General features: G+C 50.9%; 10 protein-coding genes and 3 long non-coding RNA genes across 18 annotated transcripts; 1 reads left to right on the top strand and 12 right to left on the bottom strand.

The window, feature by feature from the left end:
• The first annotated feature begins 16,759 nt into the window (after positions 1-16,759).
• Positions 16,760-20,157, top strand: LOC135307246 (zinc finger protein 541-like). Of its 2 annotated transcripts, XM_064431829.1 has the most exons (4): positions 16,760-17,270; positions 17,605-17,693; positions 18,224-18,310; positions 19,795-20,157. In XM_064431829.1, the coding sequence occupies exons 1-4, from the start codon at positions 17,207-17,209 to the stop codon at positions 19,801-19,803; spliced, it is 249 nt and encodes an 82-aa protein (XP_064287899.1). In that variant the 5' UTR covers positions 16,760-17,206; the 3' UTR covers positions 19,804-20,157. The 2 variants fall into 2 exon arrangements, 1 of the variants encoding a protein (XP_064287899.1); XR_010367956.1 differs by lacking the exon at positions 19,795-20,157 and adding an exon at positions 19,170-19,194 and having other exon boundaries at positions 16,760-17,693.
• A 1,271-nt stretch (positions 20,158-21,428) lies between these two features.
• Positions 21,429-24,210, bottom strand: LOC135307245 (uncharacterized). The gene is made up of 4 exons (XM_064431828.1): positions 23,768-24,210; positions 22,995-23,120; positions 22,481-22,631; positions 21,429-22,340 (listed from the first exon to the last, which is right to left on the bottom strand). Exons 1-4 carry the CDS (start codon positions 23,856-23,858, stop codon positions 21,977-21,979), a joined length of 732 nt encoding a protein of 243 aa, XP_064287898.1. The 5' UTR covers positions 23,859-24,210; the 3' UTR covers positions 21,429-21,976.
• A 4,622-nt stretch (positions 24,211-28,832) lies between these two features.
• On the bottom strand, positions 28,833-31,636 carry LOC135307244 (uncharacterized). Its single transcript, XM_064431826.1, has 5 exons — positions 31,398-31,636; positions 31,194-31,286; positions 30,421-30,546; positions 29,907-30,057; positions 28,833-29,766 (listed from the first exon to the last, which is right to left on the bottom strand). The coding sequence occupies exons 1-5, from the start codon at positions 31,504-31,506 to the stop codon at positions 29,403-29,405; spliced, it is 843 nt and encodes a 280-aa protein (XP_064287896.1). The 5' UTR covers positions 31,507-31,636; the 3' UTR covers positions 28,833-29,402.
• A 4,651-nt stretch (positions 31,637-36,287) lies between these two features.
• Positions 36,288-39,069, bottom strand: LOC135307243 (uncharacterized). Its single transcript, XM_064431825.1, has 5 exons — positions 38,831-39,069; positions 38,627-38,719; positions 37,854-37,979; positions 37,340-37,490; positions 36,288-37,199 (listed from the first exon to the last, which is right to left on the bottom strand). The coding sequence occupies exons 1-5, from the start codon at positions 38,937-38,939 to the stop codon at positions 36,836-36,838; spliced, it is 843 nt and encodes a 280-aa protein (XP_064287895.1). The 5' UTR covers positions 38,940-39,069; the 3' UTR covers positions 36,288-36,835.
• A 4,651-nt stretch (positions 39,070-43,720) lies between these two features.
• Positions 43,721-46,502, bottom strand: LOC135307242 (uncharacterized). The gene is made up of 5 exons (XM_064431824.1): positions 46,264-46,502; positions 46,060-46,152; positions 45,287-45,412; positions 44,773-44,923; positions 43,721-44,632 (listed from the first exon to the last, which is right to left on the bottom strand). Exons 1-5 carry the CDS (start codon positions 46,370-46,372, stop codon positions 44,269-44,271), a joined length of 843 nt encoding a protein of 280 aa, XP_064287894.1. The 5' UTR covers positions 46,373-46,502; the 3' UTR covers positions 43,721-44,268.
• A 4,651-nt stretch (positions 46,503-51,153) lies between these two features.
• Positions 51,154-53,935, bottom strand: LOC135307241 (uncharacterized). The gene is made up of 5 exons (XM_064431823.1): positions 53,697-53,935; positions 53,493-53,585; positions 52,720-52,845; positions 52,206-52,356; positions 51,154-52,065 (listed from the first exon to the last, which is right to left on the bottom strand). Exons 1-5 carry the CDS (start codon positions 53,803-53,805, stop codon positions 51,702-51,704), a joined length of 843 nt encoding a protein of 280 aa, XP_064287893.1. The 5' UTR covers positions 53,806-53,935; the 3' UTR covers positions 51,154-51,701.
• Positions 53,936-58,586: 4,651 nt separating this feature from the next.
• On the bottom strand, positions 58,587-61,368 carry LOC135307240 (uncharacterized). Its single transcript, XM_064431822.1, has 5 exons — positions 61,130-61,368; positions 60,926-61,018; positions 60,153-60,278; positions 59,639-59,789; positions 58,587-59,498 (listed from the first exon to the last, which is right to left on the bottom strand). The coding sequence occupies exons 1-5, from the start codon at positions 61,236-61,238 to the stop codon at positions 59,135-59,137; spliced, it is 843 nt and encodes a 280-aa protein (XP_064287892.1). The 5' UTR covers positions 61,239-61,368; the 3' UTR covers positions 58,587-59,134.
• A 4,688-nt stretch (positions 61,369-66,056) lies between these two features.
• LOC135307239 (uncharacterized) lies at positions 66,057-68,838 on the bottom strand. Its single transcript, XM_064431821.1, has 4 exons — positions 68,396-68,838; positions 67,623-67,748; positions 67,109-67,259; positions 66,057-66,968 (listed from the first exon to the last, which is right to left on the bottom strand). The coding sequence occupies exons 1-4, from the start codon at positions 68,484-68,486 to the stop codon at positions 66,605-66,607; spliced, it is 732 nt and encodes a 243-aa protein (XP_064287891.1). The 5' UTR covers positions 68,487-68,838; the 3' UTR covers positions 66,057-66,604.
• A 9,868-nt stretch (positions 68,839-78,706) lies between these two features.
• LOC135307238 (uncharacterized) lies at positions 78,707-80,086 on the bottom strand. Its single transcript, XR_010367955.1, has 2 exons — positions 79,680-80,086; positions 78,707-79,200 (listed from the first exon to the last, which is right to left on the bottom strand). It is a non-coding gene; the product is annotated as an uncharacterized LOC135307238 (long non-coding RNA).
• Positions 80,087-80,327: 241 nt separating this feature from the next.
• On the bottom strand, positions 80,328-88,128 carry LOC135307693 (TOG array regulator of axonemal microtubules protein 2-like). 2 transcript variants are annotated; one of them, XM_064432103.1, is made up of 6 exons: positions 87,991-88,128; positions 86,725-86,842; positions 85,667-85,770; positions 84,085-84,289; positions 82,697-82,913; positions 80,328-81,613 (listed from the first exon to the last, which is right to left on the bottom strand). In XM_064432103.1, the coding sequence occupies exons 1-6, from the start codon at positions 88,089-88,091 to the stop codon at positions 81,465-81,467; spliced, it is 894 nt and encodes a 297-aa protein (XP_064288173.1). In that variant the 5' UTR covers positions 88,092-88,128; the 3' UTR covers positions 80,328-81,464. The 2 variants fall into 2 exon arrangements, with proteins under 2 accessions (XP_064288173.1, XP_064288172.1); XM_064432102.1 differs by lacking the exon at positions 80,328-81,613 and having other exon boundaries at positions 82,178-82,913.
• A 1,995-nt stretch (positions 88,129-90,123) lies between these two features.
• Positions 90,124-102,246, bottom strand: LOC135307692 (uncharacterized). Of its 4 annotated transcripts, XM_064432100.1 has the most exons (8): positions 101,473-102,246; positions 98,797-99,011; positions 97,792-97,952; positions 96,648-96,694; positions 94,989-95,077; positions 93,889-94,036; positions 92,633-92,815; positions 90,124-90,230 (listed from the first exon to the last, which is right to left on the bottom strand). In XM_064432100.1, exons 2-8 carry the CDS (start codon positions 98,959-98,961, stop codon positions 90,205-90,207), a joined length of 819 nt encoding a protein of 272 aa, XP_064288170.1. In that variant the 5' UTR covers positions 98,962-99,011; positions 101,473-102,246; the 3' UTR covers positions 90,124-90,204. The 4 variants fall into 4 exon arrangements, with proteins under 4 accessions (XP_064288170.1, XP_064288171.1, XP_064288168.1 ...); XM_064432101.1 differs by lacking the exon at positions 92,633-92,815 and having other exon boundaries at positions 90,174-90,230; XM_064432098.1 differs by lacking the exon at positions 90,124-90,230 and having other exon boundaries at positions 92,429-92,815.
• An 11,589-nt stretch (positions 102,247-113,835) lies between these two features.
• On the bottom strand, positions 113,836-115,187 carry LOC135307697 (uncharacterized). The gene is made up of 5 exons (XR_010368376.1): positions 115,097-115,187; positions 114,928-115,008; positions 114,739-114,840; positions 114,193-114,309; positions 113,836-113,873 (listed from the first exon to the last, which is right to left on the bottom strand). It is a non-coding gene; the product is annotated as an uncharacterized LOC135307697 (long non-coding RNA).
• A 5,054-nt stretch (positions 115,188-120,241) lies between these two features.
• Positions 120,242-122,888, bottom strand: LOC135307476 (uncharacterized). Its single transcript, XR_010368199.1, has 3 exons — positions 122,799-122,888; positions 120,784-121,047; positions 120,242-120,352 (listed from the first exon to the last, which is right to left on the bottom strand). It is a non-coding gene; the product is annotated as an uncharacterized LOC135307476 (long non-coding RNA).
• Positions 122,889-135,925: the final 13,037 nt, after the last annotated feature.

Here is a 135,925-nt window from a genome sequence, read left to right as displayed (position 1 = left end):
TGGAGAGCCTGCCAAAACCCCCTGTTTGTTTCCTGGCACTTTCTGGGATGGGCCTACCATTAATGCATTGACTTGAGTAGCCAAATGAGCAGAGAGTGACCATAGGGATGGCACCTCTCCTTCTTCTGACCATGGAAAGTTTTCTTTTGCTGCATAAGGGAAGCTGAAATTTTCCGACTGCTGAGAGACAGAGCTGCAGGTGTTTCCTGTGTGCCCAAGCAGGCATTTTCATCCCAACACATTTGTGCAGGCATCTTAATGTGTCTGTGTGGAATTTGAGATTTAAATGTTTGTTTCCTTACCTGAGGAATACCTGGTGGATTTCCTTTCTTTCCTTCCAATTACCATTGTTTTCAAGAACAAAGGAGAGAACTTGATGAGTTTTGTTTTATGGCAGCTCTGCTTAAGGGACCAACAAGCATGGCAGAGATGCCTTTCTTGTACTAATCCTTGGAAATAGCAGAGTTAGTATAGCAAAGTCCCTCGTCCAAAAACCCTATCAAGCTGGTGTGAATTCTCAGAGAATCAAACATGCTTTGCTGATGTAGTTCCCACTTGTTAGGTCAGTCAATGAAATCAGCTGCCAAGTCAAGATCTGTAGGATGTTAGAAAAAATGTGGGGTTTGGGTTTTTTGTAGGTGAAGGAAAGTCATCTCTGGGTCTCTGCCAGGGCAGAAACTGCCACTGCAGAATGAAGCTTAAACAATGGGCTCAGGGAGATGGGCAAAGTTACAGATGGGCAAAGCAGCAGGTGGAACCTCCCTGTTTCCTTTTTCCCCAGCCTCAAATCCTGATAGGCACAGGAGGGAAAGAAAAGCGGCAGGAGCCCAACCTGTTTTCACCTTGGCTGTGTGACTTCCTGAGCTGCTGCCTGCAGACAGACGAGGAGCAGCGCTGGTCTGCCAAGGAGCTCCTGCAGGTAAAATGCAAAGGGGCCACAGGTGAAACCGGGTGTGAGGGATGGGCTCCTCATCTACTTAAGTCCAAGGCATCAGATGAGCCCCCTTCCTCCTCACCTGCACTCTTGGTGCTCTTCAAATGAAAACGGTGAGGAGTCCTAGACTGGGCTGGGCTGGCAGGGCCCTGTAAAGGTCATCAGGTGCAAGTGTCCTGCCATAAGCAGGAACATCTTTAAAGAGATCAGATTGCTCAGACCCCTTTGCCACCTGACCTGGAATGGTTCCAGGGATGAGGCACCTACAAGCTCTTGGGGACCCGTGTGCCAGTGTTGCAGAATGCTCTAAGTAAACAAGTTCTACCTAAGATCTACTCTGATTGCATCCCATTTGTGTTTAGAAATATTTTCCCACATTCTGTTGTAACTGGTACTGTTCAAAAAAGGTGTCCCCCACTTTCTTCAAAGCCACATTGAATTTTGGAAAATGGCTATAAAATCTCCTTGGGCCTGTTCTTCACACAACTGAATAACTCCACCCCTCTCTGTTTTTCCTGAGAGGAGAGGTGCTCTGTCCTCTGACTGGTTTCTGTTGCCCTGTTTTGTAATTTGGTGGGGTGCCCCATTTTATCTAATGGCAAAAGAATTGAAGTAGAGCAATGCAGGGTACAGAGACATGCAAAGGTGGTGCAGGAACCCAAGGAAGCCAGGCTGGCTGAGTGGTCAGAGATTTGGCTGTGGGCAGGAGGGGCTGTGGGGGGCTCACTGTCAGCCTCTGAGGGGCCCTGGTTTGTGCCCCCAGCCCACCCTTGGAGGTTTCTGGCACGCAAACAGGGAGAGCTGAGAGGGACTTGTCCCAGCCCCATCTGCTGCCTGGCACGCTCAAGCAGACAGGAACTGCCCCAGGGTTACTGCCAGGTTGTGTGGCAGAGAGGGAAGTGCAGCAGCCAGTGCCACTGGGCTGTCCCTGCTGGGAAGGAAGGTGCCATCCAGCACAGGAGGGGCAGGGCATGGAAAGGTAGGCACTGCTCTGTCTCCCTGTGGAAATCAGCACAGTGCCTGTCTTTCAAATACAGGGACCCATGTGATTAATTGGAGTTTCCTGAAAGGAAGAAACCTCAGGGCAGAAACACCATTTCTAGAGCACTGGCAGGGCAAAAATCCCAGCAAGATGAAAACACCTTGATAAAAGGATGAGTGGGATTCTGGGCCAGGTTTGCCTGTGATGGCAAGGTCCTGCACATAAAGATGGAGGTGCAGATGGTCCCATTGTTCTACTTTGTGGGTCTTTGTAGGAACTAGAGGAATCCTCATGGAGCCAGTGAAGCACTGAGCTTGGAAAGTCATGGTTCACCACTCTTCTTTGTTGTTTTCTTTTTTTTCTTTTTCCTGTGGACAGCATCCATTTGTAACATCATCCAAGCCAGCCTCCATCCTGGCACCACTCATCATTTAATTGCAGAAGAAGAAAAAGAAGTATTAGGAGACAAGAATTTAACAATAATTTCAAGATGTTATCTTCATAAGAAATTTAGATTAGAAATGTAGAGTAGGATTGTTGAAGAGTTGAAGAGTTGTTGAAGAGAATAGAGTATACATTAGGATTGGATTTAAATAAAGTTTCTGGAACATCAACTCATTTAGAAGACTTAGATTTAGGTTTAGGCTTAGGCTTAGGTTTAGGCTTAGGCTTAGGCTTAGTACTAGGTTTAGGAGTAGGTTTAGGACTAGGGTTACAGTTAGAGTTAGTGTTATGACTAGGTTTGAGTTTGGGTTAGGGTTAGGGTTAGAACTTAGGGGTTTAGGGTTAGGGTATGATTATCTAATAGGTCTGCTGAGTAGGATTTGAAATTAATAAAATTTTTAAAACCACAACTCTCCTTGTAATTTCCTTCCTTCTTACTCTGTGAATAAGCTCATGATTTCCTTGTAAATTGTCTGTTGTTTCTTAAAGGTGGAAGTCACCCCTACAGTGTCTTTGGCATGGTGTGAAATTGGGGTATGCTCATCTTCATTTATCCTCTCCAGACCATGCTGCTTTTGGAATATGACCCACGTGTCTGGTTTTGGTCTGCTGTGGTACCTCTATTTGAGGTAGAAAGGGCAATGGCATTTGCATGAAAAAACAAAGGAGGAATGGGACAGCCCAAATACTCTATGTGGATACAGGCTCTCTGCTGTGACTCAGGAGCATTCAAGTTCCTGCCACTTGGATTTGTATCCCTAAGTGCAATGTCTTTGGCGGAAGGAGAGCCTTGCTCAAGTGAGAAAGCAGAAGGATCAGAGAGGGGGCTCTGAAAGGTCTCCTCTGGTGCAGAGCTGGCAGCGCCTGTGAGGTGAGAGCGGGCCCGGCCTTGGCCAGGGTGCAGCCCCAGCAGAGGCCTGGCAGAGCCCGGAGCAGCCTGAGCCTGGGCAGAGGCAGGCTGGAAGGAGGCCCTTGGAGCTGCAGGAGGCAGCAGCCGGGCCCTGGGTGCCTCTTCCTGGCAGCGGGCGAATCCTCCGCTCTCAGAGCCCAGGTGGCAGCTGGCTGCTCCCGAGGGGAAGCGTAGCCGTGCTGGGCACAGCCCAGACTGGAGGCATTGGCCATCTGGAGTCTGCCCAGGAGCAGAGGAAGGCCAGGGGCAGCCCAGGGCCGGTGGCCTGGCTGAGGATTCCTACTCTTGTGCCGGCTGCCCTGTGACTCCTGGCAAAGGGCAGCAGTGTGTGCAGCACTCTGGGCAGCGGCGCAGGGAGCCGGGCTGCTGGGCAGGCTGGAGCACAGGGCAGCGTCCTTCAGGCACGGCACTTCTGCCAGGGCAACCCAGGCCAGCCTGAGGCACTGACAGCTTGGCAGCTCACATCTGCAGGAGCCAGTGCCTCCCACAGCTCTGCCAGGAAGCGCCTGCAGGCCTGCAGTTCTGCCCTGAGCCACAGCAAAGGTGTGAAATGCAGAGTGTTTTGCAGAAATATTCAGGCCCACCAGGCCAGCCTGCTGTGTGCTCTCTGGAGCACAGCAAGCACTGTGCAGTGCCGCTCTGAGCTGCTGGGAGAGAGGTGTTAGAAATAAACAAACTCTTAGTTACCACTAAGTGGAGACAAAGTCATTAAAGCAAAAGAGAACCTTCTTCTTAGTAAGGATTCAACTGAGCCGGCTGTGTATCTCTGTCTCCTGAGAGCTGAACATACACACACACCAGCACAATGCTGCTTTTGATTGCTTTTCCCAGCCTCAGGTGATCCCTGTCCCCTTCCCCTTTGGCTGGGTGCTAGGCAACTTACATTCTCTCCTGACAGCCTACTTTTCTGTCCCCTCTCCTCTTCTCCTACCTCTCTTTTATTCTGGTGTTCAACCCTGACCCTTTTCCAGCTCACAGCAACACCCAAGAAATTAACTGGAACAAATGCAAACCAGAACTAACACCACCTAGCACCAACAGCTTTCATTCTTTTTTCTAATAACCTTTTGGCTGCAGCAAAATATTACCTCCTAGCTTTCTGAGGGAATCATGAGCCTAATTTCAACATGTTTTTGGGATGATGATGCATCTTCAGTGAATAGGTTTTCTTTTGGGAAGGGTATAAGGACATGAGTTCAAGGCTGCAGGACAAACCAGTTTTTGTTAGTTAAAAATTTTCATTATGACCTTCCCATGCCTAGTTTTTAACCTTTCTGTAATATCAAATGACCTCAGTTCTGTGATTATTACATCTGCATACTAGCTGCAAAAACCCAACATTAAAAGCCATGGTCATATTTTGGTTGAAAAATAAGAAAACATGCAAATTAATATTTCAGTGATAGCAGTGCCAGACCTTTTAGGTTTAATCCTATTCGTGCTATTTTCAGAAACCTGCTCTTGACTTCAATAGGAGCTGGCATGAGTGCTTAACCATGAATAAATATGGAAGGTAGTTGTTAGTGATTTTCAGCATGAAAATTATTTTATAGACACTGTAAACAGAAGTGACAGGTGGCAAATAGTCAGAAAACTCTGCAACTTAAAACCTGCTGATGAAGCACTTCTGTGTCTACAGACCTAGCCTTCAAACACCTCTCAAAGATCTGTGGAGTTCATGGGAACCTCTAGTGCCTTTATTTATAGTACCTTTAGTTATAAAGGTGTAAATTTTAATTTAAAGCTGTGAACAGAAAGAGAATATTTAACCAGATGCAATGTCTTTAGACACTGCAATCAAGGTTTTCTTTTGCTCTACCATACTCCAATGTATTTGGGAAAATAATCTTTATGCAAACCTGTGTGTCAGTGTAGTTAATCACAGTGGTATTGTGTGGATGGATGTACATACAAAGTCTTGAGACAGAAAATATAAGTTCAGACCTTGTTAATACTTACTAATAGACTAGGAGTGCTTTGATTGATCTGATCTGGTGGGGTTCCAGTATCTCTTATTTTCAGGCAGTCTGTAAGATAGAACTCTCTACCTCACACATAAAGTAGGTGTTCTGTCAAACAAACAAAACAAAACGGCTTGAGACAATTCGAAGTTTTTTGATAATTATAGCCCATGCCTTGTTTGTGTATAGTGACTGTTTAGTGAATTAGCACTCCCAAAAGACAGATTTGGATGCAGCAGTGGGGAACAAAGTGACACAGACCCCCTCATGCATCCAAAGGAGATCCCTTTATTGTAAACATGGCACATTTTTTATGCCTTTAGTCTCAACCTGACATAACTGAAACCAAACCGAGACCTAACAGAACTGAACAGAAAGAAGGCACCCATTGGCTGGTGCTCCCAAATGTCAGAGATGAGCTTGCTGCCAAGCCCCGGGATTGACTGCCAGGGGCTTCCCCCAGTCAGATCTCTTAGGAAGCTGCAAGCATTTCACCGGCCAGATGCCGAGGGGGTGTGCAGTTCAGACCAATGAGAATATGCAGACTGGGTCTTTCAAATGTTCTGTATGAGGGGTAGGCTGGGAAATAAACCCTCTCTGTGCCACACAAACCTCGAGGCTGAGTGATCTCTGTCTCCTGCACCCACAATCCCCAGACATGACCTAACACGTGGTGAACCCCAGAGTGATAAGAACTCAGAAGCACAGAGCAAAGGAGACACATGGCGTTAGAGCTGGAAATCGGTGTACAACCAGATTGCAAGCAGCGTAAGAGCTGGGAAATGGTGTGGGAACCAGATTACAAGAGCAACAGGCCCAAATTGGTGTTTGGAACTGGAGAAATACAGCCTGGGAGCTGGGAATGGTGACAGAACTGATATGCTGAAAACCTGGGACTTTGCTAAGTAGCATAAAGTGCTGCGAGGTTTCTAGCCCTGTATTTGTGGACTGGAATCACTTAGGAGACCATGGGAGCTTGGATGTCAGGAGCAGAAAACTCTGTAACGAAGGTACTGATTTTCTTCCTTCAAAGAAGAGAAATAAACCACGATGAGCGAGCTCTACAAGCTTTATTCACATGGTGCGAAAACCATGAGCTGCACATATCAAAAGGCAATGCTTTAGATTTGCCCTTTTGGGAGAGGGCTGGACAAAATATATTTGAGGCAGTCTCATTTGGCGATGATGCAGCCATCGGTATTATAAAACCATGGACACTTGTTCTGGACTTATTAAAGAACTGGATTTTGAAAGGCAAAGGGGGAAGGGCAGCAGTGCAGCCGCCTCTTCGTTCCACCCTGTGTGCGAGCTGGCATTGCCGCGGGAGCCGGCAGGCCCCGGCCGCTGTGAAAACGTGCTCTGCTACTGGGACTGTGGCTGACCAATGTGGAGCGGGTGTGGGAACCAGCACAGCCCCAGGGAGTGGGGGAATCCCAGAAAACGGAGACCATCTGGGGGCTGCCCGAGCCAAGGACACCGATGTCGTCCAGAGGGCCGGTGGCGCCGATTGCACAATCCAGACACGTGGAGAGACGGCGGCCGCCACAGCCCCGGCAGCCGACCCAGGCGGGCACACCACGCCGCCCTGCCCTGGGGGAGCAGACCATGTGGGGAACGCTTCTGCTCCCCCCCGGGGACACCATGCCATGCAGCCGCTCCGAGCCCTCCCGGGTTACAGGGGAATTCCGCAGCCATTACACCGTGCCACGCGGCCACTGAGATCGCCCCCCACCATTCGCACCGGGGCCGCCGCAATTCCCATCACCACGGAAACTGAGTGGGCTGGCTTCAAAGTCACCCCTCCCTGGAGCCTGGCGTGTCTGCATCGGGAGTGGCCCTGCCCCCGAGCCTGCCTCCAAGGTCGGATCTGAGAAGAGCTGCAGACACCAAAGCCAGAAGCAGAGTGTGGGAAAAGCCCCTGTGGGGGCCCAACCAACAAAATACAGTGGAAAGAAGCATGCCAGGGTGTGGGGCCGTGTCAGCAATAGCAAGCAAGCCGTCCTGAAAAGATGCTGCTGGCCACATGCTATGGCCATTTCACAGCAGCTGAGAGAGGGCCACTTTCTCGCCAAGTCCAAGAGAAAGCCAACATTGCCCTACAAAGCTTTTCAAATCAAGGCTGTCATGTTTCAAAAACTCTAATAAACACACTGAAGGGTTATCACACAAAAGTTAGAAAAATGTACAACTGTTTGTAAAATATGCCTTAGAGTTCATAGTACAATACTCATTATGACTGTTTGCGATTGTTAGGACCAAAATCAATAGGTCTATGATTGGGAAAATGTGCTATTTCTTCTTCAGGCAATAACTGCTGTGCATCAAGGAAGCCTTAGTGTGTCTATTAATATGTGTTTTCCTAGTATTCCTACTAATTATTATTGCCTTGTTTCAAGAAGGATGGTTAAGCTCCAAGGGATATCCACTAAAATACTCATTAAAAAAAAAAAATCAATTTTTCATAACCAAATTACTGTTGCAAAGTTCTTTCACTGAAGTTCTACCACTTGTCATCATTTTGTCCTAGATTGCATAGATTGCAAGATAATGTGTGTATTCTATTTGCCATCTGTTAGAGGTGTGGCTCTGTTATCTTCTCTTAATTGGGCAGTTTTCTTTATCTCTTCCATGACCAATCCTCCCTCTGGGGACACATCTGTGTTAATGGGCCATTGAGTGCCACAGCATGACTGATAAAACTACATCATCCCACACTGTGAGAAGCTCTGCCCAGAGGGAGGAGCCAAGCATTCCTAACTGGATATCATCTGAGATTTTGGACACCAGGACAGCCTTTTCCACTGGATTCCCAGAGGAGCAGCTGCCTTTTCCACTGGATTCCCAGAGGAAGACCAGGCCCATCCACACCACCACTGGGTCATCAGAGGATGACTACACCTTTCTACGGGATCACTGCTTCAACAGAACCACACCTGACACTCCAGGAGGACAGCAGCCACCATTCCAATTGGACTGCTACCAAACCCCTGACCAACAGGGTGTCTGTTGGAGTGTTGGAGGACACAAGGCAGATGATGGACTTTGGACCGGGTTAACATAAGAGATTTGATAACAGGATGCCTTGGCAAAAGCAAATGGAACTTTGAAAATTAGACTTAGATTGCAAGAAGATTAAATCAAAGAGGTTTACCAGAAAAAGAAAATCCCATTAAACTCTGCAAGCAGGAGATGTTGTTATATGCATAAGTTTGTGTATGTGATTTTAACCTAATCATTGTAGTACACATGACTAGTCTCCCTGAAGTAGTATATAATATAAAAGTGTTTGTATCCCACAATAAAATTGGATTCTATCACTGAGTCAGTCTTCCGTCTCTCTCCATCGCTGACAGGTGTCAGGTTGTATTCTGACTCTGGCAGTGTTGTTTTGTATTACTGCATTGTTTATTTGACTTTTATTTTCTTCCCTAATAAAGAACTGTTGTTCCTGCTCCCGCATCTTTGCCTGAGAGGCTCCCTTAATTTCAAAACTACAACAATTTGTAAGGAGGGGTTTCACATTTTCCATTTCAGTGGAGGTTTCTGCCTTCCTCAGCAGACATCTGTCATTTCAAACCAAGACACATTTTAAAAGTTAAAAGTCATCTATTAAATCACTAACAAAATGTATAACTTTTAACAAGGGGAGAAGGGTGGATTGCTTGCACTGTTATTCATGTCTAAAGTTTTCGTGCAGTAGATATTAGTAAAAGTTTGTTTTTAAAGTATAAATACAAAAAACCTCCCCCAACCAAGCTCATGATCCTGATCAAGCCATGAACTTGGCTGGTAAAGAAAAATATATTATTAAACCTAGATTCTCTTTTTCCATTGAGAGAAATGAAAAAAGCCTCATCCAGAAGAGGTTTTTCTCAGGTTCTCATAGTGAAAAAGAGACTCAGGGAGAGCTCAAAACCCATGTTTTGTCCTTATTTTTATTTATTATACAAAGAAAAAAGGGGAAAAAGGGGTTGTTGTGAAGGTACGTCTTTGACTCTTAAGTAAATAATATAACAGTATAATAACCCTATGATATTCAGCTGCCTAAAATACACTTCAGTGGAAACCACAGACAAGCATCCTGAAGTCTACCCACCTCATGGACAGTTCATATAAGAACTTGATTTGTTTACAATCTATTCCTTAAAATATTAGACCACATCCTATTGTAACTGGTCCTGTTAAAAAAGCTGTCTCCCACTTTCTTCAAAGCCACCCTGAAGTTTTGGGAAGTGGAGCTAAAGTCTTCCTGGGGCCTGTTCTTCACAAAGCTGAATAACTCCATGTCCCTCCACATTTCCTGAGAGGAGAGCATTGCTGGCCAGGGGTCTGTGTCAATCCATGAACGGGACGGGAATGCTGAGGAACGCACCTCGAGCTGTTTGTTTTCCAGCTGTTTGGTTTCCACTCTCATTACATGGTTATGACAATGGGAAGATGCCAGCAGCTCATGTCCCCGGCAGCACACAAAGAACTTAATGTTACTTTACCTTAAAAAAGTAAACTTTTTTGACCAATCCTACAAAGCAAAAGCATATTGACAATAGTTCTATCCAACCCCTAGAAGCACAGGTACCTTTTGTTCAAACAATGCTTGCTAATTTGGAATGAAATACCCATTGTAAGCCTTAAAGTACAATGCACAGAGCTCCATTATTAAGCTCAGAAGTTCCTAATATCTCACTAGATATACTTTTCTGTAGCTTAGGAAGTTATTCTAGCCAAGCGTTACTACAAAGACCATTGTTCCATTTGTCCTTACTTTTTTACGTCTTATGTAATTTTGCTGCAGACTTATGGCTGCTGATTAGCTCTAATCGCAGTTCTTATGTCTTTGAGCCCTGCCTTTTGCAGCTTTCCCAAAACCTTCTGATTTTAAGGATTCCCACAATTCTCCCTCTCGGTTTGACTAAAAAAACCCTTCATAACCGTGTCATTTATTAACTGCCTTGCGTTTCATAGCTGTACTATAGTATATCGGCTTTTTACTTGCTTAAAGCATCCTTTTTGCTCACATTAAGCCTTGCTATTTTACAACACAGCAATTTTAATGTTGTGAAAGTCCAGTCAGTTCAAAGGGCATAAGTCATGTCTGATAGCAATTACAAGTCATTGTCAGAAGAAGTCTCACCTGTTCCAAGGTCTTAATTCAAAACCTTCTTCTATGTCAATACCTTCATCCACCATCTCTGTGAGATTTTGCGAACTCTCTGTGAATCCATTTCCTACCTATGTCTCTTATATGCTAAACACTTCTTTGATAGTTTTGTCCATCATTTGTGGCACACACTGAGGTATGCAAGGTATTACTACAGTATCACTGCCAAAACACCCAACACATATAGACCTATTTTACTAAGTTCCCTTTGTCAAGGTGCAAGGCTCCATCCTAGGAACAAATCATCTAACCAGGATCCAGCATCTTCTTTAATTGGAGCTGTCAAGTCTTTCAGCTTTTGTATACTTTTGTGGATGGATTCAGAATGATCAGACAGGTTCATGCAACACAATCCACAAATTCCTCACAACCATGTCCATGTGCCAGGAAAAAGAAAAAATCAACAGCTGTTCTATTTCAAAGGGTAGCATGCCCAACAATCTTAACATCTGTTTAACAGTGATATTAAACAGATGTTAACATCTGTTTAATATCACTGTGTTATTGCAGTGATATTGGCATTAGTTTGTTAAATTGTTAAACAATTAAAAACAACCAACATCAGTGTATCATTCAATTTTGCTCCATTCTTTTAGTGAGCTAATTTTTGGCAAAAGAACCTCCCATATCTTCCTCAATTTAAAAACTTTGCTTTTGACCTTTAATAAAAACTTCACTTTTGAAAACCCAATAGAGGGGATCTATAATGTCACAAAACAAAAACCACACTTTTGCCAAAAAAGCTCTACAAAACCAACAATTGACAGATTTATAAACAGCATAAAATCAGAGTTTGCAGGTCCCAGCAATGAACAAGGAATGTCAGGTGTGACACGTGATCCCTCTATTCAGCTCACGTCTGTGTACTTGCTTCTACAGTCTTGGACTCATCAACACCTTCTGGGGTGTGATATGGTTTGATGTTTTTCACTGGGACCCACTTAATTCCTGCACCTGTAGAGACAGAAGCATACCCTTTGCCCCAAGTGGTTAATCAGAAAGGACCTTCAATTTGTCCTGTCCCAGGGTTTCTAATTAAAACAGGGGGATTTTCTTTTCGTTGCGCCTGAGTGTTATTTGAAAAATGTCTAAAAATTGGTGGATCAGGTTCTGCAACAGAGCAGTTCAAGAAATGAAAAATATATAAAGCTTTGTTCAATCTCATCTGTGGTGTGATCTCTACTCCCCCCCTCATTCTTGATCAAGAATGTGTTCTAACGTCTGATGTGTCCTCTCAACAATTGCTTGACGTGTGGGAGAATGGTGACAAACAGTCCAATCCGTTAAAAATGTGGCCAATTTTTGAGATATGTATGCGGGACCATTGCAGACTTTTACTTTTTGGGGCACACCCAATGAAGCAAAAGCTTGCAAAAAATGTTGACAAGCACAATTACCTGTTTCACCTGTGTGAAGAGAAGCAAAACCTGCACCAGAGAATGTGTCTACTGAAAAATGAGTATTTTTAAATTTACCAAAGGAAAGGTATTTAGTGATATCCATTTGCCATAACTGCAGGCTCTGCAAACACTGCGGGTTGACCGCTCCTGAAGAAACAGGAGGCTGCACAAGCTGGCAGTCAGGGCAAGTACTGATGATAGCTTTAGCCTGACTTTTAGAAATTTGAAAGATTTGCACAAGTGCTTGCACATTTGAGTGAAAAAAGACATGACTCAGTTTTGCTTGTTCAAAAATGTTTTGCAGAGTGTTTGAAATAACCATTCCCAGTTTGTCTGCTCTCGCATTTTCTTCCACTAAAAATCCAGGAAGTGAAGAATGAGCCCTGATGTGAGAAACAAAATATGGATTAGTTCTATATTGCAATGATGTATAAAGACAGGGAAGCCAACAATATAAAGTGTCATTACTAACATCCTTTAGAACTGATCCTTCTAATCTTTTAACCACATTAGCAACAGAATCTCTGATTAAATTAAAAGGTTGTGGGAAGAGCTGAAAAGCCTGAACCACAGCAGCAAGCTCAACAATCTGAGGTGATCCTTCTATTATTAGAAAATCTGATTCCCAGGTTTTAGATGTTTGGTTCAACCAAATTACAACTGATTTATGACTTTTCCCAGATCCATCAGGGAAGACAGTTATTGCATTTAAAGGTTCCTCACTTAACATAGGTTCCTCTCTAAAACTCAATTTTGCTTGCAATAATTTGTGAGCCACGTAAGGAACAGAACAAATACCTGTAAAATTTAATAATGCATATTGTAAATCATCAGAATTTTGCATTGCCCAATCAAGAGAATCTTTTTTCAGTGGTAAATAGATAACTGCAAATTCTTGACTTGCTAAACTGAACAATCTTGTTCTGGCCTTAATGACAATTTGTGCTATCATCCCTAACACTGTAAAACTAGTCTTTGGAACCTGTAGGGAAGAAAAACCCATTCTATTCTCAACAAAGGATATCTCTCAGAAAGGTCCCATTGAAAAATGAGACCATAAAGTCACATTTTTAATGTGACATTTTTAAAGAAAGAAGTCCAGGCTGAAGAGGTCCCATGTCTTCAGTCACTCCATTCATCTTCCTCAGGTCATGAAGCAACCTCCAGGAGCCCGATGTCTTCTTGTGGATGAGGAATATTGGTGAATTCCAGGGACTATTCATGGGTGTGATGTGATCTTGGACCTGTAATTGCTCCTTTACCAATCTCTTAAGGATATTTAATTTTTTCTCTGTTAAAGGCCATTGATCAATCCTTATAGGATTATTGTGTGGCAGGGGGCCCTCGAATGGGGGGAATAATGTGCATTGACTCCATGACTGCAGAAGGCTGAGCAATTGCTTTATTGAGCTATACTATATTATAGTATAGTACAGGCTGAATAATTGCTTTATTAAGCTATGCTATATTATATTACACTACTACACTATACTACTAGGAAAAACCCATCTCCATTCCCAGCCAGTCCAACACACTGGATCCAACTGGTCAAGGAATCCAACACCAGCACTAGAGTCCAATTAGGAAACTACCTTTTGGTAAACAACCTCCAGAACACATTCCACATGTGCACAACAACAGGTGCAAAGATTAAGAGAAGAATTGTTTTCTCTGAGCTTTCTCACAGCTTCTCAGGAAAATCCTGGCAGAGAATGAAGTCTCTTTCTGTCCACAGAATATGCGAATACCACAAGAGGATGATCGGATTTCCAGTTCAGCTTTAAAGTGGTAGGTTTTGATGTGGTTTGCTCCCTTCCCTGATGGTGAGAAGCTTCTGAACAACAAAAGGACACACTGTGGCTGTCCCCTCTTCAGGAGCTCTGCTTTAGACTGTGTTTTCTTTTTTTCTCTCATCACTCCTGTATCTGATACAGAAGAACAGGTAGTGTTGGCACAGTAACCAGCTGCCCCAGGAGCCCTGCCAAGAAAGGCACAGGAGCAGAGCTCCAAGTTCTTGGCAGTAGGGTTATAAATAAAGTTAGCTTTTGTAGGTGGGGCCATGAATTGTTAATTAATGCAATAAATTGTTACACTTAATTTACGTAATAAGTTATAGAGTAATAAGTTATGGAGTTAAATGTGCTGAAATAGGAATGCATGCCCAGTAGAGTGGGGGTGGTGAGATCTGGGTGAGGGAATTTTCTAGAAAACTGCCTCATGAGATGATGACATTAATATGAAACAAGATTGCAAGAGCAGCCAGCCAATGAAGCCTCGGAACTCTGGAATAATTGGCCAGAGATGCACCATCTTATGGAGCAACCAACAACCAAGACAAGGAGCAAGCAACAGGTGGATTGAGAGCGCATCACTCCTGTGGCTTTAAGAGACTTTGAAAGCCCCGGGTGCTGAGCACCTGGGTCTTTCTGCCCAGCCCGTGTCCAAGGAAACACCCTGTGCAGCACGCAGCATTGTTAGCTTGGAACTCGGACTTGCCGCCCAGGTCCCAGGCTCACCCTGGGCTCTCCTCTGAGCTTGTCATGACTTTCAATAAACAGGCCCTAGCCTTTGGAAAGATCTTGGCTTCATTTTGCCAATTTCACTCAGGAGTGAGACTATTAAGACAGGGTGGCCAAACAAACTTTCTGCTTGTGTTGGGTTTTCACCAGCTATTGGTCACGCGAGTTTTTCAACTAGAAAATATTCTCTGCTTAATCATGACTCCTGTCACAAAGTGTTAACTATACAAATCTAGCACACAAATTCCACACTGAGAGGAGCTAGAAATAAATTTATACTTCTTGTACTAGAGCAATTACTTTCATCTATACTACAACACTTCTCTTTCAGCCAAACGAGGTTGCCACATAAAGGAAGGAGGTCAAGGGCTTCTCTTTTCTTGGCCACTTTTTTCCTATTCTTTTTGCATTGTTTTGCCCTGTGGCCTCATCACAAACCAATATGGAATGAGATTGGTTTGCTGGACAGCAAGCTGGCACCTGAGGAAAATAAACTGAATGAATGTGGAAAGCGGAAAATGGAGTGAAATTTCTTACATGGAGAAATAATTAAACTGTGTTAACTGTGCTATTGGACCTCTTAAAAAAAAACAGACCAAAAAGTCACTATGGCCTTCAGAATCCATTACGACACAGAGTAGAATACATAGAAACAAATAATGTTAAAAAAAAACGCTTTTCTTTGACTACATTAAACAAATGTTAGTGGTGGAACATCAGTTACTGCATTCACCTACTACATGAAGAGAGCTGTCACATGCATGTGATATAGAAAACACCCACCCACTCCTTCTGAAATACCCACAGGCCCACTTTTGAGCAACTAGTGACATGTGCTCTGTATGCATGACTACTCTGCAGTCAGGTTTCTTGTGTGCCATCAGGATGCCTATTAAAGATGGAGATCATAAAAGGATTAAGGAGTCTGTCACATGTATTGTTTTCTGCTGTAGTTCTAGCCTGAGGGATTAGTCGGTGTAAACAGCTCAAGATCTCCACATTTTCCAGATGAGTCCGTGAAAAGAAAACAGTCATGAGAGCATCCAATATGAAACTCAGAAACAAACATGATTGAAGGCTGTCCTGACTTGCAAAATGGTTGGTGCTGGTTTGCACTGTTGGAAACTCCTTGCTCTATGGAACCTCTTGTTCCTGACAATGAAGTCTGTCATTCCTGAGTAACAACAGGCTCACACTTCCATAGCAAAAAGGTACCATCACAGCACCTAGGTGTATTTCCAGTCAATCACAGACAATTTATATCTCAATAAGCCATTCTGAAAGCTTCCTTATACATTTTACATCTTATTAAAAAACTGTAGTATTTGTTTAAATAATTTAACTTTGGAGACAGGAAGTTTTAGGAGTGACTCTCACAGCTGATGTTCTTTAAGTTGCTTGCAGCTGGTTACTGCATAAAGCAAGCTGCTGAGATGGATGTCAGGTCCCAATATCCCTAAAGATTGGTAGATGATCTGGGTCCCAAGTGCAAAATCAGCATTCAAATGTCACGTATTATTCAAAGCATCAGATATTCAAGTATGAAAAGACAGAGTTAGCTGCTTCTCTAACAAAAAGAGTTTCCTCTCTGATGGGCTGGAGATGATTTAAACAATTTAGAAGTTATTTAGAAATCACTTGGGGTGATTTAAACAGAACTCTCCACAGCTCTCCCACAGCTTTCTGAAATATAGAAATAGTATTTAATCTATGCTGGCATTTGTAAAGAAAAAAAGAATTTCTTATGTTCAATAAACAGAAATTCATTTCTTCATTATTCATAAAAGTCATCCTAATTTTACAGAACAATGAAAGTAAAATCAGAAAAATATGCTTCTATTTACAATGCAATTTTTAGAAATCCTTTCTCTGCTAAGTGGTATTTGATGAGATTTTTTAACTCTTTCACCTGCACTTTCAGAATGCAGTCTGCTCAGAATAGTGAGGGAGTTTCTCCTAATTCAAGAAGCTGCTCACCTGCAGAGCATTGACAACTGCCTTTGTGAAATCCAGTATGAATTCACTTGTGAAAATCAATTAGAATTTGGTATTTGGTTAGAGATTCTTATGCACACAACATCCAGACACCTTGCCAGTCAGAGTGTCTCAATACGGATGTGCACAGATTTATTTTACTTGCAATTTGTTTCTTTACCTTATCACAGAATGAGATCCCTACCAACATAGGAACAAATTAAATCCCTTGCCCTTCAGCACTAGGGGTATTCAGCTCTCTGCTGTCATTTTTTAGCAGCCTGCTGATTTCCTGCTTGTAGATAATTGTATTACAATATGCCAGAAACCCATCACAGAAGTAGTGTAAAGCATCTCAGTACTTCTGTTTCCCTTCTTTCTAAGGAATGCAAATTGATTCCTCCACCCCTCCTTGCACTCCTTTGACATCCACTACAGCTGCTCCTTGAAGAAGGGAGTTCACAAGCAGCAGAGCACTCGCTGCCTGCTGTGTCTCGTCCAGCTGCGGCAGGGCTGAGCCCAAATGGCTCCAGCAGGGACAAGATCTCTCCTGGAGGCAGTGCCGCAGGGTCCTGCAGCCTGCTGCCTTGAAAACCTCCTGGAGATCTGTGTTCTCGAAGACATTTTGAGGGACAATTCCCAGAAGCCTCAGTCAGCTGAGGCAATTCAGGATGCAGGAGGAGCAAAATCATGGAGTTGGAGAGGAAAATGCTACCCTTGGGGAGCAGGAGCCAAGGGCTGGGCAGCAAAAATGAGGGACTGGGAGCAAAGCACAATCTTTGACCCATATGAGAGCCAGTGGCCTGAATCCTCAGCTGAAGAAGCAAAGCGGCTGAAGGGCAGCATTGGTGGGGTTTGGCTCCTTTTTTGTGTTGTGGGGCAGCTCAAGCCTTTTTCCTTTGCATCTTGCAGGAGGCTCTGGAGATGTTGCTCTCAGGGGGTCCTCCAACAGCTCAAGGCCATCCCTTGGCTGATTATCATTATGCAGGTAACCCAAGCCCAGCTTCTTCCTTCACTGACACATGTTGCCGTGCCCTTAATGGCCGTGTCAAGCATTTCTGCTTCAATTAGTTGTGCTTAAAACCGGCACACGATCTCGCCTTCTCTGGGGACAGGGAAAGCACCAGCATCTACTCCTTCAGCTTGACTTGTTTTCCATGCTTTTTTCCCTGGGGAATGCCTGCTCTCGTCTTCATCACCTTCTGAGGGAGCAGACATGCACGCACGTGAATGACGGCTGGCGCCAGCTTGCTTTCGGCATCCAGTGGGATCTGCTTCAAGTGGCTAGAGGGATCAATTCAGCTGCTGCTTTTTCTTGCCAGGCTCTGATAGATGGACACCTGAGGAGAAGGAGGCCTTCCAAAAGGCTTTCCACACCTACGGCAAGGATTTCCATCTCATCCAGAAGCAGGTAAAGCCACAGGACATTTCTCACCTTGGCAGATCATCAGAAGGGACATGTTGATTATTGCTGGTACCAAATACTGTACCTATGTCCCTCTCTTCTCAAGTACCAAAACTGTTAAAGTAGTCACAGAACAGGACATGGAAGGCCTGTGTGAAAATGATGATCCGGCCTCTGCAGCCCTTCTCTCCAGGCTGTTTTGGAAGACAAAGCTCTCTTCTGTTAGACTTGTCTCCCAGGTGTGCTGCTGCTTCCACAACACCTTGTGCTGGGATAACTGCAGTGAACGGGGCAAAGAAGAACTCTGCTAGAGGGACTTGGTGTTGATCTGTGCCTTACATGTGGCACCACGTAGCACAATACTCGGTTTATTACATTGCATAATGCCTCTCTGACTCCTGCATATTCATTTCATTTTACACCCTCCTCAATTTTCTCCGTGACTTTAATTCCTACTTTACTCTGTATTCTCATTGTTCTCCAATGCACCCTACAGGACGGCTGTTTCAGATTCCTTCTTTTGCTCTTCACAACAGATCCCGAGTAAGACTGTGGCACAGTGTGTGGAGTACTACTACTGCTGGAAAAAAGAGCAGAAACTTGCCAGCAGCACTCTTGCTCAGGTGAGTGGGAAGAAAATCCAGACATGCCAGCAGGGTCAAGAAACTGGCAGAAGGGCACAAACCCTGCTGGCAAGCCATGCCAGACGCCGCTTTGCCAGGCTCCCTTGGTCCCACGCACTGGGAGAGGCGCAGCGGGTGCTGCCCAGACTTTTGTTGTGCTGCTGCCCTGAAATACGGAATTGTGGAGCACAACTTTGACCCAACAAAGCAGCACCACCATCAAAATGGGCTTTGACTCTCTACAAATCGGTTTCTCAAGGGCTGGCACCCTCAGATTCCAATCACACCTTTCATTCCCCACTGCTTGCTAACATCAGCCATCTGGGCTGCCTTCATGGAGATGCTGCCAAATTTTAGAGATCTTTTGTAGCACCCCAGCGTATCCCCAAAAAGGAGCTGCCAGTGCCATGGCACCTTTAATACTTTCCTTACTGGCAGAGAGCAATTTGCTTCACAGAGAGAGACAGAGAGAGGGAGAGAGAGAGATTATTTTGGGTAGGAGAAAATGGGTAATCATGTGTCTTCACTAGTGTGATTGAATGTAAAAGCCATGCCCTAGACATGTGGGGAGGAAAACCAGAGATAAATAGATGTTAGGCAGAGAGGTAGAAATCAGACATGTAGAACTATGGATAGCCACGTATTTATCCCACCCCCTTAGAGCTGTGGTAAAGGGGAGTATTTTCCTCCAACCTCCATGGTTGGCAGCCTGCCGCAGCCCACTGCCATATCCAGCCCTTTTCTCAGCTCTTCGGGGTTTGGAAGAAATTGCTTAGGCCAATAGATTTTTGGGGTGGATGCTGTGAATTCCAGCTTTCTGAGAGGAAGGAAGCACTGATAAGGATTCTTTGATTTCCAGACTGCGGGCAAACGGAAGAGGAGGAAAAGCCCTCCCAGGAAGGAGACTGGGGAGACAGGGAAGAGAAGCCACAAGCGGGCTGGCAGCGCGGAGTGTCCCTGCTGCCAACCGTGCCAGCCGCCCCAGCCGGCGGGAGGCCCCTTTCCGTGCGGGCAGTGCCAACGGTGCGCAAGCTCCTCCTCCTTCTGCTCCCAGCTGCCCCTTTGGCCTAAAGCACGCTGACCCTTTCCAAAGGCACCACAGGGCAAGCTGAGGCCACTTGCAGGATCGCCCCTGGCAGCCCTGCTCAAGCTTACAGCCCACTTGAAACCCAAACAGCTTCGTTCAAACCCAGCATTCCCAGTGAAACCTTGCCATGCCCCAACAAGACACAGTTCGTACAAGCAGGAACACATGCATCAAAACTTGCTTTGATGCTGCTGATCCAATTAAACCTAGGATGAAGCAAAAGGAGGAAGACATTTCAAAGAATTGAAACCAGCAAGATCAGACTCATGGTGCTGATCACTTTACCAATTTGTCACAGCCTGAAAAGATGGAAATTCATCCAAAAAGGGAGATCTCGGCACTTGGCTTAATGGTGTGTATGGAGTTAACAATGGATGGTTTGTTTCCTGTCTTCCAGGGAGTTTGAAACCATCAAGGAGAGGAACAAGCACAGGAGAAGACATCGCCCACGCAAGGATGCACAGCCTCTCCCCAAGAAGAAAAGGCCAAATTAGCCCTGCATTTGCCCCAGGCTAGCAAGAGTTATGCGTCTGCAGGACTAGATAGAAATAAGATTGTTTTTCAAGTTTTTAGGATTGTTTATTCTTCTATTAGTTTACATGATAGGAATCCCTCTGTTTATTAGCTAAGATATATAACTATTATTAAAGATGTATTAGTAGTGTTAGATTTAGCAATAAATGTAACAGGTTTGGTGTTTCTATGCTTCAACTTTTTACATTTTGTCTTTGTTGAGACACAATCTGTTTTTATCATTAAACCAAAGTTTACTCCATTTGGCCTTTCTGTCTGTATGAAATCCCCGAGGCAGTGTTCATTACACTTCCTTGGTGTTGCACACACGGCATTTGCCCTGAGAGAGCAATGGGGGCACATGAGTCCCCCCCAGGCCCAGCCCCTGGCTCAGCTGGCAGCACTTCCAGAGGCGTGTCCCCATTACTGCCAATGAAATCATGGTGGAGCTTCCTCCTTTGATTCCTGAACATCTCAGCTGGGAGTGGCTGGGGAGGCTTTGCTGAATTCAATGCACTGGATCTAAAAGAGTGCTCTTGTCTCACTGTACTTGCTGGGATAAAAGTAGTGGGTTGAGGCCTGTGGTAATCGGCGGAAAAAATGCGGCACTCAATAGGAGTGATCAGCAAATCTCAAAACTTTATTGATAGGCACATACATTTATATTGGTGTTAATGAGGCCAATACATATTGCAAAAGGTGAGCTCATTATTGGTTAGTTACTTATCAGCTAACTACGCCTACCTTAGCATGCTTGTGGCTACTATGTTGCAGCTGTCCACATCTTTACTTCATATTTCTAACTAACCATCCTCTCCCCCATCCTGATGTTGCACCAAGGGCACAGCGCCCTTGCCAGGTTTGGACACTGTCCGCTGACTCCTATCCTCATCTCCTTCTTGCTTAACTAACGGTATTATATCAGTGTGACCTTTGTCAACTAGCTAGCTGTTCACAAAATCCTCCACAAAAGTTCTCTGTTCTATTCCAGCTCTGGGCTTTTTTCCCATACTGCGTGAAACAAGACTGTAATTTTTATTATAATTATAGTCGCTGTTATCCATCTAATTTTTAAGAAGGCTTCTGTGATTGATAGGACATTCCTTCCCCTCTCACACAGCCCGGCTCCAGCTTTCTGCTCCTTGATGCTCCTCTCTTGAAGCTCTTCGGGGAGGGACTGCCACGACCTAAGTCACCACCTTGGGTCTCTTGATGTGCTCACTGCTGGACAGCCATCCCTCGCAGAACATCTTTCCCTCTCTGCCCAGACCTTCCTGATTCAGGGCAGCATCCCAAATGAGCTCCCAGAGAAGTTTCTGCATGTCACTGCTAGCCAGCGTGTCCCCGTGCTGGTGCAGGAAAGCTTTGTGAACGGCCACTGCTGGGAAAGCAGGCTGAGGTGGCACAAGCAGCTCCTGCACTGCAGTGCAAGTTTCTCAGAGCTCCTGTCACAGCCCCAGCCCTGCTCCCAGCTCTGTGCATTCTACCCCAACAGAAACAGCCACACCAGGCAAGAACTTACTGCTTTTGGAAAAATATTTATTTATCAAGATCAAGAAAACAATAATTGTCTGCTAATACCAAGTATCACTATCACTAAATGTACCACTATCACAAAAACAATCACCATCCTCCAATATTAACTATCACTATCGCTAATACAATCATTGTCCTCTAATATCAAATAACGCTATCATTAAAACAATCACTATCCTCTAATATTAACTATCACTATCATTAAAACAACCACCACCCTCTAATATCAAGTATCCCTATCACTATCACTAAAAGAATCACTACCACTATCACTATCTATGACTATCACTATCACTAATACAATCACCCTCCTCTAATATCAAGTAACGCTATCATTGAAACAATCACTATCCCCTAATATTAACTAACGCTATCATTAAAACCATCACTATCCTCTAATATTAACTATCACTATCATTAAAACAACCACCACCCTCTAATATCAAGTGTCCCTATCACTATCACTAAAAGAATCACTACCACTATCACTATTTATGGCTATCACTATCACTAACCATCTATCACTATCACTAATCTTCATCCTCTAACAGATAGTAGTCCTGCAGGTATTGGTAGGAGGGCCAAGAGGATGCTGTGGGCTGAGGTGACTCCAGGGAAATCCAGTGGTCCCGTGAAGAGGTGTTGTCAGCCAGAGCACAGAAGGAGCAGGTGGGCAGAGGTGACGGGTCTGCGCTCATGTTCTTGTGCAGCTGGGCGAGCTCTGCTGCAAAGAGCTCAGGAAACAGGCGGCAGCTGTCCCTGAACCCGTTGCCTTGGGCTCTCTCGCTGCTTCCTGCTCCTTCTCCTGACTGTGGTTCACCTCTAGGCTGACCACAGCTTTCCCAGGAAGAGTCCCAGTCCTGTCCTGTTGCCTCTTTGTCCTCCTGGCTCCTCCTGTAGAAACAGATTTCCAAGAAGACTCCTCACAGATAGGAATTTGGAGCACAGTTTCCTCAGAGCCCTGCTAGGAGCCGCCTGGGCGCTCCTGCATGCTGCAAAGACTTCCTTGCCAATGGCAGCAATTAATAACTCACCTGTCTCTCTTCAGCAGCTGATGCATGACTAGATAGCCAGACACTGCCCCAAGCAGAAGCAAAGCTGAGGCTGCTACTGTCCCTACTAGGATGTAGTACTTGCTCGGGTCACAGTGTCCAGCAGTCTGGGCTTTTTGCCCACCGGATGACCCTGGCAGGAGAAGAGACAATGCAAGAGTCAGCGTTTGTGCTCTGCACTAGGCATAACCCCACAGTGTGCTTCAGCTGCCCAAGGACTGGCACTGCTAGTGGATCAGAACTGACATCTGATGTTGTCTTCAGATATGGCTTCCTCTGGCTCTGGTGTCTTAGCATCAGGGACCAAGAGGGATCCCATCAAGCTCTCATGCACAAGAGCCCAGTGTGTGCCAGGGAGCAGCACTGCCCCATCTACTCCTCCGGGCTGCAGGCCCGGGCTGCGTGCTGGGCACCTGCAATTCACCCATGGAGAGCACTGCAGGGATACAGCAGAAATGCTGCTCTTTGCCCAAGACAGCATCTAGCAAGCACTCACCTGAATATTCCTCAGGCTCAGCAAGTGTCCTGGTGTCCTCTGTTGGTTCTCTTTTTTCATGTGAGCCTGGCACACTGTCACTTTCTTCCACAGCTAAGGTCTCCGGCACAGTCTCAGAATCTGTCTCTTCAGAAAAACAAAACATTGCACACATTAAGCAGAAGCCACTGCCCCTCAGCACAAGCACGGTACCATGGCCTGGGCATTCCGGCAAGCGGCGTTGACGAGGCCGCTGTCCCCCCCAAGACAGAAGGAATCGACAGCTGGATTTTCTGCAGTGCAACAAGAAGTGCAGACCCAAACCAGCCAAGACTTAACCAAATGACCCACAGAAGGAGTACCTTCAGGTTCCCCCTCACCCTTGGACTCCAGCTTCAACCCGTCCCTGAGCCTGAGCTTCGCAAGGGGCAGCCAAGGCTTGCTCTGATGTCATTGCTGCCTCCATGCTGTGCTGAGCGTGTGGCGAACCCAAATTCAGCACTGGCCTTTGCCCAACATCTGGATGCCAATGTCTGCACAGAGCAGCCCTGGCCAGGAATGCTGCAACTGCAGCAGCAGCTGGAGAAGCCCCTGGCAGTCATCTGGAAGAACAGCTGCGAGCGGAGGCTGTGCTGGACCATCTCTAGGGCTCCCTGCAGGAGCTGTGAAATGGAGTGGGCCTGCAGCAGGACTCTGACTGAGTGCTTCTGCCTGTCCAGGATACAGCACATGCCTACAGGAAGCAAAAGCTCAGCTTCCCGGCTGCCAGGGTTAACAGAGTGGGATATACTAACCAGATGGGGCTTCATGCAAGGCTGCCAGGAGCTCCTCTGGAACATCCGGCAATCCTTCAGGGAACTCTTCAGGAACCTTGTCATCGTTCATCCCTATTGTTAGATTTACAAAAGCACGTTAACCTATGACGGTATTTTTCTCGTGAATAAAACAGGGAAAAGGGGCGCTCCTTTTTGTGAAGGCAGGACAGACTGACTACTCACGCTTGAGGTACCAGCTCGGAGTCAGCACGGTATCTGCCCCTCGCTCAGGGCCTGAAAGAGCACTCTCTGTGTCCACAACTACAACCAAACACCCACAAGAAGTTACCATCACGTGCACTGCCCTGATGGGCACACCTCAAGGCCTGGATGTGGAAGGCACTGCTAGGGCACGCTCAAGCAGGTCTGCATCCTCACAGCTGCAGGGGGGTCTGGCTGCCCTTGGGACACTGAGCTGGCAGCTCCCACATGAAGGGAAAAGCCGTGGCGTGCCCACATGATCTGTGTGCGGGTCAGCCCTGGAGCCGGGCCAGAAGGCTGGACACCCAGAGCGGAGGGACGGACAGCCACTGCTGAGTGATGGAGAACTGGTGCTGAGCTTCCGGGCCTGACCCGACCCTCCCCACATCCTTGCTCCTTAGGAAGCTCTCTCCATGCTGCACCCTAAAGCAGCTGCAGCCCCTCACACCTCCCCTGGAGCCTCTGCCCCTCTGCCTGCCCCGTGCTGCCTTCCTGGCTCAGCCATCCCTGCTCCCGGCCCCGCTGCTGCCAGCCAGGGCTGTGTGCTGGCCCCTGCCTGCCTACCTGCTCCCTGCCCAGCTGCTGGAGCACTCTGGGCATTCTGGGCTGGCAGGGCCACGAGAAAGAGCAGCAGGAGGTAGCGGCTCAGGACCATGATCCCCCCTGCTAGCAACACTCTGCTGCTGCTGCTGCTGCTGCTGCAGTGTTGCCCAGAGCGAGCACTGAAGAGCACAGTGGGGCTCTGGAACCTGACATCAAACAGAGCTCTGTGACCTCAGAACAAAGTGATGGCTGTGAAGGCCCCAATGTACGCCCACGTTGCCTGTGAATTCCTGCACCTCCCCTCTACTGAATTTCCTTCTTCTGCACAGGAATGGAAGGAGCCAAATGGAGAAGGGCTGGAGTATTTTGGAGGCAGCATTGTGCATGGGAATGCAGAGGCACTCATGTCTTATTCCTCAGAAATTCCCTAGAAGAAGACCTGGATGAAGGCTGCTGTAAAAAGCCCAAATTCAAGAGTGTTTCTTTGGTAGTATTTTTGTCTGAAAGAATTGTGGCAAAAACCTGCTTTTCCCATGACTTCTGCTACACTTTCATGACCTTTGATGGCAGCACTGCTTCCATCCTCCACTGTCACCCAAACATGGCTGTGCAGTGCTGACGCATCTCCCCCGTCAGCCTGGTTTACTCCCTTTTCCACTTCCAATGCTACTTAAAGCTCTCTCAAGGAGCCCTGCTAACTCTGGAGCCAAGAGCCTTTTTCCCTTTCAGGCAGATGTAGCCCATGTGCCACCATCAGGCCTGCTGTCCTGTAGAGTAACCCACGGTCAAACTCCCACACTGTTGCTGGGAACACCAGGCTGCCGCCTATTCACCTCTAGAGCCTTCCTGGGTCTGGCTCACTGCACGTGGGGGAAGAAAATACCACATGCGCCCCAGATCCCTCAAGCAGTCATCCAGAGCCCCTGAGCTCCCTCTGCCTTGTCCTCGGACACCATCAGGCACCGCCACGGGACACACACAAATGTCTTGGTTGCTGCAGATATCAGGTAACACTGCTGGCCTTTTAACCGAGCAGCTCTTCTGGCAAATAAATATGCATGACTTATGTGTGCCAGGCAACCTACGCTCAGAAGCTCTTGGACAGCCTTCTAGAGCACCTTTGGTACGGTTGTCCCTGAAGCACTACTTAAGCCCCAGGTGTTTCCAGCTGCAAGCAAAGAGGCACTGACAGATTTCCACCCCTCGGGTCTCTCTCCAAGGCTCGTAAGAGTCCTATGCAGCTGACAAGCTGCAGAAACTCGGCCCATGGCATCCTCTGGAATCAAGCACACATCACTGCCCACCGTGAAGGCCGCAGCCCATAATGAGCAGAGGGCCAGAGCAGGCTGGAGGGTGTCTTGGTGACATCTCCTTCCTACGTAGGACCCAGGCAGGCTGCCCAGCTGCCTCGGCCTTGGCTCTGAGCGCCATCTCGGGCCCTCCATTCCTGCCCCAGGGGAGGCACCGATGAACACGGCCCTCCTTTTTTCCTTAAGGGGCCACACGCCCAGGCTCTCCCTTACTGCCCTCCGCGCCACTGTGCTGCTCGGCGGCCCGTCACCAGCTGCGGCACCAGTGTCCCCAGAGCTCCTGTGCTGCTGCTGAAGCCGCCCGCGGCGTGTGGCCCGGCGGGGCGGCAGCGCTGCCCGCAGCCCGCGGCCTCCTCGTCCCCTGCTGCCGCCATTGTGCACGGGGCCCTGAGGGGCGGGCACGGGGCTGCGGGGCTGTGCCGGCCCCGCTTGCCGGGCCTCAGCCCCAGCTGCTGCCGCTGGCTCGCAGCGACCACTGCAGCAGGAAAACACCTCGGGGTTTACTGGAGTGCATACAAAAACTGCCCCTGGGCTTCTCCTTGTGTGTTGCTCTAGCCAATTGCCAGTCCCTTGCTTGCCTGCTGTTCTTTGCCACTCGCTCTCTATTTTGTTGTCCCTGCAAAGCTTCTTCAACAGTCTCCATCCCGCCCCAGCCCAGCGTTCGCTCTCTCCTGCTCCCTCCTGCTCATTCTGCGTCTCTTCCTCTGTCCCTGCTGCCCCTTCCCGCAGCTCCAGCCCCGTTCCCTGGCCCTCTTTTGCTCCCGTTGTCTCTCCGTTCTGCTTCCTGCCCCTTTCTCTTCGGTCTCTATTTCTCGGCTCCGCTCCCTGGGCCACGCTCGCTTCAGACTCCCAGGCGAACCGTCCCGGCAGCCGCTCTCTGCAGCCGGGACACGGCGGGGAGCTCTCCTGCGGCGGCACGACAGCGGCCAATGGGGCCCGGCACCGGCGCCTCGGCCCTCGCGCCGGAGCGGGGCCGCTCCCAGGCAGCGGCGGCAGCTGGAGCTGCGGCCCGGGAAGCGGGGCCGGCACAGCCCCACAGCCCCGGGCCCGCCCCTCCCGGCCCCAGTGGCAGAGAGCAGGGATGAGGTGGCAAACCAAGGCACTGGCCACTGGACAGAGCAACACACAAGGCAAATGCCAGGTACGCTTTTTGCCGGACCCCATTGAATCCAGAGCTCTTTTGCTGCTGCAGTGGCATGTCAGCTCCCTCAGAAGCAGCCGAGGCATTTCAGAAAGGGCACTGCAGGGCATGAGCGTGCATATGTCCCACAGCTCTCAGTTGTGCATCTGGAAGGCTGCAAGTGTGGGTGTCTATATGAGAAGAGTTTGTGAGGCTTGCTTCAAGGCTTGAGGCACAGCTCTCTTCTGAACAGAGCCTTGGGCTGCCCTCTCAGGAGGTGGCTATCTCAGAGCTGCTGCTATCTCAGAGAGGCCCATGAGAGACAGCGCAGAGGCGCAGCTGGAGCTGCTGTGGAGAGCAGAGGAGAGGAACAAGGGTGAGGAGCTCAGTGGTTCCTCTTCATCACTTCAAAGGGAAGAGCATTGTCTTGGGACAATCTTTACCGCCCGAGCAAGAAGTAGAAGGACCCCCCCAAAAGCCCACTGTCCAGAGATGCCTTCAAGCATCTCTCGGGCAATTGCTGCCGGCAATATCCTCCCCACACACTGCAGGCAACAGTCAGCCTCAACAGCAGCTGTGCTGCGTTCCTTGGACAGCAGCTTTGCTGCACTCACACCTCCAGCTTTGGCTGCAGATGGCCCAGCTGGAGCAGGCATGGGCAAAGGCCTGCAGGACCACCGTCAGTCGGACTCGTGAGCCCAGGACAGCAGTTCCCTGGCATGCTGGTTTCTTGCAGTGCCTCGCTTTCTTCATCTGAGACAGGCACTCCGTCACTTCTTTCCACCTGGAAGGCCTTCCTACATTCCATCACTTGAGAAATCCAGCAGGAAATACCCCCATCTATATTGCCTGAGTCTTAATCTCCCTGAACTAAAAGTTAAGTCAAGTCCAAAAACAGGAATAAATGAGCCTGCATCTGCCACACTCGCTCAAGCAAAAGATCACATCAAAGTTTGTGGTAATCGGCGGAAGAAATGCGGCACTCAATATGAGTGATCAGCAAATCTCAAAACTTTATTGGTAGGCACATACATTTATATTGGTGTTAATGAGGCCAATACATATTGCAAAAGGTGAGCTCATTATTGGTTAGTTACTTATCAGCTAACTACACCTACCTTAGCATTCTTGTGGCTACTATGTTGCAGCTGTCCACATCTTTTCTTCATATTTCTAACTAACCATCCTCTCCCCCATCCTGATGTGGCACCAAGGGCTCAGTGCCCTTGCCAGGTTTGGACACTGTCCGCTGACTCCTATCCTCATCTCCTTCTTGCTTAACTAACGGTATTATATCAGTGTGACCTTTGTCAACTAGCTAGCTGTTCACAAAATCCTCCACAAAAGTTCTCTGTTCTATTCCAGCTCTGGGCTTTTTTCCCATACTGCGTGAAACAAGACTGTAATTTTTATTATAATTATAGTCGCTGTTATCCATCTAATTTTTAAGAAGGCTCCTGTGATTGATAGGACATTCCTTCCCCTCTCACACAGCCCGGCTCCAGCTTTCTGCTCCTTGATGCTCCTCTCTTGAAGCTCTTCGGGGAGGGACTGCCACGACCTAAGTCACCACCTTGGGTCTCTTGATGTGCTCACTGCTGGACAGCCATCCCTCGCAGAACATCTTTCCCTCTCTGCCCAGACCTTCCTGATTCAGGGCAGCATCCCAAATGAGCTCCCAGAGAAGTTTCTGCATGTCACTGCTAGCCAGCGTGTCCCCGTGCTGGTGCAGGAAAGCTTTGTGAACGGCCACTGCTGGGAAAGCAGGCTGAGGTGGCACAAGCAGCTCCTGCACTGCAGTGCAAGTTTCTCAGAGCTCCTGTCACAGCCCCAGCCCTGCTCCCAGCTCTGTGCATTCTACCCCAACAGAAACAGCCACACCAGGCAAGAACTTACTGCTTTTGGAAAAATATTTATTTATCAAGATCAAGAAAACAATAATTGTCTGCTAATACCAAGTATCACTATCACTAAATGTACCACTATCACAAAAACAATCACCATCCTCCAATATTAACTATCACTATCGCTAATACAATCATTGTCCTCTAATATCAAATAACGCTATCATTAAAACAATCACTATCCTCTAATATTAACTATCACTATCATTAAAACAACCACCACCCTCTAATATCAAGTATCCCTATCACTATCACTAAAAGAATCACTACCATTATCACTATCTATGACTATCACTATCACTAATACAATCACCCTCCTCTAATATCAAGTAACGCTATCATTGAAACAATCACTATCCCCTAATATTAACTAACGCTATCATTAAAACCATCACTATCCTCTAATATTAACTATCACTATCATTAAAACAACCACCACCCTCTAATATCAAGTGTCCCTATCACTATCACTAAAAGAATCACTACCACTATCACTATTTATGGCTATCACTATCACTAACCATCTATCACTATCACTAATCTTCATCCTCTAACAGATAGTAGTCCTGCAGGTATTGGTAGGAGGGCCAAGAGGATGCTGTGGGCTGAGGTGACTCCAGGGAAATCCAGTGGTCCCGTGAAGAGGTGTTGTCAGCCAGAGCACAGAAGGAGCAGGTGGGCAGAGGTGACGGGTCTGCGCTCATGTTCTTGTGCAGCTGGGCGAGCTCTGCTGCAAAGAGCTCAGGAAACAGGCGGCAGCTGTCCCTGAACCCGTTGCCTTGGGCTCTCTCGCTGCTTCCTGCTCCTTCTCCTGACTGTGGTTCACCTCTAGGCTGACCACAGCTTTCCCAGGAAGAGTCCCAGTCCTGTCCTGTTGCCTCTTTGTCCTCCTGGCTCCTCCTGTAGAAACAGATTTCCAAGAAGACTCCTCACAGATAGGAATTTGGAGCACAGTTTCCTCAGAGCCCTGCTAGGAGCCGCCTGGGCGCTCCTGCATGCTGCAAAGACTTCCTTGCCAATGGCAGCAATTAATAACTCACCTGTCTCTCTTCAGCAGCTGATGCATGACTAGATAGCCAGACACTGCCCCAAGCAGAAGCAAAGCTGAGGCTGCTACTGTCCCTACTAGGATGTAGTACTTGCTCGGGTCACAGTGTCCAGCAGTCTGGGCTTTTTGCCCACCGGATGACCCTGGCAGGAGAAGAGACAATGCAAGAGTCAGCGTTTGTGCTCTGCACTAGGCATAACCCCACAGTGTGCTTCAGCTGCCCAAGGACTGGCACTGCTAGTGGATCAGAACTGACATCTGATGTTGTCTTCAGAGATGGCTTCCTCTGGCTCTGGTGTCTTAGCATCAGGGACCAAGAGGGATCCCATCAAGCTCTCATGCACAAGAGCCCAGTGTGTGCCAGGGAGCAGCACTGCCCCATCTACTCCTCCGGGCTGCAGGCCCGGGCTGCGTGCTGGGCACCTGCAATTCACCCATGGAGAGCACTGCAGGGATACAGCAGAAATGCTGCTCTTTGCCCAAGACAGCATCTAGCAAGCACTCACCTGAATATTCCTCAGGCTCAGCAAGTGTCCTGGTGTCCTCTGTTGGTTCTCTTTTTTCATGTGAGCCTGGCACACTGTCACTTTCTTCCACAGCTAAGGTCTCCGGCACAGTCTCAGAATCTGTCTCTTCAGAAAAACAAAACATTGCACACATTAAGCAGAAGCCACTGCCCCTCAGCACAAGCACGGTACCATGGCCTGGGCATTCCGGCAAGCGGCGTTGACGAGGCCGCTGTCCCCCCCAAGACAGAAGGAATCGACAGCTGGATTTTCTGCAGTGCAACAAGAAGTGCAGACCCAAACCAGCCAAGACTTAACCAAATGACCCACAGAAGGAGTACCTTCAGGTTCCCCCTCACCCTTGGACTCCAGCTTCAACCCGTCCCTGAGCCTGAGCTTCGCAAGGGGCAGCCAAGGCTTGCTCTGATGTCATTGCTGCCTCCATGCTGTGCTGAGCGTGTGGCGAACCCAAATTCAGCACTGGCCTTTGCCCAACATCTGGATGCCAATGTCTGCACAGAGCAGCCCTGGCCAGGAATGCTGCAACTGCAGCAGCAGCTGGAGAAGCCCCTGGCAGTCATCTGGAAGAACAGCTGCGAGCGGAGGCTGTGCTGGACCATCTCTAGGGCTCCCTGCAGGAGCTGTGAAATGGAGTGGGCCTGCAGCAGGACTCTGACTGAGTGCTTCTGCCTGTCCAGGATACAGCACATGCCTACAGGAAGCAAAAGCTCAGCTTCCCGGCTGCCAGGGTTAACAGAGTGGGATATACTAACCAGATGGGGCTTCATGCAAGGCTGCCAGGAGCTCCTCTGGAACATCCGGCAATCCTTCAGGGAACTCTTCAGGAACCTTGTCATCGTTCATCCCTATTGTTAGATTTACAAAAGCACGTTAACCTATGACGGTATTTTTCTCGTGAATAAAACAGGGAAAAGGGGCGCTCCTTTTTGTGAAGGCAGGACAGACTGACTACTCACGCTTGAGGTACCAGCTCGGAGTCAGCACGGTATCTGCCCCTCGCTCAGGGCCTGAAAGAGCACTCTCTGTGTCCACAACTACAACCAAACACCCACAAGAAGTTACCATCACGTGCACTGCCCTGATGGGCACACCTCAAGGCCTGGATGTGGAAGGCACTGCTAGGGCACGCTCAAGCAGGTCTGCATCCTCACAGCTGCAGGGGGGTCTGGCTGCCCTTGGGACACTGAGCTGGCAGCTCCCACATGAAGGGAAAAGCCGTGGCGTGCCCACATGATCTGTGTGCGGGTCAGCCCTGGAGCCGGGCCAGAAGGCTGGACACCCAGAGCGGAGGGACGGACAGCCACTGCTGAGTGATGGAGAACTGGTGCTGAGCTTCCGGGCCTGACCCGACCCTCCCCACATCCTTGCTCCTTAGGAAGCTCTCTCCATGCTGCACCCTAAAGCAGCTGCAGCCCCTCACACCTCCCCTGGAGCCTCTGCCCCTCTGCCTGCCCCGTGCTGCCTTCCTGGCTCAGCCATCCCTGCTCCCGGCCCCGCTGCTGCCAGCCAGGGCTGTGTGCTGGCCCCTGCCTGCCTACCTGCTCCCTGCCCAGCTGCTGGAGCACTCTGGGCATTCTGGGCTGGCAGGGCCACGAGAAAGAGCAGCAGGAGGTAGCGGCTCAGGACCATGATCCCCCCTGCTAGCAACACTCTGCTGCTGCTGCTGCTGCTGCTGCAGTGTTGCCCAGAGCGAGCACTGAAGAGCACAGTGGGGCTCTGGAACCTGACATCAAACAGAGCTCTGTGACCTCAGAACAAAGTGATGGCTGTGAAGGCCCCAATGTACGCCCACGTTGCCTGTGAATTCCTGCACCTCCCCTCTACTGAATTTCCTTCTTCTGCACAGGAATGGAAGGAGCCAAATGGAGAAGGGCTGGAGTATTTTGGAGGCAGCATTGTGCATGGGAATGCAGAGGCACTCATGTCTTATTCCTCAGAAATTCCCTAGAAGAAGACCTGGATGAAGGCTGCTGTAAAAAGCCAAATTCAAGAGTGTTTCTTTGGTAGTATTTTTGTCTGAAAGAATTGTGGCAAAAACCTGCTTTTCCCATGACTTCTGCTACACTTTCATGACCTTTGATGGCAGCACTGCTTCCATCCTCCACTGTCACCCAAACATGGCTGTGCAGTGCTGACGCATCTCCCCCGTCAGCCTGGTTTACTCCCTTTTCCACTTCCAATGCTACTTAAAGCTCTCTCAAGGAGCCCTGCTAACTCTGGAGCCAAGAGCCTTTTTCCCTTTCAGGCAGATGTAGCCCATGTGCCACCATCAGGCCTGCTGTCCTGTAGAGTAACCCACGGTCAAACTCCCACACTGTTGCTGGGAACACCGGGCTGCCGCCTATTCACCTCTAGAGCCTTCCTGGGTCTGGCTCACTGCACGTGGGGGAAGAAAATACCACATGCGCCCCAGATCCCTCAAGCAGTCATCCAGAGCCCCTGAGCTCCCTCTGCCTTGTCCTCGGACACCATCAGGCACCGCCATGGGACACACACAAATGTCTTGGTTGCTGCAGATATCAGGTAACACTGCTGGCCTTTTAGCCGAGCAGCTCTTCTGGCAAATAAATGTGCATGACTTATGTGTGCCAGGCAACCTACGCTCAGAAGCTCTTGGACAGCCTTCTAGAGCACCTTTGGTACGGTTGTCCCTGAAGCACCACTTAAGCCCCAGGTGTTTCCAGCTGCAAGCAAAGAGGCACTGACAGATTTCCACCCCTCGGGTCTCTCTCCAAGGCTCGTAAGAGTCCTATGCAGCTGACAAGCTGCAGAAACTCGGCCCATGGCATCCTCTGGAATCAAGCACACATCACTGCCCACCGTGAAGGCCGCAGCCCATAATGAGCAGAGGGCCAGAGCAGGCTGGAGGGTGTCTTGGTGACATCTCCTTCCTACGTAGGACCCAGGCAGGCTGCCCAGCTGCCTCGGCCTTGGCTCTGAGCGCCATCTCGGGCCCTCCATTCCTGCCCCAGGGGAGGCACCGATGAACACGGCCCTCCTTTTTTCCTTAAGGGGCCACATGCCCAGGCTCTCCCTTACCGCCCTCCGCGCCACTGTGCTGCTCGGCGGCCCGTCACCAGCTGCGGCACCAGTGTCCCCAGAGCTCCTGTGCTGCTGCTGAAGCCGCCCGCGGCGTGTGGCCCGGCGGGGCGGCAGCGCTGCCCGCAGCCCGCGGCCTCCTCGTCCCCTGCTGCCGCCATTGTGCACGGGGCCCTGAGGGGCGGGCACGGGGCTGCGGGGCTGTGCCGGCCCCGCTTGCCGGGCCTCAGCCCCAGCTGCTGCCGCTGGCTGGCAGCGACCACTGCAGCAGGAAAACACCTCGGGGTTTACTGGAGTGCATACAAAAACTGCCCCTGGGCTTCTCCTTGTGTGTTGCTCTAGCCAATTGCCAGTCCCTTGCTTGCCCGCTATAGCCCTGTTCTTTGCCACTCGCTCTCTATTTTGTTGTCCCTGCAAAGCTTCTTCAACAGTCTCCATCCCGCCCCAGCCCAGCGTTCGCTCTCTCCTGCTCCCTCCTGCTCATTCTGCGTCTCTTCCTCTGTCCCTGCTGCCCCTTCCCGCAGCTCCAGCCCCGTTCCCTGGCCCTCTTTTGCTCCCCTTGTCTCTCCATTCTGCTTCCTGCCCCTGTCTCTTCGGTCTCTATTTCTCGGCTCCGCTGCCTGGGCCATGCTCGCTTCAGACTCCCAGGCGAACCGCCCCGGCAGCCGCTCTCTGCAGCCGGGACACGGCGGGGAGCTCTCCTGCGGCGACACGACAGCGGCCAATGGGGCCCGACACCGGCGCCTCGGCCCTCGCGCCGGAGCGGGGCCGCTCCCAGGCAGCGGCGGCAGCTGGAGCTGCGGCCCGGGAAGCGGGGCCGGCACAGCCCCACAGCCCCGGGCCCGCCCCTCCCGGCCCCAGTGGCAGAGAGCAGGGATGAGGTGGCAAACCAAGGCACTGGCCACTGGACAGAGCAACACACAAGGCAAATGCCAGGCACGCTTTTTGCCGGACCCCATTGAATCCAGAGCTCTTTTGCTGCTGCAGTGGCATGTCAGCTCCCTCAGAAGCAGCCGAGGCATTTCAGAAAGGGCACTGCAGGGCATGAGCGTGCATATGTCCCACAGCTCTCAGTTGTGCATCTGGAAGGCTGCAAGTGTGGGTGTCTATATGAGAAGAGTTTGTGAGGCTTGCTTCAAGGCTTGAGGCACAGCTCTCTTCTGAACAGAGCCTTGGGCTGCCCTCTCAGGAGGTGGCTATCTCAGAGCTGCTGCTATCTCAGAGAGGCCCATGAGAGACAGCGCAGAGGCGCAGCTGGAGCTGCTGTGGAGAGCAGAGGAGAGGAACAAGGGTGAGGAGCTCAGTGGTTCCTCTTCATCACTTCAAAGGGAAGAGCATTGTCTTGGGACAGTCTTTACCGCCCGAGCAAGAAGTAGAAGGACCCCCCCAAAAGCCCACTGTCCAGAGATGCCTTCAAGCATCTCTCGGGCAATTGCTGCCGGCAATATCCTCCCCACACACTGCAGGCAACAGTCAGCCTCAACAGCAGCTGTGCTGCGTTCCTTGGACAGCAGCTTTGCTGCACTCACACCTCCAGCTTTGGCTGCAGATGGCCCAGCTGGAGCAGGCATGGGCAAAGGCCTGCAGGACCACCGTCAGTCGGACTCGTGAGCCCAGGACAGCAGTTCCCTGGCATGCTGGTTTCTTGCAGTGCCTCGCTTTCTTCATCTGAGACAGGCACTCCGTCACTTCTTTCCACCTGGAAGGCCTTCCTACATTCCATCACTTGAGAAATCCAGCAGGAAATACCCCCATCTATATTGCCTGAGTCTTAATCTCCCTGAACTAAAAGTTAAGTCAAGTCCAAAAACAGGAATAAATGAGCCTGCATCTGCCACACTCGCTCAAGCAAAAGATCACATCAAAGTTTGTGGTAATCGGCGGAAGAAATGCGGCACTCAATATGAGTGATCAGCAAATCTCAAAACTTTATTGGTAGGCACATACATTTATATTGGTGTTAATGAGGCCAATACATATTGCAAAAGGTGAGCTCATTATTGGTTAGTTACTTATCAGCTAACTACACCTACCTTAGCATTCTTGTGGCTACTATGTTGCAGCTGTCCACATCTTTTCTTCATATTTCTAACTAACCATCCTCTCCCCCATCCTGATGTTGCACCAAGGGCTCAGTGCCCTTGCCAGGTTTGGACACTGTCCGCTGACTCCTATCCTCATCTCCTTCTTGCTTAACTAACGGTATTATATCAGTGTGACCTTTGTCAACTAGCTAGCTGTTCACAAAATCCTCCACAAAAGTTCTCTGTTCTATCCCAGCTCTGGGCTTTTTTCCCATACTGCGTGCGACAAGACTGTAATTTTTATTATAATTATAGTCGCTGTTATCCATCTAATTTTTAAGAAGGCTCCTGTGATTGATAGGACATTCCTTCCCCTCTCACACAGCCCGGCTCCAGCTTTCTGCTCCTTGATGCTCCTCTCTTGAAGCTCTTCAGGGAGGGACTGCCACGACCTAAGTCACCACCTCGGGTCTCTTGATGTGCTCACTGCTGGACAGCCATCCCTCGCAGAACATCTTTCCCTCTCTGCCCAGACCTTCCTGATTCAGGGCAGCATCCCAAATGAGCTCCCAGAGAAGTTTCTGCATGTCACTGCTAGCCAGCGTGTCCCCGTGCTGGTGCAGGAAAGCTTTGTGAACGGCCACTGCTGGGAAAGCAGGCTGAGGTGGCACAAGCAGCTCCTGCACTGCAGTGCAAGTTTCTCAGAGCTCCTGTCACAGCCCCAGCCCTGCTCCCAGCTCTGTGCATTCTACCCCAACAGAAACAGCCACACCAGGCAAGAACTTACTGCTTTTGGAAAAATATTTATTTATCAAGATCAAGAAAACAATAATTGTCTGCTAATACCAAGTATCACTATCACTAAATGTACCACTATCACAAAAACAATCACCATCCTCCAATATTAACTATCACTATCGCTAATACAATCATTGTCCTCTAATATCAAATAACGCTATCATTAAAACAATCACTATCCTCTAATATTAACTATCACTATCATTAAAACAACCACCACCCTCTAATATCAAGTATCCCTATCACTATCACTAAAAGAATCACTACCACTATCACTATCTATGACTATCACTATCACTAATACAATCACCCTCCTCTAATATCAAGTAACGCTATCATTGAAACAATCACTATCCCCTAATATTAACTAACGCTATCATTAAAACCATCACTATCCTCTAATATTAACTATCACTATCATTAAAACAACCACCACCCTCTAATATCAAGTGTCCCTATCACTATCACTAAAAGAATCACTACCACTATCACTATTTATGGCTATCACTATCACTAACCATCTATCACTATCACTAATCTTCATCCTCTAACAGATAGTAGTCCTGCAGGTATTGGTAGGAGGGCCAAGAGGATGCTGTGGGCTGAGGTGACTCCAGGGAAATCCAGTGGTCCCGTGAAGAGGTGTTGTCAGCCAGAGCACAGAAGGAGCAGGTGGGCAGAGGTGACGGGTCTGCGCTCATGTTCTTGTGCAGCTGGGCGAGCTCTGCTGCAAAGAGCTCAGGAAACAGGCGGCAGCTGTCCCTGAACCCGTTGCCTTGGGCTCTCTCGCTGCTTCCTGCTCCTTCTCCTGACTGTGGTTCACCTCTAGGCTGACCACAGCTTTCCCAGGAAGAGTCCCAGTCCTGTCCTGTTGCCTCTTTGTCCTCCTGGCTCCTCCTGTAGAAACAGATTTCCAAGAAGACTCCTCACAGATAGGAATTTGGAGCACAGTTTCCTCAGAGCCCTGCTAGGAGCCGCCTGGGCGCTCCTGCATGCTGCAAAGACTTCCTTGCCAATGGCAGCAATTAATAACTCACCTGTCTCTCTTCAGCAGCTGATGCATGACTAGATAGCCAGACACTGCCCCAAGCAGAAGCAAAGCTGAGGCTGCTACTGTCCCTACTAGGATGTAGTACTTGCTCGGGTCACAGTGTCCAGCAGTCTGGGCTTTTTGCCCACCGGATGACCCTGGCAGGAGAAGAGACAATGCAAGAGTCAGCGTTTGTGCTCTGCACTAGGCATAACCCCACAGTGTGCTTCAGCTGCCCAAGGACTGGCACTGCTAGTGGATCAGAACTGACATCTGATGTTGTCTTCAGAGATGGCTTCCTCTGGCTCTGGTGTCTTAGCATCAGGGACCAAGAGGGATCCCATCAAGCTCTCATGCACAAGAGCCCAGTGTGTGCCAGGGAGCAGCACTGCCCCATCTACTCCTCCGGGCTGCAGGCCCGGGCTGCGTGCTGGGCACCTGCAATTCACCCATGGAGAGCACTGCAGGGATACAGCAGAAATGCTGCTCTTTGCCCAAGACAGCATCTAGCAAGCACTCACCTGAATATTCCTCAGGCTCAGCAAGTGTCCTGGTGTCCTCTGTTGGTTCTCTTTTTTCATGTGAGCCTGGCACACTGTCACTTTCTTCCACAGCTAAGGTCTCCGGCACAGTCTCAGAATCTGTCTCTTCAGAAAAACAAAACATTGCACACATTAAGCAGAAGCCACTGCCCCTCAGCACAAGCACGGTACCATGGCCTGGGCATTCCGGCAAGCGGCGTTGACGAGGCCGCTGTCCCCCCCAAGACAGAAGGAATCGACAGCTGGATTTTCTGCAGTGCAACAAGAAGTGCAGACCCAAACCAGCCAAGACTTAACCAAATGACCCACAGAAGGAGTACCTTCAGGTTCCCCCTCACCCTTGGACTCCAGCTTCAACCCGTCCCTGAGCCTGAGCTTCGCAAGGGGCAGCCAAGGCTTGCTCTGATGTCATTGCTGCCTCCATGCTGTGCTGAGCGTGTGGCGAACCCAAATTCAGCACTGGCCTTTGCCCAACATCTGGATGCCAATGTCTGCACAGAGCAGCCCTGGCCAGGAATGCTGCAACTGCAGCAGCAGCTGGAGAAGCCCCTGGCAGTCATCTGGAAGAACAGCTGCGAGCGGAGGCTGTGCTGGACCATCTCTAGGGCTCCCTGCAGGAGCTGTGAAATGGAGTGGGCCTGCAGCAGGACTCTGACTGAGTGCTTCTGCCTGTCCAGGATACAGCACATGCCTACAGGAAGCAAAAGCTCAGCTTCCCGGCTGCCAGGGTTAACAGAGTGGGATATACTAACCAGATGGGGCTTCATGCAAGGCTGCCAGGAGCTCCTCTGGAACATCCGGCAATCCTTCAGGGAACTCTTCAGGAACCTTGTCATCGTTCATCCCTATTGTTAGATTTACAAAAGCACGTTAACCTATGACGGTATTTTTCTCGTGAATAAAACAGGGAAAAGGGGCGCTCCTTTTTGTGAAGGCAGGACAGACTGACTACTCACGCTTGAGGTACCAGCTCGGAGTCAGCACGGTATCTGCCCCTCGCTCAGGGCCTGAAAGAGCACTCTCTGTGTCCACAACTACAACCAAACACCCACAAGAAGTTACCATCACGTGCACTGCCCTGATGGGCACACCTCAAGGCCTGGATGTGGAAGGCACTGCTAGGGCACGCTCAAGCAGGTCTGCATCCTCACAGCTGCAGGGGGGTCTGGCTGCCCTTGGGACACTGAGCTGGCAGCTCCCACATGAAGGGAAAAGCCGTGGCGTGCCCACATGATCTGTGTGCGGGTCAGCCCTGGAGCCGGGCCAGAAGGCTGGACACCCAGAGCGGAGGGACGGACAGCCACTGCTGAGTGATGGAGAACTGGTGCTGAGCTTCCGGGCCTGACCCGACCCTCCCCACATCCTTGCTCCTTAGGAAGCTCTCTCCATGCTGCACCCTAAAGCAGCTGCAGCCCCTCACACCTCCCCTGGAGCCTCTGCCCCTCTGCCTGCCCCGTGCTGCCTTCCTGGCTCAGCCATCCCTGCTCCCGGCCCCGCTGCTGCCAGCCAGGGCTGTGTGCTGGCCCCTGCCTGCCTACCTGCTCCCTGCCCAGCTGCTGGAGCACTCTGGGCATTCTGGGCTGGCAGGGCCACGAGAAAGAGCAGCAGGAGGTAGCGGCTCAGGACCATGATCCCCCCTGCTAGCAACACTCTGCTGCTGCTGCTGCTGCTGCTGCAGTGTTGCCCAGAGCGAGCACTGAAGAGCACAGTGGGGCTCTGGAACCTGACATCAAACAGAGCTCTGTGACCTCAGAACAAAGTGATGGCTGTGAAGGCCCCAATGTACGCCCACGTTGCCTGTGAATTCCTGCACCTCCCCTCTACTGAATTTCCTTCTTCTGCACAGGAATGGAAGGAGCCAAATGGAGAAGGGCTGGAGTATTTTGGAGGCAGCATTGTGCATGGGAATGCAGAGGCACTCATGTCTTATTCCTCAGAAATTCCCTAGAAGAAGACCTGGATGAAGGCTGCTGTAAAAAGCCAAATTCAAGAGTGTTTCTTTGGTAGTATTTTTGTCTGAAAGAATTGTGGCAAAAACCTGCTTTTCCCATGACTTCTGCTACACTTTCATGACCTTTGATGGCAGCACTGCTTCCATCCTCCACTGTCACCCAAACATGGCTGTGCAGTGCTGACGCATCTCCCCCGTCAGCCTGGTTTACTCCCTTTTCCACTTCCAATGCTACTTAAAGCTCTCTCAAGGAGCCCTGCTAACTCTGGAGCCAAGAGCCTTTTTCCCTTTCAGGCAGATGTAGCCCATGTGCCACCATCAGGCCTGCTGTCCTGTAGAGTAACCCACGGTCAAACTCCCACACTGTTGCTGGGAACACCGGGCTGCCGCCTATTCACCTCTAGAGCCTTCCTGGGTCTGGCTCACTGCACGTGGGGGAAGAAAATACCACATGCGCCCCAGATCCCTCAAGCAGTCATCCAGAGCCCCTGAGCTCCCTCTGCCTTGTCCTCGGACACCATCAGGCACCGCCATGGGACACACACAAATGTCTTGGTTGCTGCAGATATCAGGTAACACTGCTGGCCTTTTAGCCGAGCAGCTCTTCTGGCAAATAAATGTGCATGACTTATGTGTGCCAGGCAACCTACGCTCAGAAGCTCTTGGACAGCCTTCTAGAGCACCTTTGGTACGGTTGTCCCTGAAGCACCACTTAAGCCCCAGGTGTTTCCAGCTGCAAGCAAAGAGGCACTGACAGATTTCCACCCCTCGGGTCTCTCTCCAAGGCTCGTAAGAGTCCTATGCAGCTGACAAGCTGCAGAAACTCGGCCCATGGCATCCTCTGGAATCAAGCACACATCACTGCCCACCGTGAAGGCCGCAGCCCATAATGAGCAGAGGGCCAGAGCAGGCTGGAGGGTGTCTTGGTGACATCTCCTTCCTACGTAGGACCCAGGCAGGCTGCCCAGCTGCCTCGGCCTTGGCTCTGAGCGCCATCTCGGGCCCTCCATTCCTGCCCCAGGGGAGGCACCGATGAACACGGCCCTCCTTTTTTCCTTAAGGGGCCACATGCCCAGGCTCTCCCTTACCGCCCTCCGCGCCACTGTGCTGCTCGGCGGCCCGTCACCAGCTGCGGCACCAGTGTCCCCAGAGCTCCTGTGCTGCTGCTGAAGCCGCCCGCGGCGTGTGGCCCGGCGGGGCGGCAGCGCTGCCCGCAGCCCGCGGCCTCCTCGTCCCCTGCTGCCGCCATTGTGCACGGGGCCCTGAGGGGCGGGCACGGGGCTGCGGGGCTGTGCCGGCCCCGCTTGCCGGGCCTCAGCCCCAGCTGCTGCCGCTGGCTGGCAGCGACCACTGCAGCAGGAAAACACCTCGGGGTTTACTGGAGTGCATACAAAAACTGCCCCTGGGCTTCTCCTTGTGTGTTGCTCTAGCCAATTGCCAGTCCCTTGCTTGCCCGCTATAGCCCTGTTCTTTGCCACTCGCTCTCTATTTTGTTGTCCCTGCAAAGCTTCTTCAACAGTCTCCATCCCGCCCCAGCCCAGCGTTCGCTCTCTCCTGCTCCCTCCTGCTCATTCTGCGTCTCTTCCTCTGTCCCTGCTGCCCCTTCCCGCAGCTCCAGCCCCGTTCCCTGGCCCTCTTTTGCTCCCCTTGTCTCTCCATTCTGCTTCCTGCCCCTGTCTCTTCGGTCTCTATTTCTCGGCTCCGCTGCCTGGGCCATGCTCGCTTCAGACTCCCAGGCGAACCGCCCCGGCAGCCGCTCTCTGCAGCCGGGACACGGCGGGGAGCTCTCCTGCGGCGACACGACAGCGGCCAATGGGGCCCGACACCGGCGCCTCGGCCCTCGCGCCGGAGCGGGGCCGCTCCCAGGCAGCGGCGGCAGCTGGAGCTGCGGCCCGGGAAGCGGGGCCGGCACAGCCCCACAGCCCCGGGCCCGCCCCTCCCGGCCCCAGTGGCAGAGAGCAGGGATGAGGTGGCAAACCAAGGCACTGGCCACTGGACAGAGCAACACACAAGGCAAATGCCAGGCACGCTTTTTGCCGGACCCCATTGAATCCAGAGCTCTTTTGCTGCTGCAGTGGCATGTCAGCTCCCTCAGAAGCAGCCGAGGCATTTCAGAAAGGGCACTGCAGGGCATGAGCGTGCATATGTCCCACAGCTCTCAGTTGTGCATCTGGAAGGCTGCAAGTGTGGGTGTCTATATGAGAAGAGTTTGTGAGGCTTGCTTCAAGGCTTGAGGCACAGCTCTCTTCTGAACAGAGCCTTGGGCTGCCCTCTCAGGAGGTGGCTATCTCAGAGCTGCTGCTATCTCAGAGAGGCCCATGAGAGACAGCGCAGAGGCGCAGCTGGAGCTGCTGTGGAGAGCAGAGGAGAGGAACAAGGGTGAGGAGCTCAGTGGTTCCTCTTCATCACTTCAAAGGGAAGAGCATTGTCTTGGGACAGTCTTTACCGCCCGAGCAAGAAGTAGAAGGACCCCCCCAAAAGCCCACTGTCCAGAGATGCCTTCAAGCATCTCTCGGGCAATTGCTGCCGGCAATATCCTCCCCACACACTGCAGGCAACAGTCAGCCTCAACAGCAGCTGTGCTGCGTTCCTTGGACAGCAGCTTTGCTGCACTCACACCTCCAGCTTTGGCTGCAGATGGCCCAGCTGGAGCAGGCATGGGCAAAGGCCTGCAGGACCACCGTCAGTCGGACTCGTGAGCCCAGGACAGCAGTTCCCTGGCATGCTGGTTTCTTGCAGTGCCTCGCTTTCTTCATCTGAGACAGGCACTCCGTCACTTCTTTCCACCTGGAAGGCCTTCCTACATTCCATCACTTGAGAAATCCAGCAGGAAATACCCCCATCTATATTGCCTGAGTCTTAATCTCCCTGAACTAAAAGTTAAGTCAAGTCCAAAAACAGGAATAAATGAGCCTGCATCTGCCACACTCGCTCAAGCAAAAGATCACATCAACGTTTGTGGTAATCGGCGGAAGAAATGCGGCACTCAATATGAGTGATCAGCAAATCTCAAAACTTTATTGGTAGGCACATACATTTATATTGGTGTTAATGAGGCCAATACATATTGCAAAAGGTGAGCTCATTATTGGTTAGTTACTTATCAGCTAACTACACCTACCTTAGCATTCTTGTGGCTACTATGTTGCAGCTGTCCACATCTTTTCTTCATATTTCTAACTAACCATCCTCTCCCCCATCCTGATGTGGCACCAAGGGCTCAGTGCCCTTGCCAGGTTTGGACACTGTCCGCTGACTCCTATCCTCATCTCCTTCTTGCTTAACTAACGGTATTATATCAGTGTGACCTTTGTCAACTAGCTAGCTGTTCACAAAATCCTCCACAAAAGTTCTCTGTTCTATTCCAGCTCTGGGCTTTTTTCCCATACTGCGTGAAACAAGACTGTAATTTTTATTATAATTATAGTCGCTGTTATCCATCTAATTTTTAAGAAGGCTCCTGTGATTGATAGGACATTCCTTCCCCTCTCACACAGCCCGGCTCCAGCTTTCTGCTCCTTGATGCTCCTCTCTTGAAGCTCTTCGGGGAGGGACTGCCACGACCTAAGTCACCACCTTGGGTCTCTTGATGTGCTCACTGCTGGACAGCCATCCCTCGCAGAACATCTTTCCCTCTCTGCCCAGACCTTCCTGATTCAGGGCAGCATCCCAAATGAGCTCCCAGAGAAGTTTCTGCATGTCACTGCTAGCCAGCGTGTCCCCGTGCTGGTGCAGGAAAGCTTTGTGAACGGCCACTGCTGGGAAAGCAGGCTGAGGTGGCACAAGCAGCTCCTGCACTGCAGTGCAAGTTTCTCAGAGCTCCTGTCACAGCCCCAGCCCTGCTCCCAGCTCTGTGCATTCTACCCCAACAGAAACAGCCACACCAGGCAAGAACTTACTGCTTTTGGAAAAATATTTATTTATCAAGATCAAGAAAACAATAATTGTCTGCTAATACCAAGTATCACTATCACTAAATGTACCACTATCACAAAAACAATCACCATCCTCCAATATTAACTATCACTATCGCTAATACAATCATTGTCCTCTAATATCAAATAACGCTATCATTAAAACAATCACTATCCTCTAATATTAACTATCACTATCATTAAAACAACCACCACCCTCTAATATCAAGTATCCCTATCACTATCACTAAAAGAATCACTACCACTATCACTATCTATGACTATCACTATCACTAATACAATCACCCTCCTCTAATATCAAGTAACGCTATCATTGAAACAATCACTATCCCCTAATATTAACTAACGCTATCATTAAAACCATCACTATCCTCTAATATTAACTATCACTATCATTAAAACAACCACCACCCTCTAATATCAAGTGTCCCTATCACTATCACTAAAAGAATCACTACCACTATCACTATTTATGGCTATCACTATCACTAACCATCTATCACTATCACTAATCTTCATCCTCTAACAGATAGTAGTCCTGCAGGTATTGGTAGGAGGGCCAAGAGGATGCTGTGGGCTGAGGTGACTCCAGGGAAATCCAGTGGTCCCGTGAAGAGGTGTTGTCAGCCAGAGCACAGAAGGAGCAGGTGGGCAGAGGTGACGGGTCTGCGCTCATGTTCTTGTGCAGCTGGGCGAGCTCTGCTGCAAAGAGCTCAGGAAACAGGCGGCAGCTGTCCCTGAACCCGTTGCCTTGGGCTCTCTCGCTGCTTCCTGCTCCTTCTCCTGACTGTGGTTCACCTCTAGGCTGACCACAGCTTTCCCAGGAAGAGTCCCAGTCCTGTCCTGTTGCCTCTTTGTCCTCCTGGCTCCTCCTGTAGAAACAGATTTCCAAGAAGACTCCTCACAGATAGGAATTTGGAGCACAGTTTCCTCAGAGCCCTGCTAGGAGCCGCCTGGGCGCTCCTGCATGCTGCAAAGACTTCCTTGCCAATGGCAGCAATTAATAACTCACCTGTCTCTCTTCAGCAGCTGATGCATGACTAGATAGCCAGACACTGCCCCAAGCAGAAGCAAAGCTGAGGCTGCTACTGTCCCTACTAGGATGTAGTACTTGCTCGGGTCACAGTGTCCAGCAGTCTGGGCTTTTTGCCCACCGGATGACCCTGGCAGGAGAAGAGACAATGCAAGAGTCAGCGTTTGTGCTCTGCACTAGGCATAACCCCACAGTGTGCTTCAGCTGCCCAAGGACTGGCACTGCTAGTGGATCAGAACTGACATCTGATGTTGTCTTCAGAGATGGCTTCCTCTGGCTCTGGTGTCTTAGCATCAGGGACCAAGAGGGATCCCATCAAGCTCTCATGCACAAGAGCCCAGTGTGTGCCAGGGAGCAGCACTGCCCCATCTACTCCTCCGGGCTGCAGGCCCGGGCTGCGTGCTGGGCACCTGCAATTCACCCATGGAGAGCACTGCAGGGATACAGCAGAAATGCTGCTCTTTGCCCAAGACAGCATCTAGCAAGCACTCACCTGAATATTCCTCAGGCTCAGCAAGTGTCCTGGTGTCCTCTGTTGGTTCTCTTTTTTCATGTGAGCCTGGCACACTGTCACTTTCTTCCACAGCTAAGGTCTCCGGCACAGTCTCAGAATCTGTCTCTTCAGAAAAACAAAACATTGCACACATTAAGCAGAAGCCACTGCCCCTCAGCACAAGCACGGTACCATGGCCTGGGCATTCCGGCAAGCGGCGTTGACGAGGCCGCTGTCCCCCCCAAGACAGAAGGAATCGACAGCTGGATTTTCTGCAGTGCAACAAGAAGTGCAGACCCAAACCAGCCAAGACTTAACCAAATGACCCACAGAAGGAGTACCTTCAGGTTCCCCCTCACCCTTGGACTCCAGCTTCAACCCGTCCCTGAGCCTGAGCTTCGCAAGGGGCAGCCAAGGCTTGCTCTGATGTCATTGCTGCCTCCATGCTGTGCTGAGCGTGTGGCGAACCCAAATTCAGCACTGGCCTTTGCCCAACATCTGGATGCCAATGTCTGCACAGAGCAGCCCTGGCCAGGAATGCTGCAACTGCAGCAGCAGCTGGAGAAGCCCCTGGCAGTCATCTGGAAGAACAGCTGCGAGCGGAGGCTGTGCTGGACCATCTCTAGGGCTCCCTGCAGGAGCTGTGAAATGGAGTGGGCCTGCAGCAGGACTCTGACTGAGTGCTTCTGCCTGTCCAGGATACAGCACATGCCTACAGGAAGCAAAAGCTCAGCTTCCCGGCTGCCAGGGTTAACAGAGTGGGATATACTAACCAGATGGGGCTTCATGCAAGGCTGCCAGGAGCTCCTCTGGAACATCCGGCAATCCTTCAGGGAACTCTTCAGGAACCTTGTCATCGTTCATCCCTATTGTTAGATTTACAAAAGCACGTTAACCTATGACGGTATTTTTCTCGTGAATAAAACAGGGAAAAGGGGCGCTCCTTTTTGTGAAGGCAGGACAGACTGACTACTCACGCTTGAGGTACCAGCTCGGAGTCAGCACGGTATCTGCCCCTCGCTCAGGGCCTGAAAGAGCACTCTCTGTGTCCACAACTACAACCAAACACCCACAAGAAGTTACCATCACGTGCACTGCCCTGATGGGCACACCTCAAGGCCTGGATGTGGAAGGCACTGCTAGGGCACGCTCAAGCAGGTCTGCATCCTCACAGCTGCAGGGGGGTCTGGCTGCCCTTGGGACACTGAGCTGGCAGCTCCCACATGAAGGGAAAAGCCGTGGCGTGCCCACATGATCTGTGTGCGGGTCAGCCCTGGAGCCGGGCCAGAAGGCTGGACACCCAGAGCGGAGGGACGGACAGCCACTGCTGAGTGATGGAGAACTGGTGCTGAGCTTCCGGGCCTGACCCGACCCTCCCCACATCCTTGCTCCTTAGGAAGCTCTCTCCATGCTGCACCCTAAAGCAGCTGCAGCCCCTCACACCTCCCCTGGAGCCTCTGCCCCTCTGCCTGCCCCGTGCTGCCTTCCTGGCTCAGCCATCCCTGCTCCCGGCCCCGCTGCTGCCAGCCAGGGCTGTGTGCTGGCCCCTGCCTGCCTACCTGCTCCCTGCCCAGCTGCTGGAGCACTCTGGGCATTCTGGGCTGGCAGGGCCACGAGAAAGAGCAGCAGGAGGTAGCGGCTCAGGACCATGATCCCCCCTGCTAGCAACACTCTGCTGCTGCTGCTGCTGCTGCTGCAGTGTTGCCCAGAGCGAGCACTGAAGAGCACAGTGGGGCTCTGGAACCTGACATCAAACAGAGCTCTGTGACCTCAGAACAAAGTGATGGCTGTGAAGGCCCCAATGTACGCCCACGTTGCCTGTGAATTCCTGCACCTCCCCTCTACTGAATTTCCTTCTTCTGCACAGGAATGGAAGGAGCCAAATGGAGAAGGGCTGGAGTATTTTGGAGGCAGCATTGTGCATGGGAATGCAGAGGCACTCATGTCTTATTCCTCAGAAATTCCCTAGAAGAAGACCTGGATGAAGGCTGCTGTAAAAAGCCAAATTCAAGAGTGTTTCTTTGGTAGTATTTTTGTCTGAAAGAATTGTGGCAAAAACCTGCTTTTCCCATGACTTCTGCTACACTTTCATGACCTTTGATGGCAGCACTGCTTCCATCCTCCACTGTCACCCAAACATGGCTGTGCAGTGCTGACGCATCTCCCCCGTCAGCCTGGTTTACTCCCTTTTCCACTTCCAATGCTACTTAAAGCTCTCTCAAGGAGCCCTGCTAACTCTGGAGCCAAGAGCCTTTTTCCCTTTCAGGCAGATGTAGCCCATGTGCCACCATCAGGCCTGCTGTCCTGTAGAGTAACCCACGGTCAAACTCCCACACTGTTGCTGGGAACACCGGGCTGCCGCCTATTCACCTCTAGAGCCTTCCTGGGTCTGGCTCACTGCACGTGGGGGAAGAAAATACCACATGCGCCCCAGATCCCTCAAGCAGTCATCCAGAGCCCCTGAGCTCCCTCTGCCTTGTCCTCGGACACCATCAGGCACCGCCATGGGACACACACAAATGTCTTGGTTGCTGCAGATATCAGGTAACACTGCTGGCCTTTTAGCCGAGCAGCTCTTCTGGCAAATAAATGTGCATGACTTATGTGTGCCAGGCAACCTACGCTCAGAAGCTCTTGGACAGCCTTCTAGAGCACCTTTGGTACGGTTGTCCCTGAAGCACCACTTAAGCCCCAGGTGTTTCCAGCTGCAAGCAAAGAGGCACTGACAGATTTCCACCCCTCGGGTCTCTCTCCAAGGCTCGTAAGAGTCCTATGCAGCTGACAAGCTGCAGAAACTCGGCCCATGGCATCCTCTGGAATCAAGCACACATCACTGCCCACCGTGAAGGCCGCAGCCCATAATGAGCAGAGGGCCAGAGCAGGCTGGAGGGTGTCTTGGTGACATCTCCTTCCTACGTAGGACCCAGGCAGGCTGCCCAGCTGCCTCGGCCTTGGCTCTGAGCGCCATCTCGGGCCCTCCATTCCTGCCCCAGGGGAGGCACCGATGAACACGGCCCTCCTTTTTTCCTTAAGGGGCCACACGCCCAGGCTCTCCCTTACCGCCCTCCGCGCCACTGTGCTGCTCGGCGGCCCGTCACCAGCTGCGGCACCAGTGTCCCCAGAGCTCCTGTGCTGCTGCTGAAGCCGCCCGCGGCGTGTGGCCCGGCGGGGCGGCAGCGCTGCCCGCAGCCCGCGGCCTCCTCGTCCCCTGCTGCCGCCATTGTGCACGGGGCCCTGAGGGGCGGGCACGGGGCTGCGGGGCTGTGCCGGCCCCGCTTGCCGGGCCTCAGCCCCAGCTGCTGCCGCTGGCTGGCAGCGACCACTGCAGCAGGAAAACACCTCGGGGTTTACTGGAGTGCATACAAAAACTGCCCCTGGGCTTCTCCTTGTGTGTTGCTCTAGCCAATTGCCAGTCCCTTGCTTGCCCGCTATAGCCCTGTTCTTTGCCACTCGCTCTCTATTTTGTTGTCCCTGCAAAGCTTCTTCAACAGTCTCCATCCCGCCCCAGCCCAGCGTTCGCTCTCTCCTGCTCCCTCCTGCTCATTCTGCGTCTCTTCCTCTGTCCCTGCTGCCCCTTCCCGCAGCTCCAGCCCCGTTCCCTGGCCCTCTTTTGCTCCCCTTGTCTCTCCATTCTGCTTCCTGCCCCTGTCTCTTCGGTCTCTATTTCTCGGCTCCGCTGCCTGGGCCATGCTCGCTTCAGACTCCCAGGCGAACCGCCCCGGCAGCCGCTCTCTGCAGCCGGGACACGGCGGGGAGCTCTCCTGCGGCGACACGACAGCGGCCAATGGGGCCCGACACCGGCGCCTCGGCCCTCGCGCCGGAGCGGGGCCGCTCCCAGGCAGCGGCGGCAGCTGGAGCTGCGGCCCGGGAAGCGGGGCCGGCACAGCCCCACAGCCCCGGGCCCGCCCCTCCCGGCCCCAGTGGCAGAGAGCAGGGATGAGGTGGCAAACCAAGGCACTGGCCACTGGACAGAGCAACACACAAGGCAAATGCCAGGCACGCTTTTTGCCGGACCCCATTGAATCCAGAGCTCTTTTGCTGCTGCAGTGGCATGTCAGCTCCCTCAGAAGCAGCCGAGGCATTTCAGAAAGGGCACTGCAGGGCATGAGCGTGCATATGTCCCACAGCTCTCAGTTGTGCATCTGGAAGGCTGCAAGTGTGGGTGTCTATATGAGAAGAGTTTGTGAGGCTTGCTTCAAGGCTTGAGGCACAGCTCTCTTCTGAACAGAGCCTTGGGCTGCCCTCTCAGGAGGTGGCTATCTCAGAGCTGCTGCTATCTCAGAGAGGCCCATGAGAGACAGCGCAGAGGCGCAGCTGGAGCTGCTGTGGAGAGCAGAGGAGAGGAACAAGGGTGAGGAGCTCAGTGGTTCCTCTTCATCACTTCAAAGGGAAGAGCATTGTCTTGGGACAGTCTTTACCGCCCGAGCAAGAAGTAGAAGGACCCCCCCAAAAGCCCACTGTCCAGAGATGCCTTCAAGCATCTCTCGGGCAATTGCTGCCGGCAATATCCTCCCCACACACTGCAGGCAACAGTCAGCCTCAACAGCAGCTGTGCTGCGTTCCTTGGACAGCAGCTTTGCTGCACTCACACCTCCAGCTTTGGCTGCAGATGGCCCAGCTGGAGCAGGCATGGGCAAAGGCCTGCAGGACCACCGTCAGTCGGACTCGTGAGCCCAGGACAGCAGTTCCCTGGCATGCTGGTTTCTTGCAGTGCCTCGCTTTCTTCATCTGAGACAGGCACTCCGTCACTTCTTTCCACCTGGAAGGCCTTCCTACATTCCATCACTTGAGAAATCCAGCAGGAAATACCCCCATCTATATTGCCTGAGTCTTAATCTCCCTGAACTAAAAGTTAAGTCAAGTCCAAAAACAGGAATAAATGAGCCTGCATCTGCCACACTCGCTCAAGCAAAAGATCACATCAACGTTTGTGGTAATCGGCGGAAGAAATGCGGCACTCAATATGAGTGATCAGCAAATCTCAAAACTTTATTGGTAGGCACATACATTTATATTGGTGTTAATGAGGCCAATACATATTGCAAAAGGTGAGCTCATTATTGGTTAGTTACTTATCAGCTAACTACACCTACCTTAGCATTCTTGTGGCTACTATGTTGCAGCTGTCCACATCTTTTCTTCATATTTCTAACTAACCATCCTCTCCCCCATCCTGATGTGGCACCAAGGGCTCAGTGCCCTTGCCAGGTTTGGACACTGTCCGCTGACTCCTATCCTCATCTCCTTCTTGCTTAACTAACGGTATTATATCAGTGTGACCTTTGTCAACTAGCTAGCTGTTCACAAAATCCTCCACAAAAGTTCTCTGTTCTATTCCAGCTCTGGGCTTTTTTCCCATACTGCGTGAAACAAGACTGTAATTTTTATTATAATTATAGTCGCTGTTATCCATCTAATTTTTAAGAAGGCTCCTGTGATTGATAGGACATTCCTTCCCCTCTCACACAGCCCGGCTCCAGCTTTCTGCTCCTTGATGCTCCTCTCTTGAAGCTCTTCGGGGAGGGACTGCCACGACCTAAGTCACCACCTTGGGTCTCTTGATGTGCTCACTGCTGGACAGCCATCCCTCGCAGAACATCTTTCCCTCTCTGCCCAGACCTTCCTGATTCAGGGCAGCATCCCAAATGAGCTCCCAGAGAAGTTTCTGCATGTCACTGCTAGCCAGCGTGTCCCCGTGCTGGTGCAGGAAAGCTTTGTGAACGGCCACTGCTGGGAAAGCAGGCTGAGGTGGCACAAGCAGCTCCTGCACTGCAGTGCAAGTTTCTCAGAGCTCCTGTCACAGCCCCAGCCCTGCTCCCAGCTCTGTGCATTCTACCCCAACAGAAACAGCCACACCAGGCAAGAACTTACTGCTTTTGGAAAAATATTTATTTATCAAGATCAAGAAAACAATAATTGTCTGCTAATACCAAGTATCACTATCACTAAATGTACCACTATCACAAAAACAATCACCATCCTCCAATATTAACTATCACTATCGCTAATACAATCATTGTCCTCTAATATCAAATAACGCTATCATTAAAACAATCACTATCCTCTAATATTAACTATCACTATCATTAAAACAACCACCACCCTCTAATATCAAGTATCCCTATCACTATCACTAAAAGAATCACTACCACTATCACTATCTATGACTATCACTATCACTAATACAATCACCCTCCTCTAATATCAAGTAACGCTATCATTGAAACAATCACTATCCCCTAATATTAACTAACGCTATCATTAAAACCATCACTATCCTCTAATATTAACTATCACTATCATTAAAACAACCACCACCCTCTAATATCAAGTGTCCCTATCACTATCACTAAAAGAATCACTACCACTATCACTATTTATGGCTATCACTATCACTAACCATCTATCACTATCACTAATCTTCATCCTCTAACAGATAGTAGTCCTGCAGGTATTGGTAGGAGGGCCAAGAGGATGCTGTGGGCTGAGGTGACTCCAGGGAAATCCAGTGGTCCCGTGAAGAGGTGTTGTCAGCCAGAGCACAGAAGGAGCAGGTGGGCAGAGGTGACGGGTCTGCGCTCATGTTCTTGTGCAGCTGGGCGAGCTCTGCTGCAAAGAGCTCAGGAAACAGGCGGCAGCTGTCCCTGAACCCGTTGCCTTGGGCTCTCTCGCTGCTTCCTGCTCCTTCTCCTGACTGTGGTTCACCTCTAGGCTGACCACAGCTTTCCCAGGAAGAGTCCCAGTCCTGTCCTGTTGCCTCTTTGTCCTCCTGGCTCCTCCTGTAGAAACAGATTTCCAAGAAGACTCCTCACAGATAGGAATTTGGAGCACAGTTTCCTCAGAGCCCTGCTAGGAGCCGCCTGGGCGCTCCTGCATGCTGCAAAGACTTCCTTGCCAATGGCAGCAATTAATAACTCACCTGTCTCTCTTCAGCAGCTGATGCATGACTAGATAGCCAGACACTGCCCCAAGCAGAAGCAAAGCTGAGGCTGCTACTGTCCCTACTAGGATGTAGTACTTGCTCGGGTCACAGTGTCCAGCAGTCTGGGCTTTTTGCCCACCGGATGACCCTGGCAGGAGAAGAGACAATGCAAGAGTCAGCGTTTGTGCTCTGCACTAGGCATAACCCCACAGTGTGCTTCAGCTGCCCAAGGACTGGCACTGCTAGTGGATCAGAACTGACATCTGATGTTGTCTTCAGAGATGGCTTCCTCTGGCTCTGGTGTCTTAGCATCAGGGACCAAGAGGGATCCCATCAAGCTCTCATGCACAAGAGCCCAGTGTGTGCCAGGGAGCAGCACTGCCCCATCTACTCCTCCGGGCTGCAGGCCCGGGCTGCGTGCTGGGCACCTGCAATTCACCCATGGAGAGCACTGCAGGGATACAGCAGAAATGCTGCTCTTTGCCCAAGACAGCATCTAGCAAGCACTCACCTGAATATTCCTCAGGCTCAGCAAGTGTCCTGGTGTCCTCTGTTGGTTCTCTTTTTTCATGTGAGCCTGGCACACTGTCACTTTCTTCCACAGCTAAGGTCTCCGGCACAGTCTCAGAATCTGTCTCTTCAGAAAAACAAAACATTGCACACATTAAGCAGAAGCCACTGCCCCTCAGCACAAGCACGGTACCATGGCCTGGGCATTCCGGCAAGCGGCGTTGACGAGGCCGCTGTCCCCCCCAAGACAGAAGGAATCGACAGCTGGATTTTCTGCAGTGCAACAAGAAGTGCAGACCCAAACCAGCCAAGACTTAACCAAATGACCCACAGAAGGAGTACCTTCAGGTTCCCCCTCACCCTTGGACTCCAGCTTCAACCCGTCCCTGAGCCTGAGCTTCGCAAGGGGCAGCCAAGGCTTGCTCTGATGTCATTGCTGCCTCCATGCTGTGCTGAGCGTGTGGCGAACCCAAATTCAGCACTGGCCTTTGCCCAACATCTGGATGCCAATGTCTGCACAGAGCAGCCCTGGCCAGGAATGCTGCAACTGCAGCAGCAGCTGGAGAAGCCCCTGGCAGTCATCTGGAAGAACAGCTGCGAGCGGAGGCTGTGCTGGACCATCTCTAGGGCTCCCTGCAGGAGCTGTGAAATGGAGTGGGCCTGCAGCAGGACTCTGACTGAGTGCTTCTGCCTGTCCAGGATACAGCACATGCCTACAGGAAGCAAAAGCTCAGCTTCCCGGCTGCCAGGGTTAACAGAGTGGGATATACTAACCAGATGGGGCTTCATGCAAGGCTGCCAGGAGCTCCTCTGGAACATCCGGCAATCCTTCAGGGAACTCTTCAGGAACCTTGTCATCGTTCATCCCTATTGTTAGATTTACAAAAGCACGTTAACCTATGACGGTATTTTTCTCGTGAATAAAACAGGGAAAAGGGGCGCTCCTTTTTGTGAAGGCAGGACAGACTGACTACTCACGCTTGAGGTACCAGCTCGGAGTCAGCACGGTATCTGCCCCTCGCTCAGGGCCTGAAAGAGCACTCTCTGTGTCCACAACTACAACCAAACACCCACAAGAAGTTACCATCACGTGCACTGCCCTGATGGGCACACCTCAAGGCCTGGATGTGGAAGGCACTGCTAGGGCACGCTCAAGCAGGTCTGCATCCTCACAGCTGCAGGGGGGTCTGGCTGCCCTTGGGACACTGAGCTGGCAGCTCCCACATGAAGGGAAAAGCCGTGGCGTGCCCACATGATCTGTGTGCGGGTCAGCCCTGGAGCCGGGCCAGAAGGCTGGACACCCAGAGCGGAGGGACGGACAGCCACTGCTGAGTGATGGAGAACTGGTGCTGAGCTTCCGGGCCTGACCCGACCCTCCCCACATCCTTGCTCCTTAGGAAGCTCTCTCCATGCTGCACCCTAAAGCAGCTGCAGCCCCTCACACCTCCCCTGGAGCCTCTGCCCCTCTGCCTGCCCCGTGCTGCCTTCCTGGCTCAGCCATCCCTGCTCCCGGCCCCGCTGCTGCCAGCCAGGGCTGTGTGCTGGCCCCTGCCTGCCTACCTGCTCCCTGCCCAGCTGCTGGAGCACTCTGGGCATTCTGGGCTGGCAGGGCCACGAGAAAGAGCAGCAGGAGGTAGCGGCTCAGGACCATGATCCCCCCTGCTAGCAACACTCTGCTGCTGCTGCTGCTGCTGCTGCAGTGTTGCCCAGAGCGAGCACTGAAGAGCACAGTGGGGCTCTGGAACCTGACATCAAACAGAGCTCTGTGACCTCAGAACAAAGTGATGGCTGTGAAGGCCCCAATGTACGCCCACGTTGCCTGTGAATTCCTGCACCTCCCCTCTACTGAATTTCCTTCTTCTGCACAGGAATGGAAGGAGCCAAATGGAGAAGGGCTGGAGTATTTTGGAGGCAGCATTGTGCATGGGAATGCAGAGGCACTCATGTCTTATTCCTCAGAAATTCCCTAGAAGAAGACCTGGATGAAGGCTGCTGTAAAAAGCCAAATTCAAGAGTGTTTCTTTGGTAGTATTTTTGTCTGAAAGAATTGTGGCAAAAACCTGCTTTTCCCATGACTTCTGCTACACTTTCATGACCTTTGATGGCAGCACTGCTTCCATCCTCCACTGTCACCCAAACATGGCTGTGCAGTGCTGACGCATCTCCCCCGTCAGCCTGGTTTACTCCCTTTTCCACTTCCAATGCTACTTAAAGCTCTCTCAAGGAGCCCTGCTAACTCTGGAGCCAAGAGCCTTTTTCCCTTTCAGGCAGATGTAGCCCATGTGCCACCATCAGGCCTGCTGTCCTGTAGAGTAACCCACGGTCAAACTCCCACACTGTTGCTGGGAACACCGGGCTGCCGCCTATTCACCTCTAGAGCCTTCCTGGGTCTGGCTCACTGCACGTGGGGGAAGAAAATACCACATGCGCCCCAGATCCCTCAAGCAGTCATCCAGAGCCCCTGAGCTCCCTCTGCCTTGTCCTCGGACACCATCAGGCACCGCCATGGGACACACACAAATGTCTTGGTTGCTGCAGATATCAGGTAACACTGCTGGCCTTTTAGCCGAGCAGCTCTTCTGGCAAATAAATGTGCATGACTTATGTGTGCCAGGCAACCTACGCTCAGAAGCTCTTGGACAGCCTTCTAGAGCACCTTTGGTACGGTTGTCCCTGAAGCACCACTTAAGCCCCAGGTGTTTCCAGCTGCAAGCAAAGAGGCACTGACAGATTTCCACCCCTCGGGTCTCTCTCCAAGGCTCGTAAGAGTCCTATGCAGCTGACAAGCTGCAGAAACTCGGCCCATGGCATCCTCTGGAATCAAGCACACATCACTGCCCACCGTGAAGGCCGCAGCCCATAATGAGCAGAGGGCCAGAGCAGGCTGGAGGGTGTCTTGGTGACATCTCCTTCCTACGTAGGACCCAGGCAGGCTGCCCAGCTGCCTCGGCCTTGGCTCTGAGCGCCATCTCGGGCCCTCCATTCCTGCCCCAGGGGAGGCACCGATGAACACGGCCCTCCTTTTTTCCTTAAGGGGCCACACGCCCAGGCTCTCCCTTACCGCCCTCCGCGCCACTGTGCTGCTCGGCGGCCCGTCACCAGCTGCGGCACCAGTGTCCCCAGAGCTCCTGTGCTGCTGCTGAAGCCGCCCGCGGCGTGTGGCCCGGCGGGGCGGCAGCGCTGCCCGCAGCCCGCGGCCTCCTCGTCCCCTGCTGCCGCCATTGTGCACGGGGCCCTGAGGGGCGGGCACGGGGCTGCGGGGCTGTGCCGGCCCCGCTTGCCGGGCCTCAGCCCCAGCTGCTGCCGCTGGCTGGCAGCGACCACTGCAGCAGGAAAACACCTCGGGGTTTACTGGAGTGCATACAAAAACTGCCCCTGGGCTTCTCCTTGTGTGTTGCTCTAGCCAATTGCCAGTCCCTTGCTTGCCCGCTATAGCCCTGTTCTTTGCCACTCGCTCTCTATTTTGTTGTCCCTGCAAAGCTTCTTCAACAGTCTCCATCCCGCCCCAGCCCAGCGTTCGCTCTCTCCTGCTCCCTCCTGCTCATTCTGCGTCTCTTCCTCTGTCCCTGCTGCCCCTTCCCGCAGCTCCAGCCCCGTTCCCTGGCCCTCTTTTGCTCCCCTTGTCTCTCCATTCTGCTTCCTGCCCCTGTCTCTTCGGTCTCTATTTCTCGGCTCCGCTGCCTGGGCCATGCTCGCTTCAGACTCCCAGGCGAACCGCCCCGGCAGCCGCTCTCTGCAGCCGGGACACGGCGGGGAGCTCTCCTGCGGCGACACGACAGCGGCCAATGGGGCCCGACACCGGCGCCTCGGCCCTCGCGCCGGAGCGGGGCCGCTCCCAGGCAGCGGCGGCAGCTGGAGCTGCGGCCCGGGAAGCGGGGCCGGCACAGCCCCACAGCCCCGGGCCCGCCCCTCCCGGCCCCAGTGGCAGAGAGCAGGGATGAGGTGGCAAACCAAGGCACTGGCCACTGGACAGAGCAACACACAAGGCAAATGCCAGGCACGCTTTTTGCCGGACCCCATTGAATCCAGAGCTCTTTTGCTGCTGCAGTGGCATGTCAGCTCCCTCAGAAGCAGCCGAGGCATTTCAGAAAGGGCACTGCAGGGCATGAGCGTGCATATGTCCCACAGCTCTCAGTTGTGCATCTGGAAGGCTGCAAGTGTGGGTGTCTATATGAGAAGAGTTTGTGAGGCTTGCTTCAAGGCTTGAGGCACAGCTCTCTTCTGAACAGAGCCTTGGGCTGCCCTCTCAGGAGGTGGCTATCTCAGAGCTGCTGCTATCTCAGAGAGGCCCATGAGAGACAGCGCAGAGGCGCAGCTGGAGCTGCTGTGGAGAGCAGAGGAGAGGAACAAGGGTGAGGAGCTCAGTGGTTCCTCTTCATCACTTCAAAGGGAAGAGCATTGTCTTGGGACAGTCTTTACCGCCCGAGCAAGAAGTAGAAGGACCCCCCCAAAAGCCCACTGTCCAGAGATGCCTTCAAGCATCTCTCGGGCAATTGCTGCCGGCAATATCCTCCCCACACACTGCAGGCAACAGTCAGCCTCAACAGCAGCTGTGCTGCGTTCCTTGGACAGCAGCTTTGCTGCACTCACACCTCCAGCTTTGGCTGCAGATGGCCCAGCTGGAGCAGGCATGGGCAAAGGCCTGCAGGACCACCGTCAGTCGGACTCGTGAGCCCAGGACAGCAGTTCCCTGGCATGCTGGTTTCTTGCAGTGCCTCGCTTTCTTCATCTGAGACAGGCACTCCGTCACTTCTTTCCACCTGGAAGGCCTTCCTACATTCCATCACTTGAGAAATCCAGCAGGAAATACCCCCATCTATATTGCCTGAGTCTTAATCTCCCTGAACTAAAAGTTAAGTCAAGTCCAAAAACAGGAATAAATGAGCCTGCATCTGCCACACTCGCTCAAGCAAAAGATCACATCAACGTTTGTGGTAATCGGCGGAAGAAATGCGGCACTCAATATGAGTGATCAGCAAATCTCAAAACTTTATTGGTAGGCACATACATTTATATTGGTGTTAATGAGGCCAATACATATTGCAAAAGGTGAGCTCATTATTGGTTAGTTACTTATCAGCTAACTACACCTACCTTAGCATTCTTGTGGCTACTATGTTGCAGCTGTCCACATCTTTTCTTCATATTTCTAACTAACCATCCTCTCCCCCATCCTGATGTGGCACCAAGGGCTCAGTGCCCTTGCCAGGTTTGGACACTGTCCGCTGACTCCTATCCTCATCTCCTTCTTGCTTAACTAACGGTATTATATCAGTGTGACCTTTGTCAACTAGCTAGCTGTTCACAAAATCCTCCACAAAAGTTCTCTGTTCTATTCCAGCTCTGGGCTTTTTTCCCATACTGCGTGAAACAAGACTGTAATTTTTATTATAATTATAGTCGCTGTTATCCATCTAATTTTTAAGAAGGCTCCTGTGATTGATAGGACATTCCTTCCCCTCTCACACAGCCCGGCTCCAGCTTTCTGCTCCTTGATGCTCCTCTCTTGAAGCTCTTCGGGGAGGGACTGCCACGACCTAAGTCACCACCTTGGGTCTCTTGATGTGCTCACTGCTGGACAGCCATCCCTCGCAGAACATCTTTCCCTCTCTGCCCAGACCTTCCTGATTCAGGGCAGCATCCCAAATGAGCTCCCAGAGAAGTTTCTGCATGTCACTGCTAGCCAGCGTGTCCCCGTGCTGGTGCAGGAAAGCTTTGTGAACGGCCACTGCTGGGAAAGCAGGCTGAGGTGGCACAAGCAGCTCCTGCACTGCAGTGCAAGTTTCTCAGAGCTCCTGTCACAGCCCCAGCCCTGCTCCCAGCTCTGTGCATTCTACCCCAACAGAAACAGCCACACCAGGCAAGAACTTACTGCTTTTGGAAAAATATTTATTTATCAAGATCAAGAAAACAATAATTGTCTGCTAATACCAAGTATCACTATCACTAAATGTACCACTATCACAAAAACAATCACCATCCTCCAATATTAACTATCACTATCGCTAATACAATCATTGTCCTCTAATATCAAATAACGCTATCATTAAAACAATCACTATCCTCTAATATTAACTATCACTATCATTAAAACAACCACCACCCTCTAATATCAAGTATCCCTATCACTATCACTAAAAGAATCACTACCACTATCACTATCTATGACTATCACTATCACTAATACAATCACCCTCCTCTAATATCAAGTAACGCTATCATTGAAACAATCACTATCCCCTAATATTAACTAACGCTATCATTAAAACCATCACTATCCTCTAATATTAACTATCACTATCATTAAAACAACCACCACCCTCTAATATCAAGTGTCCCTATCACTATCACTAAAAGAATCACTACCACTATCACTATTTATGGCTATCACTATCACTAACCATCTATCACTATCACTAATCTTCATCCTCTAACAGATAGTAGTCCTGCAGGTATTGGTAGGAGGGCCAAGAGGATGCTGTGGGCTGAGGTGACTCCAGGGAAATCCAGTGGTCCCGTGAAGAGGTGTTGTCAGCCAGAGCACAGAAGGAGCAGGTGGGCAGAGGTGACGGGTCTGCGCTCATGTTCTTGTGCAGCTGGGCGAGCTCTGCTGCAAAGAGCTCAGGAAACAGGCGGCAGCTGTCCCTGAACCCGTTGCCTTGGGCTCTCTCGCTGCTTCCTGCTCCTTCTCCTGACTGTGGTTCACCTCTAGGCTGACCACAGCTTTCCCAGGAAGAGTCCCAGTCCTGTCCTGTTGCCTCTTTGTCCTCCTGGCTCCTCCTGTAGAAACAGATTTCCAAGAAGACTCCTCACAGATAGGAATTTGGAGCACAGTTTCCTCAGAGCCCTGCTAGGAGCCGCCTGGGCGCTCCTGCATGCTGCAAAGACTTCCTTGCCAATGGCAGCAATTAATAACTCACCTGTCTCTCTTCAGCAGCTGATGCATGACTAGATAGCCAGACACTGCCCCAAGCAGAAGCAAAGCTGAGGCTGCTACTGTCCCTACTAGGATGTAGTACTTGCTCGGGTCACAGTGTCCAGCAGTCTGGGCTTTTTGCCCACCGGATGACCCTGGCAGGAGAAGAGACAATGCAAGAGTCAGCGTTTGTGCTCTGCACTAGGCATAACCCCACAGTGTGCTTCAGCTGCCCAAGGACTGGCACTGCTAGTGGATCAGAACTGACATCTGATGTTGTCTTCAGAGATGGCTTCCTCTGGCTCTGGTGTCTTAGCATCAGGGACCAAGAGGGATCCCATCAAGCTCTCATGCACAAGAGCCCAGTGTGTGCCAGGGAGCAGCACTGCCCCATCTACTCCTCCGGGCTGCAGGCCCGGGCTGCGTGCTGGGCACCTGCAATTCACCCATGGAGAGCACTGCAGGGATACAGCAGAAATGCTGCTCTTTGCCCAAGACAGCATCTAGCAAGCACTCACCTGAATATTCCTCAGGCTCAGCAAGTGTCCTGGTGTCCTCTGTTGGTTCTCTTTTTTCATGTGAGCCTGGCACACTGTCACTTTCTTCCACAGCTAAGGTCTCCGGCACAGTCTCAGAATCTGTCTCTTCAGAAAAACAAAACATTGCACACATTAAGCAGAAGCCACTGCCCCTCAGCACAAGCACGGTACCATGGCCTGGGCATTCCGGCAAGCGGCGCTGACGAGGCCGCTGTCCCCCCCAAGACAGGAGGAATCGACAGCTGGATTTTCTGCAGTGCAACAAGAAGTGCAGACCCAAACCAGCCAAGACTTAACCAAATGACCCACAGAAGGAGTACCTTCAGGTTCCCCCTCACCCTTGGACTCCAGCTTCAACCCGTCCCTGAGCCTGAGCTTCGCAAGGGGCAGCCAAGGCTTGCTCTGATGTCATTGCTGCCTCCATGCTGTGCTGAGCGTGTGGCGAACCCAAATTCAGCACTGGCCTTTGCCCAACATCTGGATGCCAATGTCTGCACAGAGCAGCCCTGGCCAGGAATGCTGCAACTGCAGCAGCAGCTGGAGAAGCCCCTGGCAGTCATCTGGAAGAACAGCTGCGAGCGGAGGCTGTGCTGGACCATCTCTAGGGCTCCCTGCAGGAGCTGTGAAATGGAGTGGGCCTGCAGCAGGACTCTGACTGAGTGCTTCTGCCTGTCCAGGATACAGCACATGCCTACAGGAAGCAAAAGCTCAGCTTCCCGGCTGCCAGGGTTAACAGAGTGGGATATACTAACCAGATGGGGCTTCATGCAAGGCTGCCAGGAGCTCCTCTGGAACATCCGGCAATCCTTCAGGGAACTCTTCAGGAACCTTGTCATCGTTCATCCCTATTGTTAGATTTACAAAAGCACGTTAACCTATGACGGTATTTTTCTCGTGAATAAAACAGGGAAAAGGGGCGCTCCTTTTTGTGAAGGCAGGACAGACTGACTACTCACGCTTGAGGTACCAGCTCGGAGTCAGCACGGTATCTGCCCCTCGCTCAGGGCCTGAAAGAGCACTCTCTGTGTCCACAACTACAACCAAACACCCACAAGAAGTTACCATCACGTGCACTGCCCTGATGGGCACACCTCAAGGCCTGGATGTGGAAGGCACTGCTAGGGCACGCTCAAGCAGGTCTGCATCCTCACAGCTGCAGGGGGGTCTGGCTGCCCTTGGGACACTGAGCTGGCAGCTCCCACATGAAGGGAAAAGCCGTGGCGTGCCCACATGATCTGTGTGCGGGTCAGCCCTGGAGCCGGGCCAGAAGGCTGGACACCCAGAGCGGAGGGACGGACAGCCACTGCTGAGTGATGGAGAACTGGTGCTGAGCTTCCGGGCCTGACCCGACCCTCCCCACATCCTTGCTCCTTAGGAAGCTCTCTCCATGCTGCACCCTAAAGCAGCTGCAGCCCCTCACACCTCCCCTGGAGCCTCTGCCCCTCTGCCTGCCCCGTGCTGCCTTCCTGGCTCAGCCATCCCTGCTCCCGGCCCCGCTGCTGCCAGCCAGGGCTGTGTGCTGGCCCCTGCCTGCCTACCTGCTCCCTGCCCAGCTGCTGGAGCACTCTGGGCATTCTGGGCTGGCAGGGCCACGAGAAAGAGCAGCAGGAGGTAGCGGCTCAGGACCATGATCCCCCCTGCTAGCAACACTCTGCTGCTGCTGCTGCTGCTGCTGCTGCTGCTGCTGCTGCTGCTGCTGCTGCTGCTGCTGCAGTGTTGCCCAGAGCGAGCACTGAAGAGCACAGTGGGGCTCTGGAACCTGACATCAAACAGAGCTCTGTGACCTCAGAACAAAGTGATGGCTGTGAAGGCCCCAATGTACGCCCACGTTGCCTGTGAATTCCTGCACCTCCCCTCTACTGAATTTCCTTCTTCTGCACAGGAATGGAAGGAGCCAAATGGAGAAGGGCTGGAGTATTTTGGAGGCAGCATTGTGCATGGGAATGCAGAGGCACTCATGTCTTATTCCTCAGAAATTCCCTAGAAGAAGACCTGGATGAAGGCTGCTGTAAAAAGCCCAAATTCAAGAGTGTTTCTTTGGCAGTATTTTTGTCTGAAAGAATTGTGGCAAAAACCTGCTTTTCCCATGACTTCTGCTACACTTTCATGACCTTTGATGGCAGCACTGCTTCCATCCTCCACTGTCACCTAAACATGGCTGTGCAGTGCTGACGCATCTCCCCCGTCAGCCTGGTTTACTCCCTTTTCCACTTCCAATGCTACTTAAAGCTCTCTCAAGGAGCCCTGCTAACTCTGGAGCCAAGAGCCTTTTTCCCTTTCAGGCAGATGTAGCCCATGTGCCACCATCAGGCCTGCTGTCCTGTAGAGTAACCCACGGTCAAACTCCCACACTGTTGCTGGGAACACCGGGCTGCCGCCTATTCACCTCTAGAGCCTTCCTGGGTCTGGCTCACTGCACGTGGGGGAAGAAAATACCACATGCGCCCCAGATCCCTCAAGCAGTCATCCAGAGCCCCTGAGCTCCCTCTGCCTTGTCCTCGGACACCATCAGGCACCGCCACGGGACACACACAAATGTCTTGGTTGCTGCAGATATCAGGTAACACTGCTGGCCTTTTAACCGAGCAGCTCTTCTGGCAAATAAATATGCATGACTTATGTGTGCCAGGCAACCTACGCTCAGAAGCTCTTGGACAGCCTTCTAGAGCACCTTTGATACGGTTGTCCCTGAAGCACTACTTAAGCCCCAGGTGTTTCCAGCTGCAAGCAAAGAGGCACTGACAGATTTCCACCCCTCGGGTCTCTCTCCAAGGCTCGTAAGAGTCCTATGCAGCTGACAAGCTGCAGAAACTCGGCCCATGGCATCCTCTGGAATCAAGCACACATCACTGCCCACCGTGAAGGCCGCAGCCCATAATGAGCAGAGGGCCAGAGCAGGCTGGAGGGTGTCTTGGTGACATCTCCTTCCTACGTAGGACCCAGGCAGGCTGCCCAGCTGCCTCGGCCTTGGCTCTGAGCGCCATCTCGGGCCCTCCATTCCTGCCCCAGGGGAGGCACCGATGAACACGGCCCTCCTTTTTTCCTTAAGGGGCCACACGCCCAGGCTCTCCCTTACCGCCCTCCGCGCCATTGTGCTGCTCGGCGGCCCGTCACCAGCTGCGGCACCAGTGTCCCCAGAGCTCCTGTGCTGCTGCTGAAGCCGCCCGCGGCGTGTGGCCCGGCGGGGCGGCAGCGCTGCCCGCAGCCCGCGGCCTCCTCGTCCCCTGCTGCCGCCATTGCGCACGGGGCCCTGAGGGGCGGGCACGGGGCTGCGGGGCTGTGCCGGCCCCGCTTGCCGGGCCTCAGCCCCAGCTGCTGCCGCTGGCTGGCAGCGACCACTGCAGCAGGAAAACACCTCGGGGTTTACTGGAGTGCATACAAAAACTGCCCCTGGGCTTCTCCTTGTGTGTTGCTCTAGCCAATTGCCAGTCCCTTGCTTGCCCGCTATAGCCCTGTTCTTTGCCACTCGCTCTCTATTTTGTTGTCCCTGCAAAGCTTCTTCAACAGTCTCCATCCCGCCCCAGCCCAGCGTTCGCTCTCTCCTGCTCCCTCCTGCTCATTCTGCGTCTCTTCCTCTGTCCCTGCTGCCCCTTCCCGCAGCTCCGGCCCCGTTCCCTGGCCCTCTTTTGCTCCCGTTGTCTCTCCGTTCTGCTTCCTGCCCCTGTCTCTTCGGTCTCTATTTCTCGGCTCCGCTCCCTGGGCCATGCTTGCTTCAGACTCCCAGGCGAACCGTCCCGGCAGCCGCTCTCTGCAGCCGGGACACGGCGGGGAGCTCTCCTGCGGCGGCACGACAGCGGCCAATGGGGCCCGACACCGGCGCCTCGGCCCTCGCGCCGGAGCGGGGCCGCTCCGAGGCAGCGGCGGCAGCTGGAGCTGCGGCCCGGGAAGCGGGGCCGGCACAGCCCCACAGCCCCTGGCCCGCCCCTCCCGGCCCCAGTGGCAGAGAGCAGGGATGAGGTGGCAAACCAAGGCACTGGCCACTGGACAGAGCAACACACAAGGCAAATGCCAGGCACGCTTTTTGCCGGACCCCATTGAATCCAGAGCTCTTTTGCTGCTGCAGTGGCATGTCAGCTCCCTCAGAAGCAGCCGAGGCATTTCAGAAAGGGCACTGCAGGGCATGAGCGTGCATATGTCCCACAGCTCTCAGTTGTGCATCTGGAAGGCTGCAAGTGTGGGTGTCTATATGAGAAGAGTTTGTGAGGCTTGCTTCAAGGCTTGAGGCACAGCTCTCTTCTGAACAGAGCCTTGGGCTGCCCTCTCAGGAGGTGGCTATCTCAGAGCTGCTGCTATCTCAGAGAGGCCCATGAGAGACAGCGCAGAGGCGCAGCTGGAGCTGCTGTGGAGAGCAAAGGAGAGGAACAAGGGTGAGGAGCTCAGTGGTTCCTCTTCATCACTTCAAAGGGAAGAACATTGTCTTGGGACAGTCTTTACCGCCCGAGCAAGAAGTAGAAGGACCCCCCCAAAAGCCCACTGTCCAGAGATGCCTTCAAGCATCTCTCGGGCAATTGCTGCCGGCAATATCCTCCCCACACACTGCAGGCAACAGTCAGCCTCAACAGCAGCTGTGCTGCGTTCCTTGGACAGCAGCTTTGCTGCACTCACACCTCCAGCTTTGGCTGCAGATGGCCCAGCTGGAGCAGGCATGGGCAAAGGCCTGCAGGACCACCGTCAGTCGGACTCGTGAGCCCAGGACAGCAGTTCCCTGGCATGCTGGTTTCTTGCAGTGCCTCGCTTTCTTCATCTGAGACAGGCACTCCGTCACTTCTTTCCACCTGGAAGGCCTTCCTACATTCCATCACTTGAGAAATCCAGCAGGAAATACCCCCATCTATATTGCCTGAGTCTTAATCTCCCTGAACTAAAAGTTAAGTCAAGTCCAAAAACAGGAATAAATGAGCCTGCATCTGCCACACTCGCTCAAGCAAAAGATCACATCAAAGTTTGTGGTAATCGGCGGAAGAAATGCGGCACTCAATATGAGTGATCAGCAAATCTCAAAACTTTATTGGTAGGCACATACATTTATATTGGTGTTAATGAGGCCAATACATATTGCAAAAGGTGAGCTCATTATTGGTTAGTTACTTATCAGCTAACTACACCTACCTTAGCATTCTTGTGGCTACTATGTTGCAGCTGTCCACATCTTTTCTTCATATTTCTAACTAACCATCCTCTCCCCCATCCTGATGTTGCACCAAGGGCTCAGTGCCCTTGCCAGGTTTGGACACTGTCCGCTGACTCCTATCCTCATCTCCTTCTTGCTTAACTAACGGTATTATATCAGTGTGACCTTTGTCAACTAGCTAGCTGTTCACAAAATCCTCCACAAAAGTTCTCTGTTCTATCCCAGCTCTGGGCTTTTTTCCCATACTGCGTGCGACAAGACTGTAATTTTTATTATAATTATAGTCGCTGTTATCCATCTAATTTTTAAGAAGGCTCCTGTGATTGATAGGACATTCCTTCCCCTCTCACACAGCCCGGCTCCAGCTTTCTGCTCCTTGATGCTCCTCTCTTGAAGCTCTTCAGGGAGGGACTGCCACGACCTAAGTCACCACCTCGGGTCTCTTGATGTGCTCACTGCTGGACAGCCATCCCTCGCAGAACATCTTTCCCTCTCTGCCCAGACCTTCCTGATTCAGGGCAGCATCCCAAATGAGCTCCCAGAGAAGTTTCTGCATGTCACTGCTAGCCAGCGTGTCCCCGTGCTGGTGCAGGAAAGCTTTGTGAACGGCCACTGCTGGGAAAGCAGGCTGAGGTGGCACAAGCAGCTCCTGCACTGCAGTGCAAGTTTCTCAGAGCTCCTGTCACAGCCCCAGCCCTGCTCCCAGCTCTGTGCATTCTACCCCAACAGAAACAGCCACACCAGGCAAGAACTTACTGCTTTTGGAAAAATATTTATTTATCAAGATCAAGAAAACAATAATTGTCTGCTAATACCAAGTATCACTATCACTAAATGTACCACTATCACAAAAACAATCACCATCCTCCAATATTAACTATCACTATCGCTAATACAATCATTGTCCTCTAATATCAAATAACGCTATCATTAAAACAATCACTATCCTCTAATATTAACTATCACTATCATTAAAACAACCACCACCCTCTAATATCAAGTATCCCTATCACTATCACTAAAAGAATCACTACCACTATCACTATCTATGACTATCACTATCACTAATACAATCACCCTCCTCTAATATCAAGTAACGCTATCATTGAAACAATCACTATCCCCTAATATTAACTAACGCTATCATTAAAACCATCACTATCCTCTAATATTAACTATCACTATCATTAAAACAACCACCACCCTCTAATATCAAGTGTCCCTATCACTATCACTAAAAGAATCACTACCACTATCACTATTTATGGCTATCACTATCACTAACCATCTATCACTATCACTAATCTTCATCCTCTAACAGATAGTAGTCCTGCAGGTATTGGTAGGAGGGCCAAGAGGATGCTGTGGGCTGAGGTGACTCCAGGGAAATCCAGTGGTCCCGTGAAGAGGTGTTGTCAGCCAGAGCACAGAAGGAGCAGGTGGGCAGAGGTGACGGGTCTGCGCTCATGTTCTTGTGCAGCTGGGCGAGCTCTGCTGCAAAGAGCTCAGGAAACAGGCGGCAGCTGTCCCTGAACCCGTTGCCTTGGGCTCTCTCGCTGCTTCCTGCTCCTTCTCCTGACTGTGGTTCACCTCTAGGCTGACCACAGCTTTCCCAGGAAGAGTCCCAGTCCTGTCCTGTTGCCTCTTTGTCCTCCTGGCTCCTCCTGTAGAAACAGATTTCCAAGAAGACTCCTCACAGATAGGAATTTGGAGCACAGTTTCCTCAGAGCCCTGCTAGGAGCCGCCTGGGCGCTCCTGCATGCTGCAAAGACTTCCTTGCCAATGGCAGCAATTAATAACTCACCTGTCTCTCTTCAGCAGCTGATGCATGACTAGATAGCCAGACACTGCCCCAAGCAGAAGCAAAGCTGAGGCTGCTACTGTCCCTACTAGGATGTAGTACTTGCTCGGGTCACAGTGTCCAGCAGTCTGGGCTTTTTGCCCACCGGATGACCCTGGCAGGAGAAGAGACAATGCAAGAGTCAGCGTTTGTGCTCTGCACTAGGCATAACCCCACAGTGTGCTTCAGCTGCCCAAGGACTGGCACTGCTAGTGGATCAGAACTGACATCTGATGTTGTCTTCAGAGATGGCTTCCTCTGGCTCTGGTGTCTTAGCATCAGGGACCAAGAGGGATCCCATCAAGCTCTCATGCACAAGAGCCCAGTGTGTGCCAGGGAGCAGCACTGCCCCATCTACTCCTCCGGGCTGCAGGCCCGGGCTGCGTGCTGGGCACCTGCAATTCACCCATGGAGAGCACTGCAGGGATACAGCAGAAATGCTGCTCTTTGCCCAAGACAGCATCTAGCAAGCACTCACCTGAATATTCCTCAGGCTCAGCAAGTGTCCTGGTGTCCTCTGTTGGTTCTCTTTTTTCATGTGAGCCTGGCACACTGTCACTTTCTTCCACAGCTAAGGTCTCCGGCACAGTCTCAGAATCTGTCTCTTCAGAAAAACAAAACATTGCACACATTAAGCAGAAGCCACTGCCCCTCAGCACAAGCACGGTACCATGGCCTGGGCATTCCGGCAAGCGGCGCTGACGAGGCCGCTGTCCCCCCCAAGACAGGAGGAATCGACAGCTGGATTTTCTGCAGTGCAACAAGAAGTGCAGACCCAAACCAGCCAAGACTTAACCAAATGACCCACAGAAGGAGTACCTTCAGGTTCCCCCTCACCCTTGGACTCCAGCTTCAACCCGTCCCTGAGCCTGAGCTTCGCAAGGGGCAGCCAAGGCTTGCTCTGATGTCATTGCTGCCTCCATGCTGTGCTGAGCGTGTGGCGAACCCAAATTCAGCACTGGCCTTTGCCCAACATCTGGATGCCAATGTCTGCACAGAGCAGCCCTGGCCAGGAATGCTGCAACTGCAGCAGCAGCTGGAGAAGCCCCTGGCAGTCATCTGGAAGAACAGCTGCGAGCGGAGGCTGTGCTGGACCATCTCTAGGGCTCCCTGCAGGAGCTGTGAAATGGAGTGGGCCTGCAGCAGGACTCTGACTGAGTGCTTCTGCCTGTCCAGGATACAGCACATGCCTACAGGAAGCAAAAGCTCAGCTTCCCGGCTGCCAGGGTTAACAGAGTGGGATATACTAACCAGATGGGGCTTCATGCAAGGCTGCCAGGAGCTCCTCTGGAACATCCGGCAATCCTTCAGGGAACTCTTCAGGAACCTTGTCATCGTTCATCCCTATTGTTAGATTTACAAAAGCACGTTAACCTATGACGGTATTTTTCTCGTGAATAAAACAGGGAAAAGGGGCGCTCCTTTTTGTGAAGGCAGGACAGACTGACTACTCACGCTTGAGGTACCAGCTCGGAGTCAGCACGGTATCTGCCCCTCGCTCAGGGCCTGAAAGAGCACTCTCTGTGTCCACAACTACAACCAAACACCCACAAGAAGTTACCATCACGTGCACTGCCCTGATGGGCACACCTCAAGGCCTGGATGTGGAAGGCACTGCTAGGGCACGCTCAAGCAGGTCTGCATCCTCACAGCTGCAGGGGGGTCTGGCTGCCCTTGGGACACTGAGCTGGCAGCTCCCACATGAAGGGAAAAGCCGTGGCGTGCCCACATGATCTGTGTGCGGGTCAGCCCTGGAGCCGGGCCAGAAGGCTGGACACCCAGAGCGGAGGGACGGACAGCCACTGCTGAGTGATGGAGAACTGGTGCTGAGCTTCCGGGCCTGACCCGACCCTCCCCACATCCTTGCTCCTTAGGAAGCTCTCTCCATGCTGCACCCTAAAGCAGCTGCAGCCCCTCACACCTCCCCTGGAGCCTCTGCCCCTCTGCCTGCCCCGTGCTGCCTTCCTGGCTCAGCCATCCCTGCTCCCGGCCCCGCTGCTGCCAGCCAGGGCTGTGTGCTGGCCCCTGCCTGCCTACCTGCTCCCTGCCCAGCTGCTGGAGCACTCTGGGCATTCTGGGCTGTCAGGGCCACGAGAAAGAGCAGCAGGAGGTAGCGGCTCAGGACCATGATCCCCCCTGCTAGCAACACTCTGCTGCTGCTGCTGCTGCTGCTGCAGTGTTGCCCAGAGCGAGCACTGAAGAGCACAGTGGGGCTCTGGAACCTGACATCAAACAGAGCTCTGTGACCTCAGAACAAAGTGATGGCTGTGAAGGCCCCAATGTACGCCCACGTTGCCTGTGAATTCCTGCACCTCCCCTCTACTGAATTTCCTTCTTCTGCACAGGAATGGAAGGAGCCAAATGGAGAAGGGCTGGAGTATTTTGGAGGCAGCATTGTGCATGGGAATGCAGAGGCACTCATGTCTTATTCCTCAGAAATTCCCTAGAAGAAGACCTGGATGAAGGCTGCTGTAAAAAGCCCAAATTCAAGAGTGTTTCTTTGGCAGTATTTTTGTCTGAAAGAATTGTGGCAAAAACCTGCTTTTCCCATGACTTCTGCTACACTTTCATGACCTTTGATGGCAGCACTGCTTCCATCCTCCACTGTCACCCAAACATGGCTGTGCAGTGCTGACGCATCTCCCCCGTCAGCCTGGTTTACTCCCTTTTCCACTTCCAATGCTACTTAAAGCTCTCTCAAGGAGCCCTGCTAACTCTGGAGCCAAGAGCCTTTTTCCCTTTCAGGCAGATGTAGCCCATGTGCCACCATCAGGCCTGCTGTCCTGTAGAGTAACCCACGGTCAAACTCCCACACTGTTGCTGGGAACACCGGGCTGCCGCCTATTCACCTCTAGAGCCTTCCTGGGTCTGGCTCACTGCACGTGGGGGAAGAAAATACCACATGCGCCCCAGATCCCTCAAGCAGTCATCCAGAGCCCCTGAGCTCCCTCTGCCTTGTCCTCGGACACCATCAGGCACCGCCATGGGACACACACAAATGTCTTGGTTGCTGCAGATATCAGGTAACACTGCTGGCCTTTTAGCCGAGCAGCTCTTCTGGCAAATAAATGTGCATGACTTATGTGTGCCAGGCAACCTACGCTCAGAAGCTCTTGGACAGCCTTCTAGAGCACCTTTGGTACGGTTGTCCCTGAAGCACCACTTAAGCCCCAGGTGTTTCCAGCTGCAAGCAAAGAGGCACTGACAGATTTCCACCCCTCGGGTCTCTCTCCAAGGCTCGTAAGAGTCCTATGCAGCTGACAAGCTGCAGAAACTCGGCCCATGGCATCCTCTGGAATCAAGCACACATCACTGCCCACCGTGAAGGCCGCAGCCCATAATGAGCAGAGGGCCAGAGCAGGCTGGAGGGTGTCTTGGTGACATCTCCTTCCTACGTAGGACCCAGGCAGGCTGCCCAGCTGCCTCGGCCTTGGCTCTGAGCGCCATCTCGGGCCCTCCATTCCTGCCCCAGGGGAGGCACCGATGAACACGGCCCTCCTTTTTTCCTTAAGGGGCCACACGCCCAGGCTCTCCCTTACCGCCCTCCGCGCCACTGTGCTGCTCGGCGGCCCGTCACCAGCTGCGGCACCAGTGTCCCCAGAGCTCCTGTGCTGCTGCTGAAGCCGCCCGCGGCGTGTGGCCCGGCGGGGCGGCAGCGCTGCCCGCAGCCCGCGGCCTCCTCGTCCCCTGCTGCCGCCATTGTGCACGGGGCCCTGAGGGGCGGGCACGGGGCTGCGGGGCTGTGCCGGCCCCGCTTGCCGGGCCTCAGTCCCAGCTGCTGCCGCTGGCTGGCAGCGACCACTGCAGCAGGAAAACACCTCGGGGTTTACTGGAGTGCATACAAAAACTGCCCCTGGGCTTCTCCTTGTGTGTTGCTCTAGCCAATTGCCAGTCCCTTGCTTGCCCGCTATAGCCCTGTTCTTTGCCACTCGCTCTCTATTTTGTTGTCCCTGCAAAGCTTCTTCAACAGTCTCCATCCCGCCCCAGCCCAGCGTTCGCTCTCTCCTGCTCCCTCCTGCTCATTCTGCGTCTCTTCCTCTGTCCCTGCTGCCCCTTCCCGCAGCTCCAGCCCCGTTCCCTGGCCCTCTTTTGCTCCCCTTGTCTCTCCATTCTGCTTCCTGCCCCTGTCTCTTCGGTCTCTATTTCTCGGCTCCGCTGCCTGGGCCATGCTCGCTTCAGACTCCCAGGCGAACCGCCCCGGCAGCCGCTCTCTGCAGCCGGGACACGGCGGGGAGCTCTCCTGCGGCGACACGACAGCGGCCAATGGGGCCCGACACCGGCGCCTCGGCCCTCGCGCCGGAGCGGGGCCGCTCCCAGGCAGCGGCGGCAGCTGGAGCTGCGGCCCGGGAAGCGGGGCCGGCACAGCCCCACAGCCCCGGGCCCGCCCCTCCCGGCCCCAGTGGCAGAGAGCAGGGATGAGGTGGCAAACCAAGGCACTGGCCACTGGACAGAGCAACACACAAGGCAAATGCCAGGCACGCTTTTTGCCGGACCCCATTGAATCCAGAGCTCTTTTGCTGCTGCAGTGGCATGTCAGCTCCCTCAGAAGCAGCCGAGGCATTTCAGAAAGGGCACTGCAGGGCATGAGCGTGCATATGTCCCACAGCTCTCAGTTGTGCATCTGGAAGGCTGCAAGTGTGGGTGTCTATATGAGAAGAGTTTGTGAGGCTTGCTTCAAGGCTTGAGGCACAGCTCTCTTCTGAACAGAGCCTTGGGCTGCCCTCTCAGGAGGTGGCTATCTCAGAGCTGCTGCTATCTCAGAGAGGCCCATGAGAGACAGCGCAGAGGCGCAGCTGGAGCTGCTGTGGAGAGCAGAGGAGAGGAACAAGGGTGAGGAGCTCAGTGGTTCCTCTTCATCACTTCAAAGGGAAGAACATTGTCTTGGGACAGTCTTTACCGCCCGAGCAAGAAGTAGAAGGACCCCCCCAAAAGCCCACTGTCCAGAGATGCCTTCAAGCATCTCTCGGGCAATTGCTGCCGGCAATATCCTCCCCACACACTGCAGGCAACAGTCAGCCTCAACAGCAGCTGTGCTGCGTTCCTTGGACAGCAGCTTTGCTGCACTCACACCTCCAGCTTTGGCTGCAGATGGCCCAGCTGGAGCAGGCATGGGCAAAGGCCTGCAGGACCACCGTCAGTCGGACTCGTGAGCCCAGGACAGCAGTTCCCTGGCATGCTGGTTTCTTGCAGTGCCTCGCTTTCTTCATCTGAGACAGGCACTCCGTCACTTCTTTCCACCTGGAAGGCCTTCCTACATTCCATCACTTGAGAAATCCAGCAGGAAATACCCCCATCTATATTGCCTGAGTCTTAATCTCCCTGAACTAAAAGTTAAGTCAAGTCCAAAAACAGGAATAAATGAGCCTGCATCTGCCACACTCGCTCAAGCAAAAGATCACATCAACGTTTGTGGTATTCCTCACTCTCCCACAATCCAAGCAATTATTGAAAGAGCACATCAAACATTGAAACGCATTTTAGATCAACAGAGAGGGGGAGCAGAGGTCACACCGCAGATGAGACTGAACAAAGCTTTGTATGTTTTTAATTTCCTAAACAGTTCGTTTTGCAGAACCTGATCCATCTATTTTTAGGCATTTTTCAAATAACACTCAGGCAAAACTGAAAGAAAATCCACCTGTTTTAATTAGAAACCCTGAATCTGGACAAATTGAAGGTCTTTTCCAATTAATAACCTGGGGCAAAGGGTATGCTTCTGTCTCTACAGGTGCTGGAATTAGGTGGGTCCCAGCCAAAAATGTCAAACCATATCGCACCCCAGAACGTGTTGACAAGCCCAGAACCGAGGAAGCAAGTACGCAGATGTGAGCCGAGCACAGAGATTCCTGGTCACGCCTGACGTTCCTTGTTCATCGGTGGAACCTGCAAATTCTGGCTTTGTGTTAATGTTATTTATAAGTGTGTCAATTGTATGTCAAATGTTTGTTTTGTAGAGCTGACTTTTGGCAAAAGTTTGGGTTTTTGTTTTTGTTGAAAGCAAAATTTTAGAAATGGATATATATGTAAGGATTCTGCCAAAATTTAGCTCATGGATAAGATGAAGCAAATGCAAGTTGTATGTTGGTATTGGTGGGTTTTAATTCTTTTTTGTCGTGCAGATTTGCCTGTGGAACAACCAAAACCAAATGTTTGGGTGACCTTAGCCAAGGCAGCCGGCTCAGATACCATATGGTTGTCTAATTCGGAACCAGAAAAACCTTTCTCAACCTGTCTGGTTGGTGTGCCAGTAAAAGAGTTGCCTTTAGTCAAAAAACAATCCAATGGTAAGCCAGGTGAAATTGACAATGGAAACAATCCCACACTGAATTGGAACCTTTAGGCCAAAAAACTTCAGAGGTCAGCTTCTGAACCCCAAGAATTGGAAATCCTTGGTTCTTTAACAATAGATTTTTGCTTTACCTTCATAGCTAGTGCTTGGCGAAAAGGTGATCCTCCAAATTTCAATGTTACTCCCCATGACTTTGCATATAGAAATTTGAGGTTTTGGTGTAATTCTTCAAACAGTTGGGATGTGCTTCCTGAGGCTGACCTACATCCCCGGCAATTGCCTAAGGGATATTGGTTCATTTGTGGAGACAGGGCTTGGCAAGGCATTGCAGCACACCTTGAAGGTGACCCTTGTGGCATTGGGATACTCACTGTAATCGCACCCTCAGCTAAAGCGGTCATGAAAAGGAAACAAAGGAAAACAAGATCTGCTCATCATTACGATGAGAACTGTCAGAGTGATTTCATGCCTTGGAAAGCTACAAGAAGGGTTTCAGCAAGTATATTTTTACCCCAATTGACTTCAGCAGTGGCTTTGAAACAATTAGATCGAGTTGGGTGTTGGCTGAGCAAGCAAACTAATGCCACATCCTCTGCCATTAGTGATATGTTGACCGATGTTGATAGTGTTGGACATGCTACCCTTCCAAACAGAGCAGCAATTGACTTTCTTTTACTGGCACATGGACATGGTTGTGAGGAATTTGAAGGACTGTGTTGTATGAACCTGTCTGATCATTCGGAATCCATTCACAAAAGCGTACAAAACTGAAAGATTTGACAGCCCAAATTAAAGAGGATGATGAATTCTGGTTGGATGATCTGTTCCAAGAATGGAGCTTTGCACCTTGGCTAAGGCAACTTTGCAAGATAGGTCTCTATATATTGGGTGTTTTGTTAATGCTTCATCATGGCCACACTGTGGGTCAGCAGCCTGTCTTTGAAAGTGGGAGAAGAAGGATGTTGTGCCACTGAGGCAAGAAAAGTGGTTTCCAAGGCTGTTCACAGGACACCCCAGGAGCTCGTCAGACAGCACAAGCTCCTGGGAGTGCTCAGTGTCTCTGACAAGCTCAGGAGGAGCTGGGCCCAGGGGCTGTTCAGCAAGGCCCAGGCCTCACAAGCCTTTCTCAGGCCACCGTGTGGCCGGACAAGGCCGGGGGCATTCACCACCACAACCTGAAGCACAAAGTTTTGATGTAGGATAAAAAGCCATGGCCCAGTGGAAGTGGGCTGTGTCCTCAGGCCTGTGGGAGAATCACAATGCAGATCCTGTGCACCTGATTCCATCTCTCCCACTTTTCTAAGTTCTTGGTGGCAAGGTCATTTAGGTTAGACACACAGCTCACTGTAGCTTTCTGCACAATGAATTAAAGTGAGATTACACATCCCAAATCGTGTTCTCTTACCGTTTAACTGACTGATTTAAGGAATTTCTGGAGCAGCAAACTTGCTTCCTCAAATCATTACTGTGTGTGGCACAGAGAACAGAGGAAAGATTTAATGTCAAAGGCATCACCCAGGCAATGCTCTTTTGACAAGTTCTGCCCTGAGCTTTCCTGAGGAAGATCGGAAAGGTTCAGTGTCACTAGCACAAGCTCCTGCAATGGCTGCTGGCCAGCAGAGCAGGGCTGGCAGCTGGGAAACAAGTGTTGCCACAAGCAGCAGCTCAACCAGGGCAGCAAATCCAGAGCAGGGAAGGAGCTGATCTGAAAGCCAAACCCCCTTTTAGCTCCTCCCAAGAGGGCTGGAACAGTTCCTCATCCCAGTGAGGTGCAGTGCTGGACCCCACAGCTCTGTGTGAGCACTGGACAAAAGTTTGCTCCCACTGGCTGGTGTGATGGTTTCTGCAGGAGCTCTGGGCTCCTGTTTGTGCTGGACACAAGGAGGAGACGAGGAGCCAAGTGCACTGACACACCTTTGCCTTGAGCATAGCCCGGCCTGGACCAAACACACTGCAAGGGTTCCCCTTTGGCCCATGTCTCGAAACATCAGGTGCACTGTTTGATGACTCAGGTTGGTTTGGTGCCAAGGAATTTCCCTCAGAAATATTGGGTTTGTCTCCCTCTGTGCCTTCCCCTCAGCAGCATTGCGGATGTTCCTGTGTGAAGCCATCTATCCCACGCAGTTTGAGACAACTTAAAACAATAAGTTGTGTCCTCTAAACTGTTCCAACAATCCCCTTCCAGCAACAGGAAATGAAAACTAAAGAAAAAAGGCCAGTGACTTCTAGATATCAAACTGTCAGACCTCACTGTCCCCCCTCTGGAACAAAGGCCCAAAATGCCGGAGGACAATCCCCCCAGGACACGCGTCACAAGATGGCTCCGGGTTCTCCCTCAGGAAGAACAGGAGCTGTCATGGAGCAGTTCCAGCAGGAGATGAAAGTTCGGTGGCTCGTCTGGCATCTGGGACTTTCTCCCAATGGCAGAGCTCTGTGGAGTGGTCACGGCAGGGGAATCAGCTGGGCTGGAGACCCTCGTGTCTTTTCTGCCCAGCGTGGCACAGCTCACACTCTTGGGCTGGGAGCGGGGCCGTTCCACTTCTGCCAGCACGATGTCCCTGGGCTTGGACAAGCAGTTTTCTGCTCAGAGAGCCCTGCAGACTGTTCCACATATCTTTCATAAAGCCCATAAAAACAACTACAAACACTCTGCCTATAGCAGCTTTCAGAAAGAGCTGCAGAAATCCAGGACAGCTTAAAGCGAGAGTCAGAAGGCTTTTGTCTTGTTCCTGCCTGCAGAATTCTTGATGATCTGATGCAATTTTATTCAGATGTAACATGGGATCTGAGTTTTTCTATTAAAATATTTCATGATGAGTGCAAGCCTTGAGAGCATGCGGTATAGGAGTGATGTGTGAAACCATGAGCATATCCTCCAAAGTGGCCAGTTTAGTTGTCCATTTTACTATTCTTGTATTTATTCTATACTAATAAGCAAAATCAAGCTTTGCTTGGATGTAAAACAGGCACAGCATACACTACAGTCCTCACAGGATCACCAGGGCTGGCAGTGACAAAGCATGCAATCTGCTTCATTGTGAACCACTACAGAGCTACATCACAATGTGGGTTTAAGTAGCATGGTATTATTAAGACCTCCTTTTTTGCATGAGATACAAAAAGGAGGTCCCACATGACCTTCATGCAAGCATGCAGTAAAGAACTGATCCTGCTATCCTAACAAAGCTTTGGCTTTGGCATTTACACTCTTCCCATTCATCTTTTGACGACGCAGACACTCCAGGTTTTCCCCCACCCCTGCAAGGCTGGCAGTCGCTGTTTCCCATTTACTGTTCTTCCCTAGAGCCAGTCCAGCAGCTGCTGAAACTAAAAACCCAGAGATCTGGATATTGTGAAGGAGAATGAAATGCTAAATAAGTGTTCACATTAGTAATACCCAGGTGTCCTGGCTTGTAAAATAAGCATGTATTCTATTTTTGCCGTCTGTTGGGGGTTAGGCAGTTTTTCTTATCTCTTTCAAGAACAATGACACTGCCAGGAAGATAATCTCCTGCTAATGGCCTATTGAATTACTCACTGTGGCTGGTAAGATTAGTTACATCATCCCATTGGGAGATGCTCCACCCAGAGGGAGGAGCCAAGCATCCCTGCCACCATAAAACAAGCATTTCTGAGACCACAGACAGCCTTCTTCGCTGGATTTCCGAGAGGAATCAGGAACCGAGGCCCAGCTGCTCCTTTGCTGCATTTTCGGAAGGGATCTACACCCTTCTGCAGATCGCCGCTCCAGGAGGAGCAGCCACCATTTGGCTGGACTGCTATCAGCACCCTGACTTCTCAGGGTGTCAGGTTTTTCTCACTCTGCCAGTGGTTTTTTTTTTTGCTTGTGCTAAATTACATTGTTATTTAGTTTTTTTTCTTCCTAGTAAAGAACTGTTATTCCCGTTCCCATATCTTTGCCTGAGAGCCCTTTTAATTCTGAAGTTGTGATAATTCGGAGGGAGGGGGTTTACCTTTTCCATTTCACAGGAGGCTTTTGCCTTCCTTCACAGGCTCCTGTCTTTTCAAACCAAGACACCAGGTCTGCCTTCCCAGTGCTCTGAAGCAGCAGCTGGAGGTCCTCGCATTGTTCCTGTTTGTGGATGTTCATGTTTCTGGTCTGCAACAGCAGTGGCTTTGAGGAGGGACAAGAATGCCCCTATTCAAACAGTGGCTTTGCAAGGAGATGTGAAGTTTCACTGCCCTTTTTAGAATATTTTAGAAAGATCTAAGAGAATATTGTGGCATGGAGCAGGTCCCTAATTGTGTCTCCAGAGAAAGCCCCAAAGCACACGTTCACTCTGCTGCTGATGGCAACCCCATAAGCACACGGACTTGTTTTCCCTGCAACATGCCACCCTGCCTGGGCTTTACTAGGCCAGGACTAGACTCATAGCTAAGCAAACACATGCAGCCATGTGACATAGAGTTTTTCCATCAGAAAACCTAATTAACACATTCACACGCAGTTTCTTCTGTAACATCAGAAGCTGGCAACCATGAGGACTTTGCTGTCAAGAGCTTGCAGTATGCATTGGGCCCAGGAAGTGTTTTCCCTTAAGGCAAAGCAAATTGAAATGTGAACTTTAAAAGCTTCAAAAGACTATGAAAGGAAACTGCAAAAGAATTTCTGGATAGGGAGTATTGTCAATGATTATGCAGCCCACCAAGCAATTCTGGAGCAGAATCCTGAATTGCTTGTTCCAGCTATGCAGGAATTCATTACCCTGGCAGGCAGTGGTCCATGGGAACAAATGATCCCTCAGCTCTGGGCTGAATGGCACACAGGCTGCACTTTAGGTTTGAGGAAACCTTGTCACTCGTTATTGGCCTCCCAGTCCACTCATCCTTCTGCAAACAAGTTGCAAACAACAAAGTTGGACTGCTGGCCTGGGTAAATCTATATACAGATGACTTTTCCAAAGCAGTGCATCGTTTCCCAGTGAAATACACGACCTCTTCTTACCTATGAAATTGTGATTGAAGACACCTGTGAGCCAGTTCTGTGCGAGATGGCAAAGGAGCAAAGCTTTGGCATTTGGGCACACTTCTCTTTGTTTCTTTGCTCAGGCCTTTGGTGAGCACAGAACTCATCTAGGTAGAAAACTTTTGACCATACAGGATCTTTTGGATCCATTGTCCCCCAAACATGTCAATGTGTGGCCCTGTTGTCATGACAAGTTAAAAACAGCAGCACAAGTGACACAAAGAAAACATGGCAAAAGAGGAAGAAGAGAGGCCCAGTGAAGAAAGGATTTGGTGAGACACTGTACTCCCATAATCTCCAGGAGATCCTGGTGTCACATTCTTCTTTTGGTTTATTTAAATTTAATTGATTCATTTAAGTTTTTTTAAATCATCAAAATAAAATATATACAATTAAAATATGTCATCAAAATTTAAATATACAATCAAACACATTTATTCAAAACTATCAGAACATAGATACATCTGCAACTATGAAGCCTAAACCTATTCCAAAATCCTAACTCCTATTGTTGATGAATCCTATAGTTGATGAATCCTATTCTTGATGAATCCTATTGTTGATGAATACTTTTCTTGATGAATCCTATTCTTAATGAATCCTATTCTTGATAATCCTAAAGCCTAAATCCTATTCTTGAAACATTCTTTGGACAGTTTACAGGTTCTTCCTGATCTTGGAGGAAAGAGCATTTCTGGACTGGAGGCAAGGACTTTCTTGGTAAGGGAATATCAGAAATGTCCAGAGAAAACTTCTTGGAAAGACTGTAGCCAGTCGTATCTGTGGAGACACAAAGTTTAACAGAGCCTGGAATGCAAACCTAAAGCATCTGAAGCTCCGTATTTAATGGGACAGATTCCTTGGAAATTTCTAAAGAGCTGCACAGGGAAACATGCTCCTGCTGGCTGCAACTTGAAGCAGACCAGAGGAAAACCCTGCCCCACTTCCACAGAGCTGCCACAGGAACAGCCTGGCCTCTGGGCTGCCCTGGGACAGCAGGGAGCCCAGAGCCCTGTGCTCTCCAGCCATGGCTCAGCTGCACATGCACCCTGCTGCTGCTCTCCCTGCCCCACAGCTGAGCAGCCCTACAGCTCCACGGGGCACTGCCAGCAGCACAGCTCATTGCAGGGCACATGCAGGGCACAATGTGTACAGCCATTGTGTAATTCAAGCCAATGTTCCCTGCCAATGTGCACAGCCTCTCTGGGCTGCCACAAGACCCTTCCTCCCAACAGAGAGCGGCCCAGCTCCCATCTCACCTCTGTGTGAGACTGATCCATGCTTGGTCTTCACCTTGTCCTCTGTCTGCAGTTGCTTCAGGCTGATCCATGCTTAGTCTTCACCTTTTCCTCTGTCTGGGTTCACTTGAGGCTGATCCATACTTCATCTTTACCCTGTCATCAGTCTGCAGTTGCTTATGGCCCCCCATGTCGTGACTAGGAAGGGCAATGCTGATAACAGAGCGGGGGCAGGTGCACACCCTTCCTTAGTATTTTGTCATTTCTGGCACAGCTGAAAAGTCACGTCCGGTGGTGTCCAGCTCAGAAACTTGTCCGCTTTCTGGAGAACATCAAACCTTCACCAGTCCAGAAGGCTGTTGAGGTTTTCCTGCACATGTGGAGGTGTGCTGTCAGCAAACTTAATGATCTGGCTGCCCAGTGCCTCGCAGAGGGCACAGGCCAGCTTGGTGACCACAGCGCAGACGTTGGCGCTTCGCACAGGCAGCGCCTTGTTCTCCAGGCAGGACCAGAGCACGGGCAGGGCGTAGCGCTCGACCGCTTCAGGGCTCCTGGCATGAGCCCATTCCACAAGCACTGCCGGGAGAGCGACACAGCTGCTTACCCACAGCCTCCATGCAAACAGGGATCTACCTCTGCTCTTGCGTCTTGGAAGCCTCTCGGGCCAAGATCAGTGAAACAGCACACACAGCCCCACAACCCAGAAATGGGCAAAGCCGCTGATCATCCTTGAAACACAACCACCAACCCCTCGGGACTAATATCTCCAACCAGAGCCTTGTACCTGTGGCAGACTTTGTACCTTTACTCAATTATTGCACAATTTCTTTCTGCATGAACAATGAATGAAACGTCAAATAGCCTTCTATTTCCATTAACAAGTTGTCTAAACCCACGTAGAAGATTTGGAAATGCACCCTAGAGAGGCAATTGAGAGATTTCTAATAAAAGCAATGATTCCATTTTTGTAACTTTGATGTCAAGGGCCAAAAGTCTAATCTGGCTCTCCCCTTTGCTCCGTGGCCCACAGCAAAGGGCAGTATTAGAACACACTTCAAAACTCCAGCCCACCAGAGATGGCTGCTACTTGACAGCTGGATGAGAACCACCAGAGACTAGCCTGGTGTCTTTGGCAGAATGCTTTTGTGGCTTCCAACAAAGAGCTGTTTCAAACCTCAGGGTGTCTTGGAGAATTACCCAGACCCATTGCCCTTTGCATTTGCCCCGGCACTTGAGCATCTCCACATTTTAATGACATTTTCCCTCCCAATGTTAATAGCATTTCTTCTTACAACGTGCACTGAAATAGGGGCATAGAGACAGAAAAAAGCTACACAGGGGACTGAAATTTATCCAAAACACGAGGGTTTTCTCACATTGCCTCTGGAATCTGCTCTCTGCTCATTTTCTGAACTGAACTATATCAAACACAGACAAAAAGTGACTACCAACAGGCTCCTTGCATGGCAGATTTGGCTGAAAGATCAAAACCTGAAACGCTCAGGAGACCAGTCTTGTTTCCTGATCAGGCAAACTGTTATGTAGTAGCCATTTACTATTCTGTGGTGGAAGAAACTTCATTTCCTCTATGCTGTTAATCCACCAGCAGTCATCAACATTGAAAGAGCTCCTGAAAGTACCCAAAACCAATTTGGCTAAGCAGGAAAAGGGTTATGGTACCCATTCAAAAATGGGACTTCATTTGAGTTTAAATGCAATTAAAGACACTGGCCACTATGGGACTTGAGAAGGGCCCAAGTGAGAGCTCAGCACCTCCTGATGTGGAGGAGCTACTCTACTGTCTGTTCACTGGCATTCCCTGTAAATACTCCCTCGGAGACCTCTTGGCTTAGAAGGGGAGGCCGTACCTGTGATACGCTCCGTGACATCCAGCAGAGCTTGGCCTCTCAGTTGTCTCCATTGGTGGCAGAGCTCTTTCATCAGTGATACTTCATCTACAAGTGAAACACACGTTTCTGTTCACTCTTCTGAGGGCATAGGAGAGAGGACAGTGGTGAGGGAAAGGGCAGGGGCAACCCCATTTTATACAATAAAGTCCATTTCTGCTGATTTTTGAATCCTTTTCTTCTTTCCTTCCAGCCTACTTGTCGGTGTTTAAAATGCCAAAAGAAAAGCTCTCCTTTCACATTTGTAAATCCAAAGTTGTCTGCTCTATCAGGAGCTATGTTAAAACATTTCACATCAGGGTCCTTGAGAGTTCAGTCACATGGAAGCAATGAAAAGGTTCTGCATCCCAGAGCCAAAAGGAAGAAGCCCATACTTGGGACACAGAAAGGCACTGAGTCAGGCAGTCCATGACTTCGCAGAGCAGCTGAGGTGGAGAAAGTGGAAACTCCCCTTGAAGACCTGCCTCTTCAACACTCCATTGTTCAGCCATATTCCCCCAGTGTGGCATTTTCAGACCTGACATCAATCTGTGTGGCAGAAAAATTTACAGCTGCCCTTGCCTCTGTAGGTATTTGCCATTTCCTTCTTGTCCCATGCAAAACAACGTGTGGAACAAGGCATCATTGACAGATGGATTTTGACCCATGTGTTATAAAGAAATGAACTTGATGAATCCTATGGTCCCCTTTGAAAAAAGAAGACAAAGAAGAAAGGTGGAAAACAGGCAGCTACTGCCTATAATGTAGAGCCTTCCAGGTGGCTGCTGTGCAGAAGCTCTGATGGGCCGGTGTCCCTTCATGCCTACAGCAAAGCTGTTCATTTGGCAAGTCAGACGGGGCCCAAGCAAACTCCAAAACCCCTTTGCCTCTGAATTGCAGCAAAGCTGTAGTCCAGGACTTGCTCTTCAGACCAGCAGCACAGAGCCAAGGGCTCCTGGGACTGTTGGGAAATGCTGCTGCACATTCCAGCCAGTTGGGGATGGTGCATAAGGACTGCACCTGCACAGCTTCTGGTGGGTGTCAGCTGGAGCATTCCACAGACAGCAACAGCTACCAAGGCACTCAGCGTTCTCTTGTGTCGGAGAGACAGAGACACAGGTGAGGAGAGTCCATGCCAGGGCTCAGCCTTACCTAAATGCACAACAGATTGGTCCAGAGGCGTCATAGCTGCGGCATGAACCCCAGGATCCTTTGAGTTTAGGTTCTTTGTTATGCCTTCAACCAAACGGATCATCAATGGGTTCATGGCATCCTGCAGGAGTCCTATGATTTCTGCCAGCGCCTCCAGCGCCTTCTGCTTCACTTTCTTATGTGTGTCACAGATTCTCAGGCCAAAATAATCAAAAATCTGTGAAGAGAACAAACAACATGAAAGCTTGATTAAAATGACCTTTTTTGAAGAAGCGATGTAGAAATGAGCACTCAGGAATCTAAAAGATGAAAGTGATCCTTTCTCTCAGGTCAGCCCTTGCTTGCACATTTTCACTGTTTTCCTGTGGGCCACTCACTGGAATGATTGCACAACCTCATGCTGCTTGAAAGATTTTCATCTGTTTTTAAGAGGTTTGGGTGGGGACAGAAAAATTCCTATGGTGTTTCTCTCATCCTATAAATCATTGAATCAATTCCATTTATTAATTCAAAAGACTACCTTTGCTTTACAAGTATGGAAGCAGATGTTTACAATGCCCAGTTTTTTATACAGTTGCCTCAAGTATTGAGGGCAGCTATGATTTTGCCTAAACTATGGCTGGAGGAGATCTAAGTTTTATTTTCTCTGTCTCAGAACCTGTGTCTGGAGAAGGGCAGGGCTCAGATCAACTCTTCCAGGATCCAGACCATTGCTCTGACTAACAGGTGGACTTGTGAAATATAATGTGCTGTACAGCTCTCATTCCAGCAGGTTCAGTCCCTTGACAGCCACATTATCAGGCACACTTTTCTGGAAAAAGGGGAAAAGCAGCTACAGGGAGGAGAAGGGATGGATCTGTCCTTATTTGTTTTCTTCCTTTCCAAAGAGAAAAAAAGGCCCCCCAAGAAGGGTGAGCACCATCTTTACCAAGAGGAATAGGGACGAGGATGGAAATGAGTTTTACCTGTGCAAGACAAGATGGAGTTCACAGAAGTATCATTTTAAAAACATTTTGTTTAAACCAACCCAGCCTGATACTTCTCTTCCCCATGCAAACCCATTTTTTCTCTAGAAAATAATTGCCATGTCTTCAATGGCTCAATTCCCTCCACTTAACCCAACTGGGAGTAGGAGACAGCAGAGGTTACACCAGCAGAAAATTCTACCATCATCTGATGAACAGCAGCAATAGGCACCTGCCAGAAAAATACAGCTGGACTGAAATAACTTGTCCTGAAGCCTGGAGCTCAATTAATTTGTCTGGATAAGAAGGGCCAGTCTGTCCCAAACAGCCAGGATATAGTGCCAAGACACACTGAATTAACTTTACTTCCGCAGGCTTGGGAAAGGAGCTAAATGAAAGGAGCAATGAAGATATCCTACATACTTGGACAATGTTAGTGGAGATCAGCTGGGGTCTGGTTTTGGACAGGTCTAGGAGGAGTGCCACTCCTTCCATCCGTGTCTGGAACGCCTTGGCTTCCAGGAGATGGTAAAGCTTCTGGAGCAGCTCCCTTTCTTCCACAGATGCAGGTAATGTGACCTGGGCTCTTGCACGGTGTAGGCGGCGTCCACCAGTGGCAGACTTTGCCCTGGAAAACAAAGTCAAATTAGGATCTGTTTCTGATAATCCCTTCAGTTAATTGTGAGCCAAACATCTTGGGGAGCTTTCCTAATGATGTGATTTCAAGCTAGAAAATCATGAGGCTCTGAAGTGAAGAACAACGTGGACCTCATGACAATCATTATGGGAAACAATCTGCAAGTCACATTCTTCTAGTGCTCACGCAGGAAAACCAAGGATGAGATGCATCTGCTCTATCTTCAGATGGCTTCTAAGACACACAGGCCACGTTACTTTGTGGGGAAAGAGAGACACTGCTTCCAAGTTTAAATGCCTCCTCATACGGGATGTGTGTGTCTTACAATAAGGAAACTCATCACTCTGGAGAAGTGTCTCTACAACCAGGCATGACAATCTGCAAAAGTAGCTCAGATGCATCTGAACAGATGAACAGGGGCATAGCTAAATGATCCAGAAAATCAGTAACAGAGAGAAAAACAGAAATCAGACATCCCAGAACTACGCTCACATTTCATTTGCTTCCCTAGAAACTAGATGCACAGCGTAACAAACCCACTGGGAATAATCCTCCTGGATCAACCTGCCTCTTCCATGAGAATGGGAAGATGCTAGCTATGCTACTGAGGCATGTGGTCACTTTCTTGCCACTGCTGAGCATGACAGAGCTAAATAAATCCCCCTCTGTTGTCAGAGGAAAACAGTACAAGTAGCTCTGCCACTGGCATGACGAGACAGCAAGGACCAAATTCCTGTCTTAAATGCTGATTGCAGCACAGGGGGAAATAAACCAAACACGCTGTCCATCAAGCAAACTGTAGGAAGGACAGGAATCACAAGACAAAAAGTCCACCTTGAGATACCTGTTGACCAAAATGGCTTAGGAATTGTCTTGCTCCTTACTACTCAAACTTGGTACTGCTGTTTGAGGGTAAGAAAACCAACAATCAGCTAGACCAAACCTCATGGAAGGGAACTGCTTGTTTGAGGAATGGCATCCTGCCTCTAGACTGGGACTTCTCATTAAAACACCCATCTAAAAAGGACTCCACTTGGATGAAAAAAACCCTGGTTGAATTTACTTGTCTCAAGTCAGGCAGCAGAGACTTGGCCCTCTCCTAGCCTCCACAGCCCTGCCCTTGCCACTGCACTGGATCATCTGAACTGCAAGCAATGGGTGACTTTTTGTCGCCCAGTATTTGTGGAAAGCCCTCCAGAGAAGCTGTGTTCAACACAATGCAGAAATAGATATTTTTTATCCTAGAGCATTTGTAGGGAAAGGAAACAATCTTTGACACTGGTCATCTCCATCAGAAAGATGTGCCTGAGGAAGAGGCATGTGAAGCATGTCATGGGCTTTGTCACATCTGGCAAAAGTGCTCAGTACCGTTTGCTAGGAGGTGATGTGGCCTGGGGCTCCTTGGAGCCTTCATTCCTCTTCTTCACCGGCTCCTGCACAGGTGGGCGTTCAGCCTTCTGGTTTTCCATCCCCTACAGAGACACAGAGAAACCCCATCAATCTTTAGAATAGAACTAGGAAATTCCCTCTTTAAAACACCAGTTAGAACCAGGATCACTGCTACCAAGGCCTAGGGAAACATTTCCTAACTCACAGAAATAAACAGACCAGAGATTCAGTGATGCCAGCTCTTTGTTTTTGGTAGCCCAAGGCAGGTTATGGGTGCTACCAGACTGAGCTGCTGTCTAAAATCCCAAATTTATGAGTTTTGACCATAAATGGGAATTATGCAAACTGGTAGGCAATGAGTGGTCTTAAAGGAAGCAGCAGAAAAAATTGGACTCTTTGGGGGTTGGCCCATTGTGTTGGAAGTTGATTTGGTTCAACACTTACTCTGCCTGCCCCTGCACAAAGAAAAACTCCCTTCTGTAATGTAGATAAAAAGAATAAAATCCCTCCCAATCAAAAAAATGATTTTCCACTGGATGCTGCTGAATTTACCAAGCTTCTTCCAGCTCCACAGGGCTTGACAGCAGGGCAGTAGTCCTAAAATAATTGTAGTATTTAGGATTGACTTGGACATCTTTTGTATATTTGGAAATTTTCTTGGTAGTACTAAGAGACTTAGAGTCTCTTTTGCAAAGACTCTGTTATGTTCAGAAGCACTATTGTCACTTAATTGCTTTACTGAGGGCAGGGTAGGGAGAATGCTGTGGGGGCTTAAACATGAATGTAAACCCATTTTCTCCTCTCTCCCTTTCCTCTTTGTGACCCATATTCAAAGTATTCAAAACCCTACTTTTCCCCTAAGAATACAGTTCCTGTGTGGTCTGCAGAAGAACAGGCTGAGGATTAACAGCTCATTTTCAGGAATAAAATGATTCAGCAAAAGAGGAATGAGATACAGACACATTGGGTATATTTGATCTCCTATTAGCAGTGGCAATACTTGCACAAAGGAGACATTTGTCCTGCCAAGCACTTACTTTCTTCTTAATTCTCTTCAGGATATCTTCCAGGTCATGCGTGGAAAGAGATTGTTCCAAAAGCTTTTTAAATTTTTGATTACTAAGCAACATCTTCACCATCTCCTGTCCATAATGCCTAAGGAAGGAAGGAAGGAAACAAAAGAAAAGTGAACAAAGGAAAAGTGTTAACAGAAGAGGCTGATGCCTTAAACTCATCGGGTGCAATGTTTGCATGAGAAGGCATTACCTAGACTCAGCAAAGAGGGGGATTTACCTCACTTGACACTGCACAGTGCTGTCAGCTGAACACAAGAGGCAAGAGGAGAATGTGGGCCAACAGAAAAATACCATTTCTCTCTGAAACTGAGGGTGTGCTTCTGTGGGATCAAAGGATCCCAGGCAACAAGGGAAACACATCTGCTTTGTTGTCAGAGCCTATTAGCAGTGTTCTGCTGCCCTTGCACATACATTTTCCTTCCTTTAACTGGCAGGGAAGCCAGGACAAAACACCTCATCCTTGCTTTTGACTATTCTATACTATCTGTATACACATGGGCAGCCAGTTGCTCTGGTGTTCTTGGCAGCTATTAATGGGAATTTCATCATCAAAGGAAGGGGATTTTGGTGGCTTGGGGTGATTTTGCCACTAGGAAACCACAATTGTCTTCAAGAAGAAATTTGGAGGTCACTGAGCCACAGATAATAGCACTCTAGAAATCTGCAGAAGAGGTTTAGAAAGACTGAATACATTGGCTAAAGACCTCTAAAATATTTCTAGGGAAGTCTTAAGTTAATGAGAAACAGATGTTTGGGATCCTTCAGTGATGAACATTAGCCTACACTTGGCTTTCTCTTGTGCGCCTAAGGCTAAACAAAACTGTTGGACTGGCTAATCAGAGCTCTTGTAATCTCAGTAAAGAATCTCGCAAGTCACAGGGAGCTGGCAATGCTCCTTGCTGCCAACCTCAGGTTACCCAGTACAGTCATTTCCCCAGACAACCCAGAGCAGTGGTCACAGCACCAAGCCTGACAGAGCTCAAGAAGCGTTTGGACAATGCTCTCAGGCACGTGGAGTGACTCTTGGGCTGTCCTGCACATGGCCGGGAGCTGGACTGGATGATCTACATGGCTCCCCTCCAACTCTGCATATTCCATGATTCTATGCCCCTTAGCCACACTGTGAGGTCACTTATTATTGCCTTGAGTTTCCACTCTTTCTGGTTTTAGCTTAAAGCCAAACACAAAACGGTTTTCCTGTTTTAGGAGGTGAAAGAAGATCATTACCTCGTGTCCTTGTGACTGTCCTGAGCGAGTGTCCCTGCCACCTGTGCCAGCCTCTCAGCCCTGGGTGTGCCTGCCAGCTTCGTGACTCCCATTTTCTCCATCAAGGACAGGAGGAGTTCGGCCGTACACTTCCGTGCCGGGACGTAGCAGCTCCTGGGAAGGAGAGAGCAAACCCTGGGACACAGGGAGAAGGAGCAGCAGCAGCACAGGCCTTGGCCACAGCCTGCTCCCTGTCCTTGCTGGGGGAAGGAGCCTGGCTTCTCCCTGCAGCTGCAGACACATGTAGAAGGTTCTGTCCTCAGATAAACACAAAGTTAGCATTGTACAGATGGGCTGTCTGCATGGAAAAGGGAAGCATTCAGTCTCCCTGCACTATTGGATGCTCAATTTCTTTCCCGAAGTTTACTTGGAGAAAGATTAAAGTAATAGGTTACATATGAATTATTTAGAAATTAAGGACAATTCGTGCTGACCCATCAGAGGGCACCCACTAGCCAGAGCTGCAGCAGGATGAGGCTCTTTCCACCCATTCATCCCCAAATCTGCAGACCCCTGGGAAAACACAAATGCAGAGAAAACACGCCGTGGGCCGTGAAGTTGAGGAACACCCAGCAATGCAGCCTGTTTCTTTTGTAAAGCTTGGCAAGGGATACGTCTGAGTGTTTTATCCTATTCCAAAGTTGAGGAAAGGGTGGCAGTCAGTTTATCCAGCTTGTCCTATTCTAGAGACTGTCTCTTGGGAACTATCAGGCCCAGCACCAACACTTAAGGCAGCATTTGCTTCAGCTGTCCCATGGCACTCAGCCAGTGAGGGTGCCTGGAAAGTGCATCATCATCTCAGGGCTAACATGAAACATCAGTTTGAATAGAAAACACAGCTCTAAGGCCAGGACAGTCACACAAGACTCCTTTTGGCAGGAGCTGCATCTGCTGTGCAGGCTGTGCCACACCCAGCACATTCTCCCTGATGTGCTCCATGCCCCAGCAAGTACCCTCCTTATTTCTCAGAAAGGAGAAATGAGGTTGATCAGAGAATCAAGTCACTGAGTCCACAGAAGATGCAGGATACAGGGCCCTTCCCTTCCACCATTCCCGTTCTCTCTGTCATCCCTTCCCTCACCTACACACTAGAAGGTCAAGAATATCACAGAAAGAAGAAGAACCTACTTGACTCCATTGTCCAGGAGAGCAGTCATTGCTCGTGTAGGAGTCACGTTCTCTACCATCATGCCCAGGCTCTGACAGGCTGCCTTCTGAATAAACTCTGGGGAGTTCCGCAACATGTGGAGAAGGACTGCAGCAATCTGATCCACCTCGGAGTCCATGTCCTTCCCCAAGATCGCAAAGAGCTCTCCCAGAGTGACAACTGCAGAGCAGGACACGTTGGACCGGAGGTTGGTCACCTGGGGAAGTCATGAGGGGAAACATAAGCATCACCTTGCAAAGAAAACCAGTTTCCTTAGACAAGACTCCCAGGAAATCACAACACGTCCCACTGTGTATAAAAGCACAGTAGGAGCAGAAGAGCCCAAGCATGAAAGACACTTACTCGGGCACCAGTTTCTGCCCACACACCTTCTTACTGCAGGCATGAAAAATAGGCTTCACTAAAGTGTTCCACTTAAACCTTCTATAATGTCTACTGCTTTGATTTTAGGCCCTTTTATTTGAAAAACATAGAAGCAAAATAAAGAAAGGGCTGCTTTCAAACCATAAAGGCACAAGGCATAAAGATAAAACAGTCAGATGCTCCTGTTCAAAAAAGCAACACCTGTAGTTGAAGCACCCAGGCAGAAAACAGAAAACACAGGCTCAGGTCTACAGACTCATTTGCAGTGTTCAATTACAGCTTGGGCAGAGATTGGGAATCTGGCATATCATGTTATTAGTGTCTCTTTTCTGCCTTGCATTATAATGGTACCTCACTCGCAGACAAGTGTCAGATACCCGACCTGCCAGTAAATACAGCTACATGTACACACAGATCCTACAGATAGCTGACAGACACTAGAAATAGAAGGTCTAAAACCAGAATGAAGGCAGTCCCTGAGCACACATGGAGATGAACAAGCACATATTCTACTCTACAAGCCGTGTATCGAGTATGGGGGACAATTCAGAGCAATGTTCTCACCTCTCTGGTAACTGCCAAGCAAATCTCACGAAGCTGACAGAGCAGGACTTCTGAATGGGACTCAGCCAGCAGTGTGATGTTCAAGAGTCCCTTCTTCTTCCGTTCCCTGAAAGGCAAGTACAAAAAAGATTGATTTTTCTCTCTACCCAAGCACTTGGCAGCACCCTTTCAAATCACCAGGCTGGCAGCTCAGTCAAAGCATGGCAGGTGCTTTTCAAGGAGTACTTAATGAAATCGTGGAACACATTGCCACAGGATGCTGTGGCTGTCAAAAGCATACACAAATCCAAGAGGCAAAGAGAGGGCTTTCAGAGTCTTCATTTGTGACCTTTCTGAAAATCTCTGCTATTAAGTCCCTCTGTCATCACTGCTTCCTAGAAGCTGTGAGGCCAGGCCATGCTGCTGGTTCTTGTCACCTCCCTGTACCTGTCCCTGAGACACAGTCCCATTGGGCTGTTATTGGGACATTTTCCTTCTTTGGCAGCCCCAGCAGGCAGTTCAGCACTGAGAGTCTGCACTGGCACTCTGGAGCTGAGTTTCCACTCTACAATCGAGGCCTGTGTGTCACCCACTCCACCTCACACGTTCCCCAAAAAAGCAGCAGGATGTCCCAGAAGATTAAGATTCCACCCCTGGGCAAGAACTGTTAAAACTCTGGCTTTTCCCAGAACACTCCGACCTAAAACAATGCCCACAACAGCAAAGTGTTATTGAAAAGGTGCAAACAACTCCATCTCTCAGCACTTGCTTTGTGCAGGCCCTCAGCTACAGGAAGGTGTGTGAGGCATCAGGGCTGCAGCCAGGGCTGGCAACTGATCCCATGGGCACCCCTGAGTGTCATCAGGACCCCCACACCTGCAGAAGCTCTCTGCACCTCCCAGGGCATCAAAGAGAAATGGGGAAGAGAAAGCAGAAGAGAAAGGGCAAAGCAAAGAAGACTGCACAAGGAGATGCAACGTGGCTAATTTTTCATGCTGTGAAATTTTTCATTCCCTGTGAGAATGAAGCATCCACCAGTGAGTGGATGCTAACCCAGACATCAAAAAGACAACCAATATCACCTAACATTTGGAAGGGTATCACCTCTGGGCCTCCTTCTGTCTGTGTAGAGTTTTGGGACACATTGTGAGAATTGACAAAACATCTCAAGCCCGTATGATTCCTTGAGAAGGAAAAGTTGAATTGCAAAAGTGCAAGATTCCCAGAGGATTTTATTTCTCTTTCCTTCTCTTCTGCCATGAGCCCTTCAGGAGTAATGGTAGGCAGAAGGACTTGAAGGCACAACTCAGTCCATTTCTCAAAAAGAGGAGCTGCCTGGAGCAGCTTCTGGGACTCACATGCAGGAGTCCCTGCCATTGCTGTCAGCAGTGGGAGCAGAGAGGAATCTTACTCAGTCCCACTGGGCCAGTGGCCCAAGGCACCCAAATCTCTACACTCAAAACTGCTGCCATCCTGCTTCTGCCTTCAGCCAGCAAAGCATCTCGTCCCACAGCTTTCTCTCTTCCCTCAGCATTTCCTTTGCAGCTCCATGGAGCAGCAGCCAAAGCCAGGAAACAGCATGGACCTGCTACAGTTGGAGCAGTGCTGCAGAGCAAGGCCAAGAAAAGGCTGCTCTCCACTCTTTATCCTCTCACAGCTCCACAGTGGTTTCAGCAGTGCCCTTTGGCCCTCTGGGCTCTCGGGGCTCAGAGGCACCAGCAAGACTCGCTTCTGACCGAACTTAACGCCAAGAGGGACACAGAGTGATGGGGCCTTTCTTACCAGTCATCACTGCCCAGCAAGGACAGTGCCTCCTGCAAGGCCTGCTGTGGGTCCGAAAAGGCTCTGTCCTTCTGCCTGAGCCCACGGAGCGGCTCCTCTCGGCGCAGGGCACCAGTGGCTGTCTGCGAGGTCACTGCAAGGACTTCCCTGCTCTCTGGATCCTGGGGCTCCCTGCTTTCTCTCAGCCTCCCCAGCTGAGCACAGCTCCAGGCTAAACCTGACAATTGCCCCACAGCCCCAGCTCCAAGTGCCACAGGTGCCACGGCCAGCGGCAGGTTCCTGAGGCCGCAGAGCTCCCACTCCCTGCCAGGCAGTGCCAACAGCAGGACTGGCCAGCCCAGGAGGGAACCCCTCAGGTGCCCCTCTTGTCTCAGCACCCTGATTTCCCACAGCCCTGAGGACAGGGGCTCTCGGCAAGTCCCTGAGGAGAGACCTGCAGCTGCCTCGTGACAGCACCAAGCCAAGCCTGAAGAACCCAGCCCTGCTGGGCCCAGCTCAATCCCCAGGAAGCAACAACCAGGGAACAGCCACACCTGACCCTTCACACCTGACAGTGCCTCTGTTTCCATTGACTTCAAATATTCTAGACTACCAAGCTGGAGTAACTCCAAAGTAGATTTGCTGTTCATTCTCAGGACACACTATGAACCCAAGATCCCGGCTGTGCTGGCTGAGGCAGGAGGCAGTTTGTGCTCCTTTTGCAAGGACAAACCCCTGCAGGAAAATGCTGCCATGGAGCAGGCTTACCCGAGGAGCTGCGTGGGAAGCTGCCATCTCCATGGAGGGTGGGCGTACTGGGCTGTAAGGGCACCGTGTCCTGCTTTCTCACGACCGTTTTCTTCATGGCGCTACCAGGGTCTTTTCTCTGTACACTGGGAGCTGTGCCATTGATAGGTGGTAGGCTGAAGCCTGCAGGCACCAAAGAGGAGCCTGTAAGTGGAGAGTGCTGGACGGGGTGATGATGGAAAAGGCCAGAGAAGTTGCTAGAGCTGGGTAACATTCTTTGTTGTCCCAAAGAACTACAAGTATAACAATGGCACACTAACATGGGACAGTGATCACAGAATCCCAGAGGAGTTTGGGCTGGAAGGCACCTTTAACCACCATCTAGTCCAACCCCTGTGAGCAGGGACGTTGTCTAGATCAGGTTTCTCAGAGCCCTACGTAAACTGGCCTTGAACACCTTCAAGGATAGACCAACAACAGCTTCCCTTGGCAAATCCTGCCAGCTTTTCATCCCCTTCATTTAAAAAAAAAATCTCCTTAATATCTAATGTAAATCTTCCCTCTTCTAGTTTAAAAGCAAACTGCAGTGACGCTTCTCCTAAGAAACAAAGAAAACCCAGAGTATTGCTTTGCTTTTGTTCTTCTGTTCCAGAGGCAGGCAGGGAAGTTACCAAAGTGCAGATAGCCTGGTGTGATGCCCTCGGGCTGAGTGCTGCCCCTGAGGGCCCTGCTGCCGCCCTCGGGCAGCACTCACAGCCCTGCAGGCTGAGCCCCTCAGCCAGGATTCAGTTGGGAACGCTGCTTGCTCCTGGGACGAAAACACAAGCACTGCCTGGGGCTTCAGCACAGCTCTACAGCGCCAGCTCCTCAGCAGGGAGCGGCAGGAGAAGGATCTCTGGTGTTTTCATCAGAAGGAATGGAATTTAGTTCCTTCCAGGTTGCAGCCTGGTTGAAAAGCATCCTTTTGGCCTCACCTTCCCTGGAGGCTGCTCTCCAGGAGAGAGTCTGAAGCCCCAGTGTACTTTGCAAGACAGAATTTTCTACTCTGAAAGACTTTACAAGTGGAGGTGGGAAGCTAATATTCTGTTACTGACTCAATGAGGCCATGGGCAAGACACTTCATGTCTCTCTATTTTTCTTTGGGAAACAGAATTAAATCCTAATGCAAGCTTCTTACTCAGATGCAAGCAGAACAGCCCCCCCAGTCTGATTGCAACATTGTGCAAAGGGCAAGCAAGTGGTCAAAAAGGACCACTACAAGTGTAGCCACCACTTACTTGCTTCAGCTGCATCTCCAGGCTCAAATGTCTCTGGAGGAAGCTGCAATGATTTCTCATTTTGTCTCCTCTTCATCTCTTCCATCAAAATCTCCATTTTCTTCTGCTCTAAGTTCTCTTTAGCCAACCTGCACAATTCAGCGCGGGTCTAGGTGCAATGGAAACACATCACAGACTGTAAGCAGAGACACACCAAGCAGACACAACACCTCATCAGGAGCACAGAGTGCACAGAGTGCCACAGTCTTCCATGCAGCTCCATATCCATTCCAATAGTTTCAGAGGAATGTCTCCCATGCTCGCCTTGGCAATTACACACAGTGAGGTGGAACACTTCACTGCCACAACCTCACACTGCTGCAACTGCAACCTATGTCAGGAAGCCCTGCTTGAAGCATGACAGTCATAGGAGTGCTCCAAGACAGATGAAGAGCTCACATGACAGTGAGCAGGCAGTGCAGTTCCTACAGGCCATGGCAGAAGAACGAAAACCATGTGCAATACCCAGCAAGGAGGGGGAATGACTGTTGCTTAACACTCATGGCCAGGAATTGCAGCTGTTTCTCACTTCCTGGCTTCTGAAGGACTCAGCTCTGAAGGACTTGGTCTCTGAGGCCAGCAGACCAAAAGGAGGAGTCTTGTGAAAACAAGTTGCACAAATGCTGATGTTAATGAGCAGAAAACTTGAGAATGAGAGGGCTGTGAGATACAGCCACAAAGGTAACCAGGAAAAAGCAAACTCTCCCATTTTAGTTTGCAGCCTTGCTTACACTCAACATTAGAGTCTTTGCTTCTCTGCATCCAAGGATGCACTTCTCCCACATTCACTGATGTCTAGCATGATCTGCCATTCAGAACTTCTCTAAACCAGCCTTTGCACATAAAGAATGCTTCTGGCGTGACCTTAGCACCATCTCCAAACCAGTCACCTTGGCACTACTGGAAATAGCCAAGCAATTGCTCTGTAGCTGTCAAATACATTCCCAAGAGAATCCCCATCCCCCAAGGAGTGGAAGATTATGATTTTCAGTGGCATTTTGGGCCAAGCACTAAACAGCCACTGGAAAGGAAGTCTGCTCATCCCTGTTCTTATCCCTTACCTTTCCAAAGATGTCCCTCCGCTCCTTGTCACTCCTAAGACCAGGACTGCTGGGATGATCTGTCTCCTTGGCCTGACTCAGTGAGAGGCCTGGGAATGGAAGCAAAGGTTCCTGTAAATCTCTGGCACCACGTGTTGGAAGCAAAAGAAGCTTTGCTTTCCTCATTAGATGTGCCCAGCATTCTGCAATCCTGTATTTGCAGGGAACAAAGTGCTCATCCAAAAGTTCCACTTTTGCTCTCCTTCCTTGTTCCAGGGGTTTATTCTCTGCTTTCTTTTCAGCAGAGACATCCAAACCCAAATAAACATGACCTATCTCAAAATAATTTTGATCTTGGCTGATATTGACAATTCAAAATGTCCTTAATAGAAGTAGCTGATGGCCGGTCATTCTGAAACACTTCCCAACAGAGCTGGTAGAACTAGGAGAACTAATTCTTCACATGGTTTCACAGAGGATAAAATCATGTAGCAGTCAAGCACTATGAGAGGTATACCTGCCTTAAAACTGGATTCTATCACCCTGCTAAATGATTGGGTCAGTAACAAAAGAAAGACCGGAAAGGATGAATGACAGAAGTGATTTATAGTCCAGAATTAATCCAGAAAAAATGTCATTTACTTACTGAGGACTACCGCTGCCTAGCTGCAGTAAGCATTGCAGTTGCATATACACAATTAAGGAGTTATTCCAAAGGTGCCATACTCAGGATGTGGCAGAACAAACCCTGAGCAAAGGGACCAGGGGATCTGATCCCTTTTTCTGCATCAGCAGAATTACTTCTCCAAGTCTCATCTCTCCTATCATTACACAACCAGAGATGTCAAAGGAACTACAACAGTGTCATTGAAGCTTACAGCTTGAAAGCAGTGGATGACCCAGAGGTGCCAGAGAATGCATTTTGTCTGGCACAATTCCACTTGTCAGGGATCAGGCAAGGCAGGGACAGGGACAAGGCAGGAGGCACCTCCTCCCCAGCCTCAGCCTGCAGCACTGACACAGGCAGAGACAGCCGGGGAAGAGATTTGTCATTGGGAACCTGCCACAGGTGGCTTTGGGCTTGTGCTATCAGAGGATGACAAACTCACACCCTGCCTAGGCTGCAGCCATTTGGAAGTCTCCTTCTCCTTCACTGGAAAATTCAAAAGGACTTTCCATCATAGGAGGTTTCCCTATTCCTCCCAGTGCAAAATTAGGCAATATCCATGAATCTCCAGCAAATCTCACACAGTTCAGATCAGAAATTACCCCAAGGAATGATTTTCTCCTTCAAGGGCAGTCGGAAGGAGTGGAAACATTTCTCATTTCATGCTAATTGGCTTGTTTTTCCATTCTGAGTTTGGAACTAGAAAGGCTGCAGGGAGATAAAAGGCATGACCAAGAAGGAGAGGAATGTTTCCTCTTCCTGCACAGCACATCCAGGAGCCCAAGGTACCCCTTCAGCTCCTGTCAATCAACAATTAACACTGGAGGAGTTTTCACTGCACCACCAGAGAACACTCCCAGGGACTGGGCTCTGGGAGAGTCCTCTGAGCCCATTAGGAAATTGAAATAAATGTAAAGATATCTTTACATAAATGGGCTTAACCAAGCTTTCCAAATGTCACTTCTGTGTCAAGACTAGAAAGGCCACTTTCGGACAGACATCCCTGTACATACCTGCATACTCTGGGGTCTTCTCTTGGCTTCTGCTGCTGGGTCTTGCGCTGGAGAAAATGGAGGACAAAAGAACATATGAGGAGCTAGAAGGAGAAGGGAGAGAATGGGTGTACCATGCTGTCCTGGGTTGACTATATGATGCTTTTATCCCCAATCGTCTTGTTCTGTTTATACTGAATAATAAGTTTTACACCTTTAAGACTCTCTTCCAGACAGTGAGGAGGGGAGGGAAGAAGCGCGCAGTTTGTTTTCAGACTGCTCTCACTCCTCCACATTCCTGCTCCTGGACTGTGTTGTCTGCGGATGGACAGACAGCCGGACAGAGCTCCTTTTTTCCCTTTTTCTTGCTTTTAGTTAGTTTTAGCTAGCTGAGGCAAAGAAGTTCTCTGCATTGTGATTTTTTTCCTTTTTTCTTGGACCTGTTCAAGCCTGCTCTGGACTGAACACCCAGAAGAGCACCGGCAGCTCCACCTGTGGCCCCCCTGGCCGGGCCTGGGCCACGGCGTTTCCAGCACCAGAGAGACTGATCAGAGACTGAGTGAGCCGAGCTGCAACCTGGGGAGGGGACTGTTCTGAGTTTGCTTTCTTTGGAGCAGTGAGAAGTTTTATTGTTAATATTGTTTGGTTTCTATTGTTTAATAAACAGGTTTCTTTCCACTTTTCTCCAAGGAGATATTTTCTCCCGAACCGGTTGGAGGGGGGAGGGGCAATTGAATCTGCTTTTGTAGAGAAGCCCCTTTGGGGGTTATCTCCCAAACTTGCCCTAAACCAGGACACATGCAAGGAGGCAAACCTTCTTAGCATGGTCACTGTGATGAAGGAGGAATTGTAACACATAAACCCAAATATGATTTATTGTCCTTAAGCTTTCAGTTGCTGGAATCACACAGAACTGGGCAAGCTCTGGCTGAAATAACAGCCAAGTCCAGCTGGGGACCCATCCTGAGACACTTTGAAGCCCTGCCTCCTCTTCCCCAGCACCACCTCTGCTCTTGGGGCGTTGCTCTTGGGTTTGACATTGGATGGGCAAAATGCGGAATATTCAGAGGTTTGCCTAAATACATGGGAGACTGTGCCAAATCACCACAGGAGATGGGAAGAGTGAGGTGAAGAGCACACTGGAGCAGCAGACACCTTGGCTTACCTCATCTCCTGGGACTCCTGCAATTCCATCTTTGGAGAGCTGTGCACAGACCCAGCAGCACTGCCCACAGGGGGAATTCCTGCCTTGCGTAGACGGGGGATTAAAGATTTTCCCAATTGTCTCTTCTTCATTTCCCCGCCAGTGGAGCACAGCAAGGAGGTCTGGAAAGAGTAGAACACAGTGCTCAGATCAATCATCCACACTTGCCCCCTTTGATGCCTCAAGAATTTTATCAATGCTCTTAACTGGGACCTGGTAGGAAAAGTCAAACTGATGCAGCAGCTTGGCTGTGGATTGGGAATGCAAAGGGAACTGGGAGAGACCATGTCCCACATTTCCGAGCTCTCCCCACCTTCTCACTTCCCTGGAAATGTGACTACATTTCCAGCTGGCATCCACATGTTTGACATCAAGGTGTTCTGGGGTGCCACTGCCTCCCCTGGCCTTTTGGATGCCATGGCAGTGGGTTTAGATCACTGTTCTCTCCCTGCCCCTAACGTGTCTCACAGCCAGTGCTGATCTCCAGCCAAATCCCCACAAAGCCATTCTGCAGCATGTCCAAACCTGCTTGTCTCAAGCCCCTCATTTCTGCTGCTGCTGCCCTTCCCTCCTACACTTCCCCAGCAGCCTTGGAGCCCAGATGCTGCTGCTGAGCTCTCGGGATGCTCGCTGATCTCCAGCTCCCCCACATCCATCATCTCAGCCTCACTGCCATTTAGGGAGTTCAGCAGAGCTCCCTGCCCTGCTGCTCTCTGCAAGGTCTCTGCCTGCCCAACTTGCTCCGGAGCCCCCATGCCATGGCCAGGAATGGGGGTGGAGGCAGCAGGGGCAGATGCACACCCATGCTTAGTATCCCATCATTTCTGGCCCAGCCAAAGAGCCAAGCCAGGACCTGTTCAAAATTCAGTGAAAGGGTCAGTTCCTGTCAGGGAAGAGGTCTCAGAGCTCTGCTGACAGCACATGATATGAAAATTTAGCACAAAGGACTTAGCTTGGTCTCCTTACCTCTCTTCCTTTTCCCTCTGCTCTGAGCTCCTGGCTTTTTCTACTCTCCTCATCCCAGCCGTTGCCAGCATTCCCAGTCTCCTGCTCTCCGCTGCACATCTTGCTTGGCGTGGCAGAAGGAGAGCTCCTCTGGATGGGAGGCAACGGCTTGGAGGGAAGGAGCATCGAGGGACTTGCCAGGGAAAACCTCTTGGCAAGAGGATAGCCAGTCAGAGCTGCAAAGTGGAGACATAAAATATAAGAGAGTCCACAAAGTAAATCTAAATCATCTGAAGCTCCGTATTTCATGGGACAGATTCCTTGGAAGCTTCTAAATAGCTGCACAGGGAAACATGCTCCTGCCACCAGCAGCTTGAAGCAGGCCAGGGGGAAAACCCTGCCCCACTTCCACAGAGCTGCCACAGGAACAGCCTGGCCTCTGGGCTGCCCTGGGACAGCAGGGAGCCCAGAGCCCTGTGCTCTCCAGCCATGGCTCAGCTGCACATGCACCCTGCTGCTCCTCTCCCTGCCCCACAGCTGAGCAGCCCTACAGCTCCACGGGGCACTGCCAGCAGCACAGCTCATTGCAGGGCACATGCAGGGCACAGCTGTTCCCTGCCAATGTGCACAGCCTCTCTGGGCTGCCACAAGACCCTTCCTCCCAACAGAGAGCGGCCCAGCTCCCACCTCACCTCTGTGTGAGGCTGAGCCACGCTCACAAGGGAAGAAGTGAGTTCGGTGAATTCCCACCTTTACAATCAATCCATCTAATGGGTGAGGCATGCAAGGGGTGTTTTCATTATTCAGAAGATCTCTCTGCTTTTTCTTTTCATGCAACTACCATCACTAGAATTCCTTTGAAATGTATGGAGCTGGCAAACCAGGAGAGAAAGCTTCTACAACTTTGCTTATGTGTTGTTCATTACCCATCCACTACTTTGAAATCCCTTTCCTTCTAAACTGTGGGCAACCCACAGTGGTCAACAGAATTTGACAATTACAACTCAGAAGTAATTGCTTTCCAAGTTAGTGTTCATGGCCTTTGTTTCAGTAACTCCCACTCAGTTCTAGGTTGGGTTTTATTGCTTCATTACTTTTCTTTCTCTTCACAACAGAGGAAGTGCTGGCACATGAACAATGGCACCTCATGTTGGAAGAAGCTTTGCAATCCAGGTTACATGTCCCCAGTACTCAAGGAGTCTGCATTTGCAGGGCATAAACTGGCCATTCAATTGGAAATTGCCACTTTTGCTGTGCTTCATTGCTCCATGGGTTTTTCTTCCTGATTTCTTTCATGCAGTCAACAAACTACCATCATAAAACCCAAAACCTACATAAACATGATCTGCCTCAAAACATTTCTGATCTTGGCTAATACTATCAATTCAAATTTTTCTCAGTGGAAATAGTACAGGGCGGGTCATTCTGATATATTCTCCAACTGAACTGTTGGAAGTAAGAGAACTAAGTTTTTACATAGTTTCACCAAGAATAAACCCATGTGGTATACAGGCCATTAGTGAGGAATACCGCTCTCTTAAAACTGGATTTGTTTCCTGCTATAAAACATCCCGGTCAGTAACAAAAGAGAGACAGTGATGGATTAATGAGATGGTTCATTCCTAGTCCAGAATTCATACAGCAAAATTGGCAACGACATTGATGAGTGATACTACTCCCTTGCTGCATTCAGCATTGCAGATGCATTCCAGCAATGAAGGAGTCATTCCAAAGGGGCCATACCCAGGATTTGGCAGAACAAACCCTGAGCAAAGGGACCAGGGGATCTGATCCCTTTTTCTGCATCGGCAGAATTACTTCTCCAAGTCTCATCTCTCCTATCATTACACAACCAGAGATGCCAAAGGAACTACAACAGTGTCATTGAAGCTTACAGCTTGAAAGCAGTGGATGACCCAGAGGTGCCAGAGAATGCATTTTGTCTGGCACAATTCCACTTGTCAGGGATCAGGCAAGGCAGGGACAGGGACAAGGCAGGAGGCACCTCCTCCCCAGCCTCAGCCTGCAGCACTGACACAGGCAGAGACAGCCGGGGAAGAGATTTGTCATTGGGAACCTGCCACAGGTGGCTTTGGGCTTGTGCTATCAGAGGATGACAAACTCACACCCTGCCTAGGCTGCAGCCATTTGGAAGTCTCCTTCTCCTTCACTGGAAAATTCAAAAGGACTTTCCATCATAGGAGGTTTCCCTATTCCTCCCAGTGCAAAATTAGGCAATATCCATGAATCTCCAGCAAATCTCACACAGTTCAGATCAGAAATTACCCCAAGGAATGATTTTCTCCTTCAAGGGCAGTCGGAAGGAGTGGAAACATTTCTCATTTCATGCTAATTGGCTTGTTTTTCCATTCTGAGTTTGGAACTAGAAAGGCTGCAGGGAGATAAAAGGCATGACCAAGAAGGAGAGGAATGTTTCCTCTTCCTGCACAGCACATCCAGGAGCCCAAGGTACCCCTTCAGCTCCTGTCAATCAACAATTAACACTGGAGGAGTTTTCACTGCACCACCAGAGAACAATCCCAGGGACTGGGCTCTGGGAGAGTCCTCTGAGCCCATTAGGAAATTGAAATAAATGTAAAGATATCTTTACATAAATGGGCTTAACCAAGCTTTCCAAATGTCACTTCCGTGTCAAGACTAGAAAGGCCACTTTCGGACAGACATCCCTGTACATACCTGCATACTCTGGGGTCTTCTCTTGGCTTCTGCTGCTGGGTCTTGCGCTGGAGAAAATGGAGGACAAAAGAACATATGAGGAGCTAGAAGGAGAAGGGAGAGAATGGGTGTACCATGCTGTCCTGGGTTGACTATATGATGCTTTTATCCCCAATCGTCTTGTTCTGTTTATACTGAATAATAAGTTTTACACCTTTAAGACTCTCTTCCAGACAGTGAGGAGGGGAGGGAAGAAGCGCGCAGTTTGTTTTCAGACTGCTCTCACTCCTCCACATTCCTGCTCCTGGACTGTGTTGTCTGCGGATGGACAGACAGCCGGACAGAGCTCCTTTTTTCCCTTTTTCTTGCTTTTAGTTAGTTTTAGCTAGCTGAGGCAAAGAAGTTCTCTGCATTGTGATTTTTTTCCTTTTTTCTTGGACCTGTTCAAGCCTGCTCTGGACTGAACACCCAGAAGAGCACCGGCAGCTCCACCTGTGGCCCCCCTGGCCGGGCCTGGGCCACGGCGTTTCCAGCACCAGAGAGACTGATCAGAGACTGAGTGAGCCGAGCTGCAACCTGGGGAGGGGACTGTTCTGAGTTTGCTTTCTTTGGAGCAGTGAGAAGTTTTATTGTTAATATTGTTTGGTTTCTATTGTTTAATAAACAGGTTTCTTTCCACTTTTCTCCAAGGAGATATTTTCTCCCGAACCGGTTGGAGGGGGGAGGGGCAATTGAATCTGCTTTTGTAGAGAAGCCCCTTTGGGGGTTATCTCCCAAACTTGCCCTAAACCAGGACACATGCAAGGAGGCAAACCTTCTTAGCATGGTCCCTGTGATGAAGGAGGAATTGTAACACATAAACCCAAATATGATTTATTGTCCTTAAGCTTTCAGTTGCTGGAATCACACAGAACTGGGCAAGCTCTGGCTGAAATAACAGCCAAGTCCAGCTGGGGACCCATCCTGAGACACTTTGAAGCCCTGCCTCCCTTTCCCCAGCACCACCTCTGCTCTTGGGGCATTGCTCTTGGGTTTGACATTCTGCTGGATCACCATAGATGGGCAAAATATGGTGTTGCCAGGATTTTTAGTGAAAAAGCCTCTGCTAGGATTTTTCCTGTCCTGAGGAGCTGAGGGCCTCAGGAAAGAAATGTAAACAATAACTATCTGCTGCTGTGGAGTGCCACAGGTGAATCTTCCATTGGTCCATGTGGATTGTTTTCAATCAGTGACCAATCACAGCCACCTGTGCCAAGGCTGTGAGCAGTCACAGGATTTTTGTTATTGATTCCTGTTCTATTCTTGTCTTTGTAGCCTTCTGATCTTTCTCTCTGTTCTTTTAGTATAGTTGTAATGTAGCATTTTAGTATAATATATATCATAATAAATCAGCCTTCTGATGAAAGTGGAGTCAAGCCTCGTGTCCTCGCACCAGGGGTTGCAGTCAAAGCAAGAATTGGTGACCCCTGGACGTGTGAAACTGATGGTCACCCCAAGAGTGACCATGGAATCTAGCCTGGAGCTGAAGAAACGAGACCCTGAAGATGGGCAGAGTTCACAGCCAAGGCAAACAGGAGAACCTGTTGGACTTTCCTGGAGATTGTGTCCAGAGACTGCAGAGCAGCAGAGCTGCACAGCTGGATCCACAAGGACACTGTCTAAAGGTACTGTTATTTTTTCCCTTCCTGAAGATCCTGCCATTCGCAAAAGGTGGGAGGAAAGTTGGGAAAATGTACCTTCGGAAGCTCAGGTTCCGTTTACTGCGTCAGAGGAGAAAGTTATTAAACTCTGGTGCAAATGGGGACACGATTTGATTTTTTGGAAGGAAGATTATTATGACGTTTTCAGATAGGCAAAATTTCATAGATTTTTTACAAATGTGATATACTCCCTCGATTTAGATGTTTGGGAGTTCATGAAGGCTGCTGTTGAGTGGACAGAGCACCAGGGTGTTAAACGCCCGTTGATATATTCAATATCCCAAGACATCTTATCCTGGGTTTTGACAGTAAAAAAGGCTGGGGGGGACGTCATGGCTCGGTGGCGCGGCCGCGCTCCGTACCCGCCAGGTTCGGCACGAGAGAAGCCTCTCAAAGAAGACGAACCGCGAGTTTGCATTCCCCCCGCACTGCCCACAGCTGAGCAAAAGTTTTTCTCTGTTCCTTCGGAGCAGACAGAGCTGCCTTCCCCCCCCTCTCCTTCTCTTGGGGGGGATGGGGAGCCGAGCCCGCCGCTTTCCGGGCCGGCCCCGCCCGCTTCGCCGCGAAATTCTCCGCTTCCCCCACCCCGGGAAGGGGCGGATCCGGCTCCGCCTCAGCCAGCCCCGCGGGAGGTGCCGGACCCCGCGGCTCCGCCTCAGCCAGCCCCGCGGGAGGCGCCGGACCCCGCGGCTCCGCCTCAGCCAGCCCCGCGGGAGGCGCCGGACCCCGCGGCTCCGCCTCAGCCGGCTCCGCCCGCGGCCCCGCAGCCGCCCGGGCCAGCTCCGCCGGCTCTGATGACTGCGCCTGCGCCGCGGCACCCGGAACCGCCTCCCGCCGATCCGCCCGTGTTGCCAGGCAGCGCGATCAACAACAGTGATTCCCCGGCTGTGCTGCTGCTCCCGGGAGCTGCAGGAGCTGCCTCCGTGTCTTCTTTCTCTGCATCCCAGCCGGCAACTGAATTCGCAACGGTGCAGGCGGCGCCTGCGCGGGCCGACCCCGCTCCGAGCCCGCCGCCCCCGCCTGTCCCGCCGCTCCCTGCCGATCCAATTGCAGTGCAAGAGCTTGCTGAGAATAGTGCTGAGCCCACGAGACCGCCTCAAAAGTCGACACCAGCGCCCGTGCTGCCTGCACCACCCACCCCAGTTGTCCCGCAGGTTTCGAAACTCCATCATTCACATCAAACCCTGCGAAAAGCCTGTCCTTCCGTAAAAAAAGCATAACCCTCCAGGTGACTGCAGGAGCAGTTCGGCTGGCTGTGTTCAAAATCAATATAGTTTTTAAATCACTTTGCGTATAGTCGAGAGCTTCTCCCTAGAAGTTAAAGTGCCTGCCTTCCCCCGAGCGCCCCAGCGGCGTGGGGGAGTTGGCTCCTGTAACATCTACCTCTAGTTCCCAACCCAGTAGAGATAAAAGTAGTGCCAAAAAGCAAAAAGCAGAAAAAATAACATTTACCTTACAAAAACAAGAGACACAGAGCAAAGCAAGCACTGCTCGCTTGCTCTGGAGACAAGAAACCCTCAAATCTAAAATAACAATTCCTGAGAAAACTTCTCTTCTCCAGCTGCCAGTGTGCACCAGTGCTTCTAAAAAAAAAAACATTTCGTCATTTCTACTCTCAAAACACTAGCAGCATAGTCCTACCAAGTTCTGAGCGTGCAGAGCCCGCCTCACAAGCTAGTTCTAAGCCGTTTAACTCATTTCCCTGGGCCGGGGCCATCGCCCCGTCCAGTGCTGAGTTCAAAAGCTTTGCTTTCCCCACAAGAACCTAGGCCACCATTCTGTGAGCCAAGTCTGAGTTCTCTGGTCCGCCCACCAGGACCAGAGCCACCCAAGGGTCCTAGAGACACTCTGCTGCTGCTACTCTTCTTCTAATGAAAAAAAATAATAATAATAAAGAAAAGTGGAAAGAGCTACCAGCTCAAAAGCATTGAAAAGCCAAAAATTAGCTTCAGCCCAAGTGGTTCAATGAAGGGCTGTGGCCAGGGCATTCCAGAAATTTTCTCTGAATTGTTTCATGACTGTCAATGAATTGTTTGCTAATTCTTGTTTTCTTTAGCAGTTCTTTGTTTCAGAATTCTGCAAGCCTGTTTCAGGACCAAAGGGGACTTCCAGAGATGTCAAAAAAGAACATCTTCAGTCCATGGACTCTGTCCTGAAATTCAGCTGCTTGGACTTGAAACAATGAACTTTCCTTGCATGAGTTTTTGCATTTTCTTATTTTTTAAGATTGTTTTAGTGATATGATATAATTAGATGTTTGATAAGTGAAGAATTTCCCTGAATGTTCTACAGGTGAAGAATTTCCCTGACCATTCCACATCAGCAAATGATTGAGATTTTGATTGGCAACAGATGAACCTCAAGAGGTGTTGTTCTCTCTTCTACAAAGCCCTAGTAGAAGAAATTACAAACATTGCTTTTTCTATTTAATGTAATAATTTAAAAGGGTGAGATGTTGCCATGATAATTTAGGGAAAAAGCCTCTGCTAGGACTTTTCCTGTCCTGAGGAGTTGAGAGCCTCAGGAAAGAAATGTAAACAATGGCTATCTGCTGCTGTGGAATGCCACGGGTGCATCTTCCATTAGTTCGTGTAGATTGTTTTCAACCAGTGACCAATCACAGCCACCTGTGCCAAGGCTGTGAGCAGTCACAGGTTTTAGTTATTGATTCCTATTCTATTCTTGTCTTGGTAGCTTTCTGATCTTCTTCTCTCTGTCCTTTTCGTATAGTTGTAATGTAGTATTTTAGTATAATATATAACATAATAAATCAGCCTTCTGATGAAAATGGAGTCAAGCCTCGTGTCCTCGTCCAAAGGGTCGCAGTTTAAACAAGAGAGCCTCACACTGGTTTTGCTTTCAAACTAGGAAACAAATCCATCTCTTTATTTGAACACAGGAATGGGCCATTGCCTACCGTGCAAGCAGGAGTTGGAGGGGCGGGGAGGGTGGGGTGGGGTGGGGTGTCACCTTCAGTGTTGCCTAGAGGGCAAGGCCAGGGGGCTCAGGGGCAGAGGAAGGGATGTGTTGGTCTCAGGAGGTGCTGGAAGGTGCTGGGCTGGTCCTGGGGTCCCTAGCGGAACTCGGGTTGGCTGGGATGGGACAGACGGAGAGAAAAAAAGGAATAAAGGAAGCTTGGGGAGGCCCATGGGGAGAGCAGGTGGCAGTGGGATCTACGGGGCAATAAGAGGCTTCCTCATAGACGGTTGTTCTGGGGTCCTCTTCACAGAACACTTGAGAGGGCTGTCCAGGCCCTTACTGCTGCTGGAGGAGCTGCCCACGCTGTCTGGGTGTGAGGTGCAGCCACCGTCTTCCAACTCCTGTCCCGAGGTGCTCCTGTGCAGAGAGGAGGTGGCCGAGGCCCCAGCTGGCAGTGGCACACAGGGACCCTCGTGCACAGCAGGGCCCAGAGCTGGCAAGGCTCCCCAGCACGGCTGGAGCTGCTGGCACAGCTGGGCCCAGCTGGACAGCTGCCCCTCAAGGCCCCGGCCAGCAGGGCACGGCTCTGGGCAGGGTCCCTGGCCAGGAGCGGGCCCCAGAGCGCCTCTGCCTCTCAAGGGCAATCTCGGCCCTGCTCTTTCTCCTCCCCACCTCCCTCTGCCTCTGCCCCGTCCCCCTGGGGCTGCTCTTGGCCAGGCAGCCTCAGTGGGAGCCAGCTCTGGCTGCAGCCCCAGCGGGGCCCCCAGGACAAGGCCCAGCAATTGAGAGGCCAATGGAAGTACTGGGAAGCAGCAGAAGCCTCAGCAGAGTTATTTGGACAATCATGGACTGGCCACAACCCCACTGCAGCCTCAATGGGAATGTTCCCTGTCCACGCTGGACTTTGAAGAGAAGCTGTTGGAGGGGGCAGGCAATAAAACACTCACTGTTTTCTGTTCCAGGAATACCAGATTCCAATGCAGAACAACATGAAGACAAGCTCCAAATAAAGCAGGCCTGCCAGAAACCCTAGCCAGCAGCCGGTTCCCTGACAGAAACCCCTTCCGAGGCCATCCTGGGCATTGGGAACAGGTCTTGTGGTGCCGGCTGCATCTGTGGGAGCAATGGGGACGGTGAGACCATGCTGTGCTGCACTGCTGAGCTGGCAGCACGGTGGATATGGGCAGGACGTTCTCTGTTTCCCCCAGAGCTGGGGCCTGCAGGCACCTTGCCGGCCCTGGGCACAGGCTGTGCCAGCCAACAAAGCCCAGCAGGCCGGGAGGAGAGCCCGGGGCCAGCGCAGCTGCTTGGGCAGTGGCTGCTGCCAGGGACAGGGGCCAAAGCCATCCCTGAGCAGCCACTGCCACCCCTGGCCCTCCCTGCCCCGTGACAGCAACCCCAGCCCCAGGGGACAGGCTCAGGCCCTGTCAGGACCCAGCGCAGCCCCTGCCCAGTCGGGAGCCAGGGCTGGCTCTGGCCCTGGGCTGGCGGCAGGGCTCCCGCTCGGGGCTGCTCCTGTGCCTTGGGCCTCTGGGCACTCAGGGCCAGCTCCGCAGCAGCTGCAGCGGGAGGGACGTGGCTGCACCAGTCCCGTTTCCCCGGGGCTCTGAACCAGCTCCAGAGGCCTGGAAGCCCAGGCGCCTCCAGCTTTGGCTGCTGCCGGGCCGGGCAAGGGCAGGCCCTGGGGGAAGAGCTGCTGCCACACAGCCCCGGCCAGGGCTGAGCCCGGCACAGCAATTACCTGCTGTGCCTGTGCCCATGTCTGGCATCGCCTTCCTTCCTGCAGCAGGGGCTGCCAATGAGCCACTGCTTCTCCCCGAGTGTTCCTCCTCCTGAACAGCCTTTTGGTCCATCACTTGAAAAAGGAAAAAAGGGACAACTGGATCAAATGGAAATGTTCCCCACTGGGGAGGTGGCATCTTCAGGAGGCAATGCTTGTCTAAGTCACAGGTAAAGATCAGGAAAAAGCCCAGGTAATTGGGGCTGGGCCAGTGCACTCCCTTGTGCAAACAGCTGCACCTCCTGATCTTCTCAGAGACTGGGAAATGGCAGGGGATCTCAGGCCCACAGTACAGTTGGGGCACCCTATCAGCTAATGCCAAATTCCATCCTGCAGAGGCTGGGGAGGAATTGCAGCCAGGCCAGGTTGGGAAACAGCCCTGCAGGGCGTGAAAGCAGCAGCGGGGCAGCGAGGCTGCCATGGATCCCTTCCTGCTGTGCCGGGCACGGCCTGTCCAGATGTGCAGCCAAAGGCACTGGCTGCTGAGTCCCAGGGGAAGCATGAGAGAAACGCACCCACCTTGTCCTCCGGGTGCTTCCTTCTGTGTTTGTCTCAGGAATTCATCTGAGTCATGAGACTTTTTGGCGGCAAAAACTTGGGTCTTTCCTTTTGGAGGACCTTAAGAGAAAGTAGTTCCATTTCCCAGGAATGGATCCCACAAAAGCGGGACTCAGCCTGTGGGGTCAGCAGGGACACACTACTCACCCCTGCCATGGGAGCTGGGTTGGGGCCAAGCATCCAGCCCTGGGGCTTGAGAAGTCCTCCCCGCAGACACACCTGTAACTCAACAGCCACAGAAGCTTCTGCCATCTCTGCTGATCTGCACGGGCACCACTGAGCCGCAGCAGCGGTGAGGGGATCGTGCAGGGCGAGGGCACACGCGTGCATGGTTCTGTGCTGGCACCTGCAGCGATGCCTCCCTGGCCCAGCTTTGGGCTCTGAGCTGGCAGCTCTCCCAGGGGAAAGGCCTTGACCTACCCTCAGCATCTCCCAGAGCCTCAGTCCTGGATGTGGGACCTTCACTGGCAGGTTCAGCTGCAAGGAAAGGCAGGACAGAAGAGCTCCTTTGGCACTGCAGGAGATCCTCAGGCTGCCCACAAGGCTCAGCCCCGGGGCACAGCCCTGGGCCCAGCCCCTTCCCTCTCTGCTCTTCTCTGTGGCTGCACAGAGCACACGGAAGGACACACTGGCACAGCACACGGGAGGAGGACTGAAAGATCAATGCTCCTTCCTCCCACTGACAGCGATCCTGTGGGAGCCCTCAAGCCTCCAGAAGGGAGCAGGGAAAGATTCTCAGAATCCTTCAGCCCTTACATAATGTTAAGGGAAATGGTTTATAAATGAGCTTTGGTTGCATTGATCCTGATTATTCACTAAGAAAAGGCCGAATGAAAACTTGCCCCCAGCATCCTCCAGGAACTTCAAACCATCCTTCATCAGGACTTCCTGAAAACCCATGTCACGATTCCAGTCTAAAAGGGAGCAGAGATCAGAACCATATCTGTGGCATGCTGGGATCCCCTAATGCTACAGGGAAAAGGGCACTGCAAGGGGGTCGGGTAAGGCTCTGGGACCCAGATGGGAATGGACATGGCCAAAGGTGCACAGGGGCCTGGGGAGCTCTGAGCTGGCTCCTGATCACTCTCCACACTCTTTCCCTGCCCTCAGCAACATCCCTGGGAGGGGTGGCTGGAGTAGCCCAGGGCCCTGGGGCTCTCTCCCTCAAACTCACAGAAAATCCACACTAAATCTTTGGGGAAGACCGCAGCAGGCAGTGCCACAGTTATGCCTCCCTGCTACACTCCCTCCTGCCCTCCTTCTATGGGAACAGCTCCCAGATCCCAAGGGCAAACAGCCAGGCCCTCTCAGGACACACTGGAGGCTTCCTCTCCCCCTCTGTCCTTTCCCCACCGTGGGCACCCCGTGCAGTCGCTCCCAGGTTTCAGGACATGTCTCCCATGCAGGGACCCCAGCAGGACTGCTCAGGACCCGAGTGCCCTGAGCCTGCTCGGGATAATTCCCCTGGGCTGTGCCGCTCTAGTCCAGGCTGTGCCCGCACTGCCAAGCAGCAGAGAGGGCAGCTGAAGCCTCAGCAGGGCTCAGGCCCAGAGGCACAGCAATTACCTCCTGGGCCTGTGCCTGGCATGGCCTCCCTTCCTGCAGCCGAGGCTGGCACGGAACCTCTGCTTCCTCCGGGAAATGCATCCTTCTGCACAGGCTCTCCTTTCATTTCTGGAAAATGGAAAAGAGACAGCTGGATCAGATGGAAACATTCCTCACTGGGAATGGGGAAGGTGAGGCATCACTTGTGAAAGGAATGGATAAGGATCAGAAAACAACCAGGAGTTTGGGACAACCTAAGGCTGCTTCCTTCCTCAAACAGCCCCAACATCTGATCTGCCTGGACACCAGGAAATTGCAGGGGATCTGAGGGTGGGCATGGAATGTGGTGCAACTGGGGCTGTCTGTCAGCTGATGCCAAATGCCTTCCTGCAGAGGCTGGGCAGAAGCTGCAGCCAGGCCAGGCTGGGAAACAGCCCTGCAGGGCGTGAAAGCAGCAGCGGGGCAGCGAGGCTGCCATGGATCCCTTCCTGCTGTGCCGGGCACGACGTGTCCAGATGTGCAGCCAAAGCCCCCGGCTGCTGAGTCCCAGGGGAAGCATGAGGGAAATGCACCCACCTTGCCTTCTCTGCAGACATTCCTTCAGCATTTGCCACATGATTTCTAATGGGTCCTGGAATTTCTTGCCTGCCATGTCTTTGGTCTCTCCTGTCAGAGGACCTTAAGAGAAAGTAGTTCCATTTCCCAGGAATGGATCTCCCAAAAGCACGGCTGAGCCTTTGGGGTCAGCAGGGACACACTACTCACCCCTGCCATGGGAGCTGGGCTTTTGTGCAGCATCCAAGGTAGGAGTTGGTGAGGTCGTCCCTGCAGACACGCCTGTAACACAACAGCCAGAGAAGCTACTGTCACCTGGTCCTGACCAGACAGTCAAACATTACGCCTTGGTGGGACAGTGAGAACCTACCTGCAGAATGCCCAGAGGGCTTCACAACTTCAGAGCGCCAGGCTAATGGGGAATCCTTCCCAACCTCCCAGTCTGGAAGCAAACCAAGATGACAACTGTTTCCATTGTGTGCTAGGGCTGGCTCTGGCCCTGGGCTGGCGGCAGGGCTCCCGCTCGGGGCTGCTCCTGTGCCTTGGGCCTCTGGGCACTCAGGGCCAGCTCCGCAGCAGCTGCAGCGCCAGGGACGTTGCTGCACCAGTCCCGTTTCCCCGGGGCTCTGAACCAGCTCCAGAGGCCTGGAAGCCGAGGCGCCTCCAGCTTTGGCTGCTGCCGGGCCGGGCAAGTGCAGGCCCTGGGGTAAGAGCTGCTGCCACACAGCCCCGGCCAGGGCTGAGCCCGGCACAGCAATTACCTGCTGTGCCTGTGCCCGTGTCTGGCTTTGCCTTCTTTCCGGCAGCAGGGGCTGGCACCGAAGATGGAGTGCTTCCTTCAAGAAATGCCACCTTCCACTGAAGCACTATGTCCATCTCTTGACAAAGGAAGGGAGACAGCTGCATCAGATGGAGCTGTTCCCCACTTGGGCGGTGGCATCAGAAGTAATATTTGTGAAATTTATGGAGCAGGAAAATGGCCAGATTCCAGTGGCATGATGTGAGCACTTCCACCTCCAAACAGCCACCCTTTTCCTAATCTGCAGGACTGGATATAGTGGGGGATCTCAGGGTGTGTTACAGTTTGGGCTGCCTGTCAGCTGATGCCAAATAACTTCCGGCAGAGGCTGGGCAGAAGCTGCAGCCAGGCCAGGCTGGGAAACAGCCCTGCAGGGCGTGAAAGCAGCAGCGGGGCAGCAAGGCTGCCATGGATCCCTTCCTGCTGTGCCGGGCACGGCGTGTCCAGATGTGCAGCCAAAGCCTCCGGCTGCTGAGTCCCAGGGGAAGCATGAGGGAAATGCACCCACCTTCTCTTGTCTGCAGGGGTTCCTTCAGCTCTTGCCTTATCTGTTTGGATGGTTGCAGGGACATCTTATCTGTTGTATCTTGGACTTTCCCTGTTGGAGTACCTTAGAGAAAAATATTTCCATTTCCCAGCAATGGATCCTACAAAAGCAAGGCTCAGCCTTTGAGGTCAGCAGGGACACACTACTCACCACTGCGATGGGAGCTGGGCTTGCGTATAGCATCCAAGGTAGGAGCTGGAGAAGCTGGAGAAGTCTTCCCTGTAGACACATCTGTAACACAACAGCCACAGAAGCTTCTGTCACCTGCTTCCTGCCCGCTTGTCTACAATTCTTCCTTGGTGACACACCGAGAACATACCTGCAGGAGGCTCCAAGGGCTTCAAAACTTTCTTCATCCAAGCTGATGGAGAAGCCTTCCCAGCCTCATCTAGAATGCAGCACAGATGAGAACACTTTCCTGGTGTGCTGGGATCCCCTTCTGCCACAGAGAACTGGGCACTGCCAGGGGGTCGGCTAAGGCCGTGGGAGCCAGATGTGAATAGACATGGCCAAAGGTGCACAGGGGCCTGGGGAGATCTGGGCTGGCTCCTGGTCACTCTCCACACTCTTTCCCTGCCCTCAGCAACATCCCAGGAAGGGGTGGCTGGAGCAGCACAAGGCCCTGGGGCTCTCTCCCTCAGACACAGAGGAAATCCTCCCTAAATCCCTGAGGCAAACTGCAGCAGGCAGTGCCACAGTTATGTCTTCCTACCTCCTTCTGTCCCTCCTGCCCTCCTTCTGTGGGGAAACCCCCCAGATCCCAAGGGCAATCAGCCAGGCCCTCTCAGGACACACTGGAGCCTTGCTCTCCCCCTCTGTCCTTTCCCCACCGTGGGCACCCCGTGCAGTCGCTGCCAGGTTTCAGGACATGTCTCCCATGGAGGGACCCCAGCAGGACTGCTCAGTACCCGAGTGCCCTGAGCCTGCTCGGGATAATTCCCCTGGGCTGTGCCGCTCTAGTCCAGGCTGTGCCCGCACTGCCAAGCAGCAGAGAGGGCAGCTCAAGCCTCAGCAGGGCTCAGGCCCAGAGGCACAGCAATTACCTCCTGGGCCTGTGCCTGGCATGGCCTCCCTTCCTGCAGCCGAGGCTGGCACGGAACCTCTGCTTCCTCCGGGAAATGCATCCTTCTGCACAGGCTCTCCTTTCATTTCTGGAAAATGGAAAAGAGACAGCTGGATCAGATGGAAACATTCCTCACTGGGAATGGGGAAGGTGAGGCATCACTTGTGAAAGGAATGGATAAGGATCAGAAAACAACCAGGAGTTTGGGACAACCTAAGGCTGCTTCCTTCCTCAAACAGCCCCAACATCTGATCTGCCTGGACACCAGGAAATTGCAGGGGATCTGAGGGTGGGCATGGAATGTGGTGCAACTGGGGCTGTCTGTCAGCTGATGCCAAATGCCTTCCTGCAGAGGCTGGGCAGAAGCTGCAGCCAGGCCAGGCTGGGAAACAGCCCTGCAGGGCGTGAAAGCAGCAGCGGGGCAGCGAGGCTGCCATGGATCCCTTCCTGCTGTGCCGGGCACGACGTGTCCAGATGTGCAGCCAAAGCCCCCGGCTGCTGAGTCCCAGGGGAAGCATGAGGGAAATGCACCCACCTTGCCTTCTCTGCAGACATTCCTTCAGCATTTGCCACATGATTTCTAATGGGTCCTGGAATTTCTTGCCTGCCATGTCTTTGGTCTCTCCTGTCAGAGGACCTTAAGAGAAAGTAGTTCCATTTCCCAGGAATGGATCTCCCAAAAGCACGGCTGAGCCTTTGGGGTCAGCAGGGACACACTACTCACCCCTGCCATGGGAGCTGGGCTTTTGTGCAGCATCCAAGGTAGGAGTTGGTGAGGTCGTCCCTGCAGACACGCCTGTAACACAACAGCCAGAGAAGCTACTGTCACCTGGTCCTGACCAGACAGTCAAACATTACGCCTTGGTGGGACAGTGAGAACCTACCTGCAGAATGCCCAGAGGGCTTCACAACTTCAGAGTGCCAGGCTAATGGGGAATCCTTCCCAACCTCCCAGTCTGGAAGCAAACCAAGATGACAACTGTTTCCATTGTGTGCTAGGGCTGGCTCTGGCCCTGGGCTGGCGGCAGGGCTCCCGCTCGGGGCTGCTCCTGTGCCTTGGGCCTCTGGGCACTCAGGGCCAGCTCCGCAGCAGCTGCAGCGCCAGGGACGTTGCTGCACCAGTCCCGTTTCCCCGGGGCTCTGAACCAGCTCCAGAGGCCTGGAAGCCGAGGCGCCTCCAGCTTTGGCTGCTGCCGGGCCGGGCAAGTGCAGGCCCTGGGGTAAGAGCTGCTGCCACACAGCCCCGGCCAGGGCTGAGCCCGGCACAGCAATTACCTGCTGTGCCTGTGCCCGTGTCTGGCTTTGCCTTCTTTCCGGCAGCAGGGGCTGGCACCGAAGATGGAGTGCTTCCTTCAAGAAATGCCACCTTCCACTGAAGCACTATGTCCATCTCTTGACAAAGGAAGGGAGACAGCTGCATCAGATGGAGCTGTTCCCCACTTGGGCGGTGGCATCAGAAGTAATATTTGTGAAATTTATGGAGCAGGAAAATGGCCAGATTCCAGTGGCATGATGTGAGCACTTCCACCTCCAAACAGCCACCCTTTTCCTAATCTGCAGGACTGGATATAGTGGGGGATCTCAGGGTGTGTTACAGTTTGGGCTGCCTGTCAGCTGATGCCAAATAACTTCCGGCAGAGGCTGGGCAGAAGCTGCAGCCAGGCCAGGCTGGGAAACAGCCCTGCAGGGCGTGAAAGCAGCAGCGGGGCAGCAAGGCTGCCATGGATCCCTTCCTGCTGTGCCGGGCACGGCGTGTCCAGATGTGCAGCCAAAGCCTCCGGCTGCTGAGTCCCAGGGGAAGCATGAGGGAAATGCACCCACCTTCTCTTGTCTGCAGGGGTTCCTTCAGCTCTTGCCTTATCTGTTTGGATGGTTGCAGGGACATCTTATCTGTTGTATCTTGGACTTTCCCTGTTGGAGTACCTTAGAGAAAAATATTTCCATTTCCCAGCAATGGATCCTACAAAAGCAAGGCTCAGCCTTTGAGGTCAGCAGGGACACACTACTCACCACTGCGATGGGAGCTGGGCTTGCGTATAGCATCCAAGGTAGGAGCTGGAGAAGCTGGAGAAGTCTTCCCTGTAGACACATCTGTAACACAACAGCCACAGAAGCTTCTGTCACCTGCTTCCTGCCCGCTTGTCTACAATTCTTCCTTGGTGACACACCGAGAACATACCTGCAGGAGGCTCCAAGGGCTTCAAAACTTTCTTCATCCAAGCTGATGGAGAAGCCTTCCCAGCCTCATCTAGAATGCAGCACAGATGAGAACACTTTCCTGGTGTGCTGGGATCCCCTTCTGCCACAGAGAACTGGGCACTGCCAGGGGGTCGGCTAAGGCCGTGGGAGCCAGATGTGAATAGACATGGCCAAAGGTGCACAGGGGCCTGGGGAGATCTGGGCTGGCTCCTGGTCACTCTCCACACTCTTTCCCTGCCCTCAGCAACATCCCAGGAAGGGGTGGCTGGAGCAGCACAAGGCCCTGGGGCTCTCTCCCTCAGACACAGAGGAAATCCTCCCTAAATCCCTGAGGCAAACTGCAGCAGGCAGTGCCACAGTTATGTCTTCCTACCTCCTTCTGTCCCTCCTGCCCTCCTTCTGTGGGGAAACCCCCCAGATCCCAAGGGCAATCAGCCAGGCCCTCTCAGGACACACTGGAGCCTTGCTCTCCCCCTCTGTCCTTTCCCCACCGTGGGCACCCCGTGCAGTCGCTGCCAGGTTTCAGGACATGTCTCCCATGGAGGGACCCCAGCAGGACTGCTCAGTACCCGAGTGCCCTGAGCCTGCTCGGGATAATTCCCCTGGGCTGTGCCGCTCTAGTCCAGGCTGTGCCCGCACTGCCAAGCAGCAGAGAGGGCAGCTGAAGCCTCAGCAGGGCTCAGGCCCAGAGGCACAGCAATTACCTCCTGGGCCTGTGCCTGGCCTGGCCTCCCTTCCTGGAGCTGAGGCTGGCATGCAACCACTGCTTCCTCCAGCTTTGGCTGCTGCCGGGCCGGGCAAGGGCAGGCCCTGGGGGAAGAGCTGCTGCCACACAGCCCTGGCCAGGGCTGAGCCCGGCACAGCAATTACCTGCTGTGCCTGTGCCCGTGTCTGGCTTTGCCTTCCTTCCTGCAGCAGGGGCTCGCACCGAAGATGGAGTGCTTCCTTCAAGAAATGCCACCTTCCACTGAAGCACTATGTCCATCTCTTGACAAAGGAAGGGAGACAGCTGCATCAGATGGGGCTGTTCCCCACTTGGGTGGTGGCATCAGAGGTAATATTTGTGAAATTTATGGAGCAGGAAAATGGCCAGGTTACAGTGGCATGATGAGAGCTCTTCCACCACCAAACAGCCACCCTTTTCCTAATCTGCAGGGCTGGATATAGTGGGGGATCTCAGGGTGTGTTACAGTTTGGGCATGGCCTGTCAGCTGATGCCAAATGCCTTCTGGCAGAGGCTGGGCACAAGCTGCAGCCAGGCCAGGCTGGCAAACAGCCCTGCAGGGCGTGAAAGCAGCAGCGGGGCAGCAAAGCTGCCATGGATCCCTTCCCACTGTGCCGGGCACGGCGTGTCCAGATGTGCAGCCAAAGCCCCCGGCTGCTGAGTCCCAGGGGAAGCATGAGGGAAATGCACCCACCTTCTCTTGTCTGCAGGGGTTCCTTCAGCTCTTGCCTCATCTGTTTGGATGGTTCCAGGGATATCTTATCTGTTGTATCTTGGATTTTCCCTGTTGGAGTACCTTAGAGAAAAATATTTCCATTTCCCAGGAATGGATCCTACAAAAGCAAGGCTCAGTCTGTGGGGTCAGCAGGGACACACTACTCACCCCTGTGATGGGTGCTGGGCTTGAGTGCAACATCCAAGGTAGGAGCTGGAGAAGTCCTCCTTGTAAGAAGTCCTCCAGACACATCTGTAACACAACAGCCACAGAAGCTTCTGTCACCTGGTGCCTGCCCGCTTGTCTACAATTCTTGCTTGGTGGCACACTGAGAACATAACTGCAGGAGGCTCCAAGGGCTTCAAAACTTTATTCATCCAAGCTGATGGAGAAGCCTTCCCAGCAACCTCATCTGGAATGGAGCACAGATGAGAACATTTTCCAGTGTGTGCTGGGATCTCTTTCTGCCACAGGGAACTGGGCACTGCCAGGGGGTCGGGTAAGGCCATGGGAGCCAGATGTGAATAGACATGGCCAAAGCTGCACAGGGGCCTGGGGAGCTCTGGGCTGGCTCCTGGTCACTCTCCACACTCTTTCCCTGCCCTCAGCAACATCCCTGGGAGGGGTGGCTGGAGCAACGCAGGGCCCCGGGGTTCTCTCCCTCAGAAACAGAGGAAATCCTCTCTAAAACCCCGGGGAAAACTGCAGCAGGCAGTGCCACAGCTATCCATCCCTCCCTCCCTCTGTCCCTCTTGCCCTCCTTCTGCTGGGACAGCTCCCAGATCCCAAGGGCAAACAGCCAGGCCCTCTCAGGACACACTGGAGGCTTCCTCTCCCCCTCTGTCCTTTCCCCACCGTGGGCACCCTGTGCAGTCGCTCCCAGGTTTCAGGACATGTCTCCCATGGAGGGACCCCAGCAGGAATGCTCAGTACCCGAGTGCCCTGAGCCTGCTCGGGATAATTCCCCTGGGCTGTGCCGCTCTAGTCCAGGCTGTGCCCGCACTGCCAAGCAGCAGAGAGGGCAGCTGAAGCCTCAGCAGGGCTCAGGCCCAGAGGCACAGCAATTACCTCCTGGGCCTGTGCCTGGCCTGGCCTCCCTTCCTGGAGCTGAGGCTGGCATGCAACCACTGCTTCCTCCGGGAAATGCTTCTTTCTCCGCAGGCTCTCCTTTCATTTCTGGAGAATGGAAAAGAGACAGCTGGATCAGATGAAATCATTCCTGACTGGGAATGGGGAAGGGGACAATTTCAGGAGGCATCACTTGTGAAAGGAATGCATAAGGATCAGAAAAGACCCAGGATTTTGGGACAACCCAAGGCTGCTTCCTTCCCCAAACAGCCCCAACATCTGATCTGCCTGGACAGAAGGAATTTGCAGGGGATCTGAGGGTGGGCATGGCCTGTGGTGCATTTGGGGCTGTCTGCCAGCAGATGCCAAATGCCTTCCTGCAGAGGCTGGGCAGAAGCTGCAGCCAGGCCAGGTTGGGAAACAGCCCTGCAGGGCGTGAAAGCAGCAGCGGGGCAGCGAGGCTGCCATGGATCCCTTCCCGCTGTGCCGGGCATGGCGTGTCCAGATGTGCAGCCAAAGCCCCCGGCTGCTGAGTCCCAGGAGCAGCATGAGGGAAATGCACCCACCTTGTCTTCTCTGCAGACGTTCCTTCAGCATTTGCCACATGATTTCTAATGGGTCCTGGAATTTCCTGCCTGCCATGTCTTTGGTCTTTCCTGTCAGAGGACCTTAAGAGAAAGTAGTTCCATTTCCCAGCAATGGACCCCACAAAAGCAGGGCTCAGCCTGAGGGGTCAGCAGGGACACACTACTCACCCCTGCCATGGGAGCTGGCCTTTTGTGCAGCATCCAAGGTAGGAGCTGGTGAGGTCGTCCCTGCAGACACGCCTGTAACACAACAGCCACAGAAGCTTCTGTCACCTGCTTCTTACCAGTCAGTTAAACATTACGCCTTGGTGGGACAGTGAGAACATACCTGCAGAATGCTCAGAGGGCTTCACAACTTCAGACCTGTGCCGCTCTAGTCCAGGCTGTGCCCGCACTGCCAAGCAGCAGAGAGGGCAGCTGGGAAACCCCCCAGATCCCAAGGGCAATCAGCCAGGCCCTCTCAGGACACACTGGAGCCTTGCTCTCCCCCTCTGTCCTTTCCCCACCGTGGGCACCCCGTGCAGTCGCTGCCAGGTTTCAGGACATGTCTCCCATGGAGGGACCCCAGCAGGACTGCTCAGTACCCGAGTGCCCTGAGCCTGCTCGGGATAATTCCCCTGGGCTGTGCCGCTCTAGTCCAGGCTGTGCCCGCACTGCCAAGCAGCAGAGAGGGCAGCTCAAGCCTCAGCAGGGCTCAGGCCCAGAGGCACAGCAATTACCTCCTGTGCCTGTGCCTGGCATGGCCTCCCTTCCTGCAGCAGAGGCTGGCATGGAGCCCCTGCTTCCTCCGGGAAATGCTTCTTTCTCTGCAGGCTCTCCTTTGATTTCTGGAGAATGCAAAAGAGACAGATGGATCAGATGGAAACATTCCTGACTGGGAATGGGGAAGGTGACAATTTCAGGAGGCATCACTTGTGAAAGGAATGGATAAGGATCAGAAAACACCCAGGATTTTGGGACAACCCAAGGCTGCTTCCTTCCCCAAACAGCCCCAACATCTGATCTGCCTGGACACCAGGAAATTGCAGGGGATCTGAGGGTGGGCATGGAATGTGGTGCAACTGGGGCTGCCAGTCAGCTGATGCCAAATGCCTTCCTGCAGAGGCTGGGCAGAAGCTGCAGCCAGGCCAGGTTGGGAAACAGCCCTGCAGGGCGTGAAAGCAGCAGCGGGGCAGCGAGGCTGCCATGGATCCCTTCCCGCTGTGCCGGGCATGGCGTGTCCAGATGTGCAGCCAAAGCCCCCGGCTGCTGAGTCCCAGGAGCAGCATGAGGGAAATGCACCCACCTTGTCTTCTCTGCAGACGTTCCTTCAGCATTTGCCACATGATTTCTAATGGGTCCTGGAATTTCTTGTCTGCCATGTCTTTGGTCTCTCCTGTCGGAGGACCTTAAGAGAAAGTAGTTCCATTTCCCAGCAATGGACCCCACAAAAGCAGGGCTCAGCCTGAGGGGTCAGCAGGGACACACTACTCACCCCTGCCATGGGAGCTGGCCTTTTGTGCAGCATCCAAGGTAGGAGCTGGTGAGGTCGTCCCTGCAGACACGCCTGTAACACAACAGCCACAGAAGCTTCTGTCACCTGCTTCTTACCAGTCAGTTAAACATTACGCCTTGGTGGGACAGTGAGAACATACCTGCAGAATGCTCAGAGGGCTTCACAACTTCAGACCGCCAGGCTAATGGAGAATCCTTCCCAGCATCCCAGTCTGGAAGCAAACCAAGATGAGAACTGTTTCCATTGTGTGCCAGGGCTGGCTCTGGCCCTGGGCTGGCGGCAGGGCTCCCGCTCGGGGCTGCTCCTGTGCCTTGGGCCTCTGGGCACTCAGGGCCAGCTCCGCAGCAGCTGCAGCGCCAGGGACGTTGCTGCACCAGTCCCATTTCCCCGGGGCTCTGAACCAGCTCCAGAGGCCTGGAAGCCGAGGCGCCTCCAGCTTTGGCTGCTGCCGGGCCGGGCAAGGGCAGGCCCTGGGGGAAGAGCTGCTGCCACACAGCCCTGGCCAGGGCTGAGCCCGGCACAGCAATTACCTGCTGTACCTGTGCCCGTGTCTGGCTTTGCCTTCCTTCCTGCAGCAGGGGCTCGCACCGAAGATGGAGTGCTTCCTTCAGGAAATGCCACCTTCCGCTGAAGCACTATGTCCATCTCTTGACAAAGGAAGGTAGACAGCTGCATCAGATGGAGCTGTTTCCCCCTTGGGTGGTGGCATCAGAGGTAATATTTATGAAATTTATGGAGCAGGAAAATGGCCAGGTTACAGTGGCATGATGAGAGCACTTCCACCTCCAAACAGCCACCCTTTTCCTAATCTGCAGGGCTGGATATTGTGGGGGATCTCAGGGTGTCTTACAGTTTGGGCATGGCCTGTCAGCTTACGCCAAATAACTTCCTACAGAGGCTGGGCAGAAGCTGCAGCCAGGCCAGGCTGGCAAACAGCCCTGCAGGGCGTGAAAGCAGCAGTGGGGCAGCGAGGCTGCCATGGATCCCTTCCCGCTGTGCCGGGCACGGCGTGTCCAGATGTGCAGCCAAAGGCCCCGGCTGCTGACTCCCAGGGGAAGCATGAGGGAAATGCACCCACCTTGTCCTCCTCCCTGCAGCAATTCTTTCAGCATTTGCCTCATGTTTTTGGATGGCTCATGGGTTTTCTGGTGTCCTGTAGCTTTGTTCTTTCCCCTCAGAGGACCTTCGAGCAACAGAGTTCCATTTCCCAGGAATGGATCCTACAAAAGCAGGGCTCAGCCTGTGGGGTCATCAGGGACACACTACTCACCTCTGCCATGGGAGCTGGGCTTTTGTGTAGGAATCAGCAAAGCAGCTGGACAAGTCCTCCCTGCAGACACACCTGGAACACAAGAGCCACAGAAGCTTCTGTCACCTGATTCCTGCCAGGTTCACAACAATCATTCCTTGGTGGCACACTGAGAACATACCTGACGGTGGCTCAGATAGGACCAACACTTTATGCAGCCAAGCTAATGGAGAAGCCTTCCCAGACACCTCATCTAGAAGGGAGCAGAGATCAGACCCATTTCCATGGTGTGCTGGAGTCCCCTTCTGCCTCAGGGAACTGGGCACTGCAAGGGGCTCAGGTAAGTTTGTGGGAGTCGGACGTGAATGGATAAAGCCAAAGCTGCACAGCAGCCTGGGGAGCTCTGGGCTGGCTCCTGGTCACACTCCAGACTCTTTTCAGGCCCTGTGAAACATCCTTGGATGTAGGAATGTAGGAGAGTGCCCCCTAATTACAGAGTGGCAAAGCTAACCTTTATCCCCCAAAAAAGGAAAGAACCCCAGAAGTTTCTCCCAACGATCAGGTGACAGCCACCTCAAAGGACCCCAGAGGCTTCAGTAAAAACTCTGGGTCACCTAACTGGATAGAAGCCAAAAAGTCCCGCCTGACCCATCAGGTAGAAAAGGGGAGGACAAAAGAACCAAAGGGCTTTTGTGAAGGTGTTTCTACCAGTGGCAGACTGCTGTACCTGCATCGGATTTTTCTGTTTGTTATTTTGCCTTTTATTAAACCTTTTTTGTTTCTAACACTGTAGCAGAAGCCATCCTGCTCATTATTTGCCTCCAAAGGTAATAGCTGAGCTATCCCTGGGTGTGCTGGGTTCCCTTTTGAAGGTTTATAACACCTGGCCCCAGAAAAAAGAACCCAGCACGTGGCGCCCGGACAGTATTTCTCCTATTGAGGAAGATGGTCTAGGGATTTTTTGATTACCTCCATCAAAATAGGACATTTTTCCTTGGTATTTGTGTTTTTGAGGGAGCAGGCCTGCACCTGAGTTTTTTGTCCCTTTAAAATAGAAAACTCAGAAGAAGGGATTTGAGATTGAGAGGGAATCTCGAATCAAAGCCTCATACTGGTGAAGAGGAGGCTGTAATCAGAGACGGGACTGGAGCAGCACCGCAGCCTCAGAGGACTCTGCCGCTCAGCTCAGCTGATTTGTCACTGTTGTGACCCAGGACCTGGAAGGAATTTCATACCAAGAAGCACAACTGGAAAACTTTGGTGAGTGCCACCATGGGAAATCGGTTGTCTTTAGCTGAGCAGGATTTTTTTTTCATATTTCATTTATAAGTTAGAAATTCAAGATATTCAGTTTGACAACAAACAGTTTAAAAAGCTTGTAAAATGGGTCTTAACAGAGTTCCCAAACTCAGACATATCTCAGAAACTCGATCCAGAATTCCGGGATTCGGTTGGACTGAAATTATATAACATGGAAAAGAATAAGAAGTCCAACTTAAAGCTGCGTCCAATATTCAGGACGGTGTTAAAATTTGTAACAATGGAAAGTGCAAAGCAAGCAAAGAATGCACACAAGCAAGCAAAGATCAGGGACAGGGCAGAATGCAGGCAGCAACAGCAGGACCGGGAGGAGAGGAGAAAGAGGAGTTCTGAGGTGTGTCCAGCTTTGTGTCCAGAAGCCTTCCCTTATCCCAGTCGAGAACCAGAAACCCCGGAGGAGCGGCCGGGAGGTGGCCAGGCCAGCCGCCCCCCCCCTTCCCCACCCCCGTCCTGGGAGAGAGGGGAGCAGACCAGCCCTGGCCAGGCTCCTCTGCAAACCACATCTTTCACAATCCCTGCCATACCTAAGTCCTCTGTATTCCCTCTGAAAAGCTCCCTTTGGTGCTCAAAATCGGTGAATTTTGGCAGTACAATGGAAAAAAGCCGAGCCGATTGTGCCCACTCTGAGAACAGAGGAGCTCATGGCAGACGCCATGATGGCCCCGGCCCAGCCCCGCCCTTCGTGGGCGTGGCTCGCCCTCCTCCCCGGGCTCCCAGCAGTCCCTGGGTGCCTCCTCCCTGAGCTCCTGCCCATCAGAGCAGGGACACGCCCCTTTTGTGGGCGGAGCCCAGGCAGTGTCCCCGCCCCTGCTCCCCGCCCACAGCCCGGGAGGGCACGCCCCCTCCCTGCCGAGCGTGGGAACCGGATGTGATGCCCCGGAAGTCACCCTGTCCAAGATGGCGGCGCCCATGTCTGACACCTTGCCGGAACAAAAAATAAATTATTCCTATGCTCCAGAATGTAATTCCAAATAATCTAAGGAAGAGTTTAACACACGAGGAGTCACAGATACCTGGCAGAGGATAAGAAAGGATGCAGTTCAGGAAGGAGAGTGGGAAATTGCATCGAAGTTAAAAGTTTTTCCTGTGAGGTGCACAGCAGGTCCTGCACCGAGAGGGAGCTGGCAGCAGATCAGTTTTGCTGAGTTAAAAGAGATTTGCAAAGCCTCTCGTTTGTATGGTAGCGATTCTGCATATTTCAGAAGTCTTTTACAAGCCACCTTTACAGCAAATGTATTTACTCCACACAATTTAAAGCAGCTTTGCACATCCCTGCTGTCCCCAAGAGAATTTTCTCTGTGGGAACTGGCATGGAAACGTTTGTTAAATGACCTTTTAGGAGGTTATGCAGGAACTCCAGCCACTGCAAATTTGACTATAGATCAGCTCTCAGGTGGAGGAGCTCATACAGATCCTCAAACACAAGCCCGAACTCTCAATAAACAAGTATTACAGGATATCAAAGAAGCAGCAAAAACAGCTTTGTTACAGGTTCCTGATGGCAACAAACCAGAATTAGATTTCACAGCAATAAACACAGAATAGATGAGCCTTATATTGAGTTTTTGGACCGTTTGAAAATAGCATTGGAAAAGCAGATTCCAATAGACCGAGCCAGACAAGAGTTATTAAAACGGCTTGCAATTTCTAATGCAAACCCGAGCTGCAAAAAAGTATTAGGTGCATTGCCACAGGGTCCTGAGCCCACCCTGACCCAGCTCGTGGATGCTTGAACCGCCTGGGCACCCCTGAGCCTGCAGCAGCCATGCAGGCAGAGGTGCTGGCCAGTGCCATCACAGCAGCTCAGGAAAACACCCCAAAGCAGCAGGAAAATGCAGCAGAAATGCAAACACAAGCCCTAGCAGAGGCTCTAAGAGCATTCAGAGGTGCAATTGAAAACCAGCAGACTCCAAGGGACACGTGCCATTCGTGTGGCCAGAGAGGTCATTTCAAAGGGGATGTCCTGGGGCCCGCAGAAGGCCACTGCCCAGAAACAGTGGATGCAGAGGTTTCTGTCACGTGCTAACAGCTGTCACCCAGCACAGGGCTGTCCGTGCCATCTGCCGGGAAACGTGCAGCCCGGCACGGGGCAGTGGCTGCCATGACACAGGAACCCTGCACCAGGGGCAGAGAGCACCACAGGCCACCACGGTCAGAGCTGCAGCACGTCTGTGCAGGACTGCCGACCACAATGTCCCCAGGTGCCAGACTGGAGCTGTCCCCAGCCCAGCCAGTGGTGCTGACCAATGCCATTGCTCACACAGTGCCCACAGGACAGCTGGGGCCTGAACCACAACCACGTCAGTTCCTCATCGTGGGAGTGAGCAGATCCCATGCAGAAGGTTTTTATGTCATTCCAGCTGTGCTCTCTGTCACCTGTTCACAGGAAATTACAGCCTTAGCTTTGTGTCCAGACCCTCCATGCTTTTTACCCAAAGGACTGACCACAGCACAAGCTTTCCTCCTACCAGAGTCCCAGAACAGCACAGCTGCCATGGCCTGGACCAGGCACATCAGCCGCGGGCGGCCTCAGCTCACCTGTGTGCTGCAGCCCCTCGGGCAGCCATCACCCTCAGTGGCCTGACAGATCCCGGAGCAGATGGCATCTGGCACCGGAATGGCCACAGGACTGGGCCACGGTGCCTGCGCTGGCTCAGCTGGCAGCTGTTGGTGGTCACTGTGAGAGCTCTCGAAGCTCCCACTCAGGCACATTTGAGGGGCCTGCAGGTCGTGTTGCCACCACAAGACCATTCGTTGTAGGAGCTGATATTGTTCTTTGGGGCCGGGACATTTTGTCGCAATGGGGTGTGAGGTTAGAAACTGGATTTTAACAAAAGCTGTTGATGGACATAACACTTTAAAACTGACATGGACATCTAATACACCCATTTGGGTCAGCCAGTGGCCCTTACCCGAAGAGAAACTTGCTGCTTTAGAGCAGTTGGTACAGGAACAGTTAAACAAAGGTCACTTAACTCCAACTACTAGTCCCTGGAACACCCCAGTTTATGTCATCAAAAAGCCAAACAGTGGGAAGTGGAGGTTGTTGCAGGATCTCAGAAAAGTTAATCAAGTGATTCAAGAAATGGGTTCTTTACAACCAGGTTTACCCTCTCCTGTTATGATTCCAAAAGATTGGAAGTTAAGTGTTATTGATTTAAAAGACTGTTTTTTCAATATTCCCTTGCATCCAGATGATGCACCAAGATTTGCATTTTCCATCCCATCCATAAATCAGCAAGCACCCTTGAAAAGATATCATTGGCTTTCTCTACCAGAAGGAATGAGAAATTCCCCGAGTATATGCCAGTGGTATGTTGCAAAAATACTTTCCTCAGTTCGTGCACAATATCCAAATTCTCTCATATTACATTACATGGAAGATATTTTAGTAGCAGCCAAGGACCAAGCATCAATGCAGGAGACAACAGATCAGGTCATCTCAGCAGTGGAGAAAGCAGGACTCACTGTAGCGAAAGAAAAAATACAGACACTTCCTCCCTGGAAATATTTAGGATACAGGATGACAGAACAAACGGTAACCCCGCAGCCACTCCAGGTAAGGACAAATCCAAAGACATGGAATGAAGTGCAGCAGCTGGTAGGGACTCTGAACTGGCTTCGTCCACTACTAGGCCTTTCAAATCAGGACTTGGCTCCTCTGGCAGACTTGTTGAGAGGAGACACAGCCTTAAACTCACTGTGAGAATTCAACAAAGAAGCTCAAAATGCTTTGGACAAAGTGATGAGAGCCATCCAGTCACATCAGGCTCATCGGTATAATCCTAACCTGTCTTTTTTGTTTGCAGTTTTAGGAGAGAGTCCACAGCTTCATGGTTTAATATTCCAGTGGGATCTAGAGAAGAAGGACCATCTGATAATCTTAGAGTGGGTTTTCCTATCGCGTCAATTGGGTAAAACTATAACAACTTGCACTGAAATTATTTCACAATTGATTATCAAGGCTAGATCTTGAATGCTTTCCCTTGCAGGAAAAGATTTTGCAGAAATCTTCCTGCCTGTCACATCCATCTATTTAGAATGGTTAATTCAAAATTCAGAAGTCATGCAATTTGCTTTGGAAAATTTTGCAGGAAAAATTTCAGTCAATTGTCCCAAACATGAGCTATTAAGTTCATCTTTAAAATTAATTCATAAGCCTTTAAGAAGTAATGCACCCCTCGAGGCAATCACGTTTTTTACAGACGGTTCTGGGAAGTCTAAAAGGTCTGTGATTGCTTGGCAAAATTCAGAGACAAAAAAATGGGAATCAGATATTGAGGAAGTAGATTGTTCTGCACAGATTACAGAGTTAGCAGCAGTTGTACAGGTCTTTTCAAAATTCACATTTCCTTTTAATTTAGTGACGGATTCAATTTACGTTGCAGGTGTGGTGGAAAGAGCAGAAGGATCTCTGCTGAAAGAAGTTTCTGATGATCAGTTATACGGTTTGCTTAAAAAGTTAATCCTACTTCTTTCCATTCAACAAGAACTTTACTTTGTAATGCACATTCGCTCACATTCTTCTCTTCCAGATTTTTTAGCAGAAGGCAATGCCATGGCTGATTTGTTAGCCGTGCCAATCCAGCACACACTTTTTAATGTTATTGAACTCTTCCCCTGTTGTTGTTGATTTAAGCTTCCACTCACCTTCCCTTCTTTTGGGTACCACTGTGCTTTTTCTTGATGTAATCCATTTAAAAATGTCTAGGGGACCTAAACTGATACTGTCCCATGGCCAAATTTCACTTAAGTGTGTCCCCCTGCACACTCAACAATGAATCAAATTAAATTCTTTTATACCATATTGATAAAAAAGATTCTTTCTGTATATTTTTCCCTCTCTATCCCTTTGTCTTTTCAATTACACTTCTTTCTCTTTGAATGTATCCTCTGAGTTGGTTTCACTTCCTTGTTCAAAGCATACCCATCTTTCTTTCACAGGGCACTCTCCTGACATCCTCTGGCTTGGGTTTGCAATATTTTTAGCCAGCCCATATAGTTTATTTTCTTCTTTACAGGTTGTTAACTGGGAGTGATCGATGCATTTGGGATTCATGTCTGTGTGTACTCTGATGAGTACACGTACTGTATCTCCTCTATACAAGGGATAGTAACACTTCTCACAAGTGTTTCCTCCACTTCCTCCAAAGTGGGTGAGTAGTAGCATTGCCACGAGTGGGAGTCTGGTACGGGCTGGCCTCCTCACCTCTCGAACCACAGGGGTTTTCTCGGTGCCCAGAGAGTATTTCCTGGAGGTAGTTCCCAATCCAGTCTTGCCTCCCACTTCTGGTTTTCCCTTCTTCTGGAGACATTCTTCCATGACCTTTATTGTACCGACTCCCTTTCTTCAATTTGATCCCAATTAGGGTTGCAAGGAGAGTGCTCTATGGAACAGTACCAGAAACTGAGATCTTATTTTGATTGTCATTCTTAGCTGAACAAAACTTGACCTTGTACTATAACAAACATTAACAAACTTTAAGGATTTAAGGATAACAATGTAGATGCTTCCCGTGGGGGGTTGTGTCCAGGGTTGCGCTTCTTTTGCTGTTTTCCTCAGGACCAATTTCAAGTCTTTATTGTCTCTGCTGCCTATAGTCCATTTGCTTGCCTCATTTGGGGGTTGTACTGGACCCTTCACTGGACTTGCATGTGTCCACCCCCACTCCTTTGTTCTTCCTGCGGTGTTTGTTGTAAGCAGCACCTGGAAGGGGCCCTCAAAGCGAGCAGTGAGTGGAGAGGTTTTCCATGATTTAATCAATACCCGGTCTCCTGGGTTAATACTACGTATTTTACAGTTCAGTGGGGAAGTTTGGGGAAGGTGTCCCTTTTCCCTTAGTTCTTCCAGGGTTGCTGTTACTGTTTCTAAGTATTTTTGCATTGTCATGCCCCCTTCTAGATGTTCCCAGATACTGTACAGGGTAAGCAAGAAAGGCAGCCCAAGCAGCATTTCATAAGGAGAGACCCCTAGATCTGTTCTGGCTCTTGTTCTTATTTGTAATAGGGCTAGATGTAAACATTTGACCCAGTTCTATTGGGTTTCTAAGACCAATTTTGTTAAGATATGCTTTAAGGTTTGATTCACCCTCTTGCCCTTCCCAGAACTCCGAGAGTGCCAAGGGGTGTGTAACTCCCACTTTATTCCCAGGGCCCTGATGACTTGTTGCAGAACACTGGATGTAAAGTGGGGGCCACAGTCCAAATCAATAAGATTTACTAGCCCATATCTCAGAAGAATTTCTTCCAAGAGAACTTTTGTCACAGTTTGAGTTTCTTGTGGGGAACACTTCAACCCAGTGGGTTAGGTGGTTAACTATGACCAATAGGTGTTTATACCCTGGGGCTGGAGTTAATTCAGTAAAATCAACCTGAATATTCTGGAAAGGTCTTATGGCTAATTTCCTCCCTCCTGGAGTTGTTTTTCACATTACCTTTTTGTTGACTTTTTGGCAGGTTAGACATTCTCCTGTGATGGATCTGGCCATTTCATATATTCCTGTCCCCATGCAATATTTCAGGAAATGATCATATATTCATTGTGTTCCCCAGTGAGTTAATTGGTATATCTCTTCCATCACTTTCCTGGTTATTATTCAGTTGAATATTTATCATCCATCTGGGGTCCAGCACTTTCCATCCCCTGTTTTTACTGCTCCCATTTGCTCTATTTCTTTTAGCTCCTTGTCCTTGAAAACTGGAACCCCCTCTTCCTTTATTTTCCCCTGGTCTTTTTTTACCCTTAGGACTATGACTGAGTCCAGCATTTCAAAGGCTGCTTTTTTGGCTGCCCGGTCTGCTAATTTGTTTCCTTGGATTTCAGGGGTATCCCCTTTTTAGTAGCCTTTAATATGGACTGTGGCAATTTCTTTTGGTCCTCTGAGGGATTCAAGTGCTTCCCTATCAGACTTTCATGTGCCAGATTTTTCCCCTTTGAGTTAAGGTATGCCCTCTCTGGCCAGATTTTTCCAAAGGTATGAGCTATCCCAAAGGCATATTGAGAATCCACGTAGATTGTCCCTATATCATCTAATAAATCAAAACCTCTCTTTAGGGCATATACCTCGCAGTTTGTGCAGAGCAATTTGAGGGTAATTTCCCTTTTTCTTTGTTTTCCTCTGCTTCAATAATGGCGTATCCTGATGCCCATTTTCCCATTACTGTTTGGGAGGATCCATCTATATACTGGATCCTTCCATATGGTAAGGGGTCTTCTTCTAGCTCTTCTCTTACATTTGTTTGCATCTCAATTAGCTCTATACAATTATGCTCTAAATTTTCCATTTTTGGTTCCCCGGTTAAGAATTGAGCAGGATTTCAACCTTTTGAGGTGACAATCTCTAGATTCTTGACATTCATCAGGGTTGTTTCATACCTCAGGATTCAGCTTTGTGTTAGCCACGAGGGAGTTTTTGGCTTAACACTGTCCTCAAATAATGGGATGTGTGTACTGAAATCCTTCCATTTAATGTAGGATTTGGAGTGTCTTCTAATAAGGTAGCTGTGGCTGCCACAGCTTGAATACAGGCTGGCCACCCTCTTGCAACCGCATCCAATACTTTTGACAGATAAGCCACCAGCTTCCTGCTTCCTCCCCAGCCTTGGGTTATCACTCCATATGCTATCCATTCATTAACATTAACAAACAGATCAAATGGTTTTCTTCAATTAGGCAGACTCAAAACTGGGGTTTTCGTCAATTGAGCCTTTAAGTCTTGGAACCGTTCGGTATCCTCCAGAGTCCAGACTACAGGTTCTGTGCTTGTTAATTTTTCATACAAAAATTTTACAGCTTGAGTATACTGATCAATCCATAATATACAAGAGCCCATTAGACCTATTAGCTTTCTTACATCTTTTTTAGTCTTGGGTGGTGGAATTGACAGGATCCCCACAACTCTTTCAGGACTGAGCTTTTTCTACCCTTTTCCAATTAGATGTCCCAGGTACTTTATCTCTTCTTCTACAAATTGGAGGTTTTTCTTTGATCCTTTTAATTCTTTATCTCCCAGAAAGTTTAGTAAACTTATACTGGCCTGTTTGACTTGTTCTTGATCTTTGCCTGATATTAGCAGGTCATCCACATATTGTAGAATTTGTATTTCTTCCCCAGATACAGAGGATTTTAAAGGATCCTCTAAGGCTCGTCCAAATAGGTTAGGGGACTCTGTGAATCCCTGTGGGAGGCAGGTCCACCTGTGTTGTTGTTTACATTTGCAGTGTGGGTCTTCCCGTTCAAAGGCAAACAAATTCCTGCTCCCCACCTCTAATGGATGGGCCCAGAAGGCATCCTTCAAATCTATTACTGAGAACCATGCATGCTCTTGTGGAGTTTGACTGAGAAGAGGATATGGATTTGATACTATTGACTATCTGGAAATTGTTAATTTCCCTCAAATCCTGCACCAATTCATAGGTTCCGTCAGCCTTCTTGACAGCTAACATTGGTGTATTATGTGGTGACATGCATGGTTCTAGTATGCCTTCTTCCATGAGTCCCTGTATCACAGCTGCTAGTCCTCTCTGGCCTTCAGGGGAGATGGGGTATTGTTTATCCTGAGCAGGGGGAATTTCTGACTGCATTTCTGTCTTAATTGGTGGGATATTTAACAACCCTGGCCCTCCTCCTTCCGCCCAGACTACTGGGTTATTTTCTCCCAAATCCTGTCCAGTTAATAATATTGTTTGGGGTACCAAATCCTCCCCTCCTTTGGCACTACTGCAATTCCCATCTTTACTTGCAAGCCTCGCCCCAGTTACAAGTTATTTTTGGAATATAAAGGTGTCCTGGGTTGACTATATGATGCTTTTATCCCCAATCGTCTTGTTCTGTTTATACTGAATAATAAGTTTTACACCTTTAAGACTCTCTTCCAGACAGTGAGGAGGGGAGGGAAGAAGCACGCAGTTTGTTTTCAGACTGCTCTCACTCCTCCACATTCCTGCTCCTGGACTGTGTTGTCTGCGGATGGACAGACAGCCGGACAGAGCTCCTTTTTTCCCTTTTTCTTGCTTTTAGTTAGTTTTAGCTAGCTGAGGCAAAGAAGTTCTCTGCATTGTGATTTTTTTCCTTTTTTCTTGGACCTGTTCAAGCCTGCTCTGGACTGAACACCCAGAAGAGCACCGGCAGCTCCACCTGTGGCCCCCCTGGCCGGGCCTGGGCCGTGGCGTTTCCAGCACCAGAGAGACTGATCAGAGACTGAGTGAGCCGAGCTGCAACCTGGGGAGGGGACTGTTCTGAGTTTGCTTTCTTTGGAGCAGTGAGAAGTTTTATTGTTAATATTGTTTGGTTTCTATTGTTTAATAAACAGGTTTCTTTCCACTTTTCTCCAAGGAGATATTTTCTCCCGAACCGGTTGGAGGGGGGAGGGGCAATTGAATCTGCTTTTGTAGAGAAGCCCCTTTGGGGGTTATCTCCCAAACTTGCCCTAAACCAGGACAAATACAGTTAGTGGCGCCCAACGCGTGGCTTGAGAAAGTGGAAAAAAACCCTTTATTGATTGCAGATTGGTTGTGCTTGCTGTGCAGTAGGTTAAAGTACCCAGTAGCCATGTTATTTGAATTTGTAATGTCTCTTGGGGAGGCTTTTATGTGGCTCTGGTCTCTAGACCTTTTTGAGGTTTCAATACCTTTCTGGTCACTAGGATTATTGTCCCTATCACGTAGTTTTTGCGGTAAAGGGGCACGGATTGGATTAGCTATTGTGCTGGCCTTGGTGATAATGATTTATAGGGCGTTTACAAAGATACTGGCGTCTGTTTACGATATGTATGGTTTATGGTTTCTTCGTCCTACCCTGCATCCCAGTTCTAGCAGTATGTTTTGGGAATTTATTAGTAATTACACCCAGCTAGTTAGAGGAGGAGCAGGGAATGAGGCTTTCCAGCCTTTCCTTTCCTTCTTCTCCTTTGAATCTGTTATGTCACTTTTGGAGAATGTTCAGTTTCCCCTGAATGTTAAAGACACCATCTTTCTGGTATTTAATCTCGTAAGCTTCCTCTATATGGTCTGCAGCTTCTCTAGAATGAGGGCCGAGATGTCTAGAAGAGCTGATGAGACCCCTGACCCAGAAGTAGACCCACGTGTGGAGAATCCTGAGTGGGGTGGAAAATGGGAAAATATGGGCCAAATCCTGAAAGAATTCTCTGACCCTATAGTCTGGGACTTTCCCCATGAACAAATTCAGAACCCAGCTGAGGTGGGGAAATATCTGAAAGAGAAATATCATGATGACCCTAAGGAGAAAAGGATCATTGCAGTGAGCTGGGCCCTGGCATATGCTTATCGCACACTGCTAGATACTGTAGGGCAGCAGACAGAGGAAGGGGGGCAGGGAGATACATCATCAGCTATCCCAGTCGCTCAGGTTGCAGCCAACACCCCAGGCTCAAAGCCAGCAGCTAAACCACATAGTGAGCCTAAGCCAGCAGTTAAACCAGACAATAAGCCTCAACCAATGGCTGTTGCTACTAGCACTAGAAGTGGGAAGTGCACAGACAAGACCGATCGACCAGTGGATGATGATGATGATGATGCAGGAGAAGGACCCTCAACATTTCCTGACATAAAATCAGGAGTCAAGGCAACTGGCACAAGATCAGAAGCCAATATTGAGTCCTTCTCCCTGAAGAACCTGCGTGGCCTAAGGAAGGATTACACCCGACGATCTGATGAATCCATAATTAGCTGGTTAGTCCGTCTTTGGGATGCTGCAGGCGAGGCTACAATTCTGGACGGCACAGAAGCGAGGCATTTGGGATCCCTGTCACATGATCCTGTCATCGACCAAGGCATGATGAGGGGGGCTAACCCTCACAGTCTCTGGGCACGGGTCTTGGACAGTGTAGCACAAAGATACCTGTGTGCCGATGATCTCTACATGCAGCAAACACAGTGGAAAACCATAGAACAAGGGATTCAACGCTTGAGGGAAATGGCAGTGGCGGAGATTATATTCTCAGATGACATAACAACTAGGAACCCAGACTTGGTACCACGCACATCTGTGATGTGGCGAAAACTGGTACGACTTGGGCCACATGAATATGCATCTGCTCTAGCTATTATGAAGCGGGATGACACAGATGAGACCGTGCTTGACATGGCAAGGAAGCTCTGAGCTTATGCAGATGCTGTACATGGCCCAACACATGCCAGAATCGCAGCGGTGGAAACACGTCTGCAGAGATTAGAAGATAAGATAGAGGAGAATCATAAGAAGCTCAGAGAGGAGATTAAAGAAAACCTTCTCCAAATCTCGGCAGTACAGATCAGAGGTTCTGGTACCCAACGCAGACGTTCCCCAGATGGAGAGAGAAGGTACACCCCACGAGCTGAGCTGTGGTTCTTCCTGCGTGATTGTGGAGAAAACATGAGGCTATGGGATGGAAAATCCACCGCTGCTCTGGCCCGAAGGGTGCTTGAATTGAAGGAAGACAGGGCTCAGAGAGGAAGTTCCACCACAAGGAAAGCAGCTCCAGTTGCCCATAGCCGAACTGCCAGGTATGATGATGATGATGACATGTCTAATCCCCTTGAAGGAACCTCTAAGACATATGCCCAAGGAAAGAAGGATAACCAGGCTTAGAGGGGCCCTGCCTCTAGCCAGGTAGAGGCTAGGGAAAATCGTGTTTTCTGGACGGTGTGGATTCGTTGGCCTGGCACATCGGAACCACAAGAGTATAAAGCTTTGGTCGACACTGGTGCACAGTGTACCATAATTTCATCAAGACACGTGGGGACAGAATCCGTTTCTATCGCTGGTGTGACAGGGGGCTCACAAGACTTCACTTTGGTGGAAGCTGATGTTAGCTTGACTGGGAATGAGTGGAAGAAACATCCTATTGTGACTGGCCCAGAGGCCCCATGTATCCTGGGCATAGATTATCTGCGAAGTGGGTATTTCAAAGACCCAAAAGGACTGAGGTGGGCATTTGGGATAGCAGCTGTAGTGACAGAGGGCGTCCAGCAATTGAATACCTTGCCTGGACTGTCTGAGAATCCAGCTACAGTAGGGCTTCTGAAGAGAGAAGAGCAACAGGTACCAATTGCCACTTCCACAGTGCATCGTCGACAGTATAGAACCACTCGAAATGCTGTGATTCCCATCCATAAGATGATCCGAGAGCTAGAGAGCCAAGGGGTGGTCAGCAAGACCCACTCACCCTTCAACAGCCCCATCTGGCCTGTGCGTAAATCTGAAGGAGAATGGAGACTGACGGTGGACTACCGTGCATTGAATGAAGTGACTCCACCACTGAGCGCTGCTGTGCCAGACATATTAGAGCTCCAGTATGAGCTTGAGTCCAAGGCAGCGAAGTGGTATGCCACTATCGATATTGCCAATGCATTTTTCTCCATTCCGCTGGCAGCAGAATGCAGGCCTCAGTTTGCCTTCACCTGGAGAGGTGTGCAGTACACTTGGAACCGGCTGCCCCAGGGGTGGAAACACAGTCCTACCATCTGCCATGGACTGATCCAGAGTACACTAGAAAAGGGTGAAGCTCCAGAACATCTACAATATATTGATGACATCATTGTATGGGGGAAGACAGCAGCAGAAGTGTTTGAGAAAGGAGAGAAAATTATCCAGATTCTCCTGAAAGCCGGCTTTGCCATCAAGAAGAGCAAAGTCAAGGGACCTGCTCAAGAGATCCAGTTTCTGGGAGTGAAGTGGCAAGACGGACGGCGTCAGATTCCCACTGATGTCATCAACAAGGTAACAGCAATGTCTCCTGTTGGGAAGGATGAAAGTTTGACAAGAAAGTCTCACAGATATGTATGCTTAGCAGAAAGATTTTTGAATGTAGAAGCTGAGGAAGGAATAGAGATGGAAGCAAGTTTTGATATAGAAGAAAAGAATTGCTGAGCCAGTCTTACTGGATAACCAAGGAGGCAAAGGGTATGTTAGTTAGAAGGGGGTTTTTATGACTTAGAACAAAGGATAAACCCACCTCAAACAAGAAGATGTTTTTACCAAGCAGAAAGATAGCACAGGCAAACAAGTCAGCAAATGTTGCAAGTAGAAAAAAGGTCTCAGAATTTTCCACTGCAAGAAAACTGAAGAACAACTTCTAGCTTAAACTGTAATGTACTAACATTTAGTGATTGGAGAATACTAACATGAATATGGTAATTGTATTAGTTATGATAGGCTATAGATAAAAGTTAAGGTATAGATTGGTTCTACTGTATTAAGATGCTCAGGAGAGAAAAGTATATAATGCATTTGTAACCTAAACTAAGGGTCTCCAGGCCTGCCTGCAGCTGCAGCTGACAGCTGTAGGCTCAGGCTCTGTCGCCCACGACCCTGGACTGCTCTAACATCTTGCATGGAATAAACTGCATTTTGGAAGAGCCGCCTGGAGTCCCGCATCTCTCATTTAGGCTCTTACAGTGGCGCCCACGTTTTAGTTGGCAAACTCGGACTTATTAGCAGTAAGAGACCTCTCGGTGAACTCAGTAAAAAGCGGCCGCACGGATTAGGCACCTGAAACGAGGGTGACCGGGGCCCGGACAGAAGCTGCTGCTGGACAGTGCCTGGATCGGAGCCTCTATATACAGCGCCTGCTGCATAGCTGGACAGCAGGTGAGCACCGGGAATAATGGGGCAGATTAAGTCTCTTCCTCGGAGAGATGTGTATCAGCATTT

This window comes from Passer domesticus, chromosome 9, assembly GCF_036417665.1.
Source record: "Passer domesticus isolate bPasDom1 chromosome 9, bPasDom1.hap1, whole genome shotgun sequence".
Lineage (NCBI taxonomy): Eukaryota > Metazoa > Chordata > Aves > Passeriformes > Passeridae > Passer > Passer domesticus.
The sequence above is the reverse complement of the archived record's forward strand: the minus strand, read 5'-3'. Positions and strand labels throughout refer to the sequence as shown.

Bases quoted from the DNA above. Each gene is read 5' to 3' on its own strand.
- LOC135307246 (XM_064431829.1), top strand. From the start codon at position 17,207: ATGTTGCTCTCAGGGGGTCCTCCAACAGCTCAAGGCCATCCCTTGGCT. The intron at 17,271-17,604 runs GTAACCCAAGCC...TTTTCTTGCCAG, and splicing joins GGCTGATTATCATTATGCAG to GCTCTGATAGATGGACACCT. The intron at 17,694-18,223 runs GTAAAGCCACAG...TCTTCACAACAG, and splicing joins TCCATCTCATCCAGAAGCAG to ATCCCGAGTAAGACTGTGGC.
- LOC135307245 (XM_064431828.1), bottom strand. From the start codon at position 23,858: ATGAACGATGACAAGGTTCCTGAAGAGTTCCCTGAAGGATTGCCGGAT. The intron at 23,121-23,767 runs GTTAGTATATCC...GTTTTTCTGAAG, and splicing joins CTTGCATGAAGCCCCATCTG to AGACAGATTCTGAGACTGTG. The intron at 22,632-22,994 runs GTGAGTGCTTGC...TTCTCCTGCCAG, and splicing joins TGAGCCTGAGGAATATTCAG to GGTCATCCGGTGGGCAAAAA.
- LOC135307244 (XM_064431826.1), bottom strand. From the start codon at position 31,506: ATGGTAACTTCTTGTGGGTGTTTGGTTGTAGTTGTGGACACAGAGAGT. The intron at 30,547-31,193 runs GTTAGTATATCC...GTTTTTCTGAAG, and splicing joins CTTGCATGAAGCCCCATCTG to AGACAGATTCTGAGACTGTG. The intron at 29,767-29,906 runs GTGAGTTATTAA...CTGTTTCTACAG, and splicing joins CAGCTGCTGAAGAGAGACAG to GAGGAGCCAGGAGGACAAAG.
- LOC135307243 (XM_064431825.1), bottom strand. From the start codon at position 38,939: ATGGTAACTTCTTGTGGGTGTTTGGTTGTAGTTGTGGACACAGAGAGT. The intron at 37,980-38,626 runs GTTAGTATATCC...GTTTTTCTGAAG, and splicing joins CTTGCATGAAGCCCCATCTG to AGACAGATTCTGAGACTGTG. The intron at 37,200-37,339 runs GTGAGTTATTAA...CTGTTTCTACAG, and splicing joins CAGCTGCTGAAGAGAGACAG to GAGGAGCCAGGAGGACAAAG.
- LOC135307242 (XM_064431824.1), bottom strand. From the start codon at position 46,372: ATGGTAACTTCTTGTGGGTGTTTGGTTGTAGTTGTGGACACAGAGAGT. The intron at 45,413-46,059 runs GTTAGTATATCC...GTTTTTCTGAAG, and splicing joins CTTGCATGAAGCCCCATCTG to AGACAGATTCTGAGACTGTG. The intron at 44,924-45,286 runs GTGAGTGCTTGC...TTCTCCTGCCAG, and splicing joins TGAGCCTGAGGAATATTCAG to GGTCATCCGGTGGGCAAAAA.
- LOC135307241 (XM_064431823.1), bottom strand. From the start codon at position 53,805: ATGGTAACTTCTTGTGGGTGTTTGGTTGTAGTTGTGGACACAGAGAGT. The intron at 53,586-53,696 runs GTGAGTAGTCAG...ATCTAACAATAG, and splicing joins TCCGAGCTGGTACCTCAAGC to GGATGAACGATGACAAGGTT. The intron at 52,357-52,719 runs GTGAGTGCTTGC...TTCTCCTGCCAG, and splicing joins TGAGCCTGAGGAATATTCAG to GGTCATCCGGTGGGCAAAAA.
- LOC135307240 (XM_064431822.1), bottom strand. From the start codon at position 61,238: ATGGTAACTTCTTGTGGGTGTTTGGTTGTAGTTGTGGACACAGAGAGT. The intron at 60,279-60,925 runs GTTAGTATATCC...GTTTTTCTGAAG, and splicing joins CTTGCATGAAGCCCCATCTG to AGACAGATTCTGAGACTGTG. The intron at 59,790-60,152 runs GTGAGTGCTTGC...TTCTCCTGCCAG, and splicing joins TGAGCCTGAGGAATATTCAG to GGTCATCCGGTGGGCAAAAA.
- LOC135307239 (XM_064431821.1), bottom strand. From the start codon at position 68,486: ATGAACGATGACAAGGTTCCTGAAGAGTTCCCTGAAGGATTGCCGGAT. The intron at 67,260-67,622 runs GTGAGTGCTTGC...TTCTCCTGCCAG, and splicing joins TGAGCCTGAGGAATATTCAG to GGTCATCCGGTGGGCAAAAA. The intron at 66,969-67,108 runs GTGAGTTATTAA...CTGTTTCTACAG, and splicing joins CAGCTGCTGAAGAGAGACAG to GAGGAGCCAGGAGGACAAAG.
- LOC135307693 (XM_064432102.1), bottom strand. From the start codon at position 88,091: ATGGAGAAAATGGGAGTCACGAAGCTGGCAGGCACACCCAGGGCTGAG. The intron at 85,771-86,724 runs GTAAGTGCTTGG...GTGTCTCTGTAG, and splicing joins TGAAGAGAATTAAGAAGAAA to GGGATGGAAAACCAGAAGGC. The intron at 84,290-85,666 runs GTACTGAGCACT...TTTGTTTTCCAG, and splicing joins ACATCACCTCCTAGCAAACG to GGCAAAGTCTGCCACTGGTG.
- LOC135307692 (XM_064432098.1), bottom strand. From the start codon at position 98,961: ATGCTCCTTCCCTCCAAGCCGTTGCCTCCCATCCAGAGGAGCTCTCCT. The intron at 96,695-97,791 runs GTAAGCCAAGGT...CATTTTCTCCAG, and splicing joins CAGGAGTCCCAGGAGATGAG to CGCAAGACCCAGCAGCAGAA. The intron at 94,037-94,988 runs GTAAGGGATAAG...CATTGCACCTAG, and splicing joins GGAGGGACATCTTTGGAAAG to ACCCGCGCTGAATTGTGCAG.